This window comes from Chlamydotis macqueenii, chromosome 3 (genome assembly GCF_036417535.1).
Source record: "Chlamydotis macqueenii isolate bChlMac1 chromosome 3, bChlMac1.mat, whole genome shotgun sequence".
NCBI classification, from domain to species: Eukaryota; Metazoa; Chordata; class Aves; order Otidiformes; family Otididae; genus Chlamydotis; species Chlamydotis macqueenii.
The window spans coordinates 49,591,294-49,735,472 of NC_141558.1; the positions used below are offsets into that span (position 1 = coordinate 49,591,294).

Here is a 144,179-nt window from a genome sequence, read left to right on the forward strand (position 1 = left end):
TTTTTAATTTTAGTTGAAGTTGAGGGGAAGATAAATGGCTTCACTACCCCATTTGTTTCTTGGAAAAAATAATGGATTTGTTTTCTGGGGGTGTGTTAAAGAAAGGCTGGTGGGTAAGTACTCCCCTGTGGGGAGGGACCAGAGGCTTTTGTTCTTGGCATTCGCATCAAGGCACAAGGCCGGCAAACAGCAGGCTGTGTAATGCAGGGTGGGGATGCAATGGAAAAGGCCTTGTGGCCAAGCCCTGTCAGCAGGTCTGACCAGAATTGACAACCGCTGGCTTATCTGTCAGAAAGCAGCCTGAAACTGGTGCTTTGCTGAAGTCAAGGTGGATATGTAGGCTGCTGCACTTCACAGCCACAGACCAAGGCTTTGCAGGAGCTCCTGGGGCACTATTGGCCTTACAGCCTGCAGCAGAGGAGGGCAGTTCACACCCATGAGTGACAAGGCAGGGCTGCAGCTTGCTTCTCATGCTCTGTCAGCTGTTGCCACTGTCATGGAGCATCTGGGGACTTACTTAACTATTTTCTTGTTTTAAAGACCAACCCACTCTGCTTAACAGCATTGCTCACTCTCTTCTACTTTGGAACACAAACACCTCAGCATTTTAAGTGGAAAATCCCCACACAGTGTCAGGTCTTTGCTCCTTTTCTGTGTAGTCAGGCTTGTCTGCACATTGTGGTTAGTGCTCTGTTTGAAAATAAGACAGTAAGAAGCCACTGACACACACAATGTTTACTGCTTGATAAGGGCGAGAGTGCCTGCAGGTACCTGCATGTAGCTAGAGAGTGTAGGACGGAAACGGCCAGTTCAGGCTACTCAGAAAATTTCATGTCTACCTTTGATTTCTCCCCCTCAAAAAAAAGCAGCAGGAGAATCAGATGCTGCAGAAACTCCATTTACAGACTGGAAAGACACTACTTCTGTGTCCTCAGGCACAGCTTACCTTTATGATGTCCTTTGACAGGAAAGTTTTGCTCTGTTTTTGGAGCATTAAAAAATCCTGTATTTTTAGTTAAGAGGAAATAGCAGATGCTTCCTGTTAGTCACAGTTTTTTGACAGTTTATTAATCTTTCTCCCCTAGATATTTTAGCTTCTTGGACTTGTAAGCTTAAAACTGTTCTCAGAATGTTCTGTAGTAAGAGAAACCATTCTGAGCTAATTGAGAACCAGGCCAGGGGACAGAAATCTTAATTCTAGCTGTGGGCTTGGGAAAAATCCATTTCTTTCCTGCCTTACAATTCCTACCTTTCCATCAGCAGGATTGCCCTATTATCCCCATTACAGCCAGCTGTAGGAGTGTGTCCAAAGGAGTTTGTCACTCCCTTATAGCAAATGCCCCTCCTGTTGCTTCTTGTCATATGTTCCTCAGTCTGCCAGCACAGACCTGACCCTCGTTCTGCTGCCAGATACCCTTGTGGCACAAGGTTCTGAACATTACCAGCCTAATCTGGAACCAAGTTCACTACTGAAGGCTTTTTAAATCAATTTAACTCTCAAAGTAGCATTTAGACCTAGTTATTGAAAAGGAGTGATTAGATAAACAATACAGCTGGAATCTCCTATCACACCTGTTACCTGTAAGGGAAGAGGAAGCCCTATACAACAGAGTATAGCTGCACAGAGGGCAAAGGATAGGGGAAGGATGAAGACATCAGGAGTGTATGAGAGGTGTTCTACAGCTGTAACTTAAATGTGGCTATAGTTTTAGTGAAGATCAAAACACACTTTTCAACTTCTTTTTCCTCCCATCTTTTTAGACTCAGTTGAAAATTTCATGGTTTGTCATGTTAAGTATGTTTGCTCAGTTACCATTTCAAACATTTTAAAATGGGTCTTTGAACCAGTAAGAACAGAAGCATAAAGTTAAACCACACAAAAACACCAAGAGAAAAAGTTGTTACCTTTATTTAAAAAATACCAATAATACTGACAAATTTAAAAAGCAATTCACACTCATACAAAAGTATTCATGTGTTCTCCAAAACCACTGTATATTAAACGTCAGCATTTTAATCATGTTTTGATTCTCTAAAAATAGATGGTTTTTAGCCTAGTTATTTAAGCAACTGCAAAAATCAGTAAGACCAGCATTGGGCACGTAATACAGTAGGACTGTTTGGCAGTCTAGAACAACATTCCCACACCTTGTCCTAGCTGCTCCTGAACAGGTATTGGTTCATCCTTGAAAAACAGGACAAGAAGCTACTCGACACTTCACGTAGTTGGATCTCTAAAAAGCTCTGAGGACCGAAGTCCTCTTCTTTCCATAGGAAGACCATTGCACTTTGGAGCTCACCAAATAATGCTGAACAAGTGTACTGCAGCATTTTAAGGCTAAACTATTTGAGAAAATTGACTGCTATCTTTCAAAGTATCAGTGTGGACAGAAAAGATTTAGTTCTGATTAAAAAAGAAATCTAAATAACAAGGCTTTTTTGAAACCACACACAATAAAGGCTCAGACAATAGCAGTGCTCACTTTCACTTTTAGCTTAACTGGAACAGCCTGTGTCTGTTCACTCCACCAGCACAAATAGCAGCATCAAGATTTTCTAAAATTATTCTCATAAGGGAAAGCAAATGGCATCAAGTCCCACTTCTTTTCACGCTCCAACTCCCGCAGTATTTACCTTAACACAAGATCTATATATCTATCATTTGCTATATTGCAACAAGTTCGTAGAGGGTCCCGTGCTGTCTAAAGCCACAATACCATGAGCAGGCAGCACTTCTGCACAACCCTGTCTTTTCAACTGCCAAGCGTTCACTGCCGAGGGGCAGCAGTGATATTCCAAACATGGAAATAGCTGAAACTAAAGGAGTTATGGCACAATGGGCATCTTAACTTAGAGCTACCGTTGGTCCTGAGGCTTTGTATCTTCCTCTGCCAGACTGCAGCTGCAGAACATTCCAACGTCGACAGGCAGCTGGAGACATCAGGTCATATAGCGAGTAATAGCTCTCAGAGCATAAAGTAGTTCGGCTTGCATCCGAGCTTCTACCAGAAGCAAATTTACATGGACCTTTGGGAAAGAAAAGAAGTTATGCTCTAACGGCTTGCTCACGACGTGCTCCAGTGAAAGGAAGTCTGTGGGTCTGTAATTTTTGTATTAGTGTTTGCAATACCAGTGGGAGAGCACTTTGCGTTTCAGCTACCCCGATAACGTGTTCTATCAGTGCAGCTTGCTGAGGGAGGAAGGACTGAAGGAGCATGGTACGCAGTACTGCAGCGCAGTGCCGCAGCGGGGCACAGGTACACCTAAGCAGGGCCAGGTTCATAGAAGAGGCAGTCATCCTTTAGCAGACCAGCTGGTTTAGCTGGAAAAAACAGACAAGCCTTCAAGCACACAAGCCCTTCTTCAGCAGCAGGCTATGCGCAGCTTGAAAATAATTGCTCAAATTTAGCTTGACTAAGCTAATCAGTTAGTTAAAGGCAAAAGGGTGGTTGGTACCTGTGGAGCAGAGAGGGTTGTTAGCAAAGGAAGAGGTGATAAGATCTTTTGCCCCTGTGGGACAGAGAGAGAAACACACAGGTAATTATCACCTGAACAACATGGAGTGGTTAGCTGAGGTGAAGCACAAGAAAAATTCTGACATGCCATCAGAACTATTCTCTTTCTTGAGACAGAGGTGTTTAGTAGATAGGTAAGCATTTTTGTTCCCCAGCTCATCTCCTCAATGTCTTTCCTGTATTTCTTTGAGGATGAGAGCAGAAACCACGTGGGGATAGGGGGTGAAGTGTTCTCCCCGTGATAGCAGGTTGGCTGCGAGTTTGTTCTGGCATGTTACGGCTGTGTTTGGTTTCATTTGCATGATTTCCATGAGGGTGGATGGTGATTGCATTCAGTGACATGAGCATGTATGATGCTTGGATTTTGACGGCTATGGAGATGCAAAGTTTTGAGCTTTAAAGAAGGGTCTGTGCGCTTGAAAAGCTCATCTCTATCAGTCTAACCAAAACAAACATATGTAGAGTTTTACTTAAACAACCTTAAATCGTTGTAGTTACAGTACCCCTATTAGAACTGGGTATCTCTAAACTACCTGCACAAGGAGTTAAGCAAGAAATAGAGCCTCTGGTGATAGGAACATTGATTAAGGCACGTTTTGTTTCAGCACTGTGTCAGCATTCATTTTAAGTGGAGCCTAGAAATATTTTTTCCAAAGAAAAACTGGAGGATGTGAACTTGATGGGACAGGCATCTGATAGTTAATGACAAGAAATATTACTGAGACATGCAAATCACAGTGTAACCCAGCAGCAGGACTTCAGGCTTTAACACGAAGTAACCGCTTTGGAACCGTTCACACTAAAAAATGACCGTAGGACCGCAGAGACCTTGGGCCAGCAGGCAAGCTGCTCTGAGGCCAAGGGATGAATCTCATATGGCTGCCCTGTCTCTCTGGGCTGCAGGCAGTACCAACCGACAGCGGAGGAGGAAGCTGCAGGGAGGTGAAGCTGTACCATGTACATGTCTAACCTCCCTATACAGTTCAGAGCTTGCACAGTCCGTGTCAGCTGTTAGTCAGCAAACATGCAGTAGGAAAAAAAAAAAATTATTTCAGCCTGGAAAGTACTACACCTCCTGAAGGATCTACTGAATGCGAGCAGAACCCCAGTAACATCAGCTAAAGCTGAAACGCTAAGCTGGGTAGCTGTGGCTGTCAGCATGGCAAACGGATCTCCCGCCCGTGTTCCCCAGCACGCGGGCAAACGGTACCTTCTCAGAGTGTTCAAACTGCCTCCAGAAGCTATCATACATTCTTTTTGTGGTCTTTTCAGGAGTGCAAACCACAGTCTTGATATAAACTTTAAAGCTGCGGTCCAGCAACTGATTAATTTCACCATAGTCATAATCGTCGTATCTGTTCGGAATTGAAAGAAAAACACTTTCATTTTCAAGAACCAGTTATTTCACTTGCATTGTTTCTAAGTTCCTATGGCAAAATAAATTATTGTGTAATTTGTACCACTACTGACCCTTCCCCATAAATAAAAATATGTTTAAAAATACATCCATGTTTACTTAATAAATAGCTTTGCTTCAATTTGAGAAAGGAGAAAGCCAGCCAATGCTAACAAGTCTGATGTGTGTGGAACAAAAATAGTAAAACTGACCTTATTCCAAACATACAATGAATATAGTTCCAAATAGCTCGTCTTAGCATTGAGGTATCCACATCTTTGTGCATGGCCATTGTGTTGTAAGTCAGATTATAAGCAATATGGAACTTCTCATCAAGTAGTTGTCCCACATCTGGGTAAAGACGATTAACCAAGGAATAGCCATGGTCTTCCCAGGAATAATCCTTAGAATAAGTAAAAATGCAGAGTGGAGCATTTCAGAAATGAACTTGTAAAGGCCTAGCACTTTAATGTTATTTACCTAAGGGCAGATAATCTGGGGCGGGGTAGGGGGGGTGTGTTAATTTGCTTGCTTTAAGCCTTCTCACCCATGGGGCAGTAAGGTACAGCACAGCAATTTCCAGGTGTGGCATTTTGCACAACAAACAAATCGCACACTAAGCCTCCCCACAGCCCCCCTCCTTGTTACCTGAACACGAAAGGTGGGCACATGCATTCCATGTCTGGAGAAGTCTTTGTAACCATAGCTGGTATCCTCAAAGTGACGAGACACATCTCTTGTTGGTGTCGATTCTTCATCTTCTGTTAATTTCAAACAGAATTTCACACAATTTCAGTAAGAGCAAACTAGAAATGTGCTAGTGGAACATTACAAAAGAATGGGAGTCTTTGTGCTTTTTAAATAAACACACAGGTTCACTAGACCACCTGCATTAAATCTCTTTGGTATAGCTCAGTGTGACTGCATCTATGATTTTTAGAGGCAACTCCATGAAAAACACTCAGATTCTTTCTTACGACAAACATCATCTTCTCCCTTCTTTTGTCTAACAGTCCGTGTCCTCTAAAGTTTATGGGACACTTTGCTTCTAACTGAACGGGTCTGCAAAACTGTCAAGGAAAAATTTTGTTTTGGAACAGAGAGCTTATTAAAAAAAAGAGAGACCTCTAAGTCTGCCATGCCAAGTTTATTTTAGAGGAAACTCTGCTGGAAGAGCTCACAACAACCCTAAGCTTGTAACAGATGATCTCACGGTCATCTTAAATAGCTAAGTGTGTTAAGGACTTCTTTTTGCAACATCTTGTGAGATGCTTACATCTCTTGTGAAACTTTTCAAGCTCTCAAGAGAGAGATTCCATTTCTGTTGCAAATTTCTGTTATATGTATTACTGATCAGCATGTGTTATGGTGCGTTTGAGAGAAGGCACAAATCTTGGCACTACTTTAAGTGTTCCTGTAAGAAAACAAGGCACCCCTAAACTTGATCTCTTCAAAGAAATGGGAATGCTTTTGGGACATCTAACAACACTTTTTTTTTTCCCTTTGCGGTAGTAAGTATTTCTTCAAGTGATTAGGAAAAGTCTAAATAAATATATATACACACTGCATCGGTTCTACCTGAAGAACACACGAACATGCTTTCTCTCTTCTCTCTTTCAAAACGTGTAGCCATCTCTTCTTGGCTGGCTTCCTCTTCATCTCTGCACTCCTGTAGCTGCTTCATTTTCTCCATAAGAGCTTCAACTTCACAGACAGATTCTGTAGACTTGAACAGGAGAGAAAAACATTTCTTTTCCATGTAACAAGAACTAACGACAGCAGAAATCGTCAAGCCAGAAAAATGAAACGCAAGCTATGTCCTTCATTTACATGTTTAAATACTGATTTTTCAAGGAAAACAGTTCCTGAAAGAAGTGAAGAAATCTGTACTGACCCAACAGTTCACATTTAATCATCACCTTGTCTCAATTAGATCCCTGGTATTTTTGGCATATTTTAAGAATCATAGCTTTTTGGAACAAGTGGTTCTAACACTAAAAGTAATTTCTCTTGCTTAATCTAAATGTTTAACAACTGAAAACACGGAGCTCTAACAGAAATTCTGATAGAGGAAGTAACCACAATTTACTACCCAACTGTATTTTTCCCCTTTTCTGCTCAGAGAAGAAAAACATATTGAAGGAAAAAGGAAGAGTGAGTGTAAATGCAGATTTAATGAAGCCTCAAAGGAAAGCTAGTGCAAGATAACCTTATTTCACAAAAGCTGTTTTAATATCACAATATACTATTCATTCAATATCTGGTCTTGTAAAAATCCATCAGCACAAAGCAAAATAAAGTTATCTTCAATTTACACAGTTCTGCCCCTTTCCTCTCTGCATTTTGCAGTCGGTTTACTCCTTCAGAGAACCAGCAAGCTCCATTACAGAGAATTTAAATGCCACCCGCACCACTGCAGTAAAGTCTCACAGGCAAGGAACTCGCATTGAAAATATCCTGTTACCATTATTCTTAAACCAATGCTTAGTTCACATCACACTTTTCACTAAGTGGAAAAAAAAAGTACAGATCGGTGAGCATAAAGTGCTGCAGGCAGGAAATGCTGTTTTAGAAACAGAATCAGAAAACTGAGAATAATCTGTTGTGTGATGTACCACAAACAACTCAAGGCAACAAAGTCAAAATCTGGAATCAAAGGAAAAGCCAACTTTCCACTGCATCCATGAAAAAAAAGCGTTCCTGGCCACTGCCGCTCAGGATATGTATCACAAACTAGGTGAGGCCAGGAGTTGTCTCAGTTTGCCTATATGAATGACAAGAGACCAAAAAAATAGACAACTACGAGATTGTATCTTTGCCTCTCCCTTTGGTAGCTTCCCCCAGCTTACCAGTGTCATTTCAGCTTCTCCTAAATGTATCTTTTCAAGTGGTCAGCCCTCATATGGACTAGTCTAATCGGTGCCATTCTTGCTGAGTGAGAGGAGACGGGCACCCTCCATGTATTAAGTTTAGAAAGAAACTACTACTATTGAAAGAGATTGATTGTGCAGACAGATACTCACTGGAGTACTTCCAGTTGGGCTGGCATGGATTTCATCCACCCCGTGGTAACCATTTGTAATGTCACATATGCAATAGTTGCTGACAGAAGGGGGCCTGAAGGTGTGACCCCCTTCACAGTCGATCTCTGGGCTGATTCCACAACCAAACGTGAAGGAAGCAAGGGAGTGGTAGTGTGTAAGGAGAACGACCGCATGGATCAGCTCTGCCAGGGACCAGCTGTTCTCTTCAGTCTTCAAAAGTTGCTTTAAAAATAATACAAGATAAAAGTATTATTTACAAAACTTGGTTAAATGATTCTACCTTCGTGTAGTTTATCAACACATTTCTTTACCAGATAAAATTGTTTTTCTGATGACCACAATTGCTTCCTAACACTCTGCTGCCATCGGCATGCTCAGTGTCCTGTTACCAGGTTACTTGCCAGCCACAGACTCGTGTGGTTCAGCCACACAGGAGACGAGTTCTCTCCCCAGTTTGGCCCTCAGCTATTGAATCAGTTGAGGTTTCCATTTTGCATCATATGGTTTGTATTGAGGCCAGACCGACTTGCATTGAAATTTCACACCTCTGATAAAGATGCGACCACAAGTCACATGTTTCTTCAGCTGGTCTTTACAGTCTCAGAAAACCCCAGCAACTCCTCACGGATCAGCTGTGTAAAAACCTGGCGTCAAGGCCAGGCTCCCTCCATCTTGTCCCTGTGGGTGGAATGCTCTACATTTGACAAGAAACTTCAAACCCCAACTTCCCCTTCAGGCAGGAAAGTGTGGGAGGTTTGGGGCCTTCTGGCAGAGCGCACGCCCTCCCCCACAGCCCAGCGTCCTGCCTCCCAGCAAGACCTGCCACCGCCTCTCCACCTGGCAGACAGCACCGAGAGAGTCCCAGCACCCGCTTCCTCCTTGCTAAGGATAAAGGGAAGAGCAGAGGAGGAGGAGTTGCTCCAGTAACCACAGGCAGGCTCCGTAAGAGCTGCTGCTGCACGCACTCTCGAAGTATCACCAGTACGACAGGGATTTAACACTGAAATGAAAGTCGGTAACACAGAACATCTCTCTGCGTGTCTAGCTCTTAACCCTAAGAATGTGTGATCGCATCTACTGAAAACTAAAGGTACATCCACAATACTCCATGACAGATTTACCTCGATATGTTCCTTGGTGATAAGCCAGGGTCGGTGTGCCAACATTTTGTTCAGTTCTCCTAAATTTTGCAGTTTTTGAGGTGCATTTTCCAGACCATTCAACCATTTAGGGTCTCCACCGACATGAAGGAAGTCATTCACATGGAGGTTAACAAGATAAGAGCACTGATGCCGTGCTGCAGCCTAGAAAGGAAAACACAATTGTGATACAGAAAACAATTACAGTAAGTTAGTGCTTTATGACAAATACCGTAAGTCATCATTTCCTCAAAATATTCTAGACTGAGACTTGCAGTGATCATCAAAGGCTAAAGGAAAAAAAAAAAGGGGGGGGGGGCGATTAACACATCAGCCTGTTTTGATTATTGTTCTCACAACATAAATATTCCTCATTCATGTACATTATAACTATGCTGGCTACAGGTGCAACAGGCCTGCAGAAGTACGGACATGGATTTATTTTATGTCCTGAAGCAAGTAACCCATACTGCATAGTACTCTCCAGCAAGGAAGAAGCAGGGCTGCCTTCAGGAGAACTTTTACCAGCTAAAACAAAAGCAGGTTTTAGATCACACACAGCAAGGGCAGCTTTTCAGCAAAGAAAAGACCCAGTATCATTTATTCAAACAGCAATACTTTCCCCATCAAATTAAGGCACAGTCCAAAATTTTAATTCAACTTCAGCAGGCAAAGATTATCGCGCTGGCAGGCTGAAAATTATGAAATCAACCACTTCTGGCAGAAAACTTGCTTAGAATTCAGATTCAGAAATGAATGATGGGACTACTGAATTAGAGGGAGATGTATTGAACAGGACATACACACAAATAAGATTTCTTGGAAAACAGTTTCTGAGATACTAAGGAAACAAAAAATAAACAACTGTCTTCTTTTTATAGCAGACTTTTCCCCTCTCTTTCTCAAAATCCTACTAAAACTATGAACATCAAGTACTGGTCTGATGAAACAATCTGTAAACCAGACAAACAAACCTACTCTGCTTGTTCCCTTAGCTCCTGATGAAATGCCTTTCCAACTAGGAACTGCAAAACACAGTAATAACCGCTATTAAACAAGGCCAGAGATCGTTGCCAAAGTGGCTGTTTCTGCTTGCCGCTTTATGCTCCAGCATACCATTATCCCGATGTAGTGTCGGTAATGAAGCGGGAGTGGACCGTCCATTTGCAGGAGATAGTGCTGAGTTTTTAGAAAGCTTTCAAGGTACTGCGGGTGGAAAACCATCACCAAGGTAACATTGTCCAACCGGCCCAGTGTAGCAAAAGAATCTGCAAACAGTGTGTGCATCATGGCGTCTTCGTTTCCCACCTGGATCATCTGATTGAACAGAAAGAGCAGTTAGCAATATTGTCTAAGGAGCACCAATGAAATAGTAAATAAATATTTTACCACAGCACCCAGAAGCCCCAGTGAAAGGAATTACATTATAAATCTATTAATGGCATTAAATCAGTGCACATAAGGCAAGGCTTATAAAATCCCTTTAATACCTCTCATTTATGAGATGACAAATGGTTACAAGAGCAAAAAGAGATTTTTGCCTTTACACTTTCTCTTGTGCAAAACTGACTTCTCATTTTTAACTGTTTGACCTTCACTTTCTTGATGCCCCAAACTGACCTAACTTAGTTTATTCTAACAACAACAAGGTAATTGAATAATTATTTTCACTGAGGAAAAAAAAAAAGAGAGAAAGAAGTAAAAAGCTTTCTAAGATGACAAGAGAGAGAAATAAAAGGAAACTGAGGCTTAAGGCTCTAAAATTCCTAGAAAACCACAGGCATATTGCTAACTTTTCCTCTGCTCCAAATTCTCTTACCAGACAATCAGGAGAGAAGCACCAGAAATGTTCAGCCACAGCACTTTGAAGGTTCTCAGATTATTCAGAACAGTAGAGGCAGCTCAAAAAAAAAATAACCCCAGAGCAAGGGGGCAGGTGCCTTGCGGACCACTAGGAAACTACATCCGGATGTTCACAAGGAAACAGCCACTCTTAGAGCAAAGAGTATTGGGTTTCTCTTATACAAGATAGCAGTACAGAAGGGGTCATAACTATTCCAAAGCTCCCCAGGGCTTGCACTGCTTTTGTACACTGGAACTGTGGCCAAAGCCTCACCAGGACTGAATGTGATCACGACTGAAAATGTTTTGCAGCTCAGCAGCTGTCCTGAAACCAAATGTGGGTTACTACTAAAAGGATGTTCCTTAAAAGCATAAAGTTCACTGTGTACTTGAAAACACTACCACACCTCCTTCTCGGGGATGAATCTGCTTGGTCCGTGTCCCAGTGGTCTAGGAATTCTTATTCCAAGTTCCTAGAAAAGAAAATTACACCATCTCAGCATTTAGTTACAAACAGCTTTTTAGCTGTGGTTGCAAGAAAGAAAAGAATTATCCATTCAGAGCTGGGCTTATTTGGGTACCCGTGGTACTCTTACACGGGTACTTCTACTAGTACCATTTGTACAAATGCAAATCATTTTTTATAGAAGTGCTTTATAATTAGCCACTCTTGTTTACAGTGTACTGCCTGACTCCAGTCCAGCAAGAAAAAGGCAACAACAAAGGCCCTGCCAGCTGAAGAAAACACATACAAATTTATATGCGCACACATACACACACACTACAACCTGGTTCACAGCAAATTCTGCATAAAGCATATTTTGGCAGGGTGTCCAGGACAAGGAGTTCAGTACATAGCCGGCTGCCGTGTGGTTATGCCACTGATACAAAACGAGACTGGTGTGTGTGTGTGTGTGTACATCCGCAGTACGCCAGCACGTAACACACTGTGCATCTGTCAGGAAATGAAACAGCTGTAACCCTAATCAGATTTCTTTTTCCCAACCTCAAAGAGCTCTTAAAATGCTGAAAGTACCTGATCTACATTTGCATCTGCTTTCTTTTCAAGACAGAATAAATAGCTATTCATGTTGGGAGGGAGGGAGGGAAGGGATTTTGCTCAATCAGAACAGCAGCAGCCACATCCTGACAGATGATTTTTTTTTTTTTGGTGCCTTGCAGGTAAGCGGGAGGCTGGATGCCCCCCCAGCAGTTCACTGCTTGCCTTCTCCCTCAGCTAGGTGTGCCTTCCTGCCAGACCTACAGCACCCTGGGCCCTTTGTGCAGCCAAGCTGCAAGTTGCGTAAGAGACTTTAACGAATGCATGTCCTCCCTGTTAAACCGTTCGCTTGGGAAGGGTGGGAGCCATGGGTTCAAGGGTAGTTTCTGCGTTTGGCATAAAGCAGCCCTCAGAGAGGGGACAGCAGGGTCTATGGGGCACGTACCAACGCGGGACGCCGCCGCACCTCGCACACTCGCACGTGCCCATCTTCCTGGATGGGAAGCACGTCGCTACAGAGGCTGACGACTCCTTCGAGTGAGCGGCACTCCCTGCAAACCAGCTCTCCTGAGAGGATTACTCCGTGGCCACTGGCACGGCTTCCCCAGGAAAGATGGGAAGCACTTGAAGCAGCTCCCAACGGGGCAGCTGACCACACGGTTCTCTTACGGATGGAGGGAGACCGGGGATTAAAGCTGAGTGTTAAACACCAGGCTGTGTATTAACTAACGGTTTGGGCTCTTATCTGTTCCCTCTACTCTGCTTTTAAAGCACATCCATTGCCTCCGTTCCATAGCCCAAACCACTCCTTTTCTAATGATACCATCCCAAGTTCTCAGCAGGGTTTAGATAAATAAATAAATACTGTGTATGGAGTCGGTTCAGGCTAGACAGAGCAGAGGGGCACCTTTAGCTGCTTTAGGTCTCAAAAGCAAATGGAGCCCCTAAAAGCTGCTTGCCAAATTCAGTTTTAAACTTTGCTACATTTTCCCCACATAGATAAAGGTTGTTACAAACAAGCAATACTGGTCTCACTCACTATGGCACTTTTTCTGTCTTTAGTTGAGGTTTCTATTTGCACGAGAAGCAATTTTATTAATCAGTTACTGTTCCCTGAACTTTCCCCTAAGATTAAAAACCAGCTTCAGGGAGCCAGATACAACCAGCGCAGGTCTAAGTCAGAACTACCAAGGCCCCTCAGACTCTGACGGTCTCTTTAAACCCTAAGCCTTCATTTCTCAAGTCTTATTTGGATAAAGCGAGATCAAAGCGCAGCTCTGACACCAGTCTTCACATTTTCCCTGTGACAGTAACGTTTGCCATGTAGGTTTTTCCTGCTGAGGGTCCCAACATTCACGAACAAATTTTGCGTCAGCCAAGTCTCTAGCAATGCCACTTGTAATTTATACCTTAAAAACACCCCCTCTCCTCAAAGCTCTAGCACAGCTTCTTATCTCAGCTACAACTACCCTAGCAAATTAGAGAAACATCTTACATCCAAATGACAGCAAGAAAAAAAAAGCCAGTACACTTTATTTAACTTTGCAGGTGTCTGCAGTTGTCTGCCAACTCAAGCACTACAAGAGAAATACCTTGAAGTTTAATTCTTGAACAAATATGTTGCAGTCTTCCCCTTTCCCAGAACAGTTACAGAAAGAAAAAAAACCCAAAGATTTCTGAACCTGAGATCAGCAAGCTGCTAACATATTTTGCCTCATAATTTAAAATACATCAGTATCAATACACTTAGCATTTTTTTAAAGCATGCAGAGGTCAAACTACTATGATTACGTGGCATAAAAGAAGTTACAATACCTGAGTAAAAACCAAACCCTCTCTGCAAAGTGACTTAGGGGTTTTTCAGGAATTGAAGAAATTGCTTTGTTTTCCCTCTGGAGAGAAAGCATCTCCCTGAAATCATGGCACCAGCCTCGTACTTGAGAAGCTTGAGTTCAAGTCTCTGTTCTGACAGAGACATTGCAAAGGATTTGTGAAGGTGAACCTCAGTTTTCCACCCACAAAATGTAAGTAAGTATGTTTCTTCCAGAGGGTGCTGAGAACAGAAATAAGCTTGTTGTCGTAAGGTGTGTGGTTACCACAGTCATGAGAGTTGTATAAATTCTGACCCACTGGAAATCTTCTGAAAATTGTTACTCTTCAGTTTCAAGCTATGGCAGACCTTTTAAAAACTGATTTCCCCTCTTTTTTCAGAAAAGGCATTTAATCAAGTTCTCCTAGTACTTGACAAATAGCAGGCATCTCCAGGTGCTCCCAGTATCTCAACATTTCAAACACTATATAGACAACACAGTAATAATTCTCAAAGCAGTCCTAGAGTATCTTCCCTTCATTTTGAACATATTTCTATGCTCCACGATGCCCTTCACTAACCCTCCATCTTTCAAATACGCTCAACTCATGGAGCGCCGCTCTCCAGCTTTCCCCCTCAAAGGCAAGACCTGCATCATAATGAGCCACACTACCACCACATCCCTCTCCTGCACCTTCCTCTTAAAGAAGCTCCTCACCTGGAGCACTGACAAGCACTCGGCGAAGCAGCCAGGGCTAGGATGAGCAGCAGTTGCAAGCAACTGATATTTATTTTGGTTATTACAAAAGTATAAGTAACTATCCAGACCACCAAGTTGCACACCAAAGTGACCTAGTTAGTGCTGTGTGTTCTGCATCTGGCTTCTTTCCTTCTCTTTGTTAACCTTGCCGCACCACTTCCATTCAGTCCAGAAACTCTGCAGCTGAATACAGCTCCAAGCTCAGCAGAAAGCCAACCACAACTGAGGCTTTAGGTGCAAATAATACATCATCATCATAATAATGCATCAGAGGCACTCTAGCTTCAAAGTCACAACATAAGACTCAGATGGCTGCAAAGCTGAGGATGACAGGTGGAACACATGTCACCTTCAACACCCAGAAGCTCACAGGTAATGGAGGGAGGTGGGCCTCGCCAGGTGACAATCCACTCCACTGCTCATTTTCCAGGTGCACCTTGATAGAGAAGCAAGACCTCAGGCACATAAATGCCGCATCGCCATGCTGGCGGAGACAACCTCAGAAATCACAGAAAAGCCTCCTCTTTCCCCTTACGTAATGTAACTTGTACTTCTGCACAGCCACTACTATTTATTTCCATGGGAACTGTGTTCACCAGATACCTACCATTTCTGAATCTGTATGTCCCTCATCACTGCCACATCTGAGATCTCATCTGATGTATTTAATTCATGCAACACTCCTGTGAGGTAGGGCAAGTGTATTACCTACCACTTAGGAAAAAAACCTGAGAAACAGAAAAGCTACATGTCTAACAGAGGCTGCTAGAGGAGACTGGTGCCTTGAGCTGAGATCTCTCAAGTCATGGGCTAGTGCCCTAACCATCAGACTGTGTGCCTTTTCAGAGACTTCTCAACCAGGAAACATGTTTTATGCAAATATGCACCATGAAACAGCTCTTCAGAGCTGAGACAGAAGAGTTAATGAGACAAGACTGCAAACTTAATTATATACTTCCCAGCTACCATTCTCTCTCACCAGTCTGGCCCATTTAGTACATCCAACTCCACATTGCAAACTGGACCAAAAATTCGTACTGCATGTACACACATGTGGAGAGAAGATCACTCTAAAATCGCAAGTACAGATAAACTCACTCTGTTTATGGCTTTCCTGTATCTTAAGACTCTGTCAATCAAAGCCCACTTTTAGTTAATTTTTTTTTAAGTGTCTTGTCAAGAACAGCATTCCTATCAAATTTAAGTAAAAGCTTGAGATGTAAAATTGAATGGCAAATGCTTAGAACTTTTAATAATTAAAGTATAATGTGCATCACCTCTGTTGGTAACAGAGCATCAACTACTTTGGTTCTGAACATCTTTAAAATATAAGTGAAGAAAAAAAAAAAAAAAAAGAGTAAGTTCTAACAAGACACCCAATATCAGAAATTCCGTCTAGAAACACTGAAGCAAAGTTACAAGCTGAGACACAGGGCCTCCCCCTAGAACAGGAACCTAAGGTTAGCTAAGGAACCTAACCTTAACTACAGGTCTTGCTCCATCGTGCACCTAAAATGCTTTTTCAGATCCCTGTTGCTCCCCTACTACTGGCTCCTGGCAGCTAGAGCTCTGCCTCTTACCACAAAACTTCTCCCAAAACTCAGTTATACTTTTGTCAGATGAGTATGGGGACTGTTACCAAACTGTTAATTTTCAGTCATTCAGGATTCATGAGCTGGGCACTAAGCTACCACCACAATCTTCAGACTGCTTCCCTGGTGTTAGCACAGTGAGTCATTTTGCTCCCCTCAAGTACAGTCAGTACCAAGTATCAAATGTTGTATCTCCCAGACAGACTTATTTTCATACTTAGTTAAGCCTCCTCTAAATGACAAAAAGAACATTTTACCACAGACAAGCCACTGGCAAAATGAAAATATAATTATCAATTTACTTCACTGAACCACATTTGCATTAAGATCTTCATCTGAATCATCTGTGTCCTGATTAAGCACTAAATACTGCTAGATTCAAATAAAATCATATGAAAATCGCACACTGTAATGCAATATAAAAGAAACTAAAGCAAGGAACCAGGGAAGGGAAATGAGTGTGTGGTGACCTTTTCTGGAGGTAACATTTTCCTAGAAAACCAGTGATCATTTTACATAATCTAAGTCCATTTGTATCCAAGCTTAGGGTTAAGAAAGGCACAATGAGCTGTGGGTTAAAAAAACTCTTCAACGCTAGTAGAATTAACCCCCCACAGCCTCAGTGCTGAAAATTCAGCTTCATACACTATGGTATACATTTGAAGCTGACATTAAAGATGTGCATTTAGACCTTTATACTCTTACAGGCTAACATGCCCCAAAGCATCTAAGTGTCCAAGGGAGACTTCGGCACTTACCAGTCTAAGGGGCCACTGCTGCTTCGCTCACTGTGTCTGGTTCCTACTTCCCCTTTAAAAGGTCACTGACAGCAAAACCTCACTGGTGGTGACACTAACAGGCTACAGATTTGGAGTTTCCTTGTTTAGGATCTTAACGACCATAACTGGCACAACTGGCCTCACAGGACAAGTTATTTATCACTAAACTGATACACACTCAGCTTAAGAGCCGTATTTTCAGTTCCGCTAAATGCAGTAGCTGCTGGAGTTTCCTTACCAGATGGGTAGGTTTTGGAAATGAAGGGATTAAGAAACAAAGAGTAGTGATTAAATACAATTATTTTCCTACAAACACTAAAAAAAAAAAATTAAAAAAAAAATAATCACACAAATCCTACACCTTTTCTAAATGTGAGACTAAGCAGAACTGGCAGTTTTTCCGATTTTATTCATTTACTTAATTCAAAAGTAGTTGCAATTATTGTGGCTTTCTCAAACAAACCATGATTCATGTTACAATGATAGAAAAATTTAAATTATCTCAAAAATGCTCATGTACTCTACATTTTTGCACTGGTTCCATTTCCAGGGTATCTCAGACTGTCACTCAAGTGAAGCACTAAACATGTCTGCACTTGCTCTTAGTTCTTTAAATCCATGCAAGTACTCCCCCTCTGCTACAAAGTACTTTGCTCCACAGACCTACCGCTCTTCACTGTAATTAAGAGCACAGTAAATGTTGAACTGTTCCTATTTCACACAGAATACCTTCTCATATGAATTTAAATACTTAAATTACTTTAAATATCAGTAAGTGTATTTTCTCTGAATGTCTCAAAGTCCTTTGAAATGTCAGATTTTAAAAACATCTCCAACTAGCTTATGTGACTTGATCCAAGACAGACATCAAGATGAGTGTGTGCCCAAGGTTACATGTCTTGTTCATCAACGGAGGAATAAAAGCAAAGCCTAGGCTCCTCAGTCTCAAGCTCTAACACCTCTTCTCTGGTCATCTTCTAGTACTGAGCAGTAAGAGCAGGTCCAACTGGAGCAGTCTCAAGGCACCTAAGCATTATCTATTCTTCCTAAGCAGCAACAGCTCTTCCTGAAGCGGTTTTGTGACACAACTGTCTAGAGAGACCACAACCCAATTTACTTTTGATATGAGCTCACTGAAACCAAGAGGCTGAATTTCAATGACTACTGCCTAGCTTTGCTACACGCCAGCTCTGTAATGTGTACAATGAAACAAAAAGTATTAAAGGGCAAAAGATTTGGAAGGAACGTCTGCAATTTCCATGCTGTAAACACTGTTTAAATACCAATAAATCAGTGACACAGAAGGAAACAAGTTTAAGCATTACAGTTACTGTTTGCATTACTGTACTGCTGGATTATGTCAAAGTAAAGCAATTTCTATCCAACAGGTATTAGATCTGTACAAACCAGAAAAATACAAAATAGTTTCTGTGGCAACCTGCAGCAGTTTGAGGATTTTAAAGTTTCCTTTTAAAGAAAAAAATTTAACGTGGTGACACTAAGAAACTTACAAAAGAGATCTGAAGCAGCATTTTAACTCCTGACCGAAATAATGCTACTGACTTGCAGTTGTTTAAGATCGGAGCAAGCTCTTCTCTACCAGAAGCAGAAGACCAGCCTCACTGTTTCAAAAGGCAATCCAACTCTGTGCAAGAACGGAATAAATACCGAGCAATTCTGAAGCAAAACCTCCTTGGATGAGCCTAAAAACCCAGCAGACACCCCACCAGCACACCGACAAGCAGTACACAGCCCTTCTGCGGCCGGGGCGGGGGGAGGCTAACGACAGCACCTGCACTGCCACTGCAGGCAGCAGTCCCGAGCGAGGAGCCCGCCCGGCCCCGCAGCCGAACCGGACCCGCTCGCTGCCGGGGGACTGCCCGGGCCCCCGCCCCGCCTCCCGGCAGGGATCTCGCCCCGGGGGGCAAGATGGCCGCCCCCGGAGACGCTCAGCCCTGCCGGGGCGCCCGCCGCGGCCCCAGGCCCTCGCCACCCACCGGGTACCTGCTGCTGAGGGCCCGGCTTCGCCACCCTCATGCCAGCTCTGCGGGGCCCGGGCCAGCCGCGTTCCCCTCGCAGCCCCGCCGCGGCTCTGCCGCAGCGCCCGGCGCCGCCGGGGCGGGCCCTCCCCGCGGCCCGGCCTCCCTCCCTCCCTGAAGGGGCGGAGCAGAGCGGCGGGCGGGGGACAGCTGCTGGCCGCGGCCCCTTCCCCCCGGTGCCTGTCAGCCCCCGGGAGTGCCAACAAATGGAGAGGCAGCAGGCGCTGCCGCGGGAGAAGTCCCGGCCCGGAGCAAGTGCTGAGCCCCAGGGCCCCCAACCCACCCCGCCCCGCTCCTCCGTGCTGCCCCCGGCCGGGGCGCAACGGCCCCTTTCTCTCCCCCTGAGCCCCGGCCTCCTCCGCTCCCTTCTTCGGCACGGAGAAGCGGCTCTTTGGACAATTCCCTCCCCCACGCCCCCCCTCCTCGGTCCTTGTGCAAGAGTTTCTACCTTCTCTTTAAGCAACAAAGTAATTACGGCTTTTAAACTGAGAAATCGCAGGAGGTTAACATTTTGCAGATATTTGTGTGACTAAGTATGCTGCTGCAGAAATTTGGCCTCCTGCCTATTCCCAAGATCATAACAGTCCTGGGCAAACATATGTTTTGCAATCACATCAGCAAAACACTCAGCCTTTGTTTGCAGCAGGCTGTACTTCTCTCATCGACCCCCCAGGGCTGTACACTCTGCCAGATGCCTTACATCTCCCACCTCTCTTGGTTCGCGATTTTTATGGCATCAATTATTTCAAAAGCAACAAGTCCCTGGGCTGGCCCACATATTTATTTTTTTTTCTTGTGTTCCAAAGCAATCTAAGATTCATAAACTAAAATATGTTAAATCATTTTCCTTTTAAAAAAATTTGAATTAAAATAAAATATAACAAACCCCAAGAGGAGAACTTCTACTGCAGCTTCGACGGGAGGAGGCCAGGACAGCTCTGAACCCCTGAACATACTCATCTGAGGGAGGAAGGCTTCTGCCTGCAATTCAGGCTGCTGCAGACCTGGTTTTGAGTCCCACCAAGCTATCTAACAATCAGCCAGGGAAATTCCATGACACTGAACTTTACACTTCTGTTAAATGTAAAACTGAACTCTGAAAACCTGTTCACAGGCTGTTCCTGTTATGGGCGTACGGATCTTGCAGCAAAACGCAGAAAACACCGAGGCCAGTGCTGTCAGGGAAACATGGCAACATGACTTAAGGCAGAAGTTCTGCACATTTCTAATGCTAAAGCTTTAAAAGTTTCCTTTCCTCTCCGCTTTCCAAATACCACCACCCCTCTGGTCTAGGCAATTAACTCTGGAGAGCCAAGGGTTAGTCTGCCCCTGAAGGCTTAGCAGCAGGTACAAAGTTAAATTGCCTAGAGACGCCCAAGTACCACAGCTCCTTACCTGGGGCCTTGGCTTTAAGCTGGTAAGTTCCTCCAGAAGAAACAAAGTGTGCTTCTTACCTACTTGCACTTCATAAAATGCTCCACAGAAGCATGGAAAAAGAAGAAGAATGCAATACTGGCAAGGAAGGTTGCATTTTGTAAGCTAATAAAATAAACTAATGAAGAACATTGCTTAATTCCCACTGGCTATTTCCTTACTTCAAGCCAAAACATAACAAAAAAAAAAAAGAAGGAATGGGCTCCTCTTGCAACACAGGCAAAGAACTGGCTTATGCTCAGAAAAACTGTCAGAAAAGAGAGTAATTACCTGAAAAGCTGAAATGCAAGAAGGTGCCTCACCATAAGAAGCCTTCCTGGGTGCCAGATGAAAGGTCATGCCCTTCAATTAATTTAACACCCTTGGAAGAAAAGACAGAGGGGAAAATGTTTTGTTTTGTTTTGTTTTTTAAAAGAAAAAAAAAGAAAAAAGAAAAAAGGGCAGCACTCCTCAGTTCCCTGAAGCGTTGTTTGGTGTGTCGTGTGTCCCCGTCCGTCCCGTGCCCCCCCCGTGGATATCACTGGATATTTGTGAGGGAGCCTGTTCATGTAAACACTTGTTCCTATACAGAGAAACTTGGCAGATACAGATTTTTCTATGACATTGTGAAAGGGAAATTGTCTCTCATTAAACAGCCAACAACAGCAGCAGAAAGCAGCAAATTCTACCTCGTTCTTTGCTTTCTGTTCATCAGGACAGATGAAGGCGGTGACAGCACGTCTGTCAGAAGAAGCATGTACAAAGGGGAAAAGGAAGTTGCACAGCCGTGGCAAACAAATAATAATGGTCTTAAAAGCTCTCCCATATGGCCCGAGTACACAAGCTCTGCTCAGCCCCCAGGTATGTGTCTGCCTTAGCAGAATCTCATCACCCTAGTCTGCTGCCAGTGCTTTCTCCACCCCAGCCCTCACACAAGCACTTCCAAAATGCAACTCCCCCACACTGAAAAACACACAAAACTGAGCCACGTGCTCATCTATAAATCAGTATGCAACTGCAGACTGAAATTATTTCCATTTAGGAGCTAGTAAGACAAGCTATCCCACGTTACACGAGCAATTTCATGAGGGAATATTGTTTGACACCAGCACAAAGCTCACTTGGGTACTAACGAGTGCAGAACCCAGCGCAGCCAGGGGATGCGGGGACAGATCTCTGGTACAGTTTGCATAACTTGAGCCTTCTCCTGGGGAAACACAGCAGTATGTTTGACCATCTATCGATACAAGTAAATAGAGGTTGAGCAAAATGCTCATAAGGGAAGAAACAACAACAACAACAACAAATGTTTAACATGAAAATATCGATAGCAAGTTTCCTTTCACCCAGAAAGAGGGTATGATAGACACACATGAAGTCACCTAAAGCAAACACCACCTAAAGCATGGAAGCACTTCCATAAAAGCTGCTTGCATAGAAGGATGGCAATTAACATCTGTGCTCTTCAGGTGAAGTCATCAGAAATGTAATTCTTCCTTATTGCTACAGTTAAAGAAATGTCCTGGTGAAGCTACAAGGAGACCAACCAATTACAACGTGGAAAGCCAGATTCTGCAAACACATATGTCTGCACTTAGCCGCTCTAACTTGGCACAGTTCCACTGTAGTCCAACGGGGCGACTTTTCTGAGTCAAGTTCAGCACAAACAGATGACTCCAAAGAACTGGCAAACCAAGATCTTAAATTCTTTCCGTAGAAAAGCTATCCAAGCAGAAGCACTCAAAAAGCCTGTTCCTGCAATGCCCTGGACATCAAATTAGTATTTCGGAGGATGATGATAGATGATTCTTTCCCAGGAACGTTTACAAGTAAAAACAGATAATTCTTTGGGGCTCTGAGCTACCTGATTTATATGAGGTGTTAGGACTAGATTTCTCTCTCTAGTGCTTTCGTAAGGTAGCGCCAGCTCTGGCAAGGTGTAGGAAGCCTAGCAGGATGGATATAAATACCAGCATTCACGTCCGAGTGTCTCTGAAGCTCCCGAGCCGGCTAACGGCCGCAGACGCATGGTGTCTCTCCCATCTGCAGCTACACCAGCTGAAGAGGTTACTGCACTAACCAGGGTGTCACTGCACCCAACTTCCCGGGTGTCTCTGCTGCATACAGCCAAAGTCAGCGATCAGAGAACTATTTTGTATTGGGGGGGGGGGGGGTGGTGTGTGTGTCAATTTAATCGGCTTAGCTCATTTTGACTGACAGAGGTTAGGCATTACTAACAACGAACAGATCTCAGGAGATGTAACTCCTAGCGAAGCAGCAGCAACAAAAGCATGGTGGGAAGAGTCTCTCCAACCAGAACAGCTCCAGCAGCTCCACCTCATCTGGCGCCTTAATGAAGTCACCAGGTGTTTCAGCAATGACTAAGCAGTCCCACACCGGCCGCTCTGAACATTTCCGTGTGGATTCTTCTCGTTCCTCGCTGTCCGCAGCCACTACCCTTTTCATAACAAATTTCAAATGTATCTCCTGATCTTTTCTATCCCTTCATTATATATTTGTTGTTTTTAAAATAGCAAAAATCTTTATCATGATAACAATATGGGAGGCACAGCAATTGAACCATTCATTACAGTGATGAAATCATTCAAATTAAATAGAATACATCCGAACATGCGAGTCAAGAAAAAATGATCAGTATTTCAAAGCATTTTTCTTTACTTAACCTTAACAATCTGATTTGTCAGTCTTCACAAAAATCACTCTATTATTAGAATCAGGACATAACTCTAGGGAGGAGGATAAACTGTATTATTTGTACAATCTAAATTCTTGCTGTGTGTGTCAAAAAGGACCAGCCCTTTGGAATGGTATTGCACCTGATATCTTTTATAATAAGAAAAAGAAATTGTTTAGAAGGATGGAGGGCTGACAATTGGCCACATCAGGAAATAAGTTTAGACCAAAATACAGAAGCTTTCCTTTTGTAGTCTTTAGGATTGCAAGGCTGGCTAAGACTAAACATTTTACAATATTCAGAGCTTACATTTATCATCTGTTCTTCGAACCTATCCATCCTTGAAATGCTCTTTTTCTATTTCTAGCTCTTTCTTACATGCTGCTTTCTTAATGGCTACATCTTCAGCTTTAATGGGAAAATGACTTAGCAAGTAATTGAGGAGTTTTGAGTAATTACAAATCAAGTCATTCCTAGCCCACTGTATCCCCACCAAAAGACACGGCATCTTTTTCTCTCAGAGCTACAAGAGGCTGTGAGACTCTGTTGTTAAACACCTGAGCTGTTTTCACAACTGACTGACTTCAACTTACCAGGCTCCAAGAACTCCAGTGGCTTTATGTATTCCCTGAACTATTTGGTTCATCACTCAGGACTCTTATTCCCCCGAAACAGTAATTCTTCTGATAATTTCTGCCTTTAAGATTTCTACAGCTCGCCCCTACCTCTAAACCACAAGTTGTTTTGTTTTTTTCTCTCCCCAAAGCTTGTCCAAATTTAACATTCCCTTCTGCAGTTATTAGGTAGCAGAAGTACAAAGTTTAATTTATGGAGCTATAAGAAGTTGAGATCTTGAGATTATTCATGCTTTGGCACAGACACGAAAACAGACTTACGGTTTCCAACATCACTGCAAACAGGTAGATTAAAGATGCATATCTAAAGCTAAGTAGATTGAAAGAATGTTTTACCAGATTATTCTTCCACCTTTTTATGAGGGCACACGGCTCCTCCTAGGCTGAAAAACAGCAACTGAACTGTAACAGTTGTTTGTCTGGCTTGCTGTGAATATTCAGGGTTAGAGAAATGGGTTCTTCTGTACTGTTACGAGGTGGGTCCAGGCTCATGTGCTACGCAAGAATACTCTGGTTAACAGCTCCCCCTAGACCCAGCTCTCCCATAATGAAAGTCCACGTTAACTAGTTTCAAAACTGACCTTGCTACCTCACAGGTAACTTCTGATCTTTTGGTGGCTAGACGATGTATGGAGACGGGATCAGTTGTCCAGCTGCAGATTGCCTCTCTGGGGAAAAGAACATCTGCAGGCTGCCAGCCACTCTGCAGTCTCTCTCAGTTCTAAATAAACATTGAGGTTAAAAAAACCTCTAAGTTTAACCTTGAGAAGAGAGTGTATTTGGAGTTCAATCAAGAAAAATAAAATTTAACATAGCTCACAGCTGTCTAGAACTGGTTTGGCCAAAAGAGGTCTCCCCTCTTCCCTTCACTTAGCAAAACTGCTGGGTCACGCCAACGCACAAGACATTTTGCACAGCTCCTTGGACCTGGGATCCATTTTACCATCTTTTTCTCAGGCCCTCTCTCTCCAAGATGAAACTGAAAAGGGATGAGTGAAAATTCACCCTTGGGAACCTCCTGCAACTCCTAGTCCTCGTAATTGATTCAGTTAAGAGCAGTGAGACAATGCAATACCTTACTTGTTGTGCTACCTGGAATGCTGCTTGACGGTGCTTCACCACTGTCGTGTAAAGATGCTGTTGGAAGGCCTGCCCTACGCAAATGGAAGTTGCCTTATCATTCTGGGCAATCCACTGCAAACAAGACCTTTCACACAATGCAATGTGTGCCTTCAAAGCAAAGGAAGGCCAGCTGAATCATCTCTGTGTGAGTTTAAGGCTTCTGAGGTTTTTAAACTGCATTTGAGCTCAGAAATAGTCTTTATATGAAAACAGAAGAAAAAGCAATGAAATGCAGCACATTATTACCTCCTGACAGAAATCCAACACAACAGCAAGCAAGCACATGGGGGAAAAAGGCCTTTAGGAGTACTGGAGTGTTATACCTGGCTTACTGGAACTGGGTGAGACCATGACAGCAAGGGAGCCAGAGCTGCACTGCTGTGAGGTTACAGCCAGCGTCGCAGGAAATGCTGTGCAAGTATCCTGTGAAGAAGCTGCAACAAAAGCCTACTTTCATGCTCTGGTACATACAGACATGCAACCCAGAAGCTCTTCTCATCAGAAGCTTTTTGTCATCTTTACTCTTAGGGGCTCAGGTCTATTTCTAGGAAATTGCCTGAAACTCTGACCTGGGGCTCATGCCTGACTTGATTTTACTAGTACAACAAACAAAAAGCTTATTTCTGCAGAGCCTTTACCAAGGAACAAACTAGCAATTTATAAAATGCTTTGTTAGACTTCGAGTCAACCCTTAATCTCACATACATCCATCCTACAGTCAAAATCTAAATTATTTTCTTTTTCCCCCCCCCTCTTTTTTTAAAAAAATAAATTCAATGTTTTCCCCACAAAAAGACAAGTAGGAAGAACGGAAGGCAACAAAAGCATGTCGTTATTTAATGTGGCTCAATAAGACACTCAGCTATTTTTCGATAGCTCGATTGTTACAATGAGATAAAATCAACTGAAATAGTACTAAATGAATATGGGAAGTACTGCTAGAGATTCAGGAACCCTTATATCAGTGACTGCAGTTTGAGGAACTCTTTTATGGCTTTCTTCTTACACTTGCCACTTTCAGGCATATGGTCAGCGTGCCTCAGAGCAGCAGACAGGAAAAAAAAAATTAAAGATCAGTTACTTTATTTTTAGTTTCCACAGTCTAGCTGTGACTCAAATAATATACGTTATTCATCTGAGCTTGAGAGTTCTGGAAAACCATCGGGTTTTTTATTAGGATAAAAATCCAAATACCTAAAAAGCTGCATTCCCCTTGCGTTTTCTGTAACGACCTGTCTTGAAGGCAAGGTTGCAAAAGTTCCTGGAGAATGAATTTCTCTCCATGTTTGTTTAATATATAGAGCCAAGTACAATGATATTATAGGATTTATCAGCCCTTTAGAACATTATCTTGGCAAAACTTAAGTACAAAAGTAAGTAACATCATCCTAGAAAAGTAAGCCGCATCACTGATTTAATGATAGCAGTTAAGAAAACAGATCATCCTCTAGGTACTATTCGATATCTGATTTTTATAAGTTAAGGAGATAATACCAGATCTGCCATTTTCATACCAAATCTGTTTCTTGTACTTTTATACTCAAAGACAAACCTATGAAGACCTCTGCTTGCTGAGAATCATGGAAATAAAAAACAGATGAATCATGTATTTCTTGCCATTTTTGGCAGTTATTATTGGTGTTTTGTTTAAAGTCAGACACCACTGTATTCCTCATTCTTTTCTATTTGAGAGGGTGATGTGGCTAAGACATTTTGACTCAAATCAGTTTATTGGCCTTTGCTTTCTAAAACAGAAGAACTGAAAAAAGCACTGCTTTCCTGCCGATACAAATCCTAAAAGACCGGGTCTGTCTACTACTCAGCAATCAAGACTATTTCCTACAATGGGTTTTACTATTTTGACACTTGCATTAATATGCTGTTTCTTTCTATTCCTGTAAGTTAAAAGGACACTGACACCCATCCGGGTGGTACAGCAGGGAGCAGAAACCCCCTGGCCCATTAGGGACCACCCCTGCCCTGTGACCAGCAACAGCAGCAGCCAACGCCCGCTCTGACGAGCCCCAGCGCTGGTGCAGCAAGCTGCAATGCCACTACCAGCATGTGCTTGAAGGACATTGTACATGTTTAACACAGCACAACTTCTGCGTCCTCCTAAATTTTGGATTTCTCTGGAGCTTGGAGAGCTCCCTCAAGGCCCCTGGGACAAGCTAGCCTCCAGGACCATCTCCTTACCCTGGCTACCCCCATTGCTACCTTGGCAGCAGTAGCTTTTCCACTGGCCACAGCGGCTTTGGGTCCCTGCAGGATAACTGTAAAATCACAGGGAGATTTCTGCAACTGAGCTGCTTGGGATCTCAGTAAAACCACAAACTTTTCTGGGCTTTGCAATGCTGCTGTGTGCAATGATGACATCCCAACAGTGGAACTGTTAATACCTTCCCCCACTTAACTTCTCAAATGCATATTTCCTAGGGGAACTAAGTCAAAATAGATCTGAGACCAATTCTAGCACTGTTCAAACACGGTTAAGTGTCTTTATTTGTGGAGTTTTTGTTGGTTTTTGTTTGGTTGTTTGGTTTCGGGTTGGTTTTTCGGTCTTTTTTTTTTTTATTTTAAGTTAAGCACAATATTGGAACTTATCCTTAAATCCACTGTTTGTTAACAATCATAATTTTAAATCAATCACTATTGTGAGAGAGGAAAGACCACCTACTGTTGTTGGACCACCCTGACTACTTACTATACAGTATTTTAAACATGCCGTACTTTTAAAGCCCTGGGAAAGGCCAGCACCGTATGTGTAGCCCCTCAGATTCAAACAGGCTGAAACCACACACAAAATACCTACAGCAGACGTGCCACAGAAGATACAATGCTCTCAGATTTCCATAGCAGAATCAGTATTTTGCAATCAAGCACAAAAAGCCTGATTTATAGCAGCTTTCAAATGTAAAGTAAATAAACAAAGTACAAGCAAAGAAATAAAAATGCACACTTATACTAAACACACATTAATTTTACTTAGTATTAAAATAGAGATAATGTCCTCAAATAAGGGCTTTTTGTGTTTACAGTTGACATTTGAGCTTATAAATCTGTTTTACTGGATATGAAGCTACAGCATTCAAACACCTTCTCACTTTGTCAGTAAGGTTACAAATCTATACCTGTCCCTCTGTTTCTCAGCAGCGTGACAGCTTCCCTTTAACTGCTCAGCAAGGATTCCATGTCAGCAAAACAATGCGGCAAATGAAAACTTGGGCAGAACTGGACCACATTTTCACTGCTGATGAAGATGCAACAATGACCACTGAAGCCTGTAAACTAAACTACTAGCGAAAAACTCTGGTTCATTTGCTGACATGCCTGTATTATTAACAACAACGGAGAGGAGGATTTCTCGTTTATTAGGGTTCATTTGTAGTCCTCCTCAGAAGTCACAGAATAGTTTGGGTTGGAAGGGACCTTTCAAGGCCATCTAGTCCAACCCCCCTGCACGAAGCAGGGATATCTCCAACCAGATCAGGTTGCTCAGAGCCCTGTCCAACCTGGCCTTGAATGTTTCCAGGGATGGGGCATCTACTACATCCTCTTGAGAGAGACTACCACAAAAATAATTCATTCTATTATTTTTGTAAATGTAAAGATACACTTCATAAGAGTAAAATGTCATTTATATAACTTAATGCAAAATGTGACTTAAAAGAAATTTACATGTACCATACCACTCTTCCAAAGGTGGTAGGGCTGAGGCTAAACCAACTTTGGATTGTAGCCAACGAGGGCCAGAGACCAGCTCCTAGAGCTGTAGCAAGTAACAAATTACTTGGCAAAGTGTAGATCTGGAGTTGTCAAGGATCACTGCAGGATGGCTAAAACAAACAAGACAGGGATGAGTCCAGGAGAACTCATTTTGGTGAGCTTACACCTGGGGCTCACAGGGAAACCAGAGCCAGATCTGCATGAGGATTTGAACCAGAGAAGACCGGCAGGGCAAAATTTAAGCACTGGGCTATGGAAAGAGAGGACTCCTGAGCATCATCCGTCTAGATTTAAAGTTAAGCCTGGTGAGACGCATTTTGCTAAGGCAAGGTGTTTGAATGTCCACATCCAGCAGTTGAAGTTTAGAGCTTGCACTAACCAGGATCCAGAAAGGGAGGTTCAGCTGTGGTAAATTAGAGGGGTCCCTGGGCCCCTCTTGTTGCTTCCAACAGGCTGATTCTCTGCTCTGCAAGAATACATAAATAAAATCCTGCATCCCTGAATTCATATTGCAGTATCATCTATATTTTTTCTTTCTTGTGCAAGGGCCACATTTTCTATAGTAAATTCATTTTCAGGGCTATAGAAGATTTATGCAGCATTACACACAAAGGCAGGTGCTTTCTTAATAGCTGTCCTGCATTATTTCTTTTGTTGAAATACAGTCAAGGCATTGCTGGGAGGGGATGTTTTATACTAGGGTCACTCGAGACTTCAGGTTGTTTCTGGCAGACATTGCCCTGGCTGAGGGAAATGGTCTTCTACAAGCAAATCAAAATTCATGGTCTGACCACGCCTAAGCTGACCTGAACAGGAAAGAAAGATAACCCCCACATAAACTTGTACAGCAAATATGTTAGGAGTGGAGGACTTCGCCCTCTTTCACATAATACAGCAACTGGACAAATTCTCCTAACGGCTCTGAACCTTTCTTAAACACAGCTGCTCCGAGGGGCAGAGGGAAGAAGGCTGGAGGCAAGCTGGGGAGCTGGTTCTCAGGGAGAAACTCAATAAATCACTGGATAGGGGTCCCACATTTCTGGATGGGAATGTGGGCAGAGCCCAGATGGTCAGCATACATCACACGTTAGCTCAACAAATTTTGAAAATAGATAAAAAACATGAAAAGTAACTGCAGTGCACAGTGCCAGAACACATCTAGCTCACTGGGCACTGCCTGGCCATCCAAGTATCCCATGTATAACAGGTCTGAACGTGCCCCAAACATATTAGATACCCAGTAGTCATTTTACAGAGACTATGTAACCAGCTACCAGAAGCCCCAAATGACCAAATTCTTTTTTTTTCCCCCCGTCTATACAATCTTCCAGGAGGGGAGAGGAGGGCAGTGCAGGGGTGGAAGGGACAGGAATGTGTGTGGGTAATGACAACGCTATTTATGTGGTCCTAAAAACAGACTAACTCTCTGCATGGGTACTTTGCTGATGAAAAAAAAAATCAACACAACTGCCTGCTCTGTTGCATAACAAGACAGACGTTCACATAAAACAAAACATACATTTAGATTTTTGGCTCAATACTCCTGTCTCTGAATTGTTGCTCCACATATCAACAAATGATCCTTTGTTTTAAGAAAGCTTTACCGGCCACAAGTTTCCCAAGAGAGGGACACTACATTCTCCAGCACTGACAGGCCTGCCCGGTAATAAGCAACCAGCATGTATGGGATAGATGGCACAAATCCAGGGCTGAGTATAGAGGAATGACAAGAACACTCTCCGAGAGAGAGAGTAAGTTAAGAAGGCATCTGGAGACAAGAATGACAGAAAGGTACTGGCCATAGTTATCCTACAACCCTGCTATGCTGCTTTGCGTGCCAGCTTGCTGACATTTATGCAGCTATTAAAAAAAGATAGAACAACCACAAACAAGCTACCATGCAAAAACTTTTTTTTTCTAAAAGTACAGCGCTAAGGAACATTGGTGACAGAGGTGTCCAAGCCAATCTTAGAACAAGCAGCTTCATGTTGAGAGTTACTGGATAACAATCTTCAGTCAACAGTAGCTGAAAACATGCTCAGTCCCAAGCACCCAGAGCATGGGAAGGACTGCAGCCTGTTTAAAAGTGAGGGCTATCCAAGAACTGCAGCAGAAGCAGAAATCTGAACTTTGCAAGTAAATGCCTTTTCTGCTCCTTTTTAGAGCAAACTCTCTTGATGAAAATTGTCTATTTTAAAGTAATCGAATTTTGCATTTGAGTATCCTACTAAATTCTCAATTGTGCTATGCATGGTTGAAACATTTTTTAAAAATAAAGTACAAGAATATAATGATTTCTTAATGAACAATTTGTTGACAGAATAGAGCAACAACACTTTACATTATAGTTTTCAAACAGTAAATAAAACCTCTAAAAGTAAATTTATTTCATGTTTCTTCTGTCAACTAGCACAGTATCAACTAAATGTTAATGGCATTTATCCTGCTATTTTGGTCACCATCAGATTTGAAGGAATACAGCTGCATCCATTCTTCCCACATGTTTTATACAAGTCTCTCCCTAACTATGTTTTCCTCTTCTCCTCACACAAAACTTCCACCAACTGTTGGAGAAGCTATGCAACTGCATTTGACACGAACGTGAACTTCCTGATCCGACCATCTACAACCTTTAGACCACGTTCCCAGTTGTCTCAGGGGGCAAAGGGAGTGGGCAGCTGCTCAGAAAGTTTGTAACTAACAGTACATTGTGAAAGGAATATGAAGGGAACTAGAGTCAACAAATTAGATTTGAAGATTTAAGCAAACTGCTTAGAAAAACAACACATATTTGTAGTCTGTTAACAACCCTGAACACTACATAAGCGTATCATGTATGTTACCCTGGAAAGCAGACAGTTCAGGTGGTGGAAGGGTGCTCAGTCTCCACGGTTTGCTGCTTATAAACAACAATTTACATCAAGCAGAAGACCCCATCTTAGGTGCTCTTAAACCAACTTGAAAACTTATTAAAGCAGTGTTGCAGTTATGTGAAAGGTGGGTGGGGAAAGACCCAGAAACCAAGCTTCCAAGGTTTTCAATTAACTTGTAAGTGACACTTCTGAGAATCAGCACATCTGTTCCATACTGTTAAATTATTTTCCAGCTTTTTCCTTTGCCCAGTATTTTTGCAAACTGACTAGTACAGCCAAACACAAACAGGAGACTCAGAAGAGTGCACACTGAAAGGCATTTTGGCAAGACCCTGGGTTCATGACCTATTTTATGTAACGGAAATCTGCTTAAATATGAATCAAATGTAGATACCGAAACTCTTTATATTTAGATGGTATCAACCTACATGTTTATCCCTTAATACACATGTACCAGTAAGGCTTGTACACCAAGTTCTTCCCTGGTAGGAAGCCACTTCAGCAAATACAATCACAAAATTCAGAACACAGAAGCCAGTTACTGAGTAAGATACCTAAGAGATTAGAATGTACAGAACAGCTGGGCTTTAAGATTCAGATCAGTTCACACTAATCACAGTTCAGTCTCAAGCTGACTTCCCTCTTCTCAGCCCGAGTCCATTTCCCACCTTCCCCACAGTTATTTCTCTACTTAACGTCAAATAATAAGAAATTACCGTAGAATATATCTGTTTTTCCTTTTCTTACGACCCTATCTTGAACTGCTTACGGTTACCTTGGTTGGTCTGCAATTAACTGAGTTGTACACTTGCTTGCCAGACTCCAGACACTACTGCTATAAGCAGCAGTGATTGCTTAGTGGTGCCACGTGCAGAACTGAGGATGTTCTCCCTTCAGAGCATATGCTGGTTCCAGGAAGCAGATACGTGCCACATACTGGTCGCTTGGTCATACAAAACCAGGTCATACAGGCAGAAATCAGGACAACCTTTTTCTACGCTTTTATTGTTTTCAGTCTCTCTTGCCCACACTGCTTCCCAAACTAGGACAGCTCAGCTCTTCCATGACACGAGAACTAGAACTGTAAAAGGGTCACAGTGGTGTACTAAAGCTTCAAGACAATGCCCTGCAAGCAAAATAAGCCCTCAGTACTCCTCTAAACCTTCACCTGCAAAGACTTTTTTTCAAAGTAAGAGCCTGATTTTTGCTATGCTAGAGGTTGCTGCTATTTCCAAAAGACCTCTAGCTCTGCAAGAGCAAGTTATTACTTCGCTGACAGCTCATTATAAAAGCCACTCGCAGACTGAAAGTGTCTGAACTCCCCCAGGAAACACGAAGTCTGGCAGAATTTATCTGCGTTTGAGCTTGTTGTTATGAACCTGAAACTCACATGAGTTCACTAAATGCAGGCTGAATTTCACACCATAACTTCCTTCTGCCTCGGAAGAATGTGGAAGGCAGAGGTTGAAAACTCTCCCTGTACATTATAAATGTGTAAAAGTAGAAGAAAACAGGCTGCACTCCTCCCCAGTGCCTGGCAGCTGGATCCACTGGTCATTAAGGACAGGGGAGAGTGCAAAGCCAGAAAAAGCAGTTTCTGGAACTGAAGGATGTCAAACCAGAGGCTTAGGTAGGGAGGGTAAGAAACAGCTTCTGGGGCCAAGGACTCCTAGGGAAAAGCATCCCTCCACTTGTCTGGCTTAGGGACAGCCCTCCTTACGACAGGGACTCATCCAGGACAGCACCTTCATATATTGCACTTCTAAAAGCAGTTTTTGGGAGATGAGGTTTGGTATGTGATTCTACTTCACTGAAGTTTCAAACAGTGAAGGTTTAAGATAGGGCAGGCACTTCACAGAAAACATGGGTTTACCCAAGTTTGTGACCAAACTGCAACCAGATCCTTCCCAAAGGCCCGAGAGCTTTGCTGTATAACCTCTGCAGATAGATTCAATTCTTAGAATTGAACTTTCAAGTTTTATTATGAAGCAGAGTTGCTAGCAAACAGAAACACACAAAATCAATGTGGAAAAAAAAAAAGGATAGCCTATCTATTCCTTCCACTGCAGCTCCTGTATTTGTTTTCTCTCTTTGGACAAATACTCACCCAAGCTTGGGACAATTCCAGCTGGTTATATCAGGGGTTCATACTGCAATGGTTAGATATAAAAACTCGTCTTCAGTGTAACTCTATAGACTTTGTTAAAGTTTCTTCCCCAAATCAGCAGCATTATTTAGAGCCAACTTTGTACATTATTAAATATATAGCATCCGACAAAATCCAAATGCCTTTCTTTAATTGTCCTCTTTAGAACAAATAGAGTAAATCACACTTACAAAGAGCATCTAATTATCACACAGGTTTTCAGACATATCAAATTATAATTGACTTTGCAATTAACACTACAGGCCAGTGACCAAAGATGTAGGAGTACCTGTTAACACAATTTAACAAAAACAATTAAGTCCCAAAATAAAGAAGGACTCAAAGCCTTTCAACAGGCAAGAAATAGTGGACAGCTGGCAACACTAAGAGATTTAATGAATACAGTAGCATTCAGCAGCAATTTGAAAACTGCTTGGGTAAGGCTGAGTTATTAAAAAAAAACCCCAATTTATAAACACTGTTGATGGGATTTAAACAGCCTGCGTACAAAGAATTAAAAGTAAATTGAAAAGTCTGTACAGACAAGAAAGCAAAAAGAAACGGTGCCCTTGAATTCTGTACATACTGTTTAAACTTCGGTCTCCTGGCACACAGCGGGGGTAAAACAGGCTGCCTTACACAGAGCTGGTGAGGTGGGCTCTGTGATAGGGCTATTTAATGCTTGTACAGTGCTTTGAGCTCCATTGTCCCCCCACTCTCCCTCCCCTCTGCCTCTTTTAAAGCTGTACATTAAAAGTCATCGTTTACCATCCCCATCAGGTACAGCTAGCAGATACCAGAGACACACATTGCAAGAGCCTGTCCAGGCATGCTATAATGATTAGGTGTTTCCCCTCCTTTATGTAACTGATGATCTGTTAGACTTTTATAACTGTACACCTTCAATATAACTAGTGTAAATATTGACACTGGGGAGGCAAATGGGGACTTCTGGGAGGAGGAGGAAAAGTGGGTGGGAGATGAGAACTAGGCTTTAAGGTTTTTTCCCTTTTGCCTCCAAAGTATCTTGTAACATTCTGGTTTACACAAAAGTTATTATGGCTTTTAATTTATATATCTCTTCTTAGAATAAGACGACAAACAGGAACATACAACTAGCTCTTTTCATTCGTTAATCCCTCCCCTATCCTTTCTCATCTTCTCATCTCATCCAAAACCCAGCCTATTCTGGTAACCTAAGTTGCCTATTTCTGTTGTGTCTTTTGTAAGACAGCCAAAGCTAAAGAGCATTCAAGGTGAAAATGTACAATACCATGTCTTGTCTTGTTTTCCCTAGCCTGTAACATAGCGTAACATTAGCGTAACATTTGATTTGCTTCCTTTGGTCTCATCCAGGATACAATAAGAGCTTTATGAAAAAGCCCTGCAAGAATCTGGGCCACTGATTTGAACAAGGACTATTTAGCCATGACACACAGCACCAAAGAGAACTGCTCAGCAAGCTAGCCCTGGAAGCAGTATTGCCATTTCAGCGCAGGGCTCTAACAGTAGCGCAGTGCTAGGCAGCAAAGCTGGACGGCTTCTGGGACCTGGGGTTATCTCTTGGCGCAGTCTTTAACCTCACTGTACCAGCCTGCCAGAGTTAATTCAGGTGTGTCCAAACACAGCACCACAAAACATGTTGTAAATGTATTCCGATCACTTATCTGTGATGTTTATCAGCCTATGCTTTTTCTGAAGGATTACACAAAGCATTACATAAACATAGCCAGAATATTACTTCCAGAAGGGGACAGCTATTCCACTGGGAAGTTGAGTTACATTTAAGAAACAAACAAAGAAACCACAGATATTTGGGAGTACATTACCTCTGTGCAAAATTAGGGCGGAAATATACAATACAATATTGTATCGATATACAATAGCCCTAGGAGGATTCAAATAGCTAATCGGCTTACTTGTGCGGTTTACACAAACACAGCAAAACACCCAAATTATGTAGGAGTTATACCTTCCTAACTCTTATGGCTGCAAAGTTAATCTTTTAAATGTAGTTTTACTCTAAGTCAACACAACTCCATTTCCACTGGTCTGCTAGAGCATCAAACTACCATGATAGCAGCAGTCTGCTCACTCTGGCTTACCTTCATGTAGGTGAGGAAGCTAAAGCCCTAGCACAAATACTGTTCGATGAATGCCTCCTTCATCAGATTTCGTCATACAGTTGTTACCTGGTTACTGTATATTCTCTGTATTCATGAGTATTATTCCTTGCATTTTCTAAGTATGGTTTTATATCCTGCAGAGTAAGACTGATATTGTCATTCAAATGGCATTTGTGACTATTAATTTTGCAGTCCTTACTCTGGACGACATACCCAGGGAATCCAAATTAAGGAAATGGAAATAAACATAGCAAAACCAATCCCTCCTTAAAGCTCATGACTCTTTTAGGCAGTTCCTACTGCTGAAAAAAAAAGGAAGGTTTATTGGTACTTATTTCTGTTTGGGCTGCAAAATCAACATAGATAAGATAGCTTAGTCTCCCTATTTATTAATGCCCTTTCCTGTTTATATGATAACCAAATGGACTGGTTTGCTATTCTACAGGGCTACAAAAGATGAGGTGAACCTTAAAAAGGGAAAGAACACCTTGCATCTGAACGCGCTCAGACTGCTGCCTCACTGAAACTCCTTAAGAGCATTAGTCACAGGCCCCCTGCTTCAGTGCACGTAGTTAGAGGACTATGATCTAAAAAAGTGCAGTTTGGCTCCCTCACTGTAACCTCATGATGTTATTTGGGCATTTATGAATAGCTAGATCTCCGTGCAGCAGAGCTGCTAATAGCATGGCATGTACCACTCACACTGCAAAGCAAGTGATCTCACCTAGGCAGCTTGTGTAAACACAGCACAGCCACACAAATATGACAAGCTTCTGAGGGACTTAAGGTTGTTCTATGAAGAACATTTACTGTGTTGCCTGGAAACACAAATAGGTCTTTTGGGGGTTTTCTTCCCCCACAGATTTGCCATAAAGAAAATTTATGGAAAGCACAAGGATTCTTTCAAAGAAGGGGTTTGCTATTGTGGTAATTTAGCATACCCTACTCTGAAGAATAACATTTCTAAACATTATTCCTAAACCTAGCAATCTTCCTTTCTGAGTACTCATTTCCCTTAGGAAGTGTTCTGCTTCCATAGGCAAGAACTGATGGCACTTCAGATGCCCTGTTTGAACAAATGTACACTGCTGGAACGGGACAGATTCTCCCTGCAAATGCATTTTAGAGAAATACTATTTAAAGTGCCCTGCACATGACAGTGAAACTAAATTTGCATTCTGAAAGAAAAAAAGGTCAAACCCTTTGATATAAGTTATAATATTTGTGTACCTTCTTGCTTAAACCAATAGATGTTACTTACTTCTTGTCAAACTGACAGGAAAATTAAGCCTTTGGTTATTCACAAGGTCTACCAGAAAGTCACTGAAGACCAAGACTTGGTAGATTCACCTGCCTAGTGGTCTCACAGAGAAACAGCTAAACCTCAGTTCTGCTCAAGTTGGAAGAGGGTAAATCCTATTTACCTGCATTTAGTCTCCCCTATACTGTGTTTTCCATTAGTAATACTTAGATCAGAAATTATTTAAAGTGCAGCAGCATTATAGAACAGAAATCCCATAGGAGTAAATATGAAGATCACTGAATACGAAATTTCTGATTTGCGGAATATTTACCGAATAATCCTCTAAGAAAATAAGGTTTATTTTTAAATAATGTATTTCATTAAATCAGCTAATGTAGTTGGAAAACTACAGTGGGCAAGCTCTATGTCAGATCAGGCTTAAAAACTTATATACTTTTATCAATTGTATAAGCTCATCTAAGAAAAGCCACTACCTCTCCCCACAAGTTTGGGAGATTTGCTGTTATCACAGCTATTTTATTCTTTATTTTTTTTATTCAAAAAAGAAAGAACAAGCTCAGAACATTTGCTAAAGTTTTTAGTTGTTTTTTCTCCCCATCAAAATAACAATCAATTCTTTCCTTAAAGGCTCCACTGCTACAAATACCAGAGGAGGAGAAGAAATACTGGTCAGAGAACTTATGTTAGAGATAGATGCTCTGGATTAAGCGAGATTTCAGAGAAAAAAAAAACCTCTGTGCTAGCCAAGGGATAAAAAGGTTTAGCCAACAGCTTGGCTGATTTAGAGCTAACTTTGTAAGTGAGAGGCTCTTCAGTTCCAGTATATAGCTACTGAACTCTGCCTGACTTATCTGATAGGTACAGAAAGGTCTAATGGAAAGTGATAGAAAATTATTATATTTTCTTCAAGGATTTAATCTCCGTGATCACTAAGAGAAATACATGTGAAAAATTTGTACAGCATACCACCACAGAATCCTTACAAAATAGTCACAAGGAAATGACAAAATTATCTCAGCTGTAGAAAAAGGACAGATGGGACCCTTGAGTTCAAGACTGAACTCCTGCTTCAGCAGAATCAACCACAGCTTTGTCATCCTGACAGATGTTTGCCTAACCTGTTCGAAGGCCTCTAATGACAGACATGCCATGACTCCCAAGCTAAACAGTGCTCAAGTATCCTTATTATTAAAATCCAGAACTGCTAGTTCTCACAAAATATATTGCTAAGAGACTTTTATTATGCTGCTGCTGTGTGTCTACAACTGTCTTTTCACCCAGATATAAAGTGAAACAAATGCAAGTCTAGGAGCAAACAGCATCAAATATAATGCATGGCAAGACTACAGCTGACAGCAGGTATTTCAACTTCAGTGTGGCTCAAAGCATTATTGTTCTCAATTCTTTTATGGCCACAGTGGATTTGTGAACCGAGAAGCACGGGGACAAGGATAAAGGAGTGATTTAAAATTTCTAAAGAACAATCTCTTTGTGATAAACTTTTCAGACTGGGGGGGATGAAGCTGCTAGAAAAAGCAGCAGCACACAATCTCACTGCTGCTGAACCTGAGAACAATGCTTTGCAGAGGATAAGGAGGGGAAAGAAAATTAAGAGAGTGTTCTTCCTACTCCCTAATAATATCAGTTGCATTACACCATTGGGAAGGACACTTCAAAAAGCTCAGATGCCATCTCCATTGATTTCCACTTTAGCACCAGTTCTTGGTAATTTTTGAGCATTTCTTGCTCTCCTCCACTATTAGCTACACTAACAGGGAGAGAAGTTACTTCTTCAGAGACAGATAGGTAACTACCTCAGACAACAAGTTAGTTACTTCATGTTTGCCTCAGATGATGGGAACAAGGTGTTCTACTTCTATGCAACACTCTGCTACTGAAGAAGAGAACAAACAGTAGCTAACATACTGCTGAAAACTACTGCTGCAATGAACACTCTTAAAGAGGGAGGAATTACATTCCCCTCACTCTGGCATCACTGGAGGCAGAAAGTCTTCTCCAAGTAATTTTTTTGGATGTCCAGTTCTAGCTGATCCAATAAATCCACAGGTTAGCCATTGGAGAATCAGCTCCTAACATTTCATATCTTATTCTCCATTCGCAAGCCAGAGACTAGACCTTTAAAGCCACACTGAAAAACAGCAGTAAGAAAAGCCTAGTGAGATGTCCATCGCTGTGCTTCCTTAACAGTAGCTGAAGTTCAGAGACAACTTTTCACTTACGCTCTCTTACGTTGTTTCTTTGGCTGGCAATTTACTACAATTTATATCCCTATTCCCTGCTTACATCAACTCTGGAAATAGAAAGCAATCCTGTCCTACACCCTGGAAGACTCAAATATTTTTTTTTCTTCACCCAGCAGTAGTAGCTCTGTCATCTCATCAAAGAATAGAGATGATTATCAGCAAGCCTCTCAATGCACGCAACAAAATGAAACAAAAATACATAGCTGTTTTACTAAAGTCTTGTTGAGGACCTCCAATATACTTACAAAAATTCAAACACAAGCAGGACCAATGAGTTTCCAAGCAAGACTTTACACAAGCGCACGATGTTCAGATTTCAAAACACTTGTCACACTTGAATAAGGGAAGGAATGTGTGGGATGTTTTTTCAAGTTCTCAGGAACAGAGGAGAAACAGAAGTACAGACCCTAGCTAGGGTGAGATGTAGGTGATGGATGGATGGTAGTAGGTTTTTGCAGAAGTCTTACACAGTCAATGTGAAACGATATTTCTAACTAACTCTATTACAGAGGAAATGCAGCGTAGAAGGGAAAGAGCTTTCACTGAACCTGAATGGATAGGAAAGTGAAGAGGATCTCAACCACCTTCTGGATGAAAAGACAGAAAGAAGAGGATGAGATAGGGAAGAAAAAAAGGTCTCTAGTTAGAGCTGAGCCAGGTGGTTAGATGTAAGCATCTATAAAAGATTCCAAGCACTTGAATTTATGAAAATGAATGCAGGCCATAAGGAAAGAGACAAGACAGACAGCTAAGGGAAGGAAACTGAAGGTGATTCAACTTGACAGAAGCAGCACTTCTTGTCTATCAAGACAGCCAGTGCTGCCTTAAAAAGGGTCAACTTGAGCACAGTCTGATCCAAAGGAAAATAAGAGATGCACACCAAGTCCCCAGAGAGGCCACTAGCTCTCTTTACTGCAGTTTGTTTCAACACGTGGCTCTACAGAACATTCTGCTGTGACATTAAGGAAAGACCTTTTAAATGTTCCAGAAGTTCCATTTGTTTTAGCTGTTACCTCCAAGTCTGTTCCCAAGGAAGGAATCTAAACTGGCAGAAACTTGATACATGTCACGGTTGGTATGCTCATTTACATGGATCTTCCAAAATGCCGTGGCTGTTTTAGGAAAGCCAAGTAGGACACCATTCAGCATGTGCAGCCATGGAACCTTGCATGCTCTGCACCTGCCTACAGTAGCTCCAGGACAGCACTGGTTGCTCGCCTTTGAACGTACATGACAACAAAAGTCAATCCCACAGCGAAAAAAGGAGGAAACAATGCCGAGTGCAGCTCTGACAGACAGTGGTGTAGCTGAGTACCTCTCCCTCCACTGAAGCCTTGGACTAATTTGTGAACATTTGCTCCAGAGAGAGGATACATGTACAAAGCCACAGTAAAGACAAGAATAGAAGATTGTTGGAAAACTGGAGATTTCTTCATACCCAATTTTACTAGCCCTTTCCTGCTTCCTTTCAAGAACTCCTTGAATAAAAACATTGTGCCTGTGCTGCTGTAGTCATGCACATAAGCCCTACTTCCACCTTCATTTGTCAATCAGTGCTAGGTTTTCTTCTCTGTTACAGTGGCTGCTTATTCATCATTATGGCTCAATTTGAGGCAATGCTTAGGCACTTCAGTCTACACAGAATAATTTCCCATGCAGATAAAGTCTTAGAAAGAGATTTTTTTTTTCCTACCTAAAAGCTTACAATCTCATTGGAGAGCAGCAAAAGAAAAGACCATGTTAAAGCAGTTACCACAGTGGGAACCCAGTCAGTGACTACGATTTCTAGGAACTGCCATAACATAACAACAATAAATGAATACTTAGGGGAAAAGACTGAAATCTGTTGTTTGTAAAATGGTAATATGAATTAGTATACTAATCCACCAAGGAAAAAAAGCCTACATATGTGATCAAATTAAATGTAAAATCTCATTCTACAGATAGCTGATAGATGTATTATTATTGTCCCCTTTAAATATGTTGATCTTATTTACCCAAGCACTCTACTTATCTGAAACTGAAAGCTTGCTTTATCATCAAGAGAGGCAATTATTTTTCCACAGTTTACGTCAGAAAGAGTTCTTTTACCTCTGCTTTAAAATGCAGTCGTGTTCAAGCAGCATTATTTAGTTGCCCTTGCACTGTATCTCAGTGATTCCATATGAGATACACTTAGCTCATAAAAGCTTTTTTAAAAAAGTTTTATACAGTTGTACAGCTGGGCTTGCAAATTCATCTGGGTCCAAAAGTCTGAAGTGCACATCTACAGAGTGCAGTCCTACACTTACTGTGCCAGTGCAAGAGAAGGTGTCTGAACGCAAGCCAGCGTCAGTGCAGAAACTGTATAACCGTGACACTGTTGTCACCATGTCAAAGCTAATAAACTCGGCCTCTTAATGCAAAAAACCAGCTCTACGCCTCCTGGAAGACACTCAACCATAATAAATGTCAAGTTATATTCTAGATACATACTTGCAATGTCACTCTGTTCAGATCATTAACAATCACATAAAACTGGAAACGGTATGGGATTACAAGCAGCTAAAATGGCTTTGCTGATGCTGCTCAATCCTAGACGACCACTGCATTCATTCTTACTCTACCAGAGAGTTCACCAAACTAACAGGAGTCAAAGCAGTGAGCATTCATGCAAGTTGCTACGCTCAGCAGATAACTATATTGTGAGAGGAGGCTAGATCCATTGAGAAAGCAGTCTTTTCACAGCCTTAGCTATATGCACTATTTGTAGTTAAACTGCTACTGATTGTTTAAAATTAGTTTGGTTAAACTGTCACAAACTACGTGTGTATCTTTTTAAACACTGTTTACAAATGGCTTAAACAAGAAAGAGAGAAAACCAAATCAATAAGAAGCTTTTATAAGCTAGTGTGCATTTATTTACATCAGGGCTCAAAACAGCTTATATTTTACTGATGAGCTGGGTTATGCATGGAACAACATTTGCAAAACAGACTACTGACAAATCTATGTAAACGTATGCTGTCGTTCTTGCAGTACTGTCAAGTCAGCCTGGGAACAGCTACTGCTGTGGTTTCCTTGTGAAAGTGTAAGCACTTTAAGATCTGATAAGAGACACTGTAGGAGTATATTATAATAAAGACAGAAATTCTATTTAAATTATTTATCCTAATAAATTCACTGGTATAACAAAAGCTCTGTGACACACATGCAAGTAACTTTGGGCTTTAAATATGAAAACTGAAGGTCTGAAGCTTAAGTATACCAACTTACTTGAGTCTTATGGTATTTTAGTCTATATTATTAATGGTCAAAAATAACTTGAATTCTTTGCTACAGTGCTTTTTCCTCTAACATATGCAATTAGGACCTAACAAGATGTTGTGACATAGGCAACACATGGACATATGGCTGTATCATGGAACACACTTACATAGCCCTGAAAGGTGAAAAGACTGCCAAAAACTCAGAAATTCAGAAGGTCCAGTATTTCAGCATCTATTGTCCTCCTAACCTGGAATTAAAAGCAAAAATTTTCAAATTTGGAGATGAGATAATAAGTGGAAAGGAAAACAACAAAAAGGTACTATTACTCAGAGAAAGCCATCTAAATTTCCTTTTTACCCTCAGAACTCAACATAAACACAAATTGTCAGACTAAAAGACAGAAAGTCAGGCTAGAGAGAATTTAAGTTACTTTTGAAATTCAATGAGCTTCTTTCATTTCACCTTAAATATATAAAAAATGAACTGAAATGGCTAGCATTATTTTCAAGAATTTATGGAGAACAGGCAAAGTATCAAAAAACAAAGAAACAAGAAACATAGTGCTTTTATTTAAAGGAGGAAATAAAAAAGGAACCAGTTCAGCCAGCTGAATTTCAGTTCCGGAAAAAACTGGAATAGGAAAAAAAAACCAAACAAACAAAAATTCAGCAAATGGTTTCTAAGTGCCTAAATGATGATATGTGACTGTGTGAAAGCCAAAAATCAGTTTGACATGTATGTTAAGGACAGATCCTCAACAAATCTAACTTGCCTTTCACAACAGGATAGTAGGTTTGAAGACGGGAAGACGCTTGTACATGTTACAATTGTGACTTTAAGCTAAGGAAACACTCTCTCGATGAGACTACAACAATATGAACACAAAACTGTCTTATGCTGGAAGAGCAGCCATCAGTGGCTCACTGCCAGCATGAAAAGATGTAGCACATGGGATTCCATAGCAAATGTGTCCTAAATCTGGTTCCACCCAGAATGGTGATATGAATTATGGAATTGAGAGAATGCTTATATTAATGAACTGACAATGCACAGCTTGTAATGAACTGATAATACAAAGCTTATATGGACGGATGGAACCTGAGGGGACAAACTTGAACTTCTAAACATTCTTGACAAATTGGAGAAGTGGTCCAGAATCATCTGAAAAAGGGAATACAAATCTTAGGGAAGAGACTTAAATTATCACTCCGTAACAGAAATGATCAGCTATACAAAGACAGGAAAAGGAAACCAAGATGCTAGAGACACTCTGCTTGAAAAGAGTTAAGGTTACAAAGGATTATGGCATCATAAGGTCAACATGAAAACAACCAACAAAACCTTAATGTGATTCATACAGAATAATTCAGCTTCCAGGAGAGAGGAAGCAAATCTCTCTGTTCTACTCCGCAGGAATACCCCGTTGTTTTGGTCAACTCATATCAAAGATGTGAACTGAATGCTGTCCTCTGTACTCTCACCACAAAAGCCATCAGATGCCTAGAAAAAATGGCTGCGAAAGAAAGACTTTTTGGGAACAGGGAGTGAAGCCAAAACATGTCATAAAGACATCTGACATAAGGAAGAGGAGACTGAGAAGAGAAAGGAGATTCTGCAGAGTTTTGACTGCTGGTAGTCTTTAAAACTGGCAGATAAACCTCTCATGCACAGCTTAGATATAATAATTGGTTCTTCCCTGGGACATCTTGATAGATCTAACAGATCTCTTCAGGTCCTTCCTTACCTTCCGTATTCTGTGGTTCTATCAAAACACATTGTAATATAGCTAGCTATCCCACACATAAGAACAAAGAAAATAATCAACATGTACATGTGGGAAAGTAATTTGGAAAGCACTGTCTCCAAAAAGAACATTGGGAACTACAGATCAGGGTCCACTGTGCATTTATATTGTGGTTCAGCTGCCTAGAAGGCTAATTTGACCTAAAATGTATAAAAGTATGAATACCAGATAGCACAAATGACAGCCTCTCCTGTATACACTATGCTAAGCTGACTGCTTAAGAATGATGATGACTTTCCCGGTGTCAAAAATTATTTGGAAATACTGGAAGGATTTTTATGGCTCCTGTTTAACTTGATAAAGAAATGGGGCCTCTTAGTACACAGCTTAAAAACCTCAGTCTAGCCAAATTATGAGAAAGTTGAGAGTGTGATTTTTTTGCATACATACATACATATATATTTGTATACATATCCACCGCTAAGACTCATTAAGATGTCTGAAATGGAGAAAAAGATTGGAAAAAAAAAAAGCAAGATTTTTCAGATTCATAAGTTAACTCACAGAAGACAACAATGAATGGAAATCGACATCACACAAATCTATCTTGCAGCAATATTAACTTCCTAGCAGCAAGAACAATAAAACCCTGAAAGCTCTTACTATAGGAAATGGACACCACTGCTTCAATTTTTTAAGCGAGATTAGAGAACTTTCAGAAAGATATACTTATATTCAGCTTCTGGGAGAAAAAAAAACTCCATGACCTACGTATAACAGAGACAGAATCAGATTATCACAATTCTCTAACCTGGCTTAGCAGCCTAAACACTTCTTTCCCTCAGCTGTTCTATTAGATGCTTCCTAGTCTATGCATTTTGCAGCAGAAGTGAGCCAAAGGGGCTGAATACAAAAATGACCTGATGCAGAAATAGGCAGAGAGAATACTGTTTCAGGTACCTCAAAGGCAATAGCCATATAAAAATAATTCCTTAAATTCCATAAAGCAAGAAAGGAGCTTTAAGACTTGGCAAGTAGAAAACTCAAAGGGCCATAAGGAGAGGAAAGAAGTAAGGAGAAAAATTAAGGTAGCAGATGGAAGATCCATCAGGGAAGAACTGGTGAATTGCTTCTTTAAAAGGCTCTGGGCATGAAATAAAGTGCAAAGAGAAATGAAACTGATCTGCTCCTGAAGACACTGAGAAGGAGAGGAGAAAAAAAAAAAAAAAAAGAAAAACAAAACAAAAACCATTCACCAGTTCTAAAGGCTGCCTGACATCTTTTAGGTTAATTGTAGCTGAGGCTTTCTATTGTTCCTCCATAGGCTCAGGCTTGCCTCACAAAGCAGTTCCAAAGTCACTTTGCTTTCAGGGATGCCACAACAACCAAGGATGCATTTTATTGTTATCGCTGTACTAATTAATCCATGTCTAAACCTACTCTGTACACTACATATAGTCAGTGTTTACATTTTAATTACTGTACAAGTTGTTCCAAAGGAACCTTTCCATCCCCTATACTAACAACCAGGAGAGAATTTTCCAATACTAGATTATGTTTCCAAGTGTGGTTACTGTCGTAACAATTTAACCTTCAGCCCATCCTAACAACTACTGCTAGAACAAATTCTCCCTTTGGCCAGCAATGCATCAAGTTGTACTCCAAAACACTGTCAAGGCTGCTACTGGATGCTCAGCAGAAGACTTCAGCAATGTAACTAATTCATGCTACCTGTCTGCTAAAGTAAATTTAAGATTGCTAGATATTTTCTGTGATAGCAAAATAGCATATTTGACATGCTTATAACTTACAGCTCCCAGGCTTAAGGTCTCAATCTCTTTGTCACAATGCTGTCGCAAAAAAAATTAGTAATGATGAAATTACATACTTCAAAATAAATTATGAAGTGGTTGGAAAACAGAACTTAAATATAACTAGTTTTTCAAATTAAAACATTACTTTAGAAAGAATTCATAAAAATCTAATTATGAGAAAGATTTATTATGCTGCAAACACGTTTATGACTCCAGAGTAGCCAAGAGAAGATATTTACTCATAATAAAACAGAGGGAATCTTAGGACTCTCTTGCTGTTTTGTAAGATATGTAAGAGTAAGTTACATTAAAAGAGATACAGAATACACTCATGCTCTATAGCCCTGAATAAATGTATTAGTGACATGAGAAGAAATATATACTTAAATTAAATTGTGGTTAGATTAGATGAATACTAGAGCTTGGACAGGAACACTCAGAAAGGAGTCCTCCCAAGGGATGATGACCGGGTGATTGGAAAGTCCCCAAACTGAAAGGATGCTGTATTACAGGGTTATCAAGCTTTCGGAGACTGCTAAGAGATGCTGGGGAATGCAGGAGGGACATGCAAAGAAAAGCAGCCACAGACAGGGTTAAGTGTGGCATGTTAGACAAGAAACCAGCTACAGAAAGAACTTTGTGACTGGGGCTGAAGTCACGTGCAGGAAAACAACAGGAGATCCTGAATTTTTTTTCAGAGTGAAAATGCAATTTCATAAGACCAGGTAGGCCTATGGTTTTCTTACATTAATCTCAGTAATAAAATAAGTAGGATTTGGAATCTTATATGTACCTACCCCATGTTTCTATAGGAGTGCTGTTATGTCCATGCCCTCATGGAACAGAAGGTGATACGGAAAAGTGCCCTTTAAAAAACAGTCCTAGAGCAGCTCAATCCTGAAGTCCCATTTCTGCCTGAATGAAATTTTGAGTTCATGGGACAGAAAGATAAAACCCTGTTCTATATGTGATATGAAACAACAGAACATGGAAGAGTTTAGATATGTGAATACATAAATAAATAAACATATCAGAGATGTGCAGGGAAGAAGAAATTATAAGATGGTACACATTACAGACCTGAATAAAGAGAAGGAAAATGTCATCAGCGAGGCATACAAGAAAAGAACAAGCTGACTATGTTAAAACACTTCTGGAGCGGAGCCATCTAACAAACATGGGAAACAGTGAGAGATAAAATGCTCCACAAAGCACACTGAGACAGTGTTTGTTCAGCAGATGGGGGATTTTTCACAGTATTGTAAGGCAGGTTCTGCTCCTCTTTTCAGTATTTTGGTTACTTTACAGGCACTTAAATGACTGGCAATTTAATACTATGATCTTCTAAAACTGCCAAGACTATCAAAACCTCTAAAATTCTGACTTTAAAAATTCATAACATTTGAATTAAACTTCAAATGTCTTATAAGCAGTGCTTCCTATGGAGAACAATGCAGTATCACTAAAGCAGAAGCCTGAGTGACAGTACAGCCAATGACATTAAAACAGAAGCATCACTTTCTGAAGTATTTTGAAGAACTGCTTTTAATGTAGATACTTAATATTAGTTCATATTTACTGAGCTCCAATTAAATGTTGTATTTTTTTTCTTTTTTAAGCTAAAAGTGAAATTTAAAATCCTTGCTAATTTATTACCCAAGAGATGTATTAGCAGCAGTATCTCCTTACTGAGCTAGGATGTACCCATATTACAGGAAAATATTTCTCAGATGAACAGGCCAACTAGGAGTTGTCTGCTTCGATCAATAGTTAATTTTCTTATGGAAGTTAAACAAAAATATGCAACCTATCTAGGAAGAACACCTCTAAACATTGCAAAACAGTCAGGCTACCAGGTTATTTTCCACCCCAGCATCTGTACCAATACTGACAGTGCATAGCTGTTTCCTAGTGAAACTACCTCATCCAGCCAGTACCTGGGAGATCAGATACTCAGTTCTCCAGACTCAAGAGGAGGTTTGAGTTTTCTACTTAACATCAAATTCATGTTACGATGCTGTTATTCTAGGAAGCAAAGTGATATTTCCTATCCTTTTTCCTAATTCTGAGTCCGTGGATAAAGAAGCAGTATCAACAGGCTTGCATATTAATTGCTGATGCAAAACTGTTCAGCCTACCATTCATTGATTCATAATGCTCTGACAGTCCTAGGAAAGGTTTAACATATTTATGATTTTCATATGTAAATAACATATTAAAATAGGCCTGAATTACAAATTCCCCCTCCTCCTCCCATGATGAAGAGATACAGTACATAGCTTTCACTGTCGGATAAAGCTGATGAAAGTGATTAAAATAGAACTTGCTGTACAGTTGCTCAGAACCACACTCCTGTTTTCTGCAGTTTCAGCATTTCCAGAACTTGCAGGAAGGCATAAATAGACTACAACAATGAAACAGAGCTCCACCAGAGATCTGAGACAATGTACCCAAATACAGGAACTTCCCTTTTTCAATTCTCGATAGTCCCCAATTCATATAATATCCTACAGCAAAAAGTTTAGATGTAACTTGGACACAGAAAAACTCTAAACTTGCCCTTGACTAAAATTTTAGTTTATATTCTCAGAATTAATTGGACAGTGACTCTGGCAAGGATCACATTTACTATGTAATTGAAGAGAATATCAGTACTCAAGGGGACAGAATTTAGGTTGCATAAATGATTTAAAACACAAACAGCACTCTGCATAAACTCCCACTAAGCTTCAATCCTGAAAACTCTGGCACTGCAGCACAACGCTGCTGCTGGCGCCCTGGCGTGCAGGGATGACTTTACTCACAAGTGGAAGTTTCTTTAAACATCATAGGCTCTTAGGCTTCAGAAATTCTAGTGAATAGCAACATTTATATCCATTTTCCAACTGGAATATTCTTCCCTTATTTCAGCTCCAGGGTAAAGGAAAATCTACCATGACTACGTGACTACACTGCAGACCCGTGGACAGAGCCCAGTTTTACCCTCTTACACTTCCACCCTCACAACTGAATCTGACAGCTCCCTCCTATTCCTAGGCAATGCTTGCAACTGCTGCAAAGTTTTGAGAAGCACATAACTGCACAAAGGGACACGCTTCTCTTTAATACCTACATCCCTGACAAATCTGAGTGGTAGTCACGGAAAAAAAGAAAAGGTCTCTTGTGTAGTTCAACTGCTCCTGCCACATATCAAAAGATCTGCTGCAAAAAAATGGATAGACTCTCTCAAAGAAAAGGTCGTAACAATCCTTTCCAAGGAAACATTAGGACATATTTATGCAGGTTTTGCACATATTGCCTCAGTAATATAAAACAATACTAATTTAGAAAGAAATAGCTATAAACCTCCCTGAACAGTAGCATTATAAATTAGAAAAAAACAAGTCCTAGAAGGTATAAAAATATCAGAACTTATTTTGATGCATGGTGATTTCCATGTTCTGTTTGATCTATAAGCCAACAAACTAACCTGAATTATTGAATCATGCACTTCTTCCTCCCAAATCAAACCATATTCAGTGTTTTCTCCAGCTCTGATTTAGTGACCTCAAACATTAGATTAGTCACTTCTACTCTATCTTTTTGTTTCAAGTCTTTCTTTACTCTTAAGTACACTTACTTTGGGGGATCTCATTCTTTTCCTTCAGTTTTTTAATACTGAGAGGTTACAGTCTGTGTAAGTAAAGATAAAATGGAGGGGGTTTAAGCTACAGTATCAGGAGCTTTTACAGTGACTGAAGAAACTGTTTACATATTTTTGGCTTAGTTTCCACTTGAAGCAGAACAGTGTAACTCAGTCCAATACCTCTGTGTAGGAGGCAATTATTTATCAGCTTCCTTTTGGCAAAGGTTTCTTTCACCTCTTATTTTACGGCACTGAGGGTACCAAGGTGTTTCCTGCTCAGCCATTTATCACAGCAGGCTTATGATTTATTTTAACAAGAAACACAAGATAAAAAGGATATCACAGAAAGCATAATGCCCCATACTACAGGGAATATAATTCTAGCAGCCACCCAAACAGAGTTCCAACGCTCAATATTCTCCTGTCAAAGCAAGCGCTGTTAATGCATGTTTAGGCACAGCACTGTACAGACTGCTGGTATATTCAGGAATTACTGTCCCCTCCCCATTCCCAATTAGGCTGTTTGCAGTATTATGAACAAGCTACATCTAACCCCACAGAGATAACTGATAGGTTTTTATACAGACAGAGAGAGAGAGAGAGAGAGTCAGACAGACAGACACACAAACACTCCACACCATGCTACTAAAACTCTGGATTTTTTTCTGTCAAGTCTCACCTTCAAACAGGTGCATACATGCAGTTCCAAAAACTCGCTTGAAGAGATTAACTCCTATACGGCTTCCACCTCCATTTCTAGCTCAAGATTCATCATTGTAAGAAACAGCACCAGCTGATGAAGTTAATACTTTGGTTGAACTTTGAAATTGGTACTAAGTTCACATTAACTCTGAAGTCTCTACAGATTTGATAAAACCTACTTCTTTATTTAGTTTTTAGTTGCTGATACAATAGATATGTTCCTACTTCCTCCAGGGGACATGTAATTTAATTCCAGAATTCATTAAATGTTTGTGCTCTGCCTATTCCCTGGGCTGTATGACGAAAGATCCTGGATGAGAGAGCATAATTGAAGCTAGACATTTCCCTCATTCAAGGATAAAAATTTGGCCTCTATCTTCTAAAATAAATCAAAACTTAAAAAAAAAAAAACTTCACCTTTTCCTTGAAGATTTAAAATAAAAAACATGCACACAAGAGAGCTTTGTTTTTTCCTCCTAAATTTATCTTTATTATTTGTAAACTACTGCATCCTCTCAGCATAAGGAATTAATCAGTTTTTCTTTGAGCCACCCAACCAATCCACTTTCCATTTTCCCAGCCAAACATCTGTACTTGCCCTCCCACATCTGCTGTTCTTGGGAGTTAGTTTACCATCTCAATCACTGCAACTTCCTTTTCAGTTTCACTAGACAAGATCGGTGCTTTCCTAAGTGCAGATGCCTTCTGTCTTTTCTATCACTCCATCTTTTCCCTGTCACTAAACTGAGGTGATAAGATGAAACAACGAGCAGAGGCTCATTTTCTCTGCTTAAAAAGAGAAATCTCTTCTGTTTAATTCTGGGAAACTCATACATACTAGTTTTTCCAAGATTAAAATTAAGATATTAAAAAAGAACAGCAAGACAAATGCAAAGACAAGCCAAGAGCATGGGAGTCCAAATATGTGTATATATATAAAAAAACCCAACATGCTACATCTGCTCTAAAGCAGACCAGAGAGGTGGCCATTTACAAGCAACGTGAATACATTCCTACAAACCACTGTAACCATTGTTAAACATTTATTTGTTTTTGCCTGTGTGCAGAGCTACCCAATTGGCCATTTCCATTTTATCTAATAAAGTAAATGTGATGAGATACTACAGTACCCAATGTTGTCAATTTGTGACATATTTTAGTCACATAGGTATTACCCAGGTTATAAAAACCTGTAAATGTAAGAATCTTAACTGAAAAATAAAACAAATCTGTAGTACATGAATCCTACAGGCTGAAAATCCAGAAGGCAATAAATAAAACCTACAACTTATTTCTCTAAGTCTCACTGTTTCGGGGGGGGGGCGGTGTTGGGAGCTGAGAACGGACTAACGGATCAGACTGAGGGACAGAACTTTCTCCACAGTACACTCAATGCCTTCAAAATCAAACCACATTACCATTTTATCATATTGATCTACATTAAAATGTAAGACTTAAAATTATTTTTTTTTAGACCACAGTAAACCAAATTTAAATAATTCCTGGTTTCCTTGCATCTAATGGACATGGCTAAAACCTGAAGTGCAATTCTTGGTAATTTTTTATTATTTGAATAGTGTGCATGCAAATGGAACTATAAATCTCATACCAATGGTTAATTCCAGATTGACCTGACTCAACCAAAGGTGTTGAACCATTTCTACACAGACTTTCAGTTCTGCTTTGTGTAGGATCTTCTTTTGCCATTACCAGCACATCAGTGCCTTTCAGCAGTATGCAAAGTGTCATGAAAATTATCTACTAGTAGTTCTCTCTAACCCTTCTCCCAGGATGAGGACTGCACGTGTAATATTTTCTTTTCATATAACTTTTGATTTATTTTTTAAATTAGAAGTAGCAAGCTTGAAGTGTACTTTTTTACACTTACGGGGGAAAAAGAACAGGTGGAAATGTCTTGAACACACTTGTTTCCCCAAGGGTATTTAAATCATAATCTAGAAACACTCACCTGCAAAATGAGTAACTCTATGCTTCCCAAGTCCCCACTATGCCTCAGGAATACGGTTTTCATTCATAGTCTTGGGTTTTGAGCCTTTTGCAATCTAAGGACTCCTTTTACAGTGCTAAGCCTTGTGCATCTTGTAAATATTGGAAATAACTGGTGATCTAACAAAATCCAGGAATGCTATACAAATCAAAAAGAAAAAAATGACCAAGTTTAGTTGTTAAAAAGAGACAGATGTTACACTGTTTAGGTCAAATTGTGACGTGACAGCCTCCCTGAGAAAGAATAAAAAACAAACCAACACTAAGTTGTTTCCTATCAGCATCTAACCTCTTCCCTTACCAATTCTTCCAAGAATTGTAAAATATTATTTTAGTAACATATTAATCTTTGAGATGAAAATGAGTCCAGACTTTCTGACATTGAGATAGGAACAGAAACCAAATCTAGCAATGAAATTTCTTAAAGTCTCACCAAAGGTAAACAAAATCAAGTAATTTAACACAGACTTCCACTTCTGGCTATAAAATTAGCATAATTTCTCTGATATCAGAGTCATTAATTTGAGTTGGCTGGAGTTTTGTGGGACAATTTTGCACTTAGGTCAAATTTAGGGAAACAGCAGCATCTTCAAAGAGTAAAACCACAACTGCACAGAGATAAGTCAACAAACTCTCCAACAAGAGCTACTCCTTTCTAGTGGACAAGATCCACAAAAGGAAATTGGTAGGTTCAAACCAAAGCATTATCTATCAATATTTTCCTGCCTTGTTCCTTTTGCATATACCTTGTCACTACAGCAGCTACTGCAGCAAACATGAACATATAGTATTTAATCAAGTGTACAAGACTGATCTGCTTTCTCAGTGAGAAACAATATGTAAGTCTTAACTCTCAGTAAGATTTTAACTTAAGCTACACAGGAAAATTAAGGTCTTCACAGTGCTGGTTGCCCAGCACTGGGGACAAAGGCACAGACATCCCTTGGTTAGGGCTAAGAGGAACAGCAGCCAATACTAAAGGCCCAGAGAACAGCATAAGGTGGAAGTTTCACAGCCCACTTGCCTTGCTAATGTGCTCCTTGCTGGTCTCCAGCAATCTGCCACTCAGACTGAGCCAGACACGGGGCAGTGCATTTAATACAACTTGGGAGAGTTTTTGAAAGTGTATCTAGTTGTCAGAAACAGTATAAGCTACTGGTAGCCATACTAACCTGCAGGAATAAAGTTTCAAAGTTTAGCTGTGCCTTATTTAAGAAAAAAAAAAAGCACCATCTCATTTTGCTTGCAACCTACCACCCAACAATGACATTGAAAGCTCTTTATTCTTTCACATGAGGAGGAAACAGAGAAATACTGTTCCCATTCTCTACACTATTGATTTTAATACTGTGCCATACCACTCTTCAATTCTATTCCAATCTGACTCTCAGTCTGTTCAGCTTAAATATTTTCCATCCTTCTGGTCATTCCCACCCCACACCTCCATTCGCTCTTCTTGTTATTCTATACTTTTTTTTTTTTAAACTAGAATACACCTTGGATTGTTATGATGTTTCTTTATTTCATTCTTTGTCTGCTATTTGACCAAGAATGGAACAGACAAATCTATTGTAGTTTCACTGTTTTCTGACTAGTAAACACATAGAGCACAGCCCACCACAGTATGTAAAATGAGAACTTGTTTCCCCTAACAGGCAGGCAACGTCTTGCGCTTGTCAGTACGGAACGCCATCTGCTATCCAGCCACACTTTTTGAAGCTCTCTGCTACCAGCTTCCAGTTTTAGTAACAAACTTAAGTATCAGCAAGTATTTTAGCGGGTTAAGAGAATGTCACTTACGATAATAAAATAAGAACTCCCAGGATTTACCAGCATGATGCTGGTAAATCAAGAAAACCCTAAGTTGTTATATCAGCCCCAAGGCATAGGACTTCCTACAGTTTACAAAAGAAAACTAGGGGTGGGGGAAGCAGACAGAGAAGCCCCTGTGTTTAAGCAGTTCTTCAGTAACCTCTGCATCAGTGAGCAAGCTTCCCTCCTTCACATAGCTATCTCCTTAACTACACCTACTTAAAAATATTGCAAATCATTATTATTAAAGTCAACATAAGAAATGAAGTTGTTAGCTCTCCCATTCCTATCCAACAGGAGAAAGGTCTTCTCTATGGTATAAGTCACCTTTACTTGTTACATAGCTTATAACTAACAAAACAAAAACAAACAAACAAACAAACAAAAAGATATCAACAATACCATTCCCACTTCACTCTCCATTTGCAGCTGCTGAATGACAATTTTTTTTTTTAATCTTCTGAGAAAGGCTTTTCTCAAGCACTTTTCTGGGTTAAAAATTTAAACAAACAAAATGAAGATACTTGTGCATCACAGAATTTAAAATATCTTTTGCTGGTAATTCCTCCGTAACTGCAGGTGTTATTTCCTCATCACTTCACTCCAAAGAGCAAGGAATTTTAATGGGATAATGTAGGTAGCTTATAAAACCATCACTGAGGGTGCACAGATTTAAGAATGGAATGTTTAATGTTGGTTAAGCAACACCAATAATGTAGCAAGGTTAGTCTTTTGAAAAATCTCAAAACTTGAGTTCTGCATAAATAAGGAAAATACAGGTGCTTATTCAAAAGCTGATTGGCAATTTAAGTTTTCCCAACTACTGACTTTATCTATACTGAAATACACCAGAAGCAAAAACAATTATTCAGGGGAAAAAAAAAAAAGAAATAAATAAAAAAAAGCAGCTGAACTTGGCTTTAAAGAGCTTTCTAGTAGTCAGTTTCTCTTGCCTTTAACCTTCCCCCGATCCATTTCCCTTCTCATCTCCTATGTATCTTTGCCTCTTCTTCCCGGAGGCCATAACCCCTATAGTCAACACTCCTTATTTAGTGCTTGTCCAAACCATGGTTACTTGATTAAAAAACATGAGACATGAGTTCTTGCTTCACAAACTAGCTTTTCACAGGTTCTGTATGCATCTTATTTGAACCACAAGAAAAGTCATATGTATTTTCCATAAAATTTTCTTCCCTTGTATTTTTTTTTTTTTCTTGGAGAGGAAGTAGGTTAATGAGTTCTGATGTATTCAGTTATGCCAGATACTTACTCAGCTGGAACACGCACTGCAGCTGATCAAATCTCTCATTCAGTTATGGTCTGAAGTTATTTTACATAGGACTTCACAATGTTTTAAGTCATTAAATTTGAAAAAAAAAACTTAATAAAATTTCAGATCTAATTAAATTTATTTAAATTTTAAAAAGTAGCCGTAGCTCACTAAAACATGATCAGGAACAGTAATTTGACATTTACAAAAACAATGAAAGACATTATTGCAAGTGTAAACAAAATTTGACATAAAAATAGCTTTAAAAGAATAACTGCTTTCAGTATAAGCTCAAGTCAGTACATTATAAAATCTGAAAAACAACTTTCAGCTCTAGTTAAGATGCAAGAAAGTTCTCCAATATCATATATACCCATCCAGAAAAAGAAAAACAGCAGATCTAGAGAACTCACACAGGCCTCCTTGTACTCAGAAGGGGAAAAAAAAACAAAACAAAACAAACAACACACCAAAAACCACAAAAAAAAAAAACAGAACACCTAAAAAACCTGAATTCATTCCACTCATTTAGCTCAAGTACTGCAGCTGCTCCAAAGAGGTTAACTGGGTTTGCTCAAGTTTATCTGGATCTTAAACGCAAGACAGAAAGATCTCTAGATGAAATGTAAGAGATTGTATCTTATTTTTAGGAAATAAACAGATTCCAGAGGTGTGTTCCCGGCTGGCCAATCCCGAGGCTGTTGCGCAGCTCTGCCACCTCTCCAAGCCCAATGGCAGCTCCGCAAGGAAACTCCTCTGGCTGTTTGTCTCCTTGTGCCGATGATGAATGGCTGTGTCGGGGGACGGGATCAAGCTGTGTGGTAAATCTTTGTATTTGTTCCATCTGCTTTTCTATTTTAAACAGCTGCAGTGATCAGCCTGGCACCCTACGTTAAGTACATGTGAATTTCATAAGGGAAAACATTCATGTAAGTGAAAACATAGCTTAGATTTGCCCTCCCCTTCTCAAACCGAACACTAGAACTTCTGCAAGCAGCTGTGGAAATTTACCATTATTTTACATCTACCTTCCAGAAAAAGTACGGCCTAACACAGCTTGAATTTATAGCTTTTAGAAGGTCAGCTTTGCAGTCAGAGCAGGTTTCAGGATGATGGCGTTCTCCACCTTCCTTCCTCCTGCTAGCCCCGCTTTGCAATACGGGTACAAGATGGCAGGAGAAGTACTACGCAAGCAGTGTGTGTTTATTAGAATATGCCCTTCAAATATACACAAGCCTTGCTTATCTAGCAGTTGTGCTGGGGTTGTGCTAGCATAAGGTACGCCAATCCAGCCTGGCTCCAAAGGTCACCATTTTAAAGGAACGCTTTACAATAAAGCTCATTACCGATTTCTATGCTGAAGAGACTGGCAAACATACTGAGACAAGCAATGGGGTTTTTTTTGTTTTGTTTTCAAAACACCATTCTTGACTTAAATTAAGCCCAAGCTTTCTGGCCAGATGCCAGTTTGGCCGAATCCTGCTTTCCCTTACACTTTCAGTATGTTGTTCTTTGTGTCCTGCCATGCTGTGCAGCAGTGCTGCCTTCTACCAAATGGCTTCCTCATTTCTCAAAGCTAGCTACATTTCAATGGCCAGAAAAAAAAAAAAAAAAAAGCTCAGTGTCTTGATGAGAATATCTACCCTACCCTCAAATTCAAGTGTTTCAGGATTCTAAGGAAAGAAAATGCAAGCACCTGTGGATGCAAAGACTGCAAAATGGTTATTTTCACCTCCTTGTATTACTCATTACTCTATTTCTCTCCCCCAACTTAAATTCAGTTTCTTTGAAAGTTTGAGTGTGTTTAGCCACTTCTGAATGAAAGCAAATTAAAAGTGAAGTAAAATGGCAATAAAATTAAATGAAAAGGCAAATAGCAGCACTGGAGGTTGCCCGTTTGCAGTATCAAAAGAAATTACCTCTCTTAGGTGAGAGAACTTCCACCATATTCCATCTATATATAATTTTCTTCATATTAATATGTTATGCTGTAGGAGTTTTCTAAAGTGCAGTAGTGTGTAAAAGTTAACTGGAAGTACTGCAACTTCAAATAAACATATCTGTAACTTTATGCTAGCAGCTTTTCACATAACTTAAAGTTACTGTACAGTTCCACAAGCGTTATTTCTATTTTACAGATGAGCAAACTGAAAAGAGGCTGTAACTTATCCGAGATCACACAGCAAATCAGAGAGTGGCAGGGCCAGGAACAGAACTCATCTCTGCTCCTAGGCTAGTCCCAGAACTGTTATGCCCGTTTCAATGTTGCTAAAGAAGCAGAATGTACATTTTGGGGAGAAGTGCCAGAGGAAGATTTCTTAGTAAGGAGTCAGAGAGAACACTCATATGCCAAGTCCTTGAGAGATCAAAGTCTTGATTATATTTCCATCCCCTCCTTACAACAAACCAACATATAAGTACCTTTCAACAGAAGGACACAAGAATGTGAACGTAATACCAAGTTGGCAACGGCTTCAGAAGTTAAGATATGATCTTAAAGGCTACCTACGATAGCTCTGATGAGCAGAATTTGAAGTTGTGGTTTTTTTCCTCCCCTCTTCTTTAGAGATTTTAAACTTTGAATTAATTTTAAGATTTTTAAGCACCTTTAAGAATTCCAAGACAGGGACTGTCATCTTCTGTGTTGAGACAGACTCAAACTGGAAATTTTTAATAATACTCTCACGACAATACAATACACAGTTCAGTCACGCTACCAAGGAGTTTTCTTTTGGTTCACCAGTAAGCACTGGGAAAATAGTGCAAAAAGCCTCTGCACAAGCATCTTGAAAAAGATATGTCAAAGTAACCTAGAAGGAAAAAAAAAAAAAATACTACTACACTTAGCTGCTTTCAGCTCTTTGAACTGCATCTTAGATTTATGCAGATGCTTTTTAGTTGTCATACTCTGTCAAGCAGCTGCAACACTACATTGTGACTTCCCACAGGCTGACAGTTTTTCTTTCATTTGGGATTTCAGACAGTTAAAACATTGTTTGCTTTATTTCCTCACACCGCCACTCCCCCCCACCGTGTCCTGCCTCAGCAGTACCTTCTCCTATCATGCTATCGTGCGTCAGAGGGATGCATTACTGCACCCCGCATTCTGCATGATGCAAGAATGTGCAATCTGGAAGGACTGTTATTGATATAGGCCCAGGAGGGTATGTGCTTCATAGGCACACAAAGTTAGATGCTGTCTGTACAGTCAATACAGAAATCAATAGTTTCATGTGGTAAGTACCAGTGAAACTGAACAAATGTTTAAAAAACAATGTATTGTTTTCATGACACATCAGTTGGCAGCATGAGATACTGTAGGAAAATAGTAAGATGATGGCAAAGTTGTAAGCAAGAGCAACAAGAAAACTTGATGAGACCCTAGAGAAGGGAAAGGCTGAAAGGAGTTGAGTTTAGGATATGCTAACTATGATAGTCATCAAGTGCAGACATCAATTTGATCTCTGCACAGACACCTGAAACAGAAAGAGGAATTTGCAGATCAGACACCAGAGATGGTCTACCTCAAAGAAAATTAATAGGGAAAACATTGATGAGCTTAATGGTGTAGAAGAAGTGTAAAAAAGGCTACAACAATAATACACTGCAAGTTTAATTAACATGGACATAGAGAGTTTGCACAAAATGCTACAGTTAAAAATCCGTAGTTAGCCTAGGCATAAAGACATTTATTGAGTGGATTTTACCATTCACGTTGCTTTCACTTCCAGATTCCGCCCATCTAACATTTGCAAGCTCCACTCTTCCCTTACAATCGCCGGCTGTAGAGCTTGGTGAAAAGATTAATTGCTAACTACCAGGTAGTCTTGTGCCTTAGCAGGATATATGCTACTTCATCTCAATAATATGATTTTATTTAGCAGTTGGTACAAAATAGGCATTAGGGTTATGATTCATTACTTGGTGGTCTCAACAATCTAACCCTGAATTAACTTCTTTCTCCCTGCCATTTGGTCAGACTATTAGAAGGCTAAAACAGGCAAAAAGGTTTCAGAAACTTTTTCTACAGAAATCTGCATATTCCACAGGGCACTTTTCAAGGACAAGAACATCAGTTACCCAGAGGTGCCTAAATTCTACAAGAATATTTATTACATTACTATTCACTATACTTTTTCCTCTTATGTTTCCCTGCTGGCCCACAAAGCTCTTACTGAAAACTACTGCTTAGTTTGGAATATATTCTCAAAGCTTAATGCTCTGACAACCTTTACAGCGTACAGAATTTTCCTTTCCCTAAGTGTACCAGTGAAAGGGAGATAACACTGACAAAGCTTCAGAAAAATCTTCCTAACTTCACAAGCTACTGTATTGAACCCCCTCACCAACCTCTCTTTCCCACTCCAGAAATGGTAACTAGACTTCATCTCATGCTTGAGCACTATCTTTCACAGAAAGCAGCAAATAGCATGCATTACAACCCCTGCTCAGTTCCAAGCACGGCTCCACCAGCACCACTGGACAAGGCTCTGCCTGGCTCCAAGCCCACATGAAGCAGCAAGCCTAAAAGCCTCAGTCCTCCAAGAGGCTGGATCTTGACTAAGAAATGCAAACTGATAGACTGTCATTAACTGAAAACCACATCTCAAATTCTTCTACCCTAAGAAGGAAAAAGATAAATTACTAGAAGCAGTGGGATTGTTAGAGCTTGGACCATCTCCTCATTTTATGAAAGCCTAATGCCAAAGTTAAATGTCTGTTTTCCCCTTCAGTTTACAATGTAATTCTAAAAGTTAAAGCTCACAAACCAGCATTTGGACAATGTAAACTGTAGGAGCCTAAAGAGCTTGTTACTCTTTCTTTAGATCTCTGCCATTACTGGACTCTTATTTGGTCCACGTGCAGGTCTTAACTATACTCATTCAAGCCTCTATAAATCACCCCTTTCTCAACCAACTGGGTCTAATAACCCAGAAGGCCCGGCTGAGCAAGATCTTAGGCCCACAATGGAACAAGCCACTATGGGAAAAATTAATTTAATAAATATACATAGTTTAGGCTGGGGAGATTCCCATATTTCCAGCAGGGAGAAATCAAGCAGTAGCAGGTGATCATTACACAAGCACAGTCTCACAAGATTCCACTTTGCGCAAACTGCTGCTTTCCCTGGTTCCACGCACTGGGTGTAACAGTCTACAGTAAAGGACCAAATGGAGTCTGTCCCTCCTTTCAAGGACACTGATAATTTAATCTTAAAGGAAAGCTACTGGGTTTTTTTTTGTTTTCCTTTTCGTTGTTTGTTTCTCCATTTGATATTTTGAAGATTAAAACTTCACAGAAGAGGGAAGGAATCACCACAAAGGAAGCCTGCTAACCTGACAATGGGCCAACCTTCAGTTTTATGCTAGCTATTCCAAGAAGCAAAGAACAAACAAACAAAACACCCCACACAATTCTGAAGTTCCATATTTATAACTCTAGGCTTCTGACGTTCATAAAAGCTTTTACAACTAGGAGGTCACTAAACAGTCACCCCAGGAATTGTGTAACTAATTCAGGTCACTTGGGGGAGGTGGGGGAAAAACCATTAGTCCACTCTTGTGGGAAAACGTGGAGAGAAGTGGCCATCATCTGCCATCTTCTTTAATCTACTGCCAACAGATTAAACCAATAATTGTCTACAGCACCACTTGGTATTGGCATTTGCTACATTTCCTTCCTTTCCAAAATCTTTTAAGCAAAATTTTTGAAGATGATGGAATATATGCCTTAGCATACTTGAACATAGCATACTTTAACACAGAAGGCAAAGTAAACATTAATGGAGCTCTTACCAGAGTAAGTTCACACAACCTGCAAACAATCAATTTACCACAGTCTTGTGAGTTAAACCTTTGAGTAAACGCTGTCACTTCAGCCACAGCAAGTGACAGTACACTCCCCGTTTGACATGTTTTACATAGCAAATCAGACAAGTCACTTTTATAGATGAGCTACTCAGAAATTCATGGCAATTTAGTTCACCTGCAGTCATGTGAAGTTACCCTAAAAGTGGAAAGCCTGAGTATGAAGGGAAGTGTTGCAGCATACCCTGTGAGATCAGTCACAGAGAAAGACTCATTTGCTCTTCAGGTTGCAGATTTTCACAGTACTGTTCACAGAACCTCTGGCATTTCAGGATGCTTGCGGCCATCCACCATGAACAAGATTCAGCTGCATACGGATTTATGTTTGAATGAAGTTCTATTATACAGAGTTGAAGCGCAGTGTCACTAAAGAGGCACGTATTTAATCTCCTATTGTTTAATATAATTAGGGGATGGGGAAAGAAAAAGGCCTCTGCACATTTAATATATGCCATTATGTCATCTAGCTGCACGTTTGCTAGAGGCTTACTTCATTTGGCCTGAATATAAACTTGGAAGAACTTCAGGTTCTTTTAATGGTAATGATCTAGTTCCTGTATAGTACAGTCAAGTGAAAAAGCTTGGCATGGGAAAACTTAAATAGCAACAGAAGTAGACATTTCTCTTCAAGAAGAATTTAAGCTTCATCCTGTATTAAACTCAGCACAGTGTACAGTACCTGTTGACATTGTTTTGCTCTTCTCCAGACTGTCCTGCTGGTCCTCTAGGTCTAACTCAGCCACTTTGCTGCAGCAGTGCAGGTTAAACACATCTTGTTGCACCTGGGCTTTGAAAGAAAGTTGCAAGTCCACCTGAGAGCAATTATTTCCTTTCCAAGTGCCAAACTGTACTATGAAGTCTTATGTAAACAACACTGATATTTTAAAGAACTGTTCTTTTCCTTGAATTGAAACTTCTAGATTGTGCCATTTTTCTCCAAAACTAAAGATAGAGAGAAAACTCTCAAAAAATATTCAAGAGACACCCAGTTCTGGTTCAGACCTCCACTAAGAGCTTGTAGAGCCATTCAAGAATAAAGGAAGAATGAACCTACAGTGCCCTCAAGTGCGAGGGGATGTGAAGTGGAAGAAGTCTGGAGATGTACTGGGGAAAAAAAAAAAAAAAGCTCTCAGGCTTTTGTAAAGGACCCTCACTGAAGAAAAACATGCTTACTTGTACCAGGAAAAAAAAAAAAAAAGTCCTTATGCATGATGGACAGACTCTATACTATAAACAGGTGCAAGAAACAAATTATGAAACATCTACACTTTCAACTGGCTCTTCAAATGCTTGTGAGCTGGAAGTTTCATGTTCACTCTTACCACAGAAGCATAACAAAGGCAGTCTAGTAGTTATCCCGTGTAGAAGCGTTTAAATGGTATTTAAAGGAAGAAGTATCTTAGTGGAAGGTCAAATTTTACACTGTAGAGACAAGTCCAGTGATACTTAAGACAACAGCACTTCCTCAGTGCCTGGATCTCATAGCAAAGATCACACTTCAGTCTGTAACCAAGGAACACAAAAGTTATATTTATTATAGTTATATAAAAATTGAGGAGGGTAATACACCTTACCTAGCATTCCAAAAAAAAACCTGCAAGTCAAGCCAGAAGCCACCTAAATTAAACAACAAGAGTGCATCTTCAGTCTCATCTCGCACGGTGCTAGAGCTTTCTGTCCACCACCAAAAGGCACCTACATCTCTTCAAGACCACAGACCTCAAGGCCAGAGACTAGCTCTCATAACTCAGAGGTTAGATCACTGAAACAAGATAGAAGCCAAGTTCAAGTCAATAATAAGCCTGAGGTGATTTCAGCTTCTGCTTGCTAAAGAGCAAAGTTAAGCTATTTAATGATGGCAACACTGTCAGCACTTCCAACTGTGCTAGTCCTCCTTTCCATGCAATCCCTCAGGTGTTCACTGGCCTAGAAATGAGAGCAAAAGCTAGTCCAGTTCTCTCATCTTGGGAGCCCAGGCATGTAAGAGGCATGACTTTTAATCACCTCAGGCAGAAAAGGTGCTGAACCTAAAGCCCTCACTCTTTGGGAATGCTCTAACCACTAAGCTATTACTCAGGAGTGGGAGGGGTAGCTCTGCTTTGTTTTGTACAAAGCCCATCTGATAGGTCTTCAATAAACATGCTCTGAGAACACCATGTTCTGTGAGCTCTGAGAGGAGACAGAGAGGGAAACATTTAATCTCAGGATCCAGAGTCAGCATAGGCGTGGAACTATTGCCCACTTGCAAAACTGAAACGCTGGTACGCATGGCTGAACATCTGATGAGGTTCTGCCTAGCTGCTCACTGACTTCACCTACAGGGTTGGAATGATCCTGAGTTTTGAAGCTCTGAGTTGGGGCATAAACACAAGATTTCTGAACTTAGCTACAGTCTTTGGGCTGCAAAATTGTCTTTCAGTGACTTAGTGAAAACCAGCACCTCTGTCTTGCTGAATAATTATCATACAGGACAGAGGAATCTCCATGTTGATGCATGTAAGTGCCACAAATCTTAAGATATCTTATTCCATTTAAAACAAACAAACGAAAAAAAACAGAAAACCAAAAACCCTACAGTATAAAAACATCAGGTTTGAAAAGAAAAGCATTCTGATCCCAGGAACTACCAGAAGCTGACTCTACCTAGATTATTCCAACTTTCAACTTTTAAGTTGATGTTTGCTGTAAGCTCCAACACTTCTTTTTTACTCCTTTTTCTTTAGTTAGAAATACCACCTGTGTTCTGATGAATTAGAGCCTGGTAGTAAAATTTTGGAGATCCATGTGTTCGGCCTGCTGGGTCACTGCTACAGCCAGAGCTGAACTAAGTAGAGCACCCTTCCAGCTGGAGGAGGCCTTACCATCAAGTCATACATCAGGAGAGAAGCTAAAATGCGGCTCAGGAGCCAGGAAGTTTCACCGTGCATGGTCCCTCTTAGCACGCCTGAGCAAGTCTTTGTAATAAACCACAGTTACAGAGCAAATAATCAAGTTTCTTCTAGCAAGTGTGGACTGCCAGTGACAAAGAATTATCTTTTCCATATCCTTCTTTTTAATAGTGGACAATTAACAGTATTTAAACAGATTTTTCCAAAACTCAACCCAGCCAATGCAGTAGTTTTACACTGCTTATAATAATAAAAAAAAAAGTAGCAGCAAACAGCAACACTACCATGCAATGCGTTATTTTACTTTACAGATAATATAGTTTAGCAGAAGAATTGATTTTATTCTAGAGATAGGTTAAACACATTCATTGGTTAATTTTTGTTTAATATGAGCTAAAAAGTGCCAAAATATTAAATGCCAGCCCTCTGTCCCCAACTAGAATCTACTCTTTTGTGCTCTCTCAACTTAGAAAGTTAGTTAGCTACCATATGTTAATTTAAAATTCTTCATTGTTAAGCTTGTAATTAAAGTTAGGAGTTAATCACCTAAGTTCTCTGATAATTTTATTTCCCTCTCTTGCTAGATCCTTCAGAAAAAGAAAACAGACTGATTACGGCTATTATTTTCTGCTAGTACCTATGACTAGTATTTTCTAATTAGATCAGGGAAAATCTATGCCATGGCCAGCAACAGAAGACACCATCATACATACTCAGAAGACTGATTTCCTTCACAAGCCTCAGCTTTTTGACCTCAACTGTTTCAACTATTAAAACATCACTATAGTTGGGTAGGGTTTTTCGTTCTTTGTTTTGTTTTTAATTTGTGGGAATGCATGTATCCTATGTTTAGAAGAGGTAAATTCTTGCTCTATGTGCGTTTTTTCATTTTTGTTTCTTAAAGACATATTGATGCAAAGTCTTGATTGACACTACAGAGATCAAATTTGGGAAGTGTCAGTTGAAGATAAATTCCTTATAAAACTGAGATACTGAAAATAAGAAATCAAAAAAGAAATGCACATGCAACTTGAACACTCACCACTACATTCACTAATAATATGAAGTCCTACAATGATTTGGTTCACCTGCTCTCACAAACTTGTTATTCATGCGGGTTCCTCTTTGCCCTTCCCCACAGCTGTATCACTCATCATTGCTTTCATATTTAAGTAGAAAAGTCAGTCAGTTACAGTTATATAATTTTTAAAGAAAACTAGTAAGATATATCACCACCAACAAAAAGTAGCTAAAAATATGCCCCATCTCAAGAAGCTTTCAGGTTACTATTCTATAACCAGAAATAGTGCAAGACAGTAAGTTAAGGACAAGTTTCATTTTTCAGGAGTTTTAGAATAACAGATCTCAATTCACAGTGATGTTACTTCAAACAAATGAAAAACTGGAAATAAAACATGAGACATGAAGTCTCCCCCAAGTGTTCCTTCAAATTCATTACATCTTCCTGCAGCGATTGCATCAGCTTCAATTCATTTAGATCACCTACACGTTAAAACAAATCTGTGTAAGGAACAAAAGGATATAGATACTAACCAAATAAAATGGTTTGCTCCAGTACAGCTAGACATCTAAAAGAAACTGCTATTCCTGTCTCCAGGAAGCCTAGCAGAGCTGAACTGTAGCAGGTTGTCATCTCAAGACTGCGACCTGCTACCAAACTCTTTCCATGTGGAATTCTGTGCAGCGTGCTCAAGTAAGCAAGAGTTTGCTTAAGCTAATGTAACTGTACTGGAGCACTGGCATGGAGTTTATCTATTTACTGCCATGGTAACTGGCACACCTGGTAGCCCACAAACAGTGAGCCAATACAGTCCTGAAAACACTGCAGCTGCATTCATACGACATTACATTTAACCTCCTAGGCCCTGCTAAGAGGTACGCCACCACACAAACAGAGACACCGTGCTTCTAGAGTCAGTATGGCATGTCCAGAACCTGCATCTCTCTACTGACAATGCAACGTCTCAGATTTAAAGACAACCGTGACTGTCAGCTTGGCACAGTGATCACAAACTTTATGGCCACAAAAGGTCCAGGAAACGTGCAAAAGTTAATAAAAGTACTAATAATGTTTTGAAATGGAATCTTGCAGCAAGGTGTAAAGATGCTTTTGGACAAACCAAGCAGCACACAGCCTCAAGCCTGCAAATGTGTATGCTTCACTTTACCACGCATAAGCAGTTCTGTTAATTCAGGGCTGCTCCCAGTAATAACATTAAGCAGTTGTGAATTTTTTTTCAGAACAATGTCAAAATTTTTTTTTAGGAAGTACCTGCTGGTTTATTTTTCATCCATAATTCTTTGATAATCAGATGGCAATAATGTAACTACCCACAGTAAATAGTTCCCACTGCAAATATGACAATAGGTGGCCAGAATACTATTGCTAAGACAACAAATACTCCAGTTCAAAATTAAAATCTTCAGAAAAAAAAAAAAACAAAACTAAAAAGCCATCCACAAGAATATTCAAATTAAACAGATTTGTTTAATACCACGATAAGTGACGTAGGGATACAAATCTTTCATCTGAATAAAGAAAAAATGCTTTGCCCTTGTGGTACAATAAAATTCTGACCTATTTCTGTAGCATAATGTATTTTTTTTCCTCTCTCCCAAAAAACGATCCCAGTAGCTGAACTTTAAACAAGCCATACAAACATGTACTTCATCCCAGTTTTCTTAACATATTTAGAAGTGTTCTAAAAAAGAAACGGGAGATAAATACTGAATATTATTATTGGCAAAATTATTTTAGCATGTTTCTGTCTTCACCAAAATCCTTGTTCAGCTCACCTCATTAATCTAAAAACTGTATTGCAGCTACTTAGTTGGGTAAAATCCTTCACCCCACGTCAGAGGGCCTTAGAAACTTCCTCACTGCTTTGGTTTTAATATAAAGCATTTTTGCACTGAGGCAAATGATTTTCACAGCAGGTCACTGATCCAAGAGGGGCAAAGCACAGACTGGAATGTGAGACCTTAATGCTTATAGGTTTTGGCTATTCTAAGGCTATTCTTCTTTCTAGTCTTCATGATACTTTCACTCGTTACTGAGGAAGCCCTTCCCTGCAAGCACTTTGTCAAAAGCAGAACGTTTTCACAAAAAGTTTTTCTTTTGATACAACAATCATCTTTGAAACAACCAAGTAAACACTAGTATCACAGCAAATTCTAAACTTCACTCTGTAAAAACACAGCAAAGAACCATGGCTGAAATACAGAGCCAAGGGAGGGCAGAATCCACTATTTATTAAATAACCTGCCCCACACATTTCCTAGACTTATTTTCACTACAAGAGAGAAATAAAGAAGATTGTTGTAAGATATTTCTAGAGCTTTATAATTTGCTTCAATAATGACAGTATCCCCTTCAGGATACTCTCCTGCAGATGACTCTGGGTTTCCAACTCGGAGCATACTCTGTGAAGAGTCATTATCCTGTCTAATTAAGAGAAGGAAAGCAACTGCCACAAGGACATAATAGCTGTTTCTCCTCTGTGCTTGCTTGTAATAATCAGATTGTTGTAGCATAACATTATGCAGCTTGCTGGCTCAATTCTTGGTTCATTCTAACCTTTAGAATTGTTAAGAATTCCAGTAACTTCTTAGAACTTCCCCTTGCCATCCCAAAGTCTCAGGGTTCAGCACTTCCCAAACAGAGCTCAATATTCAGAAGCACAAACTACATAAGAAGTATCACTCATTTTGAAGATAAAGTAGTTCACAGATTCTATTATCCACATTAAGACTGTCTTAAACCTCTAAGAGATGGAGTGCTTAATTTTAATGAACATCAGAATCTATGCACCCCATAAAGGAATCGTGTCTCAAATGAGGCTAAATTATATTATTCCTGCCTTCTGTTACTTATAGAAGGATAAGATATTTTGCATAATTTTATCCCTACTAAAATCCCTCCATAGTATTTTAAAATTAAATAAATAATGCTTAGCTTAAGAATTCAGAGTTATTTCTTTGTTAGATTGCCTGCTTCTTACCATATTGTACATACTTAATAAAAACTTACCATATATGCTCTTTCCAATTTGATTTCCATTTACATTTCTTGGAAGTTTTGGACAACAAGGAACTCAATGCTTTTTACACATCCTACCTAGTTGGATTGTCTACTCCGTTATTTGTAAACAAATATTAAAGTATTATATAGAGGAAATATTTAAAGATTAGTATTCATTTTTCTGCCGAAGTTATGAAAACACTTACATGATGATACAGATTTGTATGTTTGTTTCTGTTATAGAATCAAGATGGTATCTCCTTATAGTGCCTAAACCAACTACATTTAAAGAAAAAAAAAAATCTGAGGTTTTTTTTTTTTGCAATATAATTCAAGTCTTTGGTAAAAAAAGATTAGCATATTCAGTTAGTGTCCTAAACAGAACTGGCATCAAATGAAATACTTTCACCATCCACAAGTGACAGTCTTGGTTCCAGATTTGCCCAGCTCTAAACAACAAGGTAGAGCAAAGCCCAGTGTGAAATCCTATGCTCGACCCTATATAGTTCCATTCAGTTCAGCACTAGTGCAGCCAAGGGAAGACTGTTACATCCAATGGGCTAACTCACAGCATATTTACTTGGCAGATCTAGAAAATGTTTTGCAGTAACCCAGAAGAATATCTTTCTATCTTTTACAAGGACTCTCATGATGAGCTAAACTGAGATGAGCTGTCTGTCTGAACCAACACGAAAAAGTACAAGTCTTATTTCTGGGACTGAACAGTCCGCTTCAAAGGCCCATTTTGTCCAAATTCTTCTACATAGTCATGCAAGTGTACAGTTAAAGTAAATTTATCATTTACAGTTAACTATTAAGTTTTCAGGAGGAAAAAATCTTGTATTTTTGACCAGTATTTGACTTCAATGCAATTTCTGTTTATTTAAATAACTCTGTTACTGATGTACACATGTCACTACAGATCTATTTGGAAGTCTATCAGTACTAAAAATTAAAATCCAAGAATCTTTCCTTCCTGACTGAACACACTAACTAGAAGGAAGGACTTCTTGCCTTGCTTCATATGCAAGTTATTTCTTAAGACAGAACAGTTCCTCCATCTGGTCTGCCCCCTACATAAAATCTGATACTGCATCTCAGAAGACGTGTTTATTCCTGAAGTCATCTTTAAACAGACAATTTGTGAGTGTACATCTAAAGAAATCCTTAGTTTCCCAATCCCATCAAGAACTGGTTTAGAAGATGGTACTAAAAATCTGAATTTATTCTTTGTAAAGTGCTTTTGGTTTTTTTAACCTCAGAACATTTTCACAAGTATTTTTTAGCAACTATTTTTTGAGGGAACAGCAAGTTATTCAGCTTCCACATTAGATTTTTCAGAATATTCTTAATCATCTTAGCATGTTTTTATGCACATGCATGAAGATTTATTACTACTGGGAACTACTTTGGAGCCACATGGTTACCCTACCAAAGATCTGAGATACAGGAACTGTACCTCCCCCCAAACATGCAAATCTGTGACACACATTGTACTGCTGAACCATCTAATGCAGACCTCTGGCTCCACGAGGAGGAACATAGATTTTAAGTCACATGCATGGGAAGCACATCGCAGCCTATCACTATAAAATTAATTTTTGCACTGGAAGCATTGCAAAGCAGCCATATTTTCCACTGCCCTTAGCAGTAATGATTTGTACCCTGAATTCAGAATGTATGAAGACTCTGCTTCGCCCAAGTCTCTTTTACCAGGGTGAGCAAACATACTAGCTAACTCTAAAAGGTAGATAAAACAAAAAACAGTCTGTGCTTCAGTATCAGGTATGCACTTAATCGTAGAATGGTTTGGGTTGAAAGGGACCTTAAAGATCATCTAGTTCCAGTCCCCCTGCCCAGGCCAGGGACACCTTCCACTAGACCAGGTCGGCTCACAGCCCCATCCAACCTGGCCTTGAACACTTCCAGGGATGGGGCATCCACAGCTTCTCTGGGCAACCTGTGCCAGTGTCCTACCACCCTCTCAATGCATAAGCTATAAAGAGTTAGCTGCTACTTTAGAATCCAAAATTTCCAGATACTTTTTGTAGTGCGCAATGTAAAATGTCTTTTACATTAAAAAAACCCACAGCTTTCATTCCTAGTGAAACCTTACCCAAATACTTGAATCCTTTAATAGAAAGACCTGACACCAAGTAATGGAAGAAAGAAAAGCAACATTTGACCTTCCCAATTTACACATGCTCTTCTTCTGATAGATGCCAGACATCAGCCAGGCAGAGTTGCCATGTTCCAAATAGTTAGACAAGCAGAACACTGGAAGCCAAGACACCAATATGCCTTCTAAAAGCCAGACAAAAACATTTCCATTTGGCTTCTTTTCCTGTGTCCTGGAACAGAACAGTAACAATAAAACTGCCAGAATTTAACTTGTCTTATAGAAGACTTTATACATTAATTTCTAGGTAAATATAACCAACCGTTATAAATATACCTGTTTAGGAAAAAAAAAAAAAAAAAGTAATCTAGGTAAAGTTACAATGCTTCCAAAAATCTTTCCTGTAACACAAGTGAGAAGGACAGAATGGACACATGAAATTAGGGCAAACATCGAAAGCAATCTTGTCCTGATAAGGACTTATCTTCACAACATGATGAGCTCCAGAAAACATTAAGAGCATAGTAGCTACCAATTAAAGAAAAGCTTTTTCCTCTCTCCAGTCTTCTTCTATGTGGAAATCAGTTGAAATCCAGATTAGAACTAAAATTTAAATAAATGGAAAATCCAAACAAGCAGTTTAATCTGAGTGGAATGTGCTGTTGGCAAACAGGCTGCATTTTAAAGCTAAAAGTTTTGTTGCACCAAAACACCAGAAACAGTGAAGGCTCAGCAACAAGCTGCAATGGAAAAAAATCTTCCAGAAAAGAGTTCCCCTCATCTTTGAAAAAAAAAAAAGTGCACAGGAAAGGTTTCAGAACTTTAAATAAGTTTCCATTTTCAAGTTTGTTCCTCCTTTGAACAAATATCACATTATTCCATGTTTATTCTCTAGGAGTTAAGGAATCCTTAACTAAAATATCTATTTCAGAAAAACAACTGTTTAAAACAATTAAATAGCAAGTGAGAATATCCCAGGGAGCAAAATTTTACTAAGAGGTTGTTACACCTTGAGTCTGAAAAACTTAGGCTCACAGAGCCAGTCAGGTATTTAATTAGACAAAGTACTTGGCCAGGAAAGACCTGCAACTGAAAAAGTCTTATTGCTGACTCTGGAAAGCATAGAAAAGTGAAGAAAAGTTACAGTAAAAAACAACTACATGTTTTCAGAAGCACGGTGCTCTCCTTTAGCACAATACCTGGATTGCAAGTCAGTTCTTGTTGCACAGCAGGAAGACTTGTATCAGATGACATGACATAAGCAGCAGTATGCATTCTAGTATCACTTCTATTTTTAAAATCCCAGACCAATGTATTTTGAGGTAACAATCAGGCACTAGTACACAACACTAGGTGATACTTTTGATCCCAAATGACTTGAAAGAACAAGTGTGGTTTCTGCATAAAGCTGGAGTAAGGAAAATGGTTAATGGTTTACTAGGTTTAAATAGAACTAAACCAGTTCACCTTCCCAACTCAACTTTTGGCAGCAATCTAACCTAAGCTTTCCAGAAGAAAACAGAAAAAAAAAAGTCAAAGTCATTGAAAACATCAAGAAAGTGGTAAACAAGAGAAAAACCACCACTTAGCTTTTTGGATTTAATTCATGTATGTAGGGCCAAGTGAAGATTTCCATGTTTCACTCAATTTCTGGAGAGAGTGCTAAGCTCTCCCCACCCCCAACCCCTTTACACTGTAAACAACTTACTGAAATAGAAAACCATACTGACAGCAAACCATATTTTTGGAAATTTAAACACTCAGTATCCACAGGAAAATATATTCAAGCTTTCAAAACTATTTTTCTGTCCCACAGTGGTATATTCAGTACTTTTCCACTATATTTGTTTTAAAAGGAGAAACCCTTACCTGAAGAAAAAGTGAGGAGTAAGATGACAAAACAGCAAGTATTTCTTCAGTGCTCACTTTGGACTTGTCACAGGGAGACAATGTAATTTTCTTTTAAACAATGTGTTTTGGTCAAGCTAATGGACGGTATATTATTTTACATAACCTTGAGGATCATACTTTTTTTTTTGTTAATACTTTGCATATCATATGCTAATTTCTAAACTCTTCTAAATTCTTTGTGCTTTTCACTTTGAACATCTCCTCAGATGCATAAAATCTCTCTGTATGTGAGCAAAAAGGATCCAAATGCATGCCAGCACCCCAAAATGAAAACAGTTATTTACATATCAAATGGAGAAGACAAATTATCAGTATTTAAAAAAAAAAAAAAAAAGAAGTTGGCTTTTTAAAGCAACGTAAAGCACTGCAGAACTTTTAGCAAAATCAATGCGGGGGGGGGGGGAAGGATGGATCACCGCTACCCATACATCTTTAGTATCAGAGTGAGAAAAATAGTTTAAGACAAGAGACTAAGTTGACACTAGAATACATGTGTGGAGACTGGAAAGGATCATCTCCAGCTATGAGGTGAAAAGAACAGACAACTTCTAGAATTACCTCTCAAAGTGGATCAGAAAGAAAAAAAAAAAAAAAAACAAAATCTAAAACAAAGCTCATGTGACTTAGCAACGGCTAGATCAGGAGAATAAATGCTGTTATTTACAAAATGCATTCAAGCTGAAGCATTTCTGGTTTCTACAGATCTCTAGATATTAGCACCTGTGAAAAAAATCAGGGAACAAACCTTTTTTTATGTGAGCCACCAATGCACACCCTACAGTTGCTTACCCCATTAGCAAACAATAAGAGATGAGGAAATGTTTATGTTTGATTTCTTCAGTTTAAAGTATTTCAATGCAGTCAGAAAAATAAAAATCAACTAAGCCAATATTACCAAATGTGTGCTTCGCTCTTCACTTCTTTTGAAAATAAAAATTCTAATTATGATGTCCTGAAAAATCAATTCAGGAAAACAATATAAACTCATAAATTTACAGATCAAGTTATTCCCAACAATTATAAGAAAAAGTTGACTAAGCAAAGCTCATTTCCATGCAAGGAGAATGGCATACAGCTAGCATGGAAAATTATGGAAGGGCTCCAAACACAGAAACAGCATTAGAAGTGACCCAGATATCCTACTTTTCATCACTTTGAGAACCTCCACTGTTTTCAAGCAACTCTTTATTTCAACCAAAGACATTCTCGGGGTCAGGCAATTCTGCAGTTGACAAGCTCGACAAAAGAAAATTTCCCTTCGTCTTTCTCGACAAATAGACTGAAAGGCTTCAGAAACCAGGCAAGTAGGCTGAAGGAGGGAGGAGTCAGACAAGGCAATCTAAGGGCTACTGACAATTTAAGCTTTTAAAGAAGTACGTTCACACCCCTGCTCAGAACATTCCCTGACATGTCAAGATTAAGTCTTCTCCCTTAACTTCTCCAGCCAGTCTCGCCACTCACATGCGATACAGACCCATCGTCAGAACATGCTTACAATAAATACTGCGGAGGTACAGTTATTTTTGTAGGCCAGCAGAAACTGTAAATAAGACTAATCATTTCAGTGCATCATGTTATTACTTTGATATCTCTCCCAACATTGAGAAGAGCAAGAGTATCTGAACACCACAAAAAAACTCCTAACAGACAAATGTTTTCTAAACTAGCAATCTGTCAGAGTGACATGTGGCTTTTGAAGGGAGGACCCTACAATACATAATTAAACCCATTCCACTTAATGACTGGAAAAGACAGAACATAACTTTTGCTCCGAAGTGAACTCACAAAAAAAGGATATTTTCATTCATTTTACATAAGAGTACTATGGGAAACAGAAACCAATTTGGGTATTGACATTGTGCAAGGAGACTAGTCAGCTTCCAGATGCATCAGATTCATCACCACCAGTGAGGTTACTATATTTAAATTCAAGGGCTTGAACAGACTATACATTTCATCTGAGACACCTTTCCAGGCTGACTGACCAACAGTAAGCATCACAGGGGAACATCCCTATCATGCATTAGGACACAGTCAAATTAACTCAGACAAAAAAAAACAAGCCACAACCTAACAGATCTACCTACCTACAGATTTCAAAGTTCACTAAAGAAAGTTACTTCTGTCATGCAGGAAGGCTAAGAAGACTGAAGACAAAGTTATGAAGTCAGTTATCAAAGATTACACCAAAAGCAGATTAAAGATTTTGAAAGTTAGCTAGTCTCCTGTAATACCAGAATCATCAGGATAAACCATTTGAGGAGCATATCTGAGTTTCACTCTTGTTACTCTAACAAGCATGCACCACAGAGCTCAGGCAAGGTGCACACACAAAGCAAAGAGACAGTGAACTCTATTGTGAGAAAAATCTAGCAATGAAACAGAAAAGTAGCTCCTATTTTATCCTTTATGAACATACCCTGGGGAACTACTGCCTCCTCTCCTGGCAGAGGCTTTATTTGTCCCACACACTGTGGCAGAGGAAGAGGACAGGATGTCTGCTCTGGCTCTGACTAGAAGTCTTCCCATCCTTTCTGGATGCTCATTTAATTTAAATCCATAAAAGTATTTTTCCAGGATTTGGAAAGGTGAGGGTATTCCATTCCATGTCCCCTGCCAAGCAAGCCTAGGTCACAGGCAGTGCGCCCAAAGGTTATAATTCGAGAGGATATGTATTTAGCTGCTGCCATGACCCCTCTTTGTTATGTGCCGTACAGCCCTCCGCAAACTGCGGGATTCTGTTACAGTTATCCACTGGAGCAGCAGGCCTAAGAAAGCAAGGAGGTACTCAAAGTCCTCCCAAGCTCACCTGCTGCTTTTCAGTAAGAGACAGAGGTTCCAGACCACAAGTTCCACTGCTACATATCTGGTAAATACGGTCTTGGAGATCAAAGGGAAAACACTTAGAGAGTAAATCCCTCCAGGTAGTTACCAACACAAAACACAGAAAAAGGAAGAAGGAAAAATCATCCCATTAGTAATGTTCTGCCTTTCCCAGGGAGAGATCAAAAAAAAGCATATCACTCTTACCTGGTGTTTAAGAACAGTTTAAAGAGTTCTAGGGATGAGCAGGACTGGATGGTTTATGCCACTGCTTTATTATCCTAATCTTTGAAATTTTCTCCCAAAATGTCTAACCCAAGTCTTGCTGTAATTTAGATTAACTGATCATTCACTCTTGCTGAAGTTTCCTTCCTTTTTGCAGCAGTCTTTTCCTCCCCTCCACCCCCCATTTATTTAGGAACATATTATCTTAGCCTTCCTTTTATCTGAGCTGACCACCACCAATTTCTTCAAACCTTCTTCACAAAAAAATCAGAGGTCTAGAAGATATGATACAAGCTCCTATTAACTATTAACATAATTTTAAATTATGTGGATGCTCTGCAATATTCTTATTCTTCCTCCCAGCTTCTAATCTGCAGTTCATCAAGCGCAAAACTGTGTTAATAAAGATGGTGCTGGATAGGACCTTGTAGAATCTGTACCAAGTACTTGCTACCTGACCTTGCTTACCTTCTGGGGATGGTCTTCCAGCTAATTTTACTCATTGCACAGTAGTTTCTAGATCGTAATTCCCTAGCTTGTTAATGAGAATATCATGTGAATATTGAGGACTCCAATATATCAATCATCTTTCTGCACCACAAGGCCTGTTACTGCATTAGAGAAGAAGCAGAAATGCTGAATTTAAAATAATTTATCCTGGATGTCTGTTTTGGCTGTTGCTCAGCTTCTTTTTCTAGGCACTAAAAATGTGTTTCATCACTGCTCCAGTATTTTTTGTTTGAGCTGAAATTAAAATCCACCAGCTTCCTCTTCATCCCATCCCACTTAGCCCATCCTGAAGAAGTATGCACTGTTACTCTTTGAGTCTACTGTTTCCCTCCACTATCAGGTCTGAGATTGCTTCAGCTAGTTTTATTTTTAAGCACCTCAGAATGAATTTTATCAGGCTCTACCAGATTGGGTATCTGTTGCTTATCCAAGCAGCCTACAGTTTTTTTTTTCCCCTTAGTCTAGGACAAGTACTGTTTATGCTTTTATCATGGCTATTAACTACACGGGCTGGATTAACCATTTCAGAGAACATTTCAATCACCTCAGCATTATCTGTTAATCCATTAATCTGTGGATCTTTTATTTCTTCCTTGCTTTCTTCCAATATCCCTTTCAGCCACACCTCATCATGTATTTGACTGTCCCACTTTCACTCATGCGTCTGCATGCACTTTGTGTGCATCTTCAGCAACATACAGCTTCTCATTTTCTGTACGTTTCTTCTGTTTACGTCAATGCAGAGATCAATACAGAGCAAAGTTCTTTTTAAATTAATTTTCCCCTTCAGTTAAAGTGTTTGGTACTATTACTTCTCAAAGAGGTTGAGACCACTTACTTTCTTCCTTAGATTTACCCCCCCAATTAAGCTTTACATGCCAATTCTAAGCTTTTTTGACATTTGTGGATTTTATTCTGCTGTCCATCATCTTTTATCTATGTAGGCTAACATCTTGTGGTTACTCCTGCAGAACCTGCCTCCCCTCTAGGCATTCGCTTTGTTAATCTAAGAGACTATTTTTATGAATTTATATTCCTCAGCACAGCAGTATGCACTGCTCGGTCTTTTCCAAAGACATTGGATGGTTATGAGAGATTTTTAATTAGCTGATCTCATACTTTCAATTTTTCTTCTCCAGCTGTGATGTACACCTTGTGTCTAATCTAGTCTAGTCAGTCTAGTCACATCTAATTGATCTGATGGAGGCTGGGCAGAATACTTTTAACAATCACATGTTAAGACCTTCCACTGCTGTTTGTTCCCCATATATTTACATTGGTGTGCAGACTAGCCTACTAGGTGGAATGACCCACTATTCAAGGTCATAAGCAATATGCTATAAATACATGCAAAATACTGCATCCACGGCTATCAAAAAGCTGTGATATATTTGGGCTTTGATCTCAAAAACCACTCATCAAATACTTTCATACACAAACATTCAAACTCCTCACTTGGTTGAAGCAGTGCAATTGAAATACATTTAAAATATTTTAAAAAATAATATATATATATAGTCAAAGTGACTTTAGCAACCTTTTATTAATAAAAGCAAGAAAATCTTAATTAGAAAAAAAGAAGGGTAGTTTGCTGATACCATCTTTGTAATAATTCTTACAAAAACAACGTGTCAAACTTCAATGAGAAATTAAGAGATATTCTCTTAGGCTAAAAAATATTTGTTATTATATACATAAATATATATATATAGCCTACAATAAGAAATTCACTGTCCTGAATATAAGTCAAATCAACAGGAATTTACATTAAGCAATAATTTATTTTTATAGATTCTGATACAGATAATACTATTTATTAATAATAGTATCATTAATACCATTTATTAATATTTATTAATAGCAAAGAAGAAAGTTGCACACTTAAGATTCCACCATATTTCAGATAATTTTTTTTTTCTTTTTACCTCCGCCCCTTGGAGAAAAGAGAAGACCATAACAAAGGCAGACTCAGAGGGATGCCATGCTGACACAGGCTGCTGCCAAGCCTGCAGCTTACACCAACTATATAATGCATTCTACCAACTTGCTCCAGACACAGAGCTGCAAAAATACCAGCAGCACAGCTGCTCATGCCCAGATATTTGTTGATTACCCCAACAGGCAAGAGGACACTAGCCCCAGAAAAAGCTATCGGACTACATGGAAGATTCAATCTTTGATTTCCTCACTGACCTATCCTGGTTGCAGGGCAGAAGGATGAAGAAAGTACATTTTATAATTCTACATTTTGGAGAGGGAGAAAGGGGGGGGGGGGGGAGGGGAAATCAATCCAGGCTTAGACCAATAGTCTGAGTTGGACTATGCCACAGGAAAGAGAAGGAGGGCAGCACACCAGTTCCCAGGAGAATCTTTGGGTCCAAAGTTGCCTCTCTTGCCCCGGGGTCTGTCATTCAATAACTTGTCAAAGAATATGGTTTAGACAGCATAATGGTACATATTGCTGTGGACTTAAAGGTTGTTTCATATTCTAAAACAGGGAGATAAAGTAATACAAGTGAGTGCTTTAAGTACTGATACTGTTCCAAATAGGATTTCACATTTTCATAATGTTACTAAGCTATTTACCTTTAGAATCACTGCTGAAAGCCACGAGTTCTGTGGGATAATTATATTTAATTTAATAGTTTGCTTTATCTGCCATCTTCATTGCAGAGATTTGAATATAATCCTCTTGGCCACGAAATCAAGACAAAACCATTTCACACCTCACAATAGTCCACAGCATCCAAAATGGAATACTTGGATTGGATTATTTCTTCCACAAATGCAGACCGAAAGCTTACAGTGAGCATTTTCATTTATGAGTACAGCCATAAGAACTAAGACTTGCCACTGTATATTCAGATAATACAGAATACTCCTCTCTTAGATCTACTCCCTAAAAAGAATAGCAGCTTTTAAAGATTTTCTTAAAGTAATGTTGTATTTTATTTTATTTTGGTTAACTTGTCATTAAACCTTTACTGCAGCTTATGTGTATACAGTTGGTTTCATATCTATTTTATCTTTCACATCTATTATTATTAATCAAGCCAGCTATGAGCCTGGGATTTGGACTCGCACTTGCTGTATCAAGATGGATTTATTTTCTGCCAGAACTTTTTGGCCTATTTAAAAAAGCTAGTAACGAAGTTTCTAACAAAGATGAATAGTTGAACATGCCAGTAACTTCATATATAAAAACCTAGAAGAGAGTCATCAGATCATATATTCTGACCTCCTCCAAGACTTAGGTGAGAGATCACCACCTGACTGGCCTTTGAATAGACTCTGATAACTTGTACCTGATAAAAGCAAGTCTTCCCTTCCCAGTCTGTTCCAGTGACTCATCATCCTCACTGGTAACCTGCTCCGTTCTCATTTGAGTCTTGAACAGGGAAGATGCTGATGCAAAGATGCCAGATTAAGTTTTCAACTTAATATTTAAGTTGGGAGGAGTTTTTTGTTTGTTTGGGTTTTTAAGGAAAAGCAGTATAGCTGTCAAGCCTTTCACATAGTCTGTATGTTGTATTTATAGCTTTTACTGACAAATCTGGTTTGAGGAAAATGTCTCATAAAGCTCAAACTGTATAGAATAAATTACATTATACTGTACTTATCATACTATTGCGTTAGTTAGACAAAGTAAACAGAGACTCTCTCAGCTTCAGTAATACAAACCCAGAATTTCTCTGAACCACTTCAAAGTAGGACAGAGCAAAAATTGACCTATATACAAGTTCCTTTAAAATACAGATATGTGTATTTTTATATATAAAATGTTTTATATGTAATACATATATGTGTGTGTATATATATAAAAATAATAGATGCAATAATGTTTAAATATATTTTTCAGCCCCTAGATTCCCTTATCTTAAACTTGTTAATGTCCAGGGAGAAAAAGCACAGTAGTGGGGATCAGGCAGCTAACTCCAAGCATAGCTCTATCTATTCACTTGTGATGAAATACCTTAATTTCCTTTTCCTACTCTGCAGCAAGCAGTATTTTTAGCAGCGCTGCTGGACCCGTTGATACAAGCCCTGCATCAGAATTTCAAGACCTGTGCAAAAACTTTACGCGAGCAAGAGAATTGCAATGCGAGAAACTATAATTAGACTGTAACAGTGGAAGAGTACAAAGTAACATTTATTTCTGTTAGTATGAAAGGTCAGTAAATGTAATCCTCTATTGGCTAGACCGCCTATGAGCAAAAAAAAAAAAAAAAAAAAAAATAGTTTGGATCTTACCCATGCCAGGGAGAAACTATTTACCAATAAACAACAAAAAGGGAATTTTGACAGGCCGTGCTTTAACAGTCCTGAAGCTCATGCAGCTTTTAAAAGCTCAAAAACTTCCCAAACCAATTTCTACTTTTAATTGGCAGCCCTGACTGTTTATACTCAAATCTTTCCTGCTTTTGTATTAAACCAAACTGGTAATACCGCAGCACCGGTCATACAGACTCAAACTAGGGATGCCCCAACGATCAGCTCCTTTCCAGCAATTCATGGCTAAATCCTCTCTGCCGGATTGAGGATGCCCTGCGTGGGACGGGACCGGGAGAGCCCCGCGGCCGCCCCGCGGGGCTCTCCCGGTCCCGTCCCACGCAGAAGGTGGGGTCTGCCGTGCTTACCTGCACCCTGCTGAGGATCGCATCGCTCTTCTCTCTCACGTCGGGGAAAGGGCAGCGCTTGGAGAGCATCAGCAGACGGGCCAGCACCTCGTTCAAGCCTTCGCGGGCGGCGGGAACCAGGAGCCCGTCGGCGGCCCGGGTAGGCGACACCGCAGCTACGGGAGCGATGGTTTCGCTCCGGCGGAGAACGCTTTGCCCGATGGTGTCCAAGGCGGCGGAGCGGGTGGCAGCGTCCCGGCTGCACAGCCCGTCCCAGCGCATTTCGCCTTCCCGTTCCTCCATGGGGCCGTCCGGCTGCTTCCCCACCGCCGCTTCAGCAGCCCCGGAGGGGCCGCCCCATGGCGGGCTCCCGGCAGCCGCCAGCCCGCCCACAAAGACGACGAACGCGGCGGTGAGCAGCGGAGAGACCGCTGCCCGCGCCGCATGGAGGGGGCAGGGCGGGCGGGAGCTCCCTCAGCCCCGGTGGGCGACCCCGGTAACCGCCGCCCACCACCGCCGCCGGGGCTGCCGAGCGAGCAGCGCCGCTGCGGCTTCGCCTCGGCTGGCGGCGGCGGCCACCACCCCGCGGCGGCGCCGGCGGCTCCTCCTCCTCCCCGCCCCGGGCATGGAGGGGAGGAGACGCTCGCGGCCCTGCCTTTCCGCCGCGGCGCGGAACGACCCCCTCAGCCCTCCCCGCCGCGACAGAGCCGGGCCGAGCAGCCACAGACCCCTCACCGGTGCGTTAGTGGTGGGGGGGGATACACAGGGACGGGCAGGAGCTAGCCCCGCCCAACCACGGGAAACCACATGACGGACACTCAAAGCAGCCAATCGCTTTTCAGCACTCGCTGCCGGTGGTCCAATGGCAGCGGACAGCGGCAGCGCCGGGGAAGGGTTGCTGGTATGTGTAGTCCGGCCGGAGGGCGGCCCCGCGTCCGCGGGGGAGAACTACCTATCCCGGCAGGCAGCGCCCGGGGCGGGACGGGGTGAGGCCGCGGGGCGCTTGCGTGTAGGTGCCGCCGGACGCCGCGGCGGAAGGGTAAGGGAGAGCGCGGGCAGCTGTTCTGCAGAGGTTTTTTTTCTCATAATGTTGGCTTTTTGGTTTTTTTTTTTCTTTGTGTGTGTGTGCCACCACAAACACCTGAAGGGAGGGCGGAAAGAGGACAGAGCCAGGCTCTTCTCAGTGGTGCCCAGTGCCTGGACCACAGGCGACGGGCACAAACTGAAGCACAGGAGGCTCCCTCTGAACGTCAGGAAACTTTTTCACTGTCAGGGTGACCAAGCCCTCGCACAGGTTGCCCAGGGAGGTTGTGGAGTCTCCGTGTTTGGAGATCTTCAAAAGCCATCTGATCGTGGTCCTGGGCAACTGGCTTCAGCCGGCCCTGCTTGAGCGAGGAGCTGGACCAGATGCCTTCCAGAGATGCCTGCCAGCCTCAACCATTCTGTGATTAAGTGTAATCTGCCACCAAATGGGCTGGTATTTCTGTTTCCTTTGCTTTTCCTGCAGGGGAAGAAAAAAAAAAAAGGTGCCTTTTTGATACAGTCAATTTTCAGCCATGTCAGTTCCTTGATCCAATTCACCTCTTGGCAGAGAAAAGGAGAGGAAAGTAAGGGCAGAACCACCCGTTTGCAGCTGTTCCTTAAGCAATTATAAAACTACAATTTGGAGTATAAGAAAAAGCAAAAGAATGTTTGCAAATAAATCAGAAACAGGACATTGGGCCTATAGGGTCTTGCATAATTATTTTATGTTTCTCATCTACACGTTTCCCACTCTCAAAACTGAAGTTAAATGCAGAACAAGCTACTTGTATACCACAGAAAGGCACACAAACTGCGTCTGAGCCCAGGAACAGAAATTGGGCTGGCTCACCAACACCAGCCATCAACAGCTCTTTTATTTGTAAAGACTCTTGTTTCTTCATCTGACATTCCTTTGTTTTCTAGCACTCTTTCTTTAAAGGTTGCAAAATAAATGTCATTCTATCGTTACCTGTACCTTTCAAGGAAGACCGATCTCTTTTTCCCATGAAATCCCTTCTCCAAGGAGTCGGCGTTGCCATTGTTCAGCAATGTGGACAGGCCTGGACTGCTTCGTGCAGCTGCTTCCTCTAGGCCTTTGGCACCCGTGTCAACAATATATCTACTGAAATCATCACTACCTGTAATAAATGTGAGTCTTGACTTCTCTAAGCACTTAAGGCCTCCACCCATCATAACTGATGGGTTCAAAGAAAAGAATTCTGCCAATGCCTTTTATGTTTTCTTCTTTTTTTTTTTTTTTTTTTTTCACATTAGCTACCACTTCAGCTTCCCATCCCCTTCTGTCGTCAGTCGTTATGGTCTCCCAGTTTTCCTGTGAATAGGCATGTCACGTATGCTTGCTTTATTTCTATCTAAATTTTGATCTTTGGAGGTTGGATAGATCTCATTTTTCCCGTGATAAGTTTGTGTTTGCTAGGTGTCTCTGGCAATGGCTGCAAGATCATAAGGTGAACCAGAATCAGAACTGACGCATTGGCGTTAGACTTTAGTACAGCTGTGTTCCCACACCGAATGCTAAGATTGATTGAAAGTCACAGCACTGCCTTTTATCTTTTAGAAGTTGTTTTTTCCACTGGCTGCAAATGAACTCTGGCTACAGGAAACAGATTGTGAAACTGGCTCCAAGGCCTAAACTTCAGATTTCAGCCCTTTGTTTTATAGATTTTAATGTAGCACTTTGGTAATGGAGATGAAGGTGCCTTTATTTTTTCCAAACCAAATCGCTGCAGTTTTCCGATACCGGGTCAAGCTTCTGTATGTACTGCAAGACATTGTGGAAATCAAGGTCAAAGGCTACCAGTGGAATTAATCAGAGCCTGAAGTTAGGGGAATGTGTTTGTCTGATTTGCGTGTTCACTGACTGAAGTTAATATGCTTGTTTTTGATCCCTAATGAATGGATAGGAGAAAGGCAGAATTATGAAGGAAACAATCTGGCAACTCATCCAGAATTACGGCATTTGAGTTTTTAAAATGATAAGCTGAAGAAAAACAAATTTGTGGCTGTTTAAACCTCAGTATTTCCTTCCTTGATGATTTATCAACTTCCCTCTTTTTTTAAGTAGATAAGTAAGGACTTCTATAGCTATATGCAAATGATATCCAACAGCAGAATTATTTTTTAAAAATACAATATATGGTAGTTGTATTCATGTCCTTTCTATGATATAAGAGCTAAATTATATTATATTTACTTTTAGAAGTGTTTTCCAGTTTCTGCAGCATACACTTAGTCAATTATTGGAGAACTTGTAATAACACAGTAAAACTTGTGCAACTTAGAAGGAACTGCTTTTATTTACACCTGGTTTTGCTGAGGCTTATATCATTCCAACTAGTAAATACCTAGGATGGGATTGCTTCTTCTAAAAGCTCACCTTCCCCTTCTAGATCTGGGTTTTGGCAGGTTGCTGCAATAAGTGGTTACTCCACAATATTTAATGTGGTTTTCATCACAGCAGCCCTCTGAGGAAGCAAAACTCTGTGACTCCTGTTTTGCAGAGAGACACCAGAAAGCTGGAGGCTACTCCTCTACTGTCTTTGAATCCAGGCCCAAGCTTGGTGTCAAGCCAAGACCATGTATCATCCAAACAGACTGGCCTCAATGACTGAGCAAGCTACAGTGTAAGATGTGGGAGAAAATATGGCCTTGTTTTACTTCTGAGTGTATACATTTACCATGCGCTCTGGCCTACTGTGTGTTGCGTGTGTACAATTGCACCAAACTTGCATCCTGCCTCCTTAGAGGTCACAAATGCAGCAGGGATGGGTTAGCCACCGGCTTCGTCTTAGGAGACCAGATCTTTCTGGCAGAAAGACTGTGGAATGGTTTTATGGTGAAGCATGGGTTGCTTTGAGAAAAGCTGGGCTATGACATACCAGAACTACAGGCCAGTAAGTCCTGTTGTATTTTGCCAGTTCTCCAATTTTACTTTGTTTAACTGTCTAAATGTAGCTTGAAGGACTAAGGGCTAGACCCTGGAAAAGCACATGGGTAAACTAAACAGTCAGATCTGAAAAACTCCACTGAGCAGCCACTTGAAATCTATTAGTCTGTTTCAGGATAGAAATATCCAGAATTGCCCTGAGCTGGGCATCTGGCACCTCTCTCCCCTTTGTGCCCACTTGTGGTCTCGGAATTAAGTAGGGCAGCTCAAAGAGAGGTCCAGCTGAGAGGAACTTCTCCAAGCCAAACAAGTCAGGGTCTTCTGTTACAGCCACAGCTGGCTTCAGTGCCTGGCCACATTTGGTAGAGTGCTCACCTTCAGTGCAGTAACCCAGTGGTGAGAGAACTGGCTTTTAGCTCAAAGGGATTTAAGTCAACATCTTGTTACTCCCAGGAGAGTGTCCCAGGTGCTTGGAAGGCCTGCAGAGTGGAAGGGAAGCATCCTTCACCTCACCTGTTGAAGTTGTGTCCCTGTCGGAAAGGATGGCAAATGTTGCACTGGTGTGAGCTAGAAGGAAGGAAACACAGGGAGCTGTAGACACTTACTCCTGGTTTCTGGTAGCTATTCCCAAGCTAGTGCTGTGTTTTATCCAGGCACTATTTACTACAAAAATGCATACATAAAACCCAGGACTCTCTTCCTACAATTAAACTAGATGAGAGAGACACATCCTCGTTTTACTCTTGCCTTTTGCCTCAGCTGCCTTCTCCTTGTCCTAGACTGTTGTGTGCCTTTCTGAACAGGGTCATAACTTCAAACGAAAAGGTGGTGACACCCTGTTTCCTTCCTGCTCTTCCTCCTGCCAGTCTAGCATGGTGGTCAGAGATGCGGCATGAATGCTCCACAGGAACTCCCACTTCCCGGCCAATGCTCTAACCACTGGGTAAAAGCATGGAGAAGATGGACACTATTTCCTCCAGCTACATTTTAAAAGAAAATGAGCATTGCTTGTTGGGAATTTTTTTTTATCTGCTGGCAGCCCAATAGGCCTTTTAAACACCTTTGGCAGGCTGTCTGTTAACACAGACCTTGGTGTTTTCCAGTGATAACACAAAGAAAAATACTGTGGCCAGCAGCCATATGAAATGAAGTCACAGACCAGAGAAGCTACAGGGACTCTTTATTCATTGTTTTAAAGAACAGATTTTGGCACTGACCGCTAGAAGAGGACTCCAAATTCTGAGCCCCAAGAGGACAAAGGTGCCAAGCACCAGGGTGGGACTTCGCACACATCTATGTTCACAGAGTTTCCCCACGCACAGCTTTTGTTAGCTCCTGACTAAGCATGCTGCTTGTTTTAGCAGGACTTGCATTTATATACCTGCATTTCTTTTACATGCAGGGCATGTAAGCCTATCATTACCAAGCTTGGGATTCAGCCCTGAGGCTGGAAGGTACGGTATCCTGAAACATCAGTCCCTTATCAGTCCCATCCCTCTGTGATTATTAAGGTCACACAGAATAACAAGAATTTAAGTCAAGTCCCTGGAGATCCACTAAATTACCTTGCAGTCAGAACCTGTGTGTCCAGTTAATAGGGGAGAAATGTCTCATAAACAATTTATAATCAACTGAAGTTAGTTTTATATATGCAACGTTGTGCAGAATTTTGCAGCATCTTACTCAGATTTTTCCTACATCTCTGAGGTCATGCAAGTTTAGGTATCCTGACTGTATGAAACAAGTATTCTGTGGCATGGCTTTGAATGTTTTAAGTTTTTCCAGACAACTCAGGCCAGAAGTAGGGATAGACAATTTTTGCATTTTTGAGTACTCATTATACTATATTATGTACCATTAATACTTAGGATATTGTGTCTGTTCAGGATGCACAATGTAGATGTGTTGGAGTTGCTATGAATATTCTGAGTCATGTAAACAGATGATATTATTTAAAATTATTCTTCAAGAAAATAGGTCTCCAAAATCAGACCGAGGAGGTGTTCTAAGTCAGATCTGCTTGCAGTTTTTCTGCTTCTTTAAAGATAACTGTTGCTGACAAAAGATGACTTTGAGAATGATTTCTCACTAGGAATGAAACTTACCTTTTCCTTATTAGGTTTTGGGGGTGTTTTTTGTTCTTTATCTTCGGTTTTGTTCTTTATCTTCGGTTGCCTGATGTACAAGTGCAGAATGGAGTTCTTGTTCCCTGCCAGGTGCCTAGTTATCAGCAGCACAGGAATATGTGGAAAAAAAAAAAGTAGGGATGGTAGCAGGTAAAATGAGACAAATCCTATGAACAATTACCCTCTTTGTGTTTCTCTGCTCATCCATGTCACGATCTTCTAGTTATCTGGCTAAAAATCTACCTCCTACTCCATCTCTAAGGTAGGTTAAAGGATGTTGGATGAAGAGACTGACACTTTCCCTGAGAAAGTATTGGTAAAAACAGATGTTTACTTTGAAAATAAATTCCAAGGCAAAGGTGGGGACAAAATCTGTGGGTTTCATCTGCCTAGAGGGCAAGTTGCAATGATCGGAACCGTCTTTCAATGATCCCATTAAATATTTGAGACATAAAGTGTGAAAATTACCATGCAGTAAAAGTGTTTACTGTGAATGAGTCAGTACCTGCAATAACTATCCCCTACCTTGTTCTATTTCTTCACTGTGATTGTCATGTCAACCCACTCTTACATTTGCCCCACCCTACCCTAATATGTCTTTTTCTTTTTGCATTTGCCCTTCTAATCTGTAATTATTTTGCCTGTGCACAGATACACAGTCTTCTATACCGGAGACAGTTGCCCTTGAAAATCTTCCCTTTCCACAAAAGCAAAGTCTTCCTCTTTTTAATCAAGGGTCAGTAGCCAGAGCCAGTAGTTTCCTCCTGCCTTCCCATCTCTCGGGACACACATGCTCTGATTTGCTCATTAGAAAGCTATGAGAGCTGCTTCCATTCTAATGAGCAAAAGCAGATTTTTGAGGGTGAAGAGAAGTTACCAAGCTAAGCAAACTACGTAGGGAAGACAGTGTGATGACATCATCAGCAGATAATAATGGTGAGGAGAAAAAGTAAATTTTTACATTCTTCATGTAGAGTACTGAGAAGAGCACCTTGAATTTCCACATCAGTCAGTGTACTAAGAACAAACAGCATCTGTTGGAACTGGATCCTAAGTATGAAGGGAAGATATTTTATAGTTATTCTCATGTGGGGGAAAAAAAAAAAGGCTCTTTTTACTGTATAAAAAACCCTAACTTTTTATGCTAGAAGAGGGAGCGAGAGAAAAAGAAGACTGAAGGGAGAAGAGCAAGGAACAAAGCTATAGAATGATGTAAATACAAGGCAAAGAGAGGAGATGAGGGAGAAAAAGCAACTGTATAACATGAGGGTGGATGAAAGGAGAAGATAAGAGGAACAAAACTACAAAGAAAGTGAGGAAGTATATTAGTGACCATCTATAGTATCTGATTTTGTGTTTGATGCTTATTACAAAAAGGTTATATTTAATTACTTTGGACTGATTAAAGACTTAGAAATGTAATTATTTTGATAACATTATGTTCCAGGCCAGATACTTTCATGCTAACATAGCAGTTGTTACTAGATAGGAATTTGCAGTCTTGCTCTTCTGAATGCTAAGTTCAGTTATCTTCTGATACAGGTCAAAGAGCTTGCACCAACTCAGTTTCCCCACAAAGTACTGAATATTATTTTATGCACTTATGAACGAAGGCCAAATTTAATGGGGAATTGAGTCTGCTGTGCTCATGGAAGAAAACCAAAACTAATGACATTATGACCCGGGTTTGCTTGATACACTGTCAGAAACCATTCCTAAACCCATTCCTGAAAAAATTTTCTTTAAAAGTCTCTGTTTTTTCCCCACCTGGTTATTTCTTTTCCTTGTTCCCAAAGTGCTTGTGTAACTCATCCAATTTTGTTTCTTCCTCTTTTCGGATCTCTCTCTCTTATCACTAGCAAACAGCAACCAGAGAAATAGCAATATGCATGTTTAGGAGGTCTGACACAATGAAATAAAAGGCTTAGGAGATGGGTTTTTTTTTCAATAAAATACCAGGGTTTACCATACTGCACAGTAGATACAGTGTCATGAGAAAAAACAGAATGTAATTTCTTTTCCTTTTCTTCCAAGACCAAAAAACCAAAGATTGTATGAAAGTTACACAAGTTCTGCATAAGACTTGAAATTCAGGAGTAAATAGGTTTTGCTTCAGTAGTATCAAAATAGAAACTGGCCACTTAACCTTTATATATCCAATTCTGAGACTGTCAGTTTTGTATCTCACAGTTTGTATGACAAGCTAACTCCCATGGATTTGCCTGTGTGATTTTTTTTTTTAAATAAGTTTCTTAATTGCTCTAACAAATTTTAGTCAGTTGTTCTAAATTCTTATAAAATGGGACTCAACAGAACTTAAAAACGTGTTGAAATGCCTCATTGATTCAATGAGGGTTCACTTCCTATGAGTTATGCAGCTGTCACCGCTTCATTTCTAACCCACTTAGATTAAAGTAGGCGCACAAGTACCAATTACTTAGATATGTCCTGAGCAAGGTCATATGTTTCAGGCTGATTAAAGCGGTTGTGTCAGGATGCTAGAGACTGGGTGTTCCCAAAACAACAATGCCGTTTGCCTACACCATTATTTATTTCTTTTTGTCAGTGGAAGGGCTGTTCTTTGTCTGTCAGGAGTAAGGCTGAAAGAGCACTGCAGCACAGCTAGTACAGCTGACCAAGCTTTTTTCCCCTGGTTCTTGAAGGAAAGTGAAAGGGGGAAAAAATAGACCAATTTGAATTGTGTGACGAAAATGGCCTCTCACATAACCTTTTGCCGGCAAGGCTTGGCTCAAACAGACAAGGCGGCAGCCAGCGTTCTGAGAGTTTCTTGGTATAGTCTGCGTTGGGGCAATTCTTTAAAATTTCTCTTATGTCAGATAAACAGTGAATCATTCCTTGATTCATCTGAGACTTTGTTTTCAGTTACGAAAAAAACCCACTATAAATTGTGCATGCCCAGTAGGTCAGGTTAGAAGATAGATATTTGTATTTCTTTCTGAAAAATGCTTTGATCTGTTTTTCTTGTTCCTCTTTGAAGGTGCTCTGACAGCACCTCTTTCTTTGGTTCTAAAAGGTTATCCTCACTGCGATTTGAGTGAACCAGGATCTCTGTGAGATAACAAACATTGGAGAATTTAATGGAAGTATCCCTTACATGATCGCATTATTCCTTTAGTGTGTATCTTTTGGGAAACTGTTCAGCCAGCATTGTTCCCTGAATCTGCTATACTTCACATGTGGAAAAAGCTTTTCCATATTCTGCTTTATAGTATGGAACATAATTGTATACGTGGCAAAACCTTTTTGGACTTTTATCTTCAGAAGAATTTTTTTAAAAACTTTTTAAATGATGTAGCTAGCAATGGAGGAGAGAAACAGAAAGCAGGGGAGGAGGAGGATGAGGAAGTCTCAACTGGTCTTTCTGTAACATTCAGGATTTCAGTGGTGTTCAGTAACTCTCCACTCTTGGCATGCTTACCTGTGCTAGACAGCAGGAACTAAAATGTCCATTGATTTATATGGCAATCCGATCCAGTGCTCTGGCAGTTAATGCAGGCCACATGCAGCAAAAATAACTACAAACAGTGTAAAGGTAAATCACCTTAGTACTCACATGACCATGATGAAATGGGAAATCCACTCTTTGTCTTAAGGTATCAAACTCCAGCTTGCTTGCTGTCCTCTGAGGTACGAAAGCCCCACGTATAGTTAGGGACCTGATGACAGGATTGCTCCCCAACAGCCTTTGTGCAAGCTCACTCCCAGCCCACCTGTGATGGTAAGCCAACAGACCGAAGTGGTCCCACTTGAAGGGACCAGCTCTGCTCATCCTCACACCCCAGGGAGGAGCACACCAGCTGCAGCAAGGTAGGAAGGAGGTAGGCAGTGTAGTTGCATTAGTGCAGTCCTGTCCCAGGGGGAATTTGCTGTGCTTGGCACCGATGCACAGGGTTGCAACCGTGTAGCACTGCACTGCAGAAGCCTGCTAGCTCAGACAACACAGGTAGCTTGGCTGGGCTGATGGTTAATGGGCAGCCCTAAATTACCCCATGCTTGATGCAGGGTATGTATGAACGGGCTCCTGTGTGTTTTTTTTCTGTGTAAAATAGCACAGGGCTTCTGAGTATCACCACTGCATCTGCCAGTACAGGCTAGGTCTGTTTTGGTTAAAAAACCCAAAGGGCTGGCAGTGAGTCCAGATGCAACCTGCACAATGCCAGTGCTTCCCCCTCACCCCTCCCTGCCCCACGGTGCAGGCAGCTGGGGTGGGAGTGGGGCATTTCTTCCCCCCTTTCCTTCCCCTCCGCCTGTAACCTGGGTATTTTGTCAGCCTCTGTTTAATAGGCATACTTCTCCCTTGGCTGTTCCCCAGACTCGAAGGAGTGAACTAATTTCCTCAGCAAAGGGCTTGTCTAAACAACGGTGTTTTGGCTGCTTTAACGAGTGTTGTTCAAGGGCTAAAACCCCCTAAGCGTCCTGAAGTTACATGAGTACAAACATGCCATTTGGGAAGCAGTATCTGCTTTAAAACACCTCTCTAGGGCTGTGTACCAGGGTCCATGGTAGCATGAAGTAAAAGAGTGGTAGGTTAAGCTTGCAATGGATGTGGACTGTGTAACACTTTTTAAAAAGCAAACCCATCTGTGATGGTTTTATAGAAACTTAAATACTTGCAAGGAAGAAAGTTGATGGTAGGACAGTTGACGTCCAAACATACGTCAAGCTGTTTAATTATTTCCGGAGAGTTTTCTTGTCCTAGTGTGCTGAAAGTGGTCAGGATGTTTGGTGATGTCTCGCTGGTATAAAGTGACTTGGTCCTTTTCCTGGCCCACATCCTTGCCTGAGGTCTGCAGGGTTGTAGACATTACTCCTGTGCAGCATGGTTGTTCTAAAACATATTTACCTCCTAAGATGTGAGAGGACTCCTCTACACCAGAGCACCTCTACTGGAGTAATTACACTGACAGAGCCTCCAAGCACTTAGCAACCTCCACACAGCCTGAGAAAGCTGTGGCAAAGCAAGTCATCCTTAACTATGTCCACAGCAGGGGTTCTGTAAACACGGGTGTCTTAGTCATGCGGTGTTGTAGTCCTTCACACTCCTTGCTGAGCCTGTGCTCTTAGAAGTAGGTTGGGGAGCTCCCCGCTCCAGCTGCAGGGTGTTACCCACTACTGTGCTGGCAAAATAGTGGGGTTTCATGCTGAAGCCCACACTGGATTAGCCGAATCGCTATCGCTAGGCTGGTGAGCTGGCCTCTTCTCTTTCACTTTCCTCTGGCTTCACTTGCAGCACTAAAAGGTTTTTACTTCCCTTTCTCACAAACAGGTGTCCCCTGTGTCCTACCTTTGTGTTACTGAGCTTGGCCACAAACTCTCCGATTCTCTGGTGCTTTGTTCCCTCCCTCTCTTATTCATTATTTGCTTCGGATCACTGCCCTCCTTACAACTGTCCACAGGCCCATCTCCTTGGAAACAGCAAAACTTGTTTATGTGAAAGCAATAAGGAAACTAATTGGTGCGTAGCAGCTGCAGGCATGCGAGGAAGCCATGTTCCACTGGAGGACATTGGAAAAGCAAGTCTCCGCTTATGCTGACTGCCAAAAGGTTAGATGGTGTGAACAAAACCCACCTTCTTCCTCTGGACTTTCTGAAGTTGCCTTCCCTTGTTCAAGCAGCGGTAGGAAGCTTGTTGCTTGCACATACGTGTATTTTTATGGACCTTTTTTGCTAGGCTTTTTCATCACCATCGTGTAGAAGTTGAGAAGCAATGGGAAAATTTGTAAGTCTTGCTTATTTCTTATTTTGTGGAATACCATGCTGGTGCACCATGCCATGCTGAGCCCATCTCCTCTCCTGTCTGGGCCCTGACCCTTCCTGTGGCCACAGGACTTTCCCATCCATATCCTGAGATTTCTGCTGCTCCCTGCTTCGTGTCCTTCACTGCCACTGCCCCTTGTGCTGTTGGAAATGGCGGATATGCTTGACCGGCCTGTCCAGCTGTTAAGAGTCAATTGGATGTCCTTGCATGGTGTTTCCTGGTCCTCTAGGAGAGAGATGTGGAGGCCCATAAATGGCCTCTGTGGCCATAAATGTGACAGTCACCAGGTGGGACCTCTTGCCAGAGGTGGTGGCATGCCTGGCTGCCCACAGCTGCCTACCAATGCTGAGAGCTTGCGGCCTGGGCTCAGGGTGGCCCATTGGCGTGGGCAGGATGGTGGTGAGGCCCCAGGGGAACTCTCTGGAAGAGGCCTATGGTGCCAGAGTAGCCTGGTCAGCGCCCCTCTTGCAGTTCTGGGGAGCCATGCTGGTGCTGGGGAGGCCATGGTGGTCCCTGGGGGGTTGCCCTGAGCTGTGGAATTGCCCCGAGGGTGTTCGCACACAATAGCAGTGGTGTCTGGGAAGCCTCAGGTCAAGCAAGCCCTGGCAAAAATGTGCTTCTGTTGACATCTCCATGATGAAAACTTGGAGGGAGAAGGAAGTATTTCCATCTACCTTTGGTTCAGATGAAGAGGCGATGTGGATGGATACTGATTTTTCTGTTTTACATGGCCTCTGAAACGGTGCTGGAGGAGCTGTTCCTGGAAACTCATTCCTTTGTTGAAAACTTTCTTCCCCACCCACCCAGAATGAAAGGCTTTTCCTGGGGTGTGCTTCATCAGCAGGTTCCAGTCTTGGTTAGGATTTCTTCCTCCTGTTACTAGATACCTCGTTTGGGTGACTTTCTTGGGAACTAGTGTCTGTAAATAGCCCTGCCCAAGTGGGAAGCCCGTTCCAGTTGTGTGCCCTTATCTTAAACTCCAGTGATACCGTAATTGTTGTATCATTTGAGCCTTCAAATGATCTGGTTTTCTGTCAACTGAAGCTTTATATATTCTTAACTTCTTACACTGTATCAAGTGAAATTCTTGGTGTTGCTTTGCTAGGTAGCTGCCGTGTCATTTAAAATGTGCTTTTAACTTCCTTGTCTCCGTGTGGTGTTTACACTTGCTACGAGTAGCAAAACCTGGTAACAGCTTTCAGAACTCAGCAACTCTTTCAATTTTTGAAGTGTAGTTTAATAAGACCCTTATTAAAATGGACTGAAGTGTATATTTTTGAGGGAAGCATTTGCTGTTCCTGTATATATAGGACAGGTAGATGAGTAGAAGCGCAAATAATACAATGAAAAAGCTTAATAAACATGTTTTTTACAGTACCAGTAAGTCCAAAGTTATTAAAGACCTCTTTAGTGTTAGTACCTTTTCCACCTTTTTCCTTCAGAAAAAGGACAAAGCATGGACCTATGGCCCATGCTTGGTTGTTGTGGCATTCCCGATGTAAAGAGCCAAACAAGGCTTGAATTACTTGTTTGTCATCAGCCCGAGTGCGTACGGGCTGATCTTTTAAGGATCTGCTCTCCTAGAGGTTGTATTAGACAAGGCACTTTCTGCAAGTTTCACTCTGCATGTCTTGAGTATGAAGGAAAGTCACTATTTGACAGGGTGTAAACTGTCTTCAAGCGTGCTTCTGATAAAATAAAGAATGGGAATGGGTGGGAAAGAAAGGGAATGGTGAAACAGGACTTAATACATACACTTAGTAATGGGGAGAATGCTAGGAGTATTGCATGTTAAATATCCTTTTGTTATCTCAACACTAAAGGTGGGGAACTGTATTACATAATAAAGCCATACGTAAAAAGATAGGTGTTAGAGCACTAAGGAGCCTGCAAATGAAAACAGGCTGTAAAACTTGGAGGGAGCAGTGAGAGGTAGTCACTAAAGTCTATAAAATAGATAATATAAAATATTGATAATCCTTGGCTTTTAAAAGGACAAAAATCAACATAAGTCATTAGAAAGCACCAAGAAAAATCTTAGAAAATTTTGAGTATTTGAGGAGAGCTATGTATAGTGTTACGAAAGGCATTATTTTGGAATTGCATTAAAATACAGGATTAATCTGGGGATGTATGTTTGGTTTTTTTTTTTTTAATTATTATTTTGGTGCAGAAAATCTGATTTGATCTAAACAGAGCCAGGGACTGCCCAGTGACATATTTTGAAAGCTGTTACATAGTCCTTTAAAGAGCTAATGGCATTAAATAGCTCTCTTTTCACAGGCTATGGATTCTGGATCAAAGAACAGTTTCAAAGGAAGCTTTCTTCAGCTACCAGATAAGATGCTTCCTGCATCCTTTGGTTATAGAGAATCAAAGAAGTTGGCAGCTGTTGGTGGTGACAGGCCTTCTATCCCCAATAACCAAGGTAAAGCCAAAATATGTCCTTAAAGTGATCTTTTTAATTGTTCTTTGTGAAATCTCTTGAGCAAACTCCCCATTCTGTTTTACTCAGTTCAATGACTTGCTGCAATTATCAGACTGACACTGAGACAGGATGTATATGTGTCCTGAGGGAGTAGTCTCCCTGAAGTCATACGTCTGGAATGGAAACTGCTGCAAGTCTTCTAACATCCTTATAAACTTTGGCTTTGAAAGTTGTTTAATTTAAAATCGTCAGACTTCCTCTAAAAGCAAAGGAGAATGCTTCAAACTCAGCAGAAGCAGTTCATGACTTCAAATATAGTAAAAAAAAGATCATTCGTATGGTACACTGACTTGAAATCAGCTTTGCATAGTGCTATTCAACTCCCTCTAGCTTAAAATAACTTCTAAGGTTTTTTGTATGGTATGATTCCTCAGGAGAACGTGTGAATAAAGCAGACTCCCAGGAAAGTTAGTAGCATATTTGTCTGTGTGAAATGTGGCTCCACTATGGTTGTCCTGTGCCTTAATGGGTGATTACTCTCTGGAGCTCACAGCACAAATGCTCAGTGGCTTTAGCATGTCTGGAGAGGTCAGTGAATCACAAGGAGACCATACTTGCTTTTATGATTATGGACAACTTTGCAATATTGCACAGAGATAGGCTGTGTGTGTGATCCGTGTTCTTTCACTGTTTTCCCCTTATCGAGAATCTGTGGCTTCTGTAATAACCTTCTGTTGTACAGAGTTTGGGTTTTTGGATTAAAATGTTCGGTTTATTGTTATGCAGCTAAGTGTTTAAGTAAGGAAGTGTTTGACATGCTGGTAGAAAGATGGAAGAAGTGGTCTCACTTAATCTTTCTACTCTTTGGTGTCTGATTGATTGATTGATGATTGATAGATTTATAATTCATTGGGGCTATGGGAAGCTGATGAGAGTTGTTATGGAGCTAGCAGTATTTGCTGGGTGTTCCTCTACTGAGAGACTTTGTATAGGGAAATTACCAAGGCTTATGAAATGTCAAAAAAGAAGCTTGACTTGTTGTAGAATATTTCTTAAACTTCCACAAGTGTGTACAGGTTTTGGAAAGCTAGTAGACTTTTCCTTGTGGCTGAAATTGCAACTTCTATTTTTGGCATAATTTTGGCTCATACTGATTTGAGGCTAAAAGCAAAATATTGCACAATTGTTTCTATGGTTTAAACAAAAAGTAATTCAGTACAAGAAACTAGACATTGAATCATTACCTTTTGAAACAATAAAGTTTTTTAAATGCATCCTCTACTAAAGTGTCCCTTTGTGTCTAATTTCCCCCAGCCTCATGTCTTTTTTTTAAAATCTGTCTACACCAGTTGCATTATGCCAAAACTTGTGACCTAGCTTGGATACCTGTGTTCCCTACTTCTATGTAAACTGAAGTCCCAGGGTTTGTTACACTTAATTTGCTGTGATTTCTTTGTACTTGCTACCATTTGGAGTGAAAATAGCTTTGCTCATAGGACATGTGCTTTATACCCCAGTGTGCAGTAAACCTGTTCTTTTTGTCCCAGAAATGTTCTGAGTGTGTTAGCGTACTGCTGGGGAATATAATTCATTTCAGGAGTGATCCTAGGAAGAACATGTAGGTAGTGTTTTGCTGGTTTAAGTGTTTTGTAATAATAATGATAATGATGATGATGATAATAATAATAATAATAGGAACTGTTACTTAATGTATAACTGTTGCATTGTTTCCTAGCTGTGGTGGCAGCTCTGAAAACTCTTCAAGAAAAGATCCGCTGTCTAGAGTTGGAGAAGTCACAGGCTGAAGATAAACTGTGCAGCCTCTCCGTAGCAGCTGCTCAGTATAAAAAAGCCTTAGAGCATGAATCCTGCAAAAAGGACATAGCACATCAAGAACTGATGCAACAGAGGAAAGGTATTTCTTGTGAGTGATAAGGTGTAGCCACAGCAACTCCAAGACTGCATAATCCAGGGAGTGGTTTTTTTGTTTTGATAAATGGCTAATTAATGCACCCCGCCTTTCTTTTTTTTTAATTCAGAATTGGGGAGGGGCAGGAGCCTGATCATTGTGAATCGAGTTGAGGTCTTGTTTTAACATCTATTAACCAAGTATTGCATAACCCATGAAGCTATTTTAAAGAACAAGCAGATTTCAGGTGGTATGTTTAACTTCTACAATAAGCAAGCAACTGCTTACATGTAGAACACTGCTAATGAGAAAAGTGAGGAGAAGAGAAGAAACCAGATTCTGATTAGATATCTGCTGATACAAATCAAAGTAACTGCAGTGCTTACACCTTTGGAATTCATATTAGGGACTAGCTCTGGAAAAACATTTTGATTCTCATGTCTTACATATAAAATATATTTTAACCACATGACTTGTTCAGACTAACAAAACTTTTCTTGCATGTTTTGAAGACAGAGAATTCCTCAATAAGATGGCTAAATGTGTGGCCCCCATTGCTGTACTGAATATCTTTGTTTCTCTCTGTAGATGTAAGCGTGCAGTTAAGTGCAGCACAGTCCCGCTGCTCCCTGCTGGAGAAACAGCTGGATTACATGAGGAAAATGGTTTCTAGTGTGGAAGTGGAAAAGAAAATGTTTTTAGAACAACAGGTGAAGCCTTTTAGCATACTAAAACAGTAGTGATATAGCTAAAAAGTATAGAAATATGTAAGATCTGAAGTTTTTGTTGCCATCACTCTTCCTCAGCTCTGCTCAGGGTGGTAGCAAACAGAAGCAATTTACTGTCTGACTGGCTGATGACAACCATACAATGAATTGTATGAAAAGACTCCCTAGGTGGAACTCCTAATGAGCAAAACCATGCTAATACTTGCACATTTGGTAGACAAAAAGGCTGCTGGAAACTAAGTCTTCTTTGTCTGCCTGGTGTTTTTCATCACTTTGCAATTTAAAAAATACAAAATTTAAACTAGTTAAACACCTTTATTGCAGTGTGTTTGGTTTTTTGAGTCTGAAACAATTTCAGTTAGCTGCCAGCTCCATTCTTGCTCTACTTTTTTTCCAGGCCCAGCTTCAGCAAGAGGAAGATCAGAACCGGTTGGAACTGCATGCAAAACTTGAAAAGCTTGAAGTGCTAGAAAAAGAGTGTCTTAAACTTACTGCTACTCAGAGAGTTGCAGAAGTAAGCATGCATGGAATGGCAGACTGAAAGTAATTCATTTAATATAATTTGTATGGCATACTGTTAATAGTGCTAAGTTTTGCAAAAGTTTCCTCTGTTAAGCTAAGATCATAAAGCATGCCTGACTGAATGCCACCTTGGCTTCGTTTGCATGAGTCTTTTTTTCAGTCTGGGATTTAAAAATTCCTACAGTCCTGTTTTGTCTCAGATTACAATTGCAAGCTACTTCAGACTTCGTATTCAGCATGACAAACTGAAGTGTGACTAATTATTCTTGTCTTCAAATTCAGGACAAGATCAAACACTTAGAAGAAAAGCTTTGTAAAGAAGAGCATCAGCGTAAGCTAATAGAAGACAAAACTGCTCAGGTAGACTGAAAAGGTTTTATTTTATCTTATTTTATATTACTAAGGAAAGCTATTCTCTCTGTCCAAAATAGCCTTTTTTAAAATTACATTTAAACTCCACATGTTTATTACCCAGGGAGAACTCCTGGAACACTACCTAGACCAGTTATAAACCACGTAGTAGAAAGCTTGCCAAGTATTTTGCATATCTCAATCAAGGAAGATTCTACTTGGTTTTGTATTAATGATACAGTTCATCAGCCTCAAAGCTGCTCTAAGTGATCTGGGTAGAAAATGAATTTCTAGAGAATCTGCAAGTAAATCAGATAACTAACAGTAACTAAAAAGTGGTCGTGTAAGAAACCTTATACCCCAAGTAAGGGTGGTTATTCTGTTTGTTTTCCTCTTTTTGTTAAGATTTGCTGAAATCTAGTATACTGGACTATACTTGAAAAAATCTTTAATCAGGGGTAGTTAGATTGTTCATTAAGTGAAAGCTTGAATAATTCATTATTCTGTAAAGCCATAGGCAGTTCGTTGGGCCATCTCAGATCCATCTGAGAGATGAGTATTTGCTGAAGAGAGCAAAATCAGAGAAATCTTTTGTTAAAGTGGCAAAATAGTAGTATTCCAAACCTTACTTCACTGAGAAATAGCAGCCATTTTGAAAGAGAGCAGTTGTGGTGGCATTCCCTTTGGGCAGGGTGGGGGGGTGCAGAGCTGAAGAATAATATTGAAAGAACCTAGCCTAAGCGAAGCTGATAGCTTAAATTAATTCATCACTGTTATCAGTTTTTATACCTCATCCAAAGATGATGGGCTTTCATCAGTCCAGGTATCTGACCACCTCCAGAATCTGGCAGAATGACACAGTTGAAAACTTCCAGGTTTTTGGGTTTGTTGCTTAAACTGCTTGCCACTGCAGAGATTTTATCTTCTGAAAAATATAGTAAGGGTTACTTTCCCAGAGCAGATAGTCTGACTTTAGCAGTAGTATAAACATCTGCTCAAAAAAGGACTTAGGTGTAGTAAACTGAGTCCTAAACTGGTACCATCTTAGTTCACTGCAGGATCAATTTAGATCTGTTGAATCTGGGTTGGGAAACACAGGGTGCGGGGTGGTTCACTTCCTTTTGATGACAGAAAAACCAGAATAATCTCACTTCCGTGGTGGACCTCTGGCATTGTTTATCCGAAACTGTTACACATGCCAAAACAAAGTCCTTGTCCTATGTTTAATTGAGAATGGCTATTATCTTGTTTATCATGGGCCTTTATATGAACTTTGAACTACAGAGCAATCCGAGGATTGTCCAGCAGGTTTGACCTCAGTGTAACAGACAGGCTAAGTTCTCTCTGCCCCCAGACTGTAAAATCCAAATGTTAATATTCTTTGGATTTTATGATCAGATCCCTAGCGTGCAGCAGGATTGGCTTATCTCAGTTGCTGATTGCACAGTGGAAAAATACAGCTGCTGCAGCTGAATATGAAAATGAGGACTTCTAAGGCAGAGCTGCAATATCTGCTTCATACCCTGCCATCCTAGTAGTCTGTTCAGCTTTTAAGTGTAGCTTATATCTTCCAAGCAGGATAGTTAATACTGCCCTTAATTGGTTCTTTTCCATGCGTGAAAGAAAGAATTAATTAGATCATGTGATTTCATACTTCTAATATTACATTAAATGGTTGTTCTCTTTTTTGCTTATTCCTACAGCTTCAAACAGGATTTGAGATAAACAGAATTTTGATGTCTTCAGTAACCTCTCAAAACGAACCTAAAAAGGAAAATGGTCAGAAGAAAAAAACTAAGAAGGTAACATGAAAATTTTTATTAGCATACTGTTGCTGATAGCATCTGACTCGCACAAAGATAGGAATTTATGAAAAATGGTGATGTAAGAGGCACTTGATTTGTCTGCTACACTTTACTCCCTTTCCAAAGTGAAGAACAGTGCTGAATATCTCTTTTTTTTTTTTTTTTTTTTTTTCCCTTTGGTAATTAAAACTGGGCTAGGGCTGGTAGTGCCTCACTGGAAAAGTTTCCATTACCAGCATGACCAATTGTTCTCTGGGTACCTAGTCTCCTGAGCTGGAAGACAGGGACAGAAAGCAGATTGAAGCCCCCATAATCCAAGGGGAAATGGTTAGCAACCTACTACACCACTTAAGACACGCACAAGTCTAGGGGGTCAGATGGGAGCCACCCAAGGGTACTGAGGGAGCCGACAGAAGTGCTTACCAAGCCACTTTCCGTCATTTACTGGCAGTCCTGGCTAACCAGGCAAGTGCCAGTTGACTGCAAGTTATCAAATCTGATGCCCATCTACGAAGGGCCAGCAGGAGGATCTGGGGGACTACAGGCCTGTCAGCCTGACCTCGGTGCCAGGGAAGATTATGGAGCGATTAATCTTGAGTGCGCTCACCTGGCACCTTGTCCATGTGCAGGATAACCAGGGGATCAGGCCCAGCCAGCATGTGTTTGTGAAAGGCCAGGTCCTGCTTGACTAACCTGATTTCCTTCTATGACAAGGTGACCCACATAGTGGATGAGGGAAAGGCTGTGGATGTTGTCTACCTGGACTTTAGTAAAGCCTTTGACACCATTTCCCTCAGCATTCTCCTGGAGAAACTGGCTGCTCATGGCTTAAACAGGTGTACTCTTCAATGGGTGAAAAAACTGGCTGGATGGCTGAGCTCAAAGAGTGGTGGTGAACAGAGTCATATCCAGTTGGTGGCCAGTCACAAGTGGTGTTCCCCAGGGCTCAGTATTGGGGCCAGTTCTGTTTAATGTGTTTATCAATGATCTGGTCAGGGGGCTAAAGTGTGTTCTCAGTGAGTTTACGGACGACACCAAGCTGGGTGGGAGTGTTGATCTGCTTGAGGGTAGGAAGGCTCTATGGAGGGATCTGGACAGGCTGGATGGATGGCCTGAGGCCACTTGGGTCACAAGAACCCCTTGCAACACTACAGGCTTGGGGAAGAGTGCCTGGAAAGCTGCCCAGTGGAAGAGGACTCGGGGCGGGGGGGTGTTGGTCGACAGCTGGCTGAATATGAACCAGCAGTGTGCCCAGGTGGCCAAGAAGGCCAATAGCATCCTGCCTTGTATCAGAAACAGTGGAGTAGGGAAGTGACCATCCCCCTGTATTCTGCACTAGTGAAGCTGCACCTTGAATTCAATTTTGGCCTCCTCACTACAGACAGACATTGAGGTGCTGGAGCGTGTCCAGAAAAGGGCAAAAAAGTTGGTGAAGGGTCTAGAGCACGAGTCCCATGAGGAGTGGCTGAGGGTGCTGGGATTGTTTAGTCTGGAGAAAAGGAGGCTCAAGAGAGGCTTTATTGCTTTCTATAATTACCTGAAAGGAGCTTGTAGTGAGGTGGGTGTTGATCTCTTCTCCCAAGTAACAAGCGATAGGACAAGAGGAAATGGCCTCAAGTTGTGCCAGGGGAGGTTTAGATTGGATATTAGGAAAAATTTCTTCACTGAAAGGATTGCCGAGCGTTGGAACAGGCTGCCCGGGGAAGTGGTTGAGTCACTACCCCTGAAGGTATTTAAAAGATGTGTAGATGTGGTGCTTAGGGACATGGTTTAGTGGTGGTCTTGGCAGTCTTAGGTTATTGGTGGGACTTGATGATCTTAAAGGTCTTTTCCAACCTAAATGGTTGTATGATTCTATGACAATAACCTCTGCCACCCACCATGTCCTGTCTTAGCAGCTTTTCAGCTTATCTGGCAAAATTAGTTTCCAAAGCACTTCTCATCTCCTCTGCACTTCTTGCAGCCGGGCTGGACCGAGTCGGGCCCAGTCGGCTGCCTGGCGAGAGGCCAGAGGGTGAGGCCTGCAAGGCCCATGAGGCCTGCACCTCCCCCTCTGCGCCTCTGCCCCTACTCAGCTTCTTCACATCTTCTCTCCTCTCTCTTTTTTTTTCTGTTTTCCCATTCTTAAATACGTTATCGCAGAGGCGTTATCACGAGACATTCTGCTACCAATCGGCTCGGCCTTGGCCAGCAGTGGGTCCGCCCTAGGCCTGGCCAAGTCCCCTGAACAAAGGGGAGCAACTTCTAGCAGTTTCCTACAGAAGCTACCACCTTAGGCCCCCCCTCACTAAACAAAACCACGACAGCTAGGCATCTTAAGATGGTGTGTTTTGGGGGGGACTGCTGAAATCAAGAGAATTCATTTTGCAACAAATGTTACAGGTCAGTCAAAATTTTGCAACTGTAGTTTTTCAAATTTAAGTAAGCAATGTTCAGTTTCTTTAATGTCAAGCTATTTGTCAAGCTATCTGCTAAATGCATCTGGAATTTACTTGTCTCACCTATTGGAAAGTCCTACTCCTTCCACATACAGGAGGGAAATTATTTTTTTAAGCCACAGGGAAACTGAGTTGATGCATTTCACTGCTTGTTTATTTGAATTTTACTTACTAAAAGAAAAAAGTTTAATATTGTGCTATTGGGTCAACAGAATTAAATTTCTTGTCTTACTTTTCTTGTCTATCTTATGGCAGAGAAATCCTGCAATGAAGAAAATACGCCTTTCACACTTACATGTAAGGGCTGGTGAACTACCTTTTGTGGCTGGGAAGGTGAGTGAAACCAAATGTTCTAGCTAAACTGGCATCTACAGTTTGAGTAAGTCTCTTTACTGTAATTGTTAATCACTTCTGTAAACCACTTAATAATTCTTCTTTAAGTCTGTCAGTTCCAGCCATTCTGTTAGTGCAAACGTACAAAGTGTGTTGCATATGATGAAGCATCGCAGTCCATCACGAAGCCAAGGAGGAGCTACATATGGGATTTCAGGATGCAGTGCACTTTCAAAACCTGTATCCTCTTGTTCCACATCACCTACTGCCACAAGTCTTTCAGACCTTCTGTGGACCATACAAGATGATCTGCGCCAAATGAGCTTGTGAGTACTCATCCCTGGTGTTACGAGTAAAAGTGACTTCAGTGGTAGCCCTGTGAAGCTACAGGTATGCTGCAGTCAAACCTAGCCTGTTTTAAGTGTACGACTACTTGTTGACAGAATGGCCTGAGCAGGCCTGACTGGCTGGATTTTCCTCATTCAAAGAATTCTTTCTATCCTGGTGTTCAGCTGATCTTGTGGGCAAGCAACATACTCTTCAGCTGGGTTTTTCTGCTTCCACATCCTGTACTTAACTGAGCTGCTACTGAAGTAACACCTGCAGCAAAAGAAAAATCTTTCAGGCCTGTGGTTTTTAGAGATTTTAAATATATTCTGAGATCTACAGAGTAGACCAAGAATATTCTCCTGGAGAAGGCTGCATAGGTGGTGTTAATGTTGAGTAGGTCTGCAGCATGCAGTCAGTCCAGGTGGTAGAATAGATTAGTACAGCTGTGGCTGGAATAGTCCTGTCACAACATCTAGCCTATTACTTTGTCCTCACTCTTTCTGTATTCTCTCTGTATGTGCGTACCTGGTGGGTCTTTGTGCTGAGACTGTCTGCTGTTCATTCCCATTCCTTGTTGTTAGCAGGAGAACTTGACAGTCCTGTAAGGGGGTTGTGAAAGAGGGGCAGTCTCCTGCCAGAAAATGGACAGGGTATGTAAGAAGCTAATGTGTTAAATGGGAGCATATGTATCTTTCTAGCCATGCAAGTAAATGTGGATTACAACTTCTCATGTTCTTAGGTATCTTCCCATTAATGCAAGCTTGTACAATTGTGGGGCAGAGCTATGTAGCTGGTCATAGTAGACATCAACATGATGAGCTGTGGTTTGAACAGAGGAGGATGTCTTGGTTAAACCAGTTAGGATGTTGACACAGGTTTGAAGTGCTTGATGTGGCAAAATTTAAACTGGCAACCAATCTCTTCTTCAAAAAGCTTTGGCTTACTCATGGCAATTCAAGGATAGGCTTGCTTTTTTTTTTTAATAGCAACAACCAATTGCTTCAATTAAACTGCCAAGAAGCAGCGGTTACTCAGAAGTCAGAAAAGAAGCCATGACCTTTATATAAGAGAGGGTCTCTGTTTTTGACTAGTTCAGATATCTAGGGATTGAGTAGATGTACACAATTTCATTTAATTAAGCTGGTTAATTTGGTTAACCAGCACACCTCACTACAAATATTTTTGAGTAGTCTTTTAATTTGAATTATCTGTCAGAAAATGTATAAATTTAATGTACTAATTTAATCAATACTTTTCTATATTACACTAAGCTTTCAAAGTCTGCACTAAATTGAACAGGAAGTGAAAATACCATGCTGCATAGCTGCTGTTCACTTTCCAGATTCTCATTTTGCACTCTATTACACATATAATTGTTACGACTGTGGCAAGGGGGAGGATTAAGATGCACATCAGCTACAAATTTGAAATGAGAAAATCAGACCCACTGGAAAAACTTGTTTTCTACTGTGAGTATGTTCTAGATTAATGTTTATTATGTGAGTGGGTAAATAGTGCTAAATTGCTGTACTCTGGACAAAATGGCTAGCAACTCCTGCAATACACTGAAAGTATTGGAAGAAATCCTAGACACTATATCATGAATTCTTAGTGTGCCATTCTTGTCTTTAATAGTGAGCATCAAGAACTTCTGAAGCAGATACAGGAGACTCAAGACTCCAAAGTTCGTCAAGACCTAGAACAGGAGCTGAATTGCCTTGTAAAACAAATGGAGATTAAAGGAGAACAAATACTCAAGCTGAAAAAGCATCAGGCTACTGTAAGAATGAGATGTAAACTCTCTAGCTAGTAGCACTCTAGTTAAAGGCTGCCACAACTCTGCCTCCTGTTGCCATTAAGTAGAATGTCACTGGAATGCTTAAGCCAGGATGTTCCAGTATGGGTGATTGTAATTAGGCTGCTAGCTTGTTGTTCTTGTACCTCCAACTCCTTCTTGTGATCAAGAAAAAGCACTCACAGCTGGCAGCTAGGTATCTATGCTAGTGTGAAAACTTCCTGCCCTGTGGCAGCTCTGCAGTACAGAGCTGGGTTGTTCAGTCTGTCACTTCTGCTCACTGCATTAAGACAAACTGTTGAGATTACATTTCTGTGTGTCCTGTCCCTCTGGGGAAGGAGAAAGAAGCTATAATTCCTGTACAGACTGGATTAAATGTTTTTTGTATTACTGAAATAGTGAAGCTTTTTATTAACCGAATAGTCTGTTGGCCACAGCTTCTCCAAAGCCAAACAAGCCTTTCAGTTTCATTTAATCCCTAACCTCTACACATTCTGTCAATATTTGTTTCGGAGCCATAGATAACAGCTTTTCATACATGCCCATATAAAATCACTGTTCTGTAGATTAACAGCTTAACCCCTTTGTAGCAATTTGGTTTGGAATATATGATAAAAAATGCAGTCCATACTTCTGTCTGATAGTTTCCTGTTCTTCCATCTTAGGTTTCAGGATAAATAGACTCACCTAAGAACTTCACTTATATAGGAAATGAACCAAAACTCAGTATGAGACCTTATGAAAGGGAGGGGAGATGGTTAATTTAAATCTGACCAATTTAATTTACATTCATTCTTTGATAGCTTTTTCTCACTCAAATATTTTATTGTCCATGTATTTGCAAGCACAAAGGTGCTTATGTCAGCATAGACTTGTCAGAGTTGCATGTTAGAAATATGGACAAAGGACATTGGCTGTTGAATCCTCACTGCCTCTCTTGGTAATGTTGACTGTTTTTTGGATAAATCTCTTACATTCTTGAGGAGCCAGCAATTATGGTGTTATTCCTTGCCTCAGAATCTTGCTAACTTCATCCTCCAGGAAACTGAGACAATGGACAACAACTGCACCTTTGTTTCTTCCTTTTGCATATCTTTATGGCTACAGTCTGCCTTCATTTTGGGATGATGAGAAAAGGAATAGCACATACAATGCGGTGCAACGTTGTTGTTAGCCTTGCCTATTATCAGGGTGCAGATCTACTGGCAATTCATCTGCACTCTGGTACAGCCTTATCAGAGCACATGCCTTAGGGTCATGATGTAAATAGCACATTCTTCGTGTCTGTTTGATTACTGTCCATCATGTCCTGGTTATCAAGACAGATGACTCCTGTAAACCTTGGCCTATATCTTTTTTTTTCTGGTGCTTTTGCACACAGCCATTTCTATTTGTGTTTTGTACAGACCAATCTTAATATTTCTGATGCATATTTCTTCTTTTAGAACCTGTCACACTAAAAATGGTGTGGTCCTCTCTGTGTTTCACAGTTAATAATATGTTCTGGAATGAATTAAAGTTAATTATTTTTAGAGTCGGACTTAAAGTCTAAATTGGCATATGGAATGCTTCCAGCCTAATTTTATCTTTAGAAGTGACCTTGTCATGCTAAGTGCAAGTCAAGACTTATTATTTGACATTTAAAAAAGCATTCTTTAGCAATTTACTCTGTTTTCCAATTTTGTTATGAGGCTTTATAGTAATCTGTTTAGATACAGTAACCGGTAATAAACGGTATACAGTTTATAGGTGTGTTGGGGATTTTTTTTGTTAAGGTAGTAGAATCTGAAATGGAAGAAGACCATTGTAAGTATAAATTGGTAGCAGATGATATCGAGTCTCTCCCAAGCAGGCATTTTTACCTTAGGGAGTGATGGAGTTCAGTAACCTATTGTGTGTGGGCGATGTTTTCTGTAATGCTGTCTGTGTGGGTGAGGTCAGTTCTCTGTATTGCTTTCTGTTACAGCAAGGCAATGGTATGCATGATTAGTAGGTTTTAACTCTTTTTAAAGTGTCCCTTAGATGTCTTTAGGTTGGAGTTTGGTAGAAGTCCAGTAAGCTCTATAGCTCTATAGTTCTAGGTCTTCTGAGTATGTAACATTTAATTAGTAATCTTTCTTCCTAGGTGCAGAAATTAAAGAGAAGAACTTGGAAATTGAAGCAAGGGGCAGCTCATGTCAAACTGAAGTGTGATGACCAAAAGGAAGTAAAGGAGATTACCATCACTGTGAGGGAAAGTATGTCTAAATCTTGTCCTGGGCAAAAAAGTAGAAGTTCTCTTCAGTTGCTAAAAAATGTGCAGAAACTTCAGTCAACACTGAAAAAAAAGTGATTTCGTGTGGGAACAACAGTTCTGAAGTTTACTGTTAGAAGTTTTTGAAGTTGTCTGACAGCTAGTAAATTTTTAATCCCACAAAATACCTTTTAAAGATAAATAAATATAGCATTTTACATTCTAAGCTGTCTACTCACTAGTAGGTCAGTTTGTTCACCTCAGAGTTAACTTTCACGTAGGGTAGCTATAATTCATCTGCACTGACTTGTAATAAAGTGTTTTCATGGGTTAATGTAATGTTTATGTTTTAACTTGTCAAATAAAATTTTGTGTCTTTTTTACACTTAAAATAGTATGCAGTCTTTGATGTCCTGTTCCCCCTGCTGCCAAGGAGATACTTAGAGTTTGCTTTTCCAGGATGACTTGGTCTGGTGCTTCTGTTCAAATAAAAACAGTGATTTTCCTTTTCTCTAATAACTGAAGATTCAGATCATTGCAACTGAGGCAGAGGAGGAGGTATTGTATTTCTGTAAATTTTCATTATTATAAATATTATTACTCTATAAGCTTTATTGACAGCCTTAGTACTAGGGACAGCTAGGGACTGGAAGCACAACCCTTGACTTGGTTAAACCACAACAACATGAGGGTGTTCTTGTTAAGTGCGGGGAGGGGGCCACTGCCGAAAGCCTGAGTGCTTGTCTTCTCAACAGAACCTGCTTGTACTACAGTATAAAATAATTGAGCTGTTACAGAGGAGACATTGAACTGCGTACCAGTACATGTTGTGCAATTTGTGGTCTTTTCTACCAGAGCTGTACAGTTTTTGTATGTACAGCAGTTTTTCGTACTCATACAAATGCAAGATGGGTCTTTATGCTATTAGTAAGTCTGCTCTTTTCCAACCCCCAGTATGTGTGTATGGTAAAAGACGTAACAGTGACTTAGAATGGACACCGGTTATGTAGCTGCAATAAATTCTTGTCTTGATACTGATTTTCCTGGGTGTTTGCATATGTCAGAAAAAAAATAGCTTCATCGGGATGTATCAGTGAAGTTCTGCTGTAAATCTCTGATATAAAGAGAACATAGTGGTCTTCTCAAGCCCCTGTGCAGGTATGAATAAAAATTGGAGGCATGCTGTGTTGTCAAGGGTTTTGAATAAAGGCTAGTAACGATGTATGGTCCTAATGGAAAGTTTGGTCTTTGGATCAATAAGTTTTGCTCTGGCACCCTTCATGAGAAAGGACTTGCAAAATTTTCAGACAATTAATTTAAATTTAGAATAAACGGTTACAATCTGTGACAGGAGTTGTATGTGTGAGCTTTTAGGGGTAAGAGGAGGAGTTTATATGCCCTAAACATCTTTATCAGGGCTGTGGAAGACCAGGTTGTTCAACTGATACTAGAGGATGGGTTTCCTGCACTCTCTTAAGTTGTATAGACATCCTTCTTACTTATGGCTTGGAAAAGCATGTTGTATGCTTAAAAACACTTAAAGACAGTTCTAAGCATGGTGTTTTCCTGGTATAGATAACGCTTCTGAGGTAGGTTTATGTGTTTCTGGACACTGGAACTGCTGATACTGGAGACAAAAGAAAAGCATTTTTGCTATTAATATTTTTAGATTTTATGTATTCTGCTGCCACAAGATAAGCCTTTGCAGTTCCTGGGGGTAGTGAAATAAATCTCTGAAGCTGTGTACCCATGTGAGAGAGAGCAAGCAAGAAGGGCCATATCAAACCCTAATGAGCCTAAAGCATTATATTTCATCTGAAAGCCTGTCCAGGCAGGGAGCCGGCACATCAGTCACCTGCTCCCTCTGTGCCTTGACCTGGTATTTTTGTTGACTATAGAATCCCATGGAGAGGGAGCCATTTTGGTGCTGGAACTGTAGGAGGAGGACTCTGGCTCTTCTTTTGAACAAGGGCCTGCATTGGAGTTCGGCAGCTTTGAATCCGTCAAACAGGTACTGGATGAGGCAGCACTTGGATGATGGAAGCATTGAGTAGCCAGTCTTCAAAATGTGCCTGCCCACAGGGGCTGTCCAGTCCCAGAATAAAACTGCTCTCTTTGTCTTTCTGTGGAATGAGTGGCTGGAGGGAAAGGGAAACAGCCGAACCCAGAGTCCCGTAGGCAGCAGGGCATTTCGCATCTCTGCCTACTTTGGAGGGGGGACAGGGAGCTGAAAAAAGCTGTCTTGCTCAGAGCCAGGAGCTGGGATTTGAGAGGGGAAAATAGGAATGGATGATATGTGAGCTTACCCTAGTTGACAGGGGTACATCCCTTGTATTTCAACTCATAAGATTTAGTTATATTTTAATAATTCCTTTGCTCTGCTTTTTTTTCTGGAATTGTTATTTCTCTAGTGCGTGTGTTTTCACACACTAAAGCAAAGCAGATGCACTTCAGCATGGGCTGAGAGTCAAACCAGATACAAAGGAATTGTATCCCAAACAAGTTTTCTTGTTTAAAGAAACACAGAAAATTTGTTTTCAGACTGTATCTCAGTATAGTGTAGGGGGTAGGGTAGGAGATCAGCTTATGTATTTATTTATTAGCATATTCACAATTTGAGGCAAATTATCAGTCACATGAGTCTTCAAAGAAAGATATGAATAATTCTGCAGAAGCCACAGTGGTGAAGTTAAGCTTGTGCACAAGTGCTGGCAAGGTTCAGCTGCACGAGAATTAAGCACGCAGATTGCAGTGAGTTTTGCTGGGATCTGAATGCTTCACATCTTTTGCTTCAGAAAAGTTCTGGCCTGGAACTCCATAAACGTACATTTGAAGAAAGCACAGTGGTCAGAGCAGGCTTCTTCACAAGAACAGTATGTTTTGGCTGAATAAGTGCTTGCTCAGCACTTCTACAGATCTTGTTTTGATTTATATCTTGCCTGTTTTTGTTTGTCTTCTCAGAAAAAACTGTATATTTCTTTTTTTTATGAATGTTTTGAATTTAGCTATAAACAAGAGCAAACAAAACCATGCAGTAATCCCAAAAGAGGCTAATTGGTTTATTTACTCAAAATCTGGGTTCTTTTACGCTGAGTTATGCAAAATTGCCACAACAGGTTTTGTTAGTATTCAAATCTAGCGTCATATTTTATGGCTAGACATTAAGGAAATTGGACAAAAGATGTAGGTCAAACAGTGTAATTGAAAATACAGGCCAGCAAAGTGTATCCAACAATAGTTCACTTTCCTGCTGCTGATGAAATATGCTAGGACAAATTAATGGCTTGTTACTTAATCCTGCTGGAAAGACTTTGTCCTGGTACAAAAGGCATTCAGTTTGAGCATGCGTGTTACAATCTTCTAACCAGGAAAGCTGGAGATTGGACATAGCTATAAATCCAGTGTTCTGGGAATAGAAGCTGGCAAAAACACTCCTAGCAAAATAAGCAGGGCAGGGTCTCGCTGGGATTTGGATACTGGCTAACGTAACAAAGTGCAGATGTTTATGTGGACCAAAAGACATTCCCAGACTAAGAATACTGCACAAACACATGATGATTTTTACAGAAAAAAAAACCAAACCCCAAGGAAGTGGGGATAATAAAACACACGCTCTTATTTCTGATTAAGCATTTTCTGGTTTTGTCAGCCTGCCTGTACTGAAGTGAGCAAGGCTGCCTCTGCAGTATCCCCTGCCAGAGCCTGTTAAAACTTCTGCAAATCGCTTATTTTGGAGCTCTGGTGCTTACCTGAAGGTCTCCACAGGCTCCCCATGTGGGTCCCATAATCTCTCTTCCGTCAGCAGAGAGAAGCAAGCATTTCTGAAAGTGTGATGTATTGTACCCTGAGGTAACAGCTAAACCAGGTCAGATGAATCTTGTCCCAAATGCCCAGTTTTCTCTGCCGACTACAAAGGGAGTCTGGGGTGATTGGTGAGCTTAAATGAAGGTATTTGTGTTGCACAAAGAGTTCAACAAGGTAAATTTTTATGAAATGTGGAGCTCTTTCCTCTGATACCAGGGGATCCTGGACTAGCTCTTAAAAACCTTCAGAAGTACTGGGTAAGTCTTGGGCTGCTGACAGCCTGCGAATCCTGTCCATTGCCCTGCATACAACCACTTTTCCTCCTGTTTTCATGTCAGCCTCTCGTGCATTGGCCTAAAGGCGGGTGCCTGTCGTGAGAACACGCTTCTGTAACTTCTCTGTGATGAGCAGCCTCACTGATCTGAAACTAGGAAACGGGAGGCTCGGTGCCCTGAGGTCAGGAAGACAGGCACTACTATAGGATTTAATTTTGCTTCTTTTTGCAACCTGAATTTATTTATGGACAGCTTTACTATTGTGCCAAAAGTTTTCCTTTATACCCAGAAATGGTAATTTATATTCCTGTTGCATCACTCTGCTACCCTAACTTTACTTCCTTGTTCTGAAAAAGCTGAGCTAAGTAATTCCCATTATTTTTACAGCCATATCCGAGTTGTTTTCATCTGAACTCCACTGCCTGCATAATGGCATCAATTCTTTTCTCTTGATTCTTTTTTATTTATATAGCGGAAGAACTGCTTGCTCTTTATTTTCCTTAGCAATTTTTAATTTAGCTGGTATTTTTTGTCTTAGTTCTGGGCTTCCCAGCCCTTTGATTTTATTTTATTTATTTTTTTTTATTTTTTTTAAGGTTTTTTTTTCCTGTTGTGGTTCTCTGCCTAGTCTTGATGACTTTTTGGTCAGCTCCAGCATCCTTGCTTCCAATCTCTTCCCTCTGCTTTTGTTTGGAGGGCAAGTTCCAGTTAGCTTTTTAACATTGATTTAAAGATTGTCCAGCTTCTCCAGTGTTAAAATACTTAAGGTTTTAGTTGCATTTGAGTTTTCTAATTACTTTTATTAATTTCTCTAAATTAGACTCTTTTGGATGTTAACACTTTTACATTCAGGTCTGGTTTTGCTCTTTCGTTCTAACCCAGATTATAACCGCTTCTCTAATGTTTTCACCACTTACCAAACCTATGTGAAATATCATCTGAGTTCAGTGACTAAATGAAGGCATTTGTTGAGCATGGGCTTTTTTTTTTTTCAGTAGTAACCTAGTAAAAATATTTATCTTCGTTCCTTAAAGTAAGTAAATCTAATGCACACAGATTCCCTTTGACCTTTGAACGGTACTAGCCATTCATAAATACCAAGTTATTAAAATACCAGATTATCCCATCACCTTTACCATAAATTCAGTCTTTCCAAAGCTTCTCATATCCTGCTGCCAAGGAGTGGTTGCTGTTCTACTTTGTTTGTATTATGCTTATAGTGTCAGCTTTCATGTCTTATGTTGTTACTTCAAGCTCTCACATAGGCATCTGTTTGTAGTGCATGAATATACTGGCTACTTCTCTTTGATTTCACCCAGATCCCTCGCTGGGTTCAGTGAAATCTTTTAGTCTGATTTTTGAGATAACACTTCCTTCCTCATTTTAGTCATCCTGTCCCCTGGTGTTTCTTTGTATCCCTTTTTACTTGAATTTCCTCTTCTCTCAGATGTGAAATTCAGGTGCAGAGATTTGAATTCTCTGATTCCTTCCCACTGTTGCTTAGTTTGCAGCTCTTAAGATCAGCGAGGCCAGTTCCATAACAAAAGACAGGGATTTGTCCAAGAAGAACCCTCAAAAGGTACATCCTACACTGCTGTATTCAGCCTCTTGACCATCTCCTGTGTTTGTCAAGTTAAATCTGTGACTAGACCAACACCTGTTATCTTTCAGTGGTCTGTCACGAAAGAAAAAAATGAGAAACTATGTGCCCAGAGCAGCCAAACAGATTCTGCAAACTATTGAGAAATACATGCTACAGATTGTTGCTCTGGGATTGATTACAAACGACCTAGCCTCTTCTTCCCCTTTGCCCCCAAGAAAGAGAACCCAAATCTTTCCGTAATGACTTGCTTCTTCCCTTAAAAAGTCAACTTCCTCTTTTTTTTTTTTCTTTCTAATTGATTATGCCCCTCACTGACAAGTGAATAGAATAACTGCAATTCCAGATGTTGGGAAGAGAGCATAGCTACCTTAGAAATTCTCACAAATCAAGTGTTTCCTGTTAGAATTGAGTGACTTTCATATTAGCAGGTTATTTGCAGACAGTACTTTCATCAAAAAGTGGCATTTCTTGCAAATTCTTTCATTCCTTTTATCCTGGTCAACCTCAAGTAATAGTTTCAGATTAGAGAAATAGGGAGAAAATAGATTTTGCATGTCAGCATATTTTTTTTTTAAATGAGAGCAAGAAGTTTCAATTCTTCTTTTGAAAAATATTTTACTCAGCACATCAAATCTCATATTTAATTACCTAAACTTTCTGAAATATCCTTAAGACACTTGGTAAAGGAGGGAGGAGATGGTGGGGTTTTTTTTTGTGGGATGAAGGGTGGTGAGTGAAAATTTTTGGCCCAAAACAGTTTCTCTCCTATTTTCCTCAGGCTGGCAATCAAAATGGGAAAAATCACATTCACCAAGTTCTGTTCCTGATATTAAAAGTCTTCTTGTTAAAGGAGATGCTGAATAAACAATTCTTTAATGAAGTTGCTACATATCATATATTGTCTGTATAGGAGTGGGAATTTGTGCGGTTTACATGGACAGTTATCCAGGTCCGGAGTTCACAAGTTATTTGGTCTTGAGAAAGGAGCTGCTTCTTGTCTGTTTTGTCTTTTGGTCTGCCAAACTGAAATAGGCAAAATGAATGAAGCATACTAGATCTCTTCTACTGAGAAGGTCCAGCAGCTGGAACAAGAACTAGCAGCACAGCTGGCAAAGCTGAAGGCAGAAATAGAAGACAACAGGATACTCCAGGGAATACCCAGTAGGGCACACAGGTAACAAGAATTTCCTGGGGAATGAGGGAGTGTCCTGGTTTTGGCAGGGATGGAGTTAATTTTTCCTCTCAGTAGCTGGTATGTTTTGGATTTTGTGTGTGAAGAATGTTCATAAACACCCTGATGATACCAGTTGTTGCGAATGAGACCAAGGACACTGTCCTGCTTTCCAAGTCTCGCTAATTTGCAGATGCAGGAAGCTGGGAGAAAGACAGACAGCATAATTGATCCAAACTGGCCAAAGAGAGTATTCCATGCCATAAACGTCATGCTCAGTATATAAGTGGGGGCAGGCGAGGGTGGGTATCTGCCTTCCTGGCATCCATCCTCCCTGCTTGTTTTTGCTGGCATCGTTCCCCCTACCTTGCTGGCTCCCTTTTGCTCCTTTGCTTGCTGCTCTGTTTTGTTTCTGTGATCACTGCTCGGGACGGGCTGTATCAGTCATTGGGACATCGGGTGGTGAGAAAACATATATTGTTCACTTTGTATATTTTAAATATCCTTATATTCTGTTATTATTGTAGTTTTCCCTTTTATTTTAGTAAATTGTCTTCATCTCAACCCACGAGTTCTCCTTCCTTCCCAATTCTCTCCCCCATCCCCCTGGGGAGGGGGAGAGTGAGCGAGAAACTGTGTGGTGATTTGGGCTAAACCATCACAGTCATTTTGGCGCCCAACGTGGGGCTGGAGTAGCCACAGGGCCGGTAGCCAGGGCTGGAGTAACCACAGGGCCGGTAGCCGGGGCTGGAGTAGCCGCAGGGCCGGTAGCCGGGGCTGGAGTAGCTGCGGTGCCGGTAGCTGGGGCTGAAGTAGCCGCGGTATCGGTCGGTTGATTTTTTCTCCCTTCTTCCTGAGGGTGCTGCACGTTGAGCAGTGTTTGGTAGATACTAGCCAGTGCCCAGCACAAAGCGGTAAGCTTTGCCTCTTTAGAATAGCTGTGGCATTTTTCTTTCAAATATTCGATCACTTCATCTGGATTCTGTAGTTGTTCGGGAGTGAAGTTCCAGACCATTGGAGGTGAGAAGTTCTCTAGGTACCTGCCTGTCTTCTCCCACATACCATGCCACCCCTGCCCCTCCAACCTCAAGGTAGATCTCCGGGTGAATTTTGTAAATAATTGTTTAATCCTAAACAACATCTGAAACCCATTTAGGACACAGAGCAACAGGAGTACGCTGGCTTGCACATCCCAAGGATATTCAAAATTCTCAAGAGCTGATGTGACTAGCTCAAAAGAAAAAGGGAAGGTAAAGGAGTATGGGAAGGTACCCTCCTCTGACTTCCCCATAGATTGGTTCTCGGGGAGAAAAAGAAAAATGTGTGATTATTAATAATTCTTACCAAATGGCATCCAACGTACGGAGTTGCCAGCAATGCCGAAAACAAGGACCAGATTAATTTCATGACCAGTGATGATACCGTATCATAAGTCAGTAGTGCCCAGTAAATCAAAATGAGAATTCTCATCCATTTCCGAGAAGTGATAAACAGCATCAAAGGAAATATGTGATGCAACTTAGGACAGACATAACACAACCATGTGAACACGTAGTACAACATTGTGACCAGGGACTCAAATAAAATAATGAGCACTTGTAACAACTTTAACACACTCTAGTCAGATCTGTCCTTACCTCAACCCTCCAGCCCCACGTTGGGCACCAAAATCTTTTCGTATGTCTCGCAACTCATTCAGGGATAAGGATCGGGAGAGAGTGAGATTATAGAATCATAGAATCATAGAATGGTTAGGGTTGGAAGGGACCTTCAAAGGTCATCTAGTCCAACCCCCCTGCAAGGAGCAGGGACATCTCCCACCAGATCAGGTTGCTCAGAGCCTCATCCAGCCTGGCCTTGAACGTTTCCAGGGATGGGGCCTCCACCACCTCTCTGGGCAACCTGTTCCAGTGTTCTATAACTCGCATTGTAAAAAATTTTTTCCTAATTTCCAATCTAAATCTACTCCCCACTATTTTAAAACCATTACTCCTTGTCCTATTGCAACAGGCCCTACTAAACAGCCTCTCCCCATCTTTCTTGTAGGCCCCCTTGAGGTACTGGAAGACCGCTATAAGGTCTCCCCGGAGCCTCCTCTTCTCCAGGCTGAACAGCCCCAACTCTCTCAGCCTGTCCTCATAAGAGAGGTGCTCCAGCCCTTTTATCATCTTCGTGGCCCTCCTCTGGACCTTCTCCAACTGGTCCATGTCCTTCTTGTGTTGGGGGCTCCAGAACTGGACACAGTACTCCAGGTGGGGTCTCACCAGGGCAGAGTAGAGGGGGAGAATAACCTCCCTCGACCTGCTGGCCACGCTTCTCTTGATGCAGCCCAGGACGCGGTTGGCCTTCTGGGCCGCAAGGGCGCATTGCCAGCTCATGTTAAACTTCTCATCCACCAGCACTCCCAAGTCCTTCTCCTCAGGGCTGCTCTCAATCCATTCTCCACCCAGCCTGTATTTGTGCCTGGGATTGCCATGACCCAGGTGCAGGACCTTGCACTTGGCCTGGTTGAACTTCATGAGGTTGGCACGGGCCCACCTCTCCAGCCTGTCAAGGTCCCTCTGGATGGCGTCCCTCCCTTCCAGCGTGTCGACGGCACCACACAACTTGGTGTCATCGGCAAACTTGCTGAGGGTGCACTCTATATTATAGCAATGCATTAGATCTCTTTTGGGGTTTGTTTTGATCATGATACAAAAGTTGTGTGTCCATACAACTTCAATTTCAAGACCTGAATACACACATGGGAGCCAGGAATAGCAGATTTTTCATTGCATATCTACCACAGAATTGGAGTTGAAATGGAAGAGAATGTCAAAACATAACCTAAATTGATTTAATGTGTGTATCCAAACAAAACTTTAAATCTCTGTAGCATGTCAAGTATTTCCTTCTTACAGTGAAGAGGAAGTAGCTTCAAACTTAACACTAGGATATACAAACAGAATGGTCACATATGAGATGGCTGCTCTTATTTCCTCAGCAACGATGAGATGCAAGCTATGACAATGTACTCAGGTCTGGCATTATGCTTCAAGGAATCTGTAGATCACCTGGAGAATATTTGGAGGAAAACAGGTTGAGAACACTTGACTAGAACACTTGAGACAAAAGGGAAAAGAGCTGCACTTACGTCTCCACTCAATTTTCTCTAGATTATAAGTCTTCAGACACGTGGGAGATTGCTATAAAGATGAAGGGAATCAACTTCTGTTTGCACTTATAAATAGGACAGAAAATAATGGGCTAAAATTCATGCTTTCCAAATACAGTGTAAGTTATCTAGTCTAAGTAGTTGCTGACCATCCGTGTTGACCATCTGTCTTTAAGAACAGGATAGACAAACACCTTTAAGGAACAGATTTACTTTGTCCTGCCTTACAGCAGTGGAAGCTGTAGGTGATCACAAAACCCCTCCTGGTCCCACCTCTTTAGGGCTCTAAAGTGTTCCAGCAATTTCTCATGTATTGCTTTTGGACAAGATTCAGGAGCCCTTTTTTTTTAATGGTCCAATTTCCCTCTATGTTTTTAATTTGCATGCATTCATTTTATTCAATTAAATAAAAATTTTGTAATATATGCTTTCTGTAAGTGTATGGATACATGAGAATGAAAAACTAGTTCTCCTTCAGAAGCTTTCTAAGCCCCTCCTTCTGTGACACGGGCATATTATGGAGTTGTCTAAATTGTGAAGGATGCTTGTCAAGGAGCTCCACTGCGTCGTTGTGGGTGGAGATACGTGCCCATAGAACTGACAGGCATCCAGATGGACTTTTAAAGGGTTTTGATGAAATAAAATGGAGGTGGAAGAGAACAGTTTGCCAAGAAATGCCTGCTAATGAAATAAATTCTACTGCTTTAATATAGGGTTTTCATACCATTAAACTGGCTTACTGTTAACTTCACCATCTGAGTCATGTTGTGCCTGCAAATGTTTGGTTTGTACCAGCTTGTATGTAACATCCTGTTAAACAGGATTTTTTTTCTGCAGTTCTCTTCCAGTTCCAAACTATGCATCTTTTTTTTTTTCAGAAAAGAAAGGGAGGTAATACTAAAGAAAGGCTTACAGGAAGGTAGCTCTGACATACACTGGCTTAAAAAAAAATCTCTTTGCTCTTTACCAAGTAGTAAGTGAAAATTAAAATCTCAAAGTGATTTTTTTTTTTTTAATTAAGAACAGTCTGTAAAGACAGAATGGGAAGGGTTATAACGTTATTTGCACAGTAGTAAAACAGCATAACCTTTCTTTAATTCGAATAATAATGTGAACCTGGCTCTGCAGCGTTTGCTTATGTGGCAATTCCCAATTAAATTCAAAGCCTAAGCATTCTTCTATACTTACCACTTCTTTTTTTTTTTTTTTTTTTTTTAGTCCTGAAAAAGAGATCTATTCAACATGTGCTCCGTTTGCAGGTGGCAGAAGCAAACCCTCCTGTTATTCGGGCTGGTGTCGTGCAGAGGGAGTCAGAGAGCTGCCGGAGAGGGCAGCGGCCGGGCAGGGCTCCCCCGCTCGCTGCCGGCACCCAGCAGCTTTCCTCAGGCCCAGCAGGTTGCACTCTGCTCATTTTAAAACAAAACCGGTACGAAACCCCTTCCTGAAAACAAGCACGAAAGAGCTAGTGCTTGCAGTTTCCTTGCACGGTGTGGAAATGTCTTCTGTTCTTTTGAAGACCGGCAATCGAAGCCAGCTCAGCTGGGCTGGGGCACGGTTCTCCTCGTTCCCTGATGCTAAATTTATTTTCATTTTTAAAGTGGAGTTCAAATTTCTAGGTCCAGTGGACTGAATTCTGCCATTTTCCTTGTGATCCCCACAATCATATTTCCACTGGGACAACTTAGGGGGAGTGCCTTTGCTGGATAAATAGAACAGCACAGGGGTCTTTGGTGGTAGCTGTTGTTTCGGTGTTAGTCTCCAGTGCCAAGGATGACCTGTACACTGCTTAAGTTTGCTGTAACGTTAAGCTGCTGTTGCATACAAACGTGTGATTTGTTGGTTATTTCTGATTTTATTCAAGTTTTCTACAGACAGAATTACTCACCTAGTCCAGAGTAAATATTTTCATGTGCTTACGTAGAAGAGATTTTGTACACACAGTAGTTTCATTGAACAGCTTTATCGTGTCTGTCAGGTAGGAACCAAAATCTAGGATCCAGCACCTAGGTATCTAGCTCATTAGCTGCTCATGAAAAACAAAGTGTAAGCAATGGCTTTTTTTTTCCCACCCAAATAAAAAGCTATTAACGTTAAGGGTAATTTATCTCTGGAATTTGTCTCTGGACATTCACTTTCAGCTGTCTGCTTGTGATCAGTATTAGCTGCTCAGAGGGATTCACTGGACTGAAATTCCCTTTTCCTTGTTGGATTGTAAATACCATTTGTAAGCATCTAGGAAGGAAATAAACCTTTGAGATTACTCTCAAACTAGGATTCCTCATGCAGTGGAAGTGCTATGGTCTTCTAGCTGATAAGGAAAGAAGATGCAGAAATGCAAAAATGACAGCATCCCTTTTATATGCATAAACAGAAGCTAGTTAGTCACATTATGGAGGAATACAACAATGCAATTCAGAGGGCTGCAAGACTTTCAGCGACAAGGGAAAGTTTCCTGACAGGAAAGAAAAATCCGGTGAATGTGGTGACACAGGAAGATCTGATGATTTTCACTCTCTGAAGGGCATTCACCATTTTTTCCAGGTAAGGTGAGCATTTTTTGAACCGGGAAATATAATTATGAAACATTCAAGTATTTGGATAAGAAAGTAAACTGAGGAAGATCAGATTCAATGTAAAAGAAATCTAGAGGTTTGTAGGTAGTGAGCTAGACTGCACACATACGACTTTCAATTCTTTCAGCAGATTTATTTTACTAGAAAGGAAATACTCCAATGATCAACCTGAATTTAGATAAGTGGAATAATGAGCTCCCAGGGTGCAGTGTAGATAGTGTTGGGCTGAGAACCAAGATGAAAAGGAGAAAGCTTGGAGAGACTTTTTTTCTGTATTGTTACTGTGATTATGTTTTAACAGAGCAGGACAACCTCAAGGGGTTGAGTCATGTCAACGAATAGTCTGTAGACTTGAGGAGTATTTGTTTGTTTAAGTGTCACTTTTCAAAACCAAATCTGAATACTTATTGTATCTAGTTTCTGTAATGATTTTATTATATGAGTGCTACAAGTCATGGCAGTGAATAAATTTCTGGAATTATACACAATGGATAACTATGGTTTGTTTTTTTCTCTTTTTCGTTTTATTTTATCACTAAATTTGCAACTGAATAGTTTTTATGCTTTCTAAATGACTGAGAATAACAACAGATATGTTCTTAACTCCAGGTTCTCCAGCATTTGCCTATTTCTGACAGAATGAATGTGGCTGATGAGAAATGTCCTGATGTGGTCCAAGACAACTGGGACAAATTAGAAAGTGCTTTTGACAAGAACTCAGATATTTTTAATATTGGTGTGTTTCCCTCTTCAAGAGTTCCAAGAAGAAATGGTGAGAAATTATCAGCTTTCCTTTAAAAGCACAAGTCCTACAGATAATGCATTTCTTGATGTATATTATTTGAGAAAGGTCATCAGTGCAAATGTTGCCATCCTTGGTTTTTATGCTTGAGAAATTTGGAGCATGGCTTTGAAAGTCAGCAAGAATCCTGGAAATCTGGTATCCAAATTCCAGAGTGTGGAGCCCTGAATCTGCAGTGGTTGCTCCTCTGGCCTTACTGTGCCCTGGGCTGCAGAAACAGGTGGTTCAGAAGGATATTTGTGGGATCAACTCGGTGGAGAATCCGGGATGTAGTCCCAAATATGCCAAACCCTGACACTCACCCTTCCAACTTTCTGCAAGAATATGATTTTAAATATTTCTGTGGGTGATCTGTTTCTGGAGAAACTAAGAAAAGAGAGCAATTGTTTTAAGACTTATACTGAAATATCTCTAGAAAAATCTCCTTGTAGTTATTTTCAAGTTCTCTTGACTTTTGAAGGAAGGGAGGGAGTGATGTTGTTTATGTAGAGTTACCCCTGTGAGTGGTACTTAGCAAGCAGAGCAGCATTCCTTTGCAGAGTGTTTAAACCCTGTGATTTAACTCATGCTTTTATGGACAGAGTGGGAATGGTGTGGAACTGTAGGAGCTCACAGGGTTGTCTCTGGAAAAGCACAACCCCTCTCTCCTCGGGACCAGGCAGGGTGTACTCCTCCTCCTTGCTGTTGGGAAGTGGGCTGGCCAGGGTGGAGGAACAAAAAGGGGCTGTGACTTCTCCTCTCTGTCTCCTTTCTTCACTGAAAACCTTTACCATAAGGTACCTATGGGTCCGCACAGGGGAGCAAGGCACAGCCCTGGCCTGGAGTAGAACTGCCCAACCCGTGACGATTGAGAACAGTGTTAAGGGAAGTGCAGATTTACCTGGGACAAGTAAGGGACCTTTAACCCATAGTTAGTGGTCTAACTAAGGTCTAACAGGTCTAGCTGGCTGTACTGGTGCAGGCCTCTTTCACTCCTTAGGCCCAAGGGAGTTGCCCGTACCACATGCTGGGGAGATACGGCAGCACTGCCCCAGGAGTACAGCGCTACCAGTGTTACGGTGCAAGGAGCAGAGAGTTAAAGTCTTCTCTCCAAACGAAGCCCTCTTAAACAAGCCAACCTTTCTCTGTTATGAGCGGGATAGGAGATGGAGGGATGATTCATGATCTTGGATACAGTGGGCTAATAATGTACGGAGAAGGGCGCAAGGCCTGATGTTACAGAGTTCACCTGGGCCATTAATTTTGCCATGGACTAGACCCTTATTGGTATTAGAAAGCAACTCAGAAGTGCTGTAGCTCATTTTAATCTTCAGTATCTAGTTATCTAATATTTGAGGAACAGTATCATATTACCATCATAAGCTTCATTCATCTGCTATCTAGATCTGAGCTTCATAGATGAAACAACAGCATGATTAAACAAGACATTAAAAACAAAGCTGAAGTAAAGCATGAAATAGAAATGCAGATGGCCTTTTGTTGCTGAAATAATGAGATAATAAATTAGATTACATGTAGTTCCACTAAACCCCAAGAGTTTTGCTGAACTTCAGCAAACTGTAACTCACCTATTAGCGTCTTTGTGTGTATCAGCAGTACCCATCAGCACTGGGTAAAGGAGAATCAGTTGATACTTATTTGGACTTTCATAAATCTTTGGAAAAGAAGTAGCAGATAAATTGCTGCTGTTTGTTATGTCTTGGCCTGAGACAACAACAAGAACAAAAGCTATTGGAATAATGTCCTGTGATGGTAAAAAAAAAACAGTGTTAAACATACTTGTTAAAGAGCTGAAAAAAGAGGAAAAAAAAAAAAGACAAAACTTAGAGGAACACAGTTGTTTTGGCTGTTCAAGGATGAAGGAATACCAATATCCTACAAAGCCTGGAGCAAGCCTGAGATGAATTAAAGAAAGAGGAGAAAACATTTCAGTTCTTCTAAAAATGGATGCTAAGTTGACACAGACTCTTCAACACTGACACCAGGCCAAACTCAGCCATCCCCAGTACACCCTTGTTTCAGAAGTTTGCAATAGCAGCATCATGACAGAATCAAATACCGGAGGAGTGATAACCCTGAAATAGTAACATACTTGAAGTTCTTGTGGCATGTGAAGATTTGGGAGGTGTGTGTGTGAGAAGAATGTTCTACACCCCTGAACCATGACTCTGTTCAGGCAGTAGGATTTGTTAGTTGGTGTCCTTTCCGTGCTGGAAGACAGGCACTCCTCTGAAGACCATGCAGGTGCCCTGACCTGCAACAGCTGTTACACTTTCAGGATCTGGCAGAAGGCCATTTCTTAAAAGAGAGATGAAAATAATAAAAATCCATACAATATGAGTTCCCACTCATCATCACATTTCACTCTCTGACATCTGCTTCAGGACCAAAAAAGGGGAATTACATCATTGCATGGATGCAAAGCAAAGGGCACTGACAGCATTGCTTACAGTCATCTTATAGTTATGTTGCTTAAAGTGTTTATGTTCTCCAGCTGATCGAATTATGCCTTTTTGCAGAGTCCTGCGACAAGGACACTGGATTCACTTTGCCCTGGCATAGCACTGAAGCCAAGGAGCTGAAACCTCAGCTCCAGCTTCTGCTTTCTCACTTTGGTATTGACTATAACCTTAAGGTTCTTATGAACTCAGCTGATGAGAAGGAGCTCTTTTCCCTGGCAACAGAAATGTACTTCTCAATAGTTAAAAAAAAAAAAAAGAAAAAAAAAAGAAAAGTAAATCTTTAAAAGTATGTAAGGAAGTTCCATTTATTATAAGTCAGTGTTTTACGTCACGGAAAAGTAACATTGTGGGCGTTTTCACTCTTGACAGGAAGCAGCAGAAAGGCCCGGCTCGCTCTCACTAAGCTATAGTAACTGCTGACGTTCGTATTTTCAGCATCCTGGCTCTGAGTCCCTACCTTTGTTCTCCCAGCTCTCACTCGTGCTTTTTGTGCATTTTTCTGGAGTTTTCCTGCTCTTGTCTGGTGTCTCCCTGAGCTGTGGCACTTCCACTAGAGGTTGGCTGCCATGCGCCATGGCCCAGGACCTCGCCCAGCCTCCCCAGCGATGGGGTTACCAGCAGGAAGACTCTGGTTTTCATCTTTTCTGTCATTCAAAAGGCAAAACCAACCAAAAATCTCCACCGTGTGTCCAGGGTCCAAAAGAGATGCATAACTGTTAAACAGGAACAGCATACTGCTTTTAAATACATGGCTTGCCTTACAGATCTCACCTTGTATGAGAACAGGTGGTAAAGCTGAAAAGGACAAAGGTTTGGTTGCATAAACTGGTCTGCGAGTCTTTCATCAAATTAACATTTGACTAGTCCAGCTGAACTCCCTGAGCTATCCAAGATAAGCACAGGCAGAAGTGTTTACACAACTAGGCAATGATGTGAATTGCCTCCCTTGTAGGCTGGCAGTAGCTTACTCATTTTTGAACAGGACTGTCAAAAAACATCTTCTAGGACAATGCTATTCCTATCAAAGCCAGCGCTAATAAATTTGCCATTGACTTTGACGGAAACACAGTGATTTTGAAAATCCTGGTCTTCTTTTTGGAGGCTCTGGAGTTAATAGCGAGGAGTTTCATTGTGTCTGCTGGAAAGGAAAGAAAACATAGGACCAGAATGTCTCCCTTGTCACTTTATCACTCCATTTATTTATTTATTTTGTCTGATATTATGCAGTATTACTTTGCTATAGAATTTAATATCTGGCTTGGGAAATTTGTAACAATACCATACCATGTCCTTTTATGTTTCAGGTTATCCAAAAATTTAGAAGTGTCTTCTGCAAACAGCAGACAATGAGAACATTTCCAGTTTTGATGCAGAGGTTTCTACGTCAGAGAACTGGGGCATGCTAGATCCAGCCAGGGCTTTGAAAAAGAGACCCAACTGGATGCCTTTTTTAAAGGTAATTATAATTATGAGGAACTTTCCTTTTTCAGTTGTGTTAGTCCTAACAAGTTTTCAGGATGTACCAAGATACATTTCAGCATTTAAAGTCTGAAATGTTTATTTTGACAAATAGTGATGATTTTTTAATAGTTCAGGCCTTAACTGTCGTAGTTCAGCCCCGATCGGACCAGACTACGCAGTCTCTCTCTCACTCCCCCCACACTCCGAGAGAACAGGGAGAGAAAATATAAGGAAAAACGGCTCGAGGTTTGAGATAAGGACAGGGAGAAATCCTTAAAGTTACCATCATGGGCAAAACAGACTCGACTTGGGGAAAACTATTCATTTATTACTACAAACGGCAGGATAATGAGACAGAGAACAAGATAACCTCCCCCCACCCCTCCCTCTTCCCGAGCTTAACATTATCTCTACTACCTTCCCCTCCCGAGCGGCATAGGGGGGAAGAGAGAATGGGGGTTGCAGTCAGTTCATCATACGTTGTTTTACGCCGCTGCTTCATGGTTGGGGGAAGAACTCCTCACATTCCTCCCCTGCTCCAGCGTGGGGTCCCTCCCATGGGCCACAGTCCTTCGTGGAACTGCTCCGGCGTGGGTCATCTCTTCCAGGGGTGCAGTCCCTCTAGAACAGCTGTCCCAGCGGGCCCTCCATGGGCCACAGCCTCCTTCAGGCATCCACCTCCCCCGGTGTGGGGTCCTTCACGGGCTCCAAGTGCATCTCTGCTCCTCCGTGGATCTCCATGGACTGCAGGGGGACAACCTGCTCCACCATGGTCGTCACCACAGGCTGCAGGGGAATTTTGGCCAGGAGCCGCATTACTCCTCCCCCTCCTTCTGAACTGACCTTGGCGTCTGCAGCCATTCCTCACAACAGGCTGGTAGATGTCTCTCAGGATCTTTTTTTACATCATCTTATTCACTTCTCATCTCCTTTCCACTTCTTGCAGCCGGGCTGGACTGAGTCGGGCCCAGTCGGCCGCCTGGCAAGAAGCCAGAGGGTGAGGCCTGCAAGGCCCATGAGGCCTGCGCCTCCCCCTCTGCGCCTCTGCCCCCGCTCAGCTTCTTCACATCTTCTCTTTTCTTTTTTTTTTTCTGCTTTCCCATTCTTAAATACGTTATCGCAGAGGCGTTATCACGGGACATTCTGCTACCAATTGGCTTGGCCTTGGCCAGCAGCAGGTCCGCCCTAGGCCTGGCCAAGTCCCCTGAGCAAAGGGGAGCGACTTCTAGCAGTTTCCTACAGAAGCTACCACCTTAGGCCCCCCCTCACTAAACAAAACCACGACATTATCAAACTACTATCTTTCTGTATAGTCAAAAGCCCCTTTTATGTATGTTGAAAATAAGAAGTGAATGTATTGCACTTTCTTTACTAAATATTATCTCGTATACCAAAACCATGTAGCGATATCGGAAGTTTTGTTGTTACTTTTGTATCAACTAGATTAAGCTTAAAGTAGATCCCTGGCAGCAAAAGCTTTTGATAAAACTGAAACAGTGGAAAAAAAAAGTGGAAAAGCTGATGGACATTCCCTCAAAATTTGTAGAGGTAATATAACTTAAAGTGATTTAATTTAAAGTTAATTTAATTTATTTATTGGAAACTTCCAGGGAAATTGAAATGTCTAAAGAAAGATTGCCTCAGGTTTAATGTATCATGTGTATATGCCCAAATTCCTTAAAGACCCATTACTAAAGTGCTATAGAGATATTTTCCCCCTTTTCCTCAGTCAGTGGTTTCAAAAGGCCGCTTGAACACTTGCATAAATATTCAAAAGCTCTGAAGTTCAGTTAAGTCAGGTCAAAATCAGCCTTGGAATTTATGTCAAAGGGATTGCTCAGAACAGCTGTTTTTTAATGTGACTGAAGTTCAGACCTGTGCTCAAAAGACAGGTGGAGATGCTCCGGTAGTGAGGTACGAGTCTAAAACTTGGCATGGCACGATGTACAGATTGCCTGTGCCCCAGGGAGGAGTTACTGATTGTCTCTGTTTTGATTTTAGCTTCACAGATTCTCTTGATTCTGGTGATACGTTGCCATTTTTGGCCATTTTGAGGATGTCCTGCAGGACAGCCGTGTCTAGGCTGTCTGTCATCCAGCCTCCCTGGAAAAATGGCCACCTGCATTCACAGATCAGGCCTACTTTGCATCCACAATGAGCCTAAGGCACCCTTAAGACCTCACATCATTGTCTTGCAAATAGTGGTCATCTGTGTAGAGTAGTATTCATTTGTCCTAATTGCATCATATTCACTGAATGTACCCTGCAGGGCTGACTTTTTCATATGCCCAGTAAGCTCTGCTCATTCATGCCTCCTGCAGATGCGTGGATGACAGCCTGGTCGGGTGCACTGGACTGTTGCCTCGTTTTTCCAGTGAAATTTTAGCAGGTCTGGTTTCCTCCTTTGTAAAACTGGTCTAACAGGAGTTCTATGCCTCTCAAGAGTGAGGAGAACTAATGCAATTAAGATGAACTGCTGCTGTAGAGCTGGATCTGTATAAATATCTCAGCCAGCCATACTGATCTGACAATCAGAGGATGAGATTACAGCCTCTCGTCCCCCAGGTGAGCCTGAAGCACTATGACTGAGAAGAACACCTTGTAGTTCAGCTCTTGGTTTTGCACAGGAACCAGAAAATAAATTCCTTCTCTAAAGCTGTGGAGGAGTCGTGCCGCTATGTGCCCTCTTCTATCAGTAATCACATTCCTTTCCTGCCAAATGGAAAGTCCTTGGTGAGCCATCTCTTTCTTCCTTTAGTACCCGGGCAGTGTTGGGTACACCAGAGCAGCCAAAGCTGTGTGTCCAGCTCATGTGAAGCTATTTCAGCCCTGAAATGTCACTGGGCTCCTTGGTCTTCTCTCCCCAAGGAACCACTGCTGGAGTCCCTCCAAATACCTCTGTCCTCAGGCTTGAAGATCCCTTGCTGCCTAGAAACAGGGTAGTGGGCTTGGCACAGAGCCCTAGATGATGCTATGTATGTGTTTGAGTTGTGGGCAAGCCTTGATTTGGGACCCTTGTGGGGTTGCTACCTTCCTTGGAGAGTGCTAGCCAGAGATGAGAGGATAGGGCTTCCAATCTGCATGGGAACTGTGGATGGCATGGGGCAGAAGAGTGAGAGGATGTCAAAAAACCAACAAAAGCAACATGAAAACACCTAGAAACTGGCCGAAACAGACAGTGCCAGGTCAGCAGAGTAGAGCCCATGATGCTGTAGCCATGGACTGCATGCGGGGATGGTGCCTGCTTTGCTGCCCAGCTGTCTCAGGATTGCTTAGGATCTCATCAGCCTCCTGTATCCTCTTTAGATGGCTACTTGCTTTGCCTGCATCTGAAGATGACCTCACTGAAATGACAGCAGGGAGCTTTTGTAAGCAGCTTCTCTTGGACTGGAGGTAGGAGAACAATAAGGCTGTGCTGTAGCAAACTGCCCTGTGACCTGGGAAAGGGAAAATGGAGGCTGCTGGCTTCCCACCCTGCTCACCTTCCTCAAGCCTCTTCCTACTGCCTGACTTCTGATTTTGTGTTTCAGTGTCTAACAAGCCTAAAAATAAATATAACTCTAAGGAAGCAAAGGTGCTTGATGGTGAAACACTGGATGGTAACGGTGTTTAGTAGAGAAGCAGTAATAGATCGGAAGTTGTTTCCAATAAATAAGGAAGTCAATGAAGGAAATGCTTGGGAAATGAGTGGAAAAATAATTTCTGTGGGGTTTGATACCTAATTTACATTTTAATTAAAGGCTGCTTGCTCCCATGCCCCCTCCACTTTTAATGATCATTATTTTTTTCTCTCCTCTGTTAAGCGAGGTTCCATTTGTTTTGACTTTTCAGGATCTTTGTTCAAAACGTGGTAAAGAAGAGTCCTATAAAACTCTTGGTCTTAATCCCCTTAGAATTCCTGTCAATTCTTTGCTAGAATTCATATCAATGGAATTCTACTGATGCCAATAATTTCTAAAGCATGATCATGTTCTTCAAATTATACTTCTGATACAAGTGGCAATAAAAAAAAAAACCACAAGATTAGATATATTTTTAAAAAATTACTTTTGTACTACTTCTGATTTTGTTTAACCTGTTTTTTTTGGCAGTACTCTGTATATATTTAATCTCCCTGGTTCCCATTTAACATTCATTATTTATTTTTGTGAGTCTCACAAAGGATTTGAGAGAGAACTCTTTTTAAATTGCAGGAATCAGAACGTGGATGTGTAGACTTTGCAGCTGAAGTTGGCTTATAGTATTTTAAATAATTGAATGGTTTTGATTTTGATGATACTCAGATTAGCCATTTATGGTCTTTTTTTTTTTCTTTTTTAAATTTAGGACTGGAATAAGCTTTATTTTATGATACCTGTTTTCAGACCTTTTCCCCATGCCTGATATTTCACAAAGAAAACATTCTTTCATATCTTGCTACAACACATAATTTTCCCAGAAAGCTTGGGCAAAAGCTATCATCACTACTAATGAAAGTTAAAAAGGCTTTGCAGCTCACTGAGACAATGAAAAAAAGATCATTCTCTTTTGTTTTTCCATAATGGCTTGCTCAACAAATATGATAGGTTTGGTTTTGGTCAAGAAACATGTACACCTTCTTAAGGGTGAGAAGTGACAGGAAAGGAGAGAGGAGGTTACCCAGTAGTCCCTCCCCTCCATAGATCTCAGTTAGAAAAAAAGTGCTTTTGTATTCTTTCTTCTCCAGTGCATTCCTTCTGTATGCTGTGACAGACAAACCCGTTTCTATGTTTTCTACGAGGGAGCAGCAGACAACTTTCCCAAATAAAGGAGCAGCATTAACGAGCGGTGCTACAGGTGGTCCCTCACTAGATGCTCTGAAGTGACCCTGACTCACTGTGGAATGGAGGCTGGCACGCTGACTCATTTGCCTTGCGAATCTTTTATCTGTATTTGACATGGTTCCAAAAAAAGTCTCAGATGCAGGGAGGGTGATGGAAGATCTCCAGGAACACATGGCAGCGGTGTTCAAACCACATCCTGCACGGCCAAGTTTTGCTGCTACTTCTCATGCCTCAGGACAACAGAGCTACGATCATGTCTGGAAGGAGATCTATGCTTGCACTGAGCTCCACCAGGTACTTAGAAGGAGAAATTATGAATAATGGTCAATTAATATGTCTAGCAGGCTTTTGTCAGCTCTGATAGAGGGCTCCCCTGAGAGATTTCTGTTTGGATACCAATGTTTCCCTTTTTCAAAATTCAGCCTCCTGCTATTGCTGCTAAACAGGACCTGCCCAACTGCAATGTAGGGCTGCATAGATGATTCAATGTATGTGGCTTGGGCTTGCAACCCTACATTGCAGCTGGGCAGGTCCTGTTTAGCAGCAGTAAAAGGAGACATGATATCCTTTCATCCTTGGGGCTCTCTAGCTGCTGTGCAGTCTCACCCAAGTGGTGTGAGATGGCACCTACCTAAAAATAACATGCATACGTGCCTGTAGCAGAGCTAGGGCCACAACAAATAGAAGTGTGCCATAGTATTTACTGAAGAGTGTAGTAGTAGGGAATGGGTTAGGATGCCTGTAGAGAGGAGAAGGGAGGAAAGATGGTGGGATGTCTTGGTTGCTGGAGGTCATCCAGCAGCTGAGCACTTGTGAACCGGACAGCAGATGACTGCTTTGTGCAGGGGCAGGTGTGACAGCAAGTTCCTTCTCTCGTGAAGGAAGTGGTATCTGTGGGCAACAGCCTCATGGAGGTTCAGAAGCTGTGAGAGCAGAAGCTGTGAGAGCTCATCAGGTTTTGGAGAGGGAAAAAAAACCCTCACAAATGGCCTAACTGGCAGGGTAGTGAATGAGAAGTAGGACCTACCTCTCTGGTATCTGGGGAATTTGTAGGAACTATGCTATGCCTTACATGAAGAGCTCTGTGACTAATCCTCTGAATTTGAAGGTATCCCTTTGATGGGCTTTGATTCCCTATTTCTTTATTGTCCTTCTAACTCAGAAGTTGTTCACAGCTGCTGCTTTGACAAGTACAGAATCATAGAATCGTTAGGATTGGAAAAGACCTTTAAAGGCCATCTAGTCCAACCTCCCTGCAAGAAGCAGGGACTTCTCCAACCAGATCAGGTTGCTCAGAGCCCCATCCAACGTGGCCTGGAATGTTTCCAGGGATGGGGCATCCACCGCCTCTCTGGGCAACCTGTTCCAGTGTTCCACCACCCTCATTGTAAAAAATTTCTTCCTTATATCCTGTCTGAATCTACCTCCTTCTATTTTAAAGCCATTAGCCCTCATCCTTTCACAACAGGCCCTGCTGAAGAGTTTCTCCCAGTCTTTCCTGTAGGCCCCCTTTAGATACTGGAAGGCCGCTATAAGGTCTCCCCGGAGCCTTCTCTTCTGAACAGCCCCAACTCTCTCAGCCTGTCCTCATAGGAGAGGTGCTTCAGCCTTCTGATCCTCTTTGTGGTCTCATCTGGACTCGCTATAAAAGCAGTACTCAGAGTTCCTGTATCTGCAGCCCAGTGCTTCATTTGGATGGTTCTACCCATGCCTGCCTACTCGCACCAGTGAGCCCTGGTGGCAAGCTAAGAAAGGACTACACAATCTCCTTGCTCTGCTGCTGTTTTTTTTAAAGAGGAAAGGTCTCAGCTACTAAGGCTGGATGCAGCCCCAATGTTAATAAGCACCCTTGCTCTTGTCCAGGACTAAGCAGGACAGTGATACAGAAGCTATGCAACAAAACATGTAGGAAAGGGAACAGAGGGAGAGAGATAGCGTTTAGTCCCTCCCCATTCCCTCTTTCCTGCTGATCAGTTGACCCCAAGCCTGATATGAACTCCATGTTCAAAAATAAACCCACATTTTTCTATCAGGAAAAGCTCCCACATGTAAAAACATACAGTTCTTCCTACCTTAAGCTGACCTTGACCAGGAAATATTTGATTACTTAATGAAAACTTCGGGGAAAAAAAAAAACAAAACATTGAGTTGACTCATGCCAGCTACATGATGATTAATGAAGAAAAAAAAGAAAGAAAACATGATTGCACTGTGCATCTATGAAGTGCACTGAGTCCATGACTGGGTTGGGAAAGAGTACCTGTTTGGGGACAATGCAAGGAACATGACTGATCTCAGCAGCATTAGGTTAATTCAAAACCTAACTTGGAAACAGTCTAATCATGATGGTATAGCAAAGCTAGAATTCACCAAAAAAAAAAGTGCTGTCCACGTCTCTGTTTTTTAAATAAAAATTCAGGTGCTACCCTTTTTTCCTCATTTTACTGGCATTTTTCAGACGGCATTGTCTGTATCTTTTCAAAGTGGAAATATTAAGTGGAAATGCTTCATCCCATGCTTAGTCCATATACTTGTTTTGATATTTAATAGTTATGTACAATTGATGTTATTGATTCAGGAAAATACATTTTAATTCTATTTGATCTCACATTATTTTAAGTAATAGAGATTGAAGGACTTGTTTTTTCTAAAATTTAAGAAATTAGACCTTTGTAGTCAACAAGGACAGGATGAGTGAGGATGATCACTCTTATTAAGGACAGAGAAATCAGTTAACAGATAATCTGTCATTACAAGGATTATGGAAAGAATTAATTGTTTGACAGTTTGACATCAAGATTTGTTTGGCTTGAAAGAATTTTTGAAGACAATACACTCATGTCAACTTGCAAATTTGTAGAACAGCCAATATAGTCCTGGGTTTATCTGTGTCACTTCTATGAGTAACTTTGTTAGGATGTCTCATGTTGAGTAGGATACATTTAACAAGCACCAATTTGTGAAGATACATTAACAGGATTTTCTCTAGTCAGAAAAAACAATGCCAAAATCAATGCTCTAAAACCCTTAACACACTGTAAAGAATTCCAACATAGGCCATCCAAGTTCAAATGAAGTGGTAAAATAAATTGGTTTAGAAAAGTGGGTTAAAGAGGACGAACTTTTGTTATATACCTGATTGTCTGAGGAAATCAATTGGATAATGCCTAGTAAATCACTGACCATAATGTCCCACAATTAATAAATACTATGTGACTCATAGTGATCTTCTCATTTACACTGGTACTAATGCCAGTTTAGTTTCACTGATGTTGGTGGAGTAACTCCTGATGCATGTGAGAAGGCGGCCCTGATGGAGTTGAGGTATAGCTGGTATAGCAGGTAGAGCTGTTTTCCTGCTTGCTACTCTTCTGCTACCCTTAATTTTGCAGAATGTTAGCCAGAGCATTTCATATATGTTTGTGTTGGGGATATTGTGTATACGCCACAGTAAAACTTCTCTACAGGTTGGTCTGATGTTACTTCTTTGTTGCCACACTATGATTTTGTGCCATGCTCAGCGTATGATCTGCTGGAGCCTAAGAACCAATTTCTCTTTTATGGCAGGAGGCCAAAGGATGGACTAGGAGGTCAGATGTAGCTGGGTTGAGGTTTTGATCAAACAGATGTTCTGAATTTCTTTGGAAAAGTTCCTTGACCTGACCCTTGCTGCAGTCTTGTCTTTGGAATGGGAATAGCTCTTTCATAGCCCAGAGACTTTATAAGGATAAAACACTAAGGACTGGAAAGCAATCAAATATTGTGGAGTTATGTGCCATGATAATTTCACTGCTGTCTGGATTATTAATTTCATCCAGTATGGCAATTCCTTTCCTTTTCTTTTCCTTTTGTTATGATAGAGCCTGTGCATAAAGCTGTCAAATAAGAATCATATGCGTACTTACCACACCAATTTTTAGCTACATGTGCTGGAACTAGGAACTAACTACTGAGGATAACAACAGAGCTGTGGCTCACAGTGGGGAGGATGTAGGAAGTATCAGCTCTGGTAAGCCTCTGGCATCCTTCAGAAAGAAGAATGAAAGAGGGTAAAAAATTGTTTATCTGTGCATATATATGTATGCATGTATGTATTTAATAAAACCTGAAAGAAGGAAGAAAAATTATGTTAACCTATTGTTTCTCTGACAGAAGCAGTAGTGCCATCCTTTTCCATTATTCCATACCGCAGGTTTCCATGACAGTCAGTGCTGTAGGCAGCAGCAGCCTTCTGTTAGACAACAGACCTAGCAAAATTGTCTACTTTAGAAAGGTTTAGAAATCTCCTTGAGTAGCAAAAATGTAATTACATTTTTCCTGTCTGAAAAAGGTGTAGTTATACGAGTAGCTTGCAGCTGCTAGGATTAGAAGAGGGCACAGCGATGGCCACCAGGAAGCACGTGGTGAGGAGAACAGCCTACTTGTCCCTTCTTTTCTTACATCACCTGAGACTCCAGGAGCTAAAGATGGTTTTGGTGGCTTGAGTTCACAGCCATGTACTCACTACATGCCAGCTGACTGCAAGGTGAGGAACCACCTAGTCTTTAGTCCTCCAAAACATGTGCTTCGACAAGATTACCTAATCCAATTCTCTCTTCCATGTGAGCTATGTCGTGATCAATTGCTGAGTCATCTGAGGGATTCAGTGTAGCTTATTCCTCAGAACCACCCGTCTCGCCTTAGCACGCTAAAGACCTGTATCTGCCAGCAGTCTGTATCAAACCTCTAAGAAACTCCAGGCATGTAGAGGTGTAATGTCAATACTGCCTGCCAGATAATCATGTCCTTAGACTGGTGCTGCTGGCTGTGTTTTAACTAGGACCTTTGTAAACGTGAGATTATCACACAGAGTAGATGTTTCTGAGAAATCTGAGGCATTTTGCAATTCATGGAAATGCTTGTTTATGTGACTCCTGAAGACTTTAAAAATTTATTACTTAGATTTAGGTAGAGTTTAGGACTTACTGTTTTTTAATTTTGGGTTAAGGCATGTGACTGAAGTGATATAATTAGCACATTTAGCTTCACAGATTGGAAAAATAATAATTCTAATTAAATTCCTAGGGCTCATCAAACATTGGTTTCCCAAACTTTTTTTTTGGTAAAATATACTGAACAGAATTAATATGTCATGCTGACTTTAGTGGTTTGATGTGATATAGTATTTTGACTTCTGAGCTGTGGAATTTCCTTGCAGCTCTGCTACGTAACACTCATCCCGAAGTTCTCATGTAGAAAGCCTGAAGAAACACAATAGTACTAGTAGGAGTTTTTTTCAACATTTTTAGCTCACATTTATTTCTCATTTACTGAAAACTTGTTTGTCTGGGTGTTTTTTTTTTGCTGTGGAAACACAGAGAATCAAACACACAAGCCACTTCGTGGAAGAATTGTGGCTACAACCAAAAAGGAAATAGACTTCCACTCCATTTGTTGCTTATGTTAAAAACTCAGCCCTCAGCTACAAAAAAAAAAAGCAAACCAGAAATAACTTTGTGTCCCTAAACATAAAAAGTCTAAACCTCTTTGAAAATAAAATGTGTGGGAGCAAATGGAGTTGATGACATTTTAAAGGTATCTTTAGTTTTATTTCTAATATGGTGACATTTATCCTTTAAAGTTCTAATCAATTAAAATTCCTAAATGAAAAGCTACTTCGAACTAGAAAATTGTGATTTTCCACTTAAGAAATGTTGAACTGGGTGGTCCAGCATCTTCGAATTTTCAAGTCAGAAAAAGTAATTTAAAACTTTTCCAATGAGAGGTGTCAGTTTTCTGAGAAGCAAGCATTGTGACAAAGCCTTCTTCTGATCTCTGCATAATACACCTTTATTTTCATTCCTTTTTTTTCTCTTGCAGAAGAAGTGATGCAAAGATCAATCCTGACCTTCCATCTAAGCTCTCTCTGATCTGGAGATGAGCTATGAAATACTTCAGAGAGCTCCTAGCAATGAAAGAGACATTATTTCACAGTGGCCTCTCTTGCCCCTGAACGAATACATGGATCGAGATACATACGCTTGAACTTCAACTGAAGCCTAGATAAATATTTACTAATCCTGTTACAGTTTAATTGGCAACAAATTTAGAAGCAGGGGCAACAGTATTTCCTTAACAACAGTCTCTAATGTGGTTTTTGTTTTTTTTTTAGTATACTGCACAGACTATCTCTTAAGAACTGAAACAATAATAGAGCCATTTTACTGGCAAACTAAATGAGACCTATCTAACATACTTCTGGTGTGTGCTGTAAATGCCAAATTGTATGGCATTGTTTAAAAAATACTTTTAGCATGTAATCTATGTCCAAAATTGGAGGAGTACTTGGGTTATGAATCCCTCCGCATGGTAAGCTGTGAGCCATGTGATGGCTTAGCTCACAATGTATCTGAAACTGAGATTCTGATGCAGTTTTGCACCCTTTCTAGCAGGCTGCTTGGGATGGAGATCATCAGAGGTGTGAGTTTCAGTTTCAGAAGGCCCTGCAAAACAAGGCATTGCATTAAATTAAAACTCTTTTCTATCCCCTGTTGAGATTCAGCTTGGAAGAAAGTAGATAAAATATATGGAGGTGCATGAGTGTTGCTTTATAACTCAAAAGGGATTTGTTAAGCCCCAGTAAACCTGAGCAGAGCTAGAGGAGGAAAGCCAAAACCTGCAGGCAAAAAACATCACACAAATATCCAGTTACTTGATTTGTTGCTATAGACATATAACTGGGTATTAACGTTTTTTATAGGCATAAGTAGTGTTTAGAAGGCTTGAGCAGTCTCTCTAAAATATGTTTTTCAAAACAAACATAACAGGGAGAAAGTCTTCATTTATCTTTAGTTTTGTTTTGTAAGAACTCTCTAGTTTTATAGTCATATGCCCCTTTTGCAGAATGCAGGAGTCTTGACTGAGATTTTTAGGAGTGGGACAGGGCAGGAATCACTGGTAAAAAAATCAAGAGCTTGAAAGTGGAGATATTTCAATTAATGTTCTCCATGAGGATGTTTAAAAACACAGCTAAAACCCCCTTCTACCTGCTACAGTGAGGTCAGCTCAGTATTTGTTCAGTTATTTACCTAAATCAAGTTCTATTTAATTCTTCTATAAGGGCTTTGATTTAACCTTTAGAAAATTCTGCACCCCATCATTAAGAGCAGTGAAACACATAGTCTGTTCGGAAGAATAAGGAAAGAACAGAGTGTGCAGAACACCGTATCAAAAAAAGGAAAGGAATCTGACCGCGCTGATGCAACATTATGTTCAAATCAGGCATATATTTTACAGGGCTGCCTCATTAACTTTACGGCAAAGAATGAATTCTGATCCAGCATAGATCTGTGATGCTGGCAAGCTGTTCTTCACAGTATGTTTAAATTTGGCTAAGAGTTCCAAGACTAAAGCAAATACATTTTCCTTTTCTCCATCCTTTCTTTTAGTAGAATTTGAGTGATCCAGGTGCTAGCAGGTAAAGTTTCAGTACCATTGGGGATCTTGTAAAGGCAGATGTTAGGAGAGCCAGTGCATCGTTTTGGCACTGAATTGAGAACAAAGGTGCATCACATACCAGGAAACAGTAAAAACAAACAGTGGAAAACAAGGAGCTTGTATTTGCTTGCTAGCTTCTTGCAAGAAGAACCGTTTTTAAAGGCTTCTATGGCTATACCCCTGCACCAAGTGTTTATTTACACTGGGAGAATAACTTCTGTAATTATACACCTAGACGTAGATGTGTGTAATTCCCTTTGTGGCACTCCTAGTCAAGAAACAATATTTTGAAAGCTAACTGCTGACTACAGTACTGGATTCTTGCCTGGGGTGTTACCAAGCTAACTAGTGACTCACTGCCGAGGTAGATGATTCTTTTAAAGATGCTGATGGTTTTTTTTTTAGAAAAGTAAAGTCAGTGTTAAACTATTATACTGAACAAGTGCTGATGTCACAGCAATTTGAAACATCAGTCGATGGGCGGTCCTTTTAATTAGTGCTAAAGTCTTTGTGGCTGTGGGCTTATCTCCAAATCTTGCAAGTGTAACTTACCCAAGAAGGCTTTAAAAAATATGTTGACTTTGTATTTGAATATCAGAATTTAAGAAACCTTTTTCCCGAATTTGAGCTAAACTAGAAAAAGGCAAAAGAGTTCTACCTTAGTTCAAGAGCTAATCTTCTCATTTTGATGCCTTCTTGGTGCTTTTTTTTTTTTTTTTGTGGATTTATATGCCTGAAAGAAAAACCAGGTACAACAGAAATCTTGTACAGTTTGTCTTGCTCCATGGTAGTATAAATGAAGCCACAGTGTAGGTGTTACCTGTAAAAAATAATATTTTGGCAGTATTTCATTTTCTTGATCTTTGCTAGTGACAAAATACTGTGTTCATAGGCCAGATCCACCCTTAGATATGGTGATTATACAGAACTGCAATCCTTGCAGAGGTGACTGCTTGTATCTCTGTGTGTCTCTTTCACGGCATAGGTCCACAGCGCTCATGAAGTTTGCAGAGGCGGAAAGCCATGACAACTTCCACACTAGTGAAGATGGATACATTCACACACAGGACCAGTAAGGGGCTTACATCATATATGATGTGGCTTTACAGGACCTGAAGGAGCTTGAGAGCCAGCTGCTGCTTATGGGCAGCCAGTACATTGAGAAAGATAAAAGTAAGTTATCTACAGGTCCAAAACACCTATGACAATTTGGTTTGCTGTTTTTGAGGTAGGCCGATCCTATGACTTCTTGAATCATTGCTGTACTTCCACAGGACCACATTCTAACTGGATTTTTGGGTCCTTTCTTTATCCTCCTAGTTAGCTAAGTGATGAATGTATTACAAAGACCTAACAGAGCATGTGAAATTGCTTGTCACATGTTGTTAAAGTCACAGTTTTGCACTTATTCAGGGTCATAGACATCAAAGTCATCCTGGAAGTGAAAATTACACAGAAGGGACGTTTACTGATATAGCTAAGTAATATAATGAGCAAGCACATCTTCAAGGCACAGAAAGAGAGTCAGAAAAGAAAAATGTTAATTGTTTCTGAATGTCTTTTAATTAATGTATTGGATTGCTTTTCTGCAGAATTGAATTCACCTCCTACCACTTTTAAACTTTTCTCAGCTGTAAGTAAGAAGCTGCAAAATATTTGACTTCCTTTTTTCTTGCTGCTTTTTTTCTTAGTAGTAGGAACCGACTTGAGGCAGACTGTACTACAGATTTCTAAAAATAACAGTTGTACTTCTAGAATAGTGAGGAGGAAGCAGTTTGTAATTGTAGAAAGTATGGGGAGAGCACCATTAGAAAACAGTGAATAAATGCAACAAACACGTATGATATTCAGAGAATTGCACAAAATATATCTTAAATCACTGGAATTACTTTCTGTATTGATAGGATGATGTTTTGATGTTTTAGTATGCTTCCTTGAAATTGAATGTTCTGACAGAGAATGCAGGGCAGACCTGAGGATTAAGATGATCAAAAACCTTTACAAACCTGTGAATGCCTAAAGGCCTGCTAGGACCTCCTTTGAAGTCACCTGAAGGTCCTCATTGTGGACTTTTTTTCTGGAGCATCTTTCATATGAGAAGATGCTGAGAGATCTGAGACTATTCTCCCTGGAGAAGGCTCAGGAGGGATCTAATCAGTGTGTGCAAACACCTGATGGGAGGGAATGAAGAAGAGGGAGCCAAACTCTTCTCAGTGGTCCCCGCTGACAGGACCAGCGGCAAAGGGCACAAACTGAAACACATGACATTCCATCTGATCACAAGAAAACATATTTTTACAGTGAGAGTGGTCAAACACTGGCACAGGTTGCCCAGAGAGATTGTGGAGTCTTCATCTGTGGAGACAGTCAAAACCTGACCAAACACATGGGCAACTCACCCTAGGTGACTCTGTTTGGGAGCAGGGGGCTGGGCCGGATTACCTCCTGAGGTCCCTTCCAACCTCAACCATTCTGTGATTCTGTCATGACAGGAGGCCGACTATTGAATGAGGCAGGGTACTCTGGTAGGCTGGTATAGCAGTTCCTGTGTTTATATGTCACTTCATTATCACCTGCACACAGTAGACTTGAGGACTGGTCACGTGCAACCTGTCCTAGCTCCTTATGCTCCTTCTCATTATGGTTTCTTTCTGTATGCCATGGACACAAATGCCTTTAATGCTACCTTCATCAGTGATCATGGACTTCAAATGACTCTCTTGTTCAGCTTTTGAAAAATAACACACTTAAAGTCTGGAGCTGAAGAGTAGCTGTTGAAGTCTCTTCTATTTACTCCATGGCTGATTTTTAACTCTGCAGCTCTAAACATTTCAGATTCACTCAAGTTGATCTATCATTTATTGTCAAAATTAGCTCTAAATTAGATAGTATGACAACCAAGAAACCAAAAGTGTGATTTCTTTAAGGATTTCTCATGGGCTGCTAGTGTAGAAACATTTGTAGTAATTTTTTTTCCTTCCTTCACAGTAATTTTTAAATTATGAAGACTGACTTTTCTGATACCAAGCCATCTGAAAAGAAAGCTCTCCCCTAGGTCTGTGCTCTGCCCTGCTATATCTCTTTGTAAAATTTATCTTTGAGTAGTCCATGCGGCTTTTCTTTGATCTGAGACTGAAGGTGAGGAGGCGAAGATGATCCCAATATGATTTGGTGCAGTGAAAAATTAAGCTTCTCTTAACTTTCCTTCCCTAGTTTTCTCTGGCTTTTTCTGACTTTATCTCTTGATGTGGGTCTTTTGAACTCCAGCCATTGCCCTTTATCTCAGGGAATAAAAGATTGTTAAAAGATGATGGAAGAGACATGTTTAATCAAATGCCTGGTGTGCTTGTTCTTTGCCTTGCTGAATACTCTGGGGCCCTCCAAAGCTTGTGGAACTTGAAATCTTTTCCTGGCCTAAGGTTCCCTGGCAAGCAAAAACCACAATCCTGTGCTATAAATAAAAAGTCCACAAGCCCTGGGACTCTAGGCATGTGGAAATTCCTCTGATACTGGCATCTGCTTGTTTTCTACTTAATTTTTTTTCTCTTAGGCAACGTAACTTGTGAGCAATTCAGTGGCAGCAACATTCTTGGCTGGGTACATGCCTCTGTGAATCGACGTGCTATGCTGCTTGACCTCTGGACCTGTGAAACTGCTGTCTTGGAAAAAAAATGCCAGGTACCAAACCTTTTATTGGTCTAAAAACAGTGATTTGCAATCAGTTCACTTCAAGTTGTGTAAGGTTCCCTTTCAACAGCATTTCCCATTGTGTTTACACATGGATGCCAGAGCCAGCTACCATGAGTGGTGGTACAAGTTTCAGATGCATTGGGAACCTGGTGCTGGGCTGGGCACAGAGGGTTGGAGCTGCTGGATGCTGTGTGTTGGGTCTAAAGGACCACATGTAATGGCTTTTGGAACAAGAGAGCAGAAATGCTTTTGTTGTCAGACATCAGCACCCATAGCTGCTGTGCCAGGGGCTGAAAGTGCTTCTGCAAGGCATTAGGGAGAGTCACCCGCCACTGGATAATTGGGGAAGATAATCAGGAAGGACAAGGCCAACTCCAGAGCAAAACTGCAGAGCATGTTGTGTTCCTCCTTCCATGCCAGGGGATGGAGCAAATGCAGACTAGGAAGAATCAGGTCCAACCCTGGGGATTCTGGGCCACCAGGAAGTCCACGATGCAAATTTTTTTCTGTGGTCCTGCCTGTCCCTGCTTTCTGGGGCTGGTGCAAGAAACTTTTTATGACTGTCATTAGAACTGTAATCATTGCATCTTTGTGAAGCCCAGGGAGGAGAGGCTCAGTCTGCAGCTGACTAGGCCCATCATTTGGATTACCCTGTGTCAGAGGGAACCAGAGATGTATTTTGTATGTTACAGCATAAACCCCAATCCATTTATTAATAAAACCTATATATGTTGTTCTATATATATTATAAATTTGTTTCTTCTTTGTTCATCTATTTGAGAAAAAAAAAAATGCTATGATTTAATATGAAGTTAAAAAGCCCACAAACAAACAAACACTAAAAATGTGCATTAAGTAATTTGCAGCTTTGCCATTCACAACGGCTGCTGCATATCCTGCGGGCGTTCCCCTTCCTCTCTCTGAATCTAGTCATGTGTCTCTATTTTGCCGTGGCACATAAAAGCATATAGGGTTTCTGCTCAAAGACTCCATTCTTGAAAGATGAAGAGTAGACAAGTTCAGAGGAAGGGACACAGAGGACCTTGGAAGTGCGTTGCTGTCTGTGGGCCTCACCAGTCCCAAGGACAATGCTGTGAGTGTCAGGAAGCGGAAAGGAGCAGACAGTCCACTTCAGAAGCAGGGAGAAATAGCACTAATTGAGGTCACCTCCATACGCTTGAAAAGTTTTGTTCTCAGTCCTGGTGTAACCCAGGGCAGCTCTCAAAATAGGAATGCTAGAGGGTGTTAGGGAATCTCCTGCGTACCATTGGAGAGGCTTTAAATAGAAAACCTTTTAAACTAAACTAGCTGTTTGTAGTTTAGGAAATCTCCTAAGGCCACTCTCCTGTTTTCATAGAGGAGTATGTTACAGAGCCATATAAAATACTATTGAACGGCCTAGTTCACTAAGGTTCTGCTCTCATCCCAATAGGCTTTGCTTTCTATTGCTGATCATGCTACCTCTGTGAACCTACCTTTTATTTTTATCACAAGCCTTCCATATAAGGAAACTTGCTTTCTTTTTGGAACAAAAAGTCCCACTAGAGAAGAATGAAACCTCTGCAGCAGCAATGCACTAATCCTCTTCCAAAATCATCAAAGGGTATATTCTAGAACTACTCTCACAACCCAACTCTCTAGGCAGGATTAAATGCGCAGATGTGCTGTAGCTGGAGTTCTTTTGCTTTTAGCTGAAATGAAATGGAAGTGGGTCTCACTAGCTTTGTTTCCAGCTGGAACAGAGTTCTTTCTGAATGAGGAAACAATAACACTTTGTCCAGCAGCTGAGACAGCTTAGCTTTGCCAATATAAAACTTTGTAATGACCTGTTGCTCAAGCAGTGCCTTAGCTTCCTCCAGAACAGTTCGGGTCAGGCAGGTCTAAATAAGAGAACTTGACTCTTGAGATCTGAATCCTCAGCTACTGAGTTACCTCGTAAGCCCTTCTGCATCTTACTATTCCACAGTCTTCTGGTCTCAGTATGGAAAGTAATGTGGATGCTTTTCTACTTCTGTGTCAATGCCAGACACAGCTGGATCTCGATAATTTCATATTGATATGACCGATTTTTCCGGAATAAAGAGCACTGGATGTTCATGTTTTCAATCCCCAAATTGTCATCTGACCAAAAAGTACTACAGTGTCATCTCAAGTGTTCACGTGTTGCCGTGGTTGGCACATTTCTTTTTCTGTCCTAAGCTGTGAGTATGTGTAATTAAAATCTTTATTTAAATAAGACTTTACAGTTATTCTTGGTAGAGGAGCCTGAAGAGGACATATGCCTTTGTACATCTTTACATCTTCAATTAATTTGGAGTTTCTCCAAAAAAAAGTAGTGTAAAATAACTGTGGCAGTCATTGCCAAACAAGATAACGGAGAGGCTTGGATGAGTCTGCAGGTTTCAGGTTGTGGGAAACGGAGGTTTTCAAAGTCACAAAACCAGCGTGTGTACTGGAAACGAAACAGAGAATGGATTAGATGTGGAAAGAAGTAGATGTTTTTAAAGTAGTAAGTACATTGCCTTGTTAATTTTTTAAAGGAAAAATGTGTAGAATAAAAAATCCTCATTCTTCAGTGAAAACTATGCAAAATTTGGAAGAAATTTCTCCTGTGAGCAGCTTATTGTATGTTCTGTGCTTGAGCTTTCTGGTGAAGCATCCAGTAATAGCCTGTGCCTGAAACAAGATGCCATACCAGCTCACTCTTGGTTTGATACAGGCGGCAAACTCTGTGTTCAGAAATCTCTTCCCAACAAAGAACGAATATTTAGGTGAATAAACCTTTCTAAATGTGCTTCTGAATATCTCTTCAGCTTCTAGATGTTTACTTTGAAGCTTACCAGCATGCTTTGGATCCAGAGGAAAGATTTTCTTTGGACCAAGCTATAACCGACATCACGCATAAGCTTGATTTGACCTCAAGCTTGAATATTTTGTCAACAGCCACAAAGACAAATGCTTCTGTTTGCAACTTAACCTGCAACTGCTGAGGGACATAGTAAACCATCAAGTAGTGAATTTACAGTATATCTGTCTTGGGCAAGTAGGAAGTGAAATCCAGAATAGGAAACTTTTATTATAGCCTGGATGGGTTTATGGTGTTAAGATGGGTCAATGCTGATTTGAAAATAAAATCTGTTGATGCTTTGTAAATTGAAGGACTGAAACTCAAGAGCAGAAAGCTATCATTTCCTCAATATCAGAAATAAAATGTTGGAAAGATTGCAGAGCTTCATATGTCATGTTAAAGCCACATCTGTTATTGTTTGAGACAATTAGAAATAGTAATTTTGAGGTATGGAAGCTAAATAAAATTATAAACTATTTTTTTTTTCTGTTTCACAGTGGGTAAGAAACTAGTCCTGTTTAGAGTAAGCGAGAAGATACTTTAAAGAGCATATAAACAAAGTTCACTTTGAAAAGCAGCATATTTTAGATAGCTGTGAATTCCTGTGCTAATAATTAAAGCACGACATTTGAAATCCTCACATTTTTCCTCCAGTTTAAAAATCTGCTTCAGCTTTCCTCTGTATCCTACCACAAGATAGTTCCTTCCTCTGAGCTTTGATTTCAGAGGCTGCAAGTTGGGCAGCTTGGGAAGTTTAATTAGTAACTTGACTTTTAGTCCACAAACTGAAGTTTGGTTTTCGGTACAAGAGGCTACTGTTATGCTGCTGTTGCCACTAGCACTACCATATTGCTAGCAATAAAAAGGGACTGTTGGCAGCACTTTCGTGACAATGGATCTGATAATTGCATCTTGCGGTGCACTGGAATGTTAATATTCCCATGGG

The 144,179-nt window shown here is 40.8% G+C and overlaps 2 protein-coding genes across 7 annotated transcripts; one reads left to right on the plus strand and one right to left on the minus strand.

The window, feature by feature from the left end:
* Positions 1 to 1,893: 1,893 nt before the first annotated feature.
* SESN1 (sestrin 1) lies at positions 1,894 to 80,961 on the minus strand. 4 transcript variants are annotated; one of them, XM_086744191.1, is made up of 11 exons: positions 80,426 to 80,522; positions 79,762 to 79,852; positions 11,344 to 11,409; positions 10,211 to 10,411; positions 9,077 to 9,259; positions 7,935 to 8,177; positions 6,490 to 6,637; positions 5,560 to 5,672; positions 5,124 to 5,314; positions 4,726 to 4,870; positions 1,894 to 3,027 (listed from the first exon to the last, which is right to left on the minus strand). In XM_086744191.1, exons 4-11 carry the CDS (start codon positions 10,409 to 10,411, stop codon positions 2,941 to 2,943), a joined length of 1,311 nt encoding a protein of 436 aa, XP_086600317.1. In that variant the 5' UTR covers positions 11,344 to 11,409; positions 79,762 to 79,852; positions 80,426 to 80,522; the 3' UTR covers positions 1,894 to 2,940. The 4 variants fall into 4 exon arrangements, with proteins under 4 accessions (XP_086600317.1, XP_086600314.1, XP_086600315.1 ...); XM_086744188.1 differs by lacking the exon at positions 79,762 to 79,852 and having other exon boundaries at positions 80,426 to 80,961; XM_086744189.1 differs by lacking the exons at positions 79,762 to 79,852; positions 80,426 to 80,522 and adding an exon at positions 18,882 to 18,999.
* A 447-nt stretch (positions 80,962 to 81,408) lies between these two features.
* On the plus strand, positions 81,409 to 107,486 carry CEP57L1 (centrosomal protein 57 like 1). 3 transcript variants are annotated; one of them, XM_086744192.1, is made up of 11 exons: positions 81,409 to 81,443; positions 94,524 to 94,668; positions 96,404 to 96,583; positions 97,166 to 97,287; positions 97,703 to 97,819; positions 98,110 to 98,187; positions 99,882 to 99,980; positions 102,677 to 102,754; positions 102,863 to 103,080; positions 104,720 to 104,864; positions 107,005 to 107,486. In XM_086744192.1, exons 2-11 carry the CDS (start codon positions 94,527 to 94,529, stop codon positions 107,209 to 107,211), a joined length of 1,386 nt encoding a protein of 461 aa, XP_086600318.1. In that variant the 5' UTR covers positions 81,409 to 81,443; positions 94,524 to 94,526; the 3' UTR covers positions 107,212 to 107,486. The 3 variants fall into 3 exon arrangements, with proteins under 3 accessions (XP_086600318.1, XP_086600319.1, XP_086600320.1); XM_086744194.1 differs by lacking the exon at positions 107,005 to 107,486 and adding an exon at positions 105,921 to 106,122 and having other exon boundaries at positions 81,411 to 81,443; XM_086744193.1 differs by lacking the exon at positions 104,720 to 104,864 and having other exon boundaries at positions 107,005 to 107,167.
* Positions 107,487 to 144,179: the final 36,693 nt, after the last annotated feature.

What these genes read in the sequence shown, in the direction of transcription:
- SESN1 (XM_086744188.1), bottom strand. Translation starts at nt 80,707, where the DNA reads ATGGAGGAACGGGAAGGCGAAATGCGCTGGGACGGGCTGTGCAGCCGG. An exon ending in CGATCCTCAGCAGGGTGCAG is followed by an intron (nt 11,410 to 80,425) that starts GTAAGCACGGCA and finishes TTTCTTTTCTAG; the next exon opens with GAACTTGGAATAAGAATTCC. An exon ending in GCCCAACTGGAAGTACTCCA is followed by an intron (nt 6,638 to 7,934) that starts GTGAGTATCTGT and finishes CTCCTGTTCAAG; the next exon opens with TCTACAGAATCTGTCTGTGA.
- CEP57L1 (XM_086744192.1), top strand. Translation starts at nt 94,527, where the DNA reads ATGGATTCTGGATCAAAGAACAGTTTCAAAGGAAGCTTTCTTCAGCTA. An exon ending in GATCTGCGCCAAATGAGCTT is followed by an intron (nt 103,081 to 104,719) that starts GTGAGTACTCAT and finishes TGTCTTTAATAG; the next exon opens with TGAGCATCAAGAACTTCTGA. An exon ending in TGAAAAAGCATCAGGCTACT is followed by an intron (nt 104,865 to 107,004) that starts GTAAGAATGAGA and finishes CTTTCTTCCTAG; the next exon opens with GTGCAGAAATTAAAGAGAAG.